The sequence below is a fragment of the Vigna unguiculata genome, chromosome 8 (genome assembly GCF_004118075.2).
Source record: "Vigna unguiculata cultivar IT97K-499-35 chromosome 8, ASM411807v1, whole genome shotgun sequence".
Taxonomy (NCBI): Eukaryota; Viridiplantae; Streptophyta; class Magnoliopsida; order Fabales; family Fabaceae; genus Vigna; species Vigna unguiculata.
This window is the reverse complement of record NC_040286.1, coordinates 1,255,489-1,375,941: the sequence shown is the minus strand read 5'-3', so window position 1 is coordinate 1,375,941 and position 120,453 is coordinate 1,255,489. Positions and strand designations below refer to the sequence as shown.

The 120,453-nt window shown below is 31.0% G+C and overlaps 15 protein-coding genes and 1 long non-coding RNA gene across 25 annotated transcripts; 9 read left to right on the top strand and 7 right to left on the bottom strand.

Annotated features, from left to right (window-relative positions):
- Positions 1–9,154: 9,154 nt before the first annotated feature.
- On the top strand, positions 9,155–14,831 carry LOC114194771. The gene is made up of 3 exons (XR_003606440.1): positions 9,155–11,090; positions 11,458–14,208; positions 14,471–14,831. It is a non-coding gene; the product is annotated as an uncharacterized LOC114194771 (long non-coding RNA).
- A 4,276-nt stretch (positions 14,832–19,107) lies between these two features.
- Positions 19,108–21,568, top strand: LOC114193890 (phosphatidylinositol transfer protein 3). 2 transcript variants are annotated; one of them, XM_028083865.1, is made up of 6 exons: positions 19,108–19,305; positions 19,463–19,587; positions 19,770–19,946; positions 20,280–20,378; positions 20,652–20,897; positions 20,994–21,568. In XM_028083865.1, exons 1-6 carry the CDS (start codon positions 19,296–19,298, stop codon positions 21,282–21,284), a joined length of 948 nt encoding a protein of 315 aa, XP_027939666.1. In that variant the 5' UTR covers positions 19,108–19,295; the 3' UTR covers positions 21,285–21,568. The 2 variants fall into 2 exon arrangements, with proteins under 2 accessions (XP_027939666.1, XP_027939667.1); XM_028083866.1 differs by lacking the exon at positions 20,280–20,378.
- A 30-nt stretch (positions 21,569–21,598) lies between these two features.
- Positions 21,599–24,638, bottom strand: LOC114193891 (uncharacterized protein At1g01500). Of its 5 annotated transcripts, none has more exons than XM_028083871.1 (3): positions 24,255–24,523; positions 23,270–24,062; positions 21,599–22,146 (listed from the first exon to the last, which is right to left on the bottom strand). In XM_028083871.1, exons 2-3 carry the CDS (start codon positions 23,969–23,971, stop codon positions 21,910–21,912), a joined length of 939 nt encoding a protein of 312 aa, XP_027939672.1. In that variant the 5' UTR covers positions 23,972–24,062; positions 24,255–24,523; the 3' UTR covers positions 21,599–21,909. The 5 variants fall into 5 exon arrangements, with proteins under 5 accessions (XP_027939672.1, XP_027939669.1, XP_027939668.1 ...); XM_028083868.1 differs by lacking the exon at positions 24,255–24,523 and adding an exon at positions 24,569–24,638 and having other exon boundaries at positions 21,822–22,146; XM_028083867.1 differs by lacking the exon at positions 24,255–24,523 and adding an exon at positions 24,569–24,632 and having other exon boundaries at positions 21,822–22,146; positions 23,270–24,085.
- An 11,068-nt stretch (positions 24,639–35,706) lies between these two features.
- On the top strand, positions 35,707–38,047 carry LOC114193426 (RNA polymerase II degradation factor 1-like). Of its 2 annotated transcripts, none has more exons than XM_028083219.1 (2): positions 35,707–37,225; positions 37,662–38,047. In XM_028083219.1, the coding sequence occupies exon 1, from the start codon at positions 36,597–36,599 to the stop codon at positions 36,993–36,995; it is 399 nt and encodes a 132-aa protein (XP_027939020.1). In that variant the 5' UTR covers positions 35,707–36,596; the 3' UTR covers positions 36,996–37,225; positions 37,662–38,047. The 2 variants fall into 2 exon arrangements, with proteins under 2 accessions (XP_027939020.1, XP_027939019.1); XM_028083218.1 differs by having other exon boundaries at positions 37,619–38,047.
- A 2,745-nt stretch (positions 38,048–40,792) lies between these two features.
- On the bottom strand, positions 40,793–45,722 carry LOC114194476 (S-adenosyl-L-methionine-dependent tRNA 4-demethylwyosine synthase). Its single transcript, XM_028084728.1, has 8 exons — positions 44,718–45,722; positions 44,449–44,564; positions 43,770–43,945; positions 42,916–43,106; positions 42,741–42,827; positions 41,794–41,951; positions 41,501–41,711; positions 40,793–41,422 (listed from the first exon to the last, which is right to left on the bottom strand). Exons 1-8 carry the CDS (start codon positions 45,555–45,557, stop codon positions 41,270–41,272), a joined length of 1,932 nt encoding a protein of 643 aa, XP_027940529.1. The 5' UTR covers positions 45,558–45,722; the 3' UTR covers positions 40,793–41,269.
- Positions 45,723–46,994: 1,272 nt separating this feature from the next.
- On the bottom strand, positions 46,995–52,960 carry LOC114194124 (probable methyltransferase PMT28). Its single transcript, XM_028084190.1, has 8 exons — positions 51,734–52,960; positions 51,270–51,419; positions 49,197–49,467; positions 49,003–49,095; positions 48,682–48,856; positions 48,085–48,327; positions 47,683–47,877; positions 46,995–47,328 (listed from the first exon to the last, which is right to left on the bottom strand). The coding sequence occupies exons 1-8, from the start codon at positions 52,562–52,564 to the stop codon at positions 47,130–47,132; spliced, it is 2,157 nt and encodes a 718-aa protein (XP_027939991.1). The 5' UTR covers positions 52,565–52,960; the 3' UTR covers positions 46,995–47,129.
- A 621-nt stretch (positions 52,961–53,581) lies between these two features.
- Positions 53,582–58,478, bottom strand: LOC114194123 (probable LRR receptor-like serine/threonine-protein kinase At2g16250). Of its 2 annotated transcripts, XM_028084188.1 has the most exons (5): positions 57,872–58,477; positions 55,726–57,786; positions 55,398–55,523; positions 54,915–54,937; positions 53,582–54,719 (listed from the first exon to the last, which is right to left on the bottom strand). In XM_028084188.1, exons 2-5 carry the CDS (start codon positions 57,555–57,557, stop codon positions 54,124–54,126), a joined length of 2,577 nt encoding a protein of 858 aa, XP_027939989.1. In that variant the 5' UTR covers positions 57,558–57,786; positions 57,872–58,477; the 3' UTR covers positions 53,582–54,123. The 2 variants fall into 2 exon arrangements, with proteins under 2 accessions (XP_027939989.1, XP_027939990.1); XM_028084189.1 differs by having other exon boundaries at positions 55,726–58,478.
- Positions 58,479–73,954: 15,476 nt separating this feature from the next.
- LOC114195485 (protein RADIALIS-like 3) lies at positions 73,955–75,025 on the top strand. The gene is made up of 2 exons (XM_028085973.1): positions 73,955–74,334; positions 74,762–75,025. Exons 1-2 carry the CDS (start codon positions 74,057–74,059, stop codon positions 74,784–74,786), a joined length of 303 nt encoding a protein of 100 aa, XP_027941774.1. The 5' UTR covers positions 73,955–74,056; the 3' UTR covers positions 74,787–75,025.
- A 4,213-nt stretch (positions 75,026–79,238) lies between these two features.
- Positions 79,239–83,893, top strand: LOC114193996 (maf-like protein DDB_G0281937). Of its 3 annotated transcripts, XM_028084014.1 has the most exons (10): positions 79,239–79,428; positions 79,542–79,613; positions 79,681–79,755; positions 80,537–80,620; positions 81,329–81,409; positions 81,877–81,946; positions 82,067–82,158; positions 82,571–82,612; positions 82,740–82,820; positions 83,514–83,893. In XM_028084014.1, the coding sequence occupies exons 1-10, from the start codon at positions 79,402–79,404 to the stop codon at positions 83,583–83,585; spliced, it is 696 nt and encodes a 231-aa protein (XP_027939815.1). In that variant the 5' UTR covers positions 79,239–79,401; the 3' UTR covers positions 83,586–83,893. The 3 variants fall into 3 exon arrangements, with proteins under 3 accessions (XP_027939815.1, XP_027939814.1, XP_027939813.1); XM_028084013.1 differs by lacking the exon at positions 80,537–80,620; XM_028084012.1 differs by lacking the exon at positions 81,329–81,409.
- A 2,318-nt stretch (positions 83,894–86,211) lies between these two features.
- On the top strand, positions 86,212–88,299 carry LOC114193995 (3-ketoacyl-CoA synthase 4). The gene has a single exon (XM_028084011.1). It carries the CDS (start codon positions 86,553–86,555, stop codon positions 88,098–88,100), a length of 1,548 nt encoding a protein of 515 aa, XP_027939812.1. The 5' UTR covers positions 86,212–86,552; the 3' UTR covers positions 88,101–88,299.
- A 1,757-nt stretch (positions 88,300–90,056) lies between these two features.
- LOC114195595 (sugar transporter ERD6-like 6) lies at positions 90,057–95,064 on the bottom strand. Its single transcript, XM_028086113.1, has 18 exons — positions 94,665–95,064; positions 94,519–94,581; positions 94,327–94,416; positions 94,181–94,240; positions 93,982–94,047; positions 93,829–93,894; positions 93,677–93,752; positions 92,884–92,948; positions 92,385–92,477; positions 92,191–92,271; positions 92,009–92,093; positions 91,632–91,678; positions 91,488–91,550; positions 91,336–91,395; positions 91,155–91,220; positions 91,005–91,064; positions 90,592–90,706; positions 90,057–90,510 (listed from the first exon to the last, which is right to left on the bottom strand). Exons 1-18 carry the CDS (start codon positions 94,854–94,856, stop codon positions 90,398–90,400), a joined length of 1,461 nt encoding a protein of 486 aa, XP_027941914.1. The 5' UTR covers positions 94,857–95,064; the 3' UTR covers positions 90,057–90,397.
- A 7,005-nt stretch (positions 95,065–102,069) lies between these two features.
- On the bottom strand, positions 102,070–103,456 carry LOC114195379. Its single transcript, XM_028085821.1, has 2 exons — positions 102,902–103,456; positions 102,070–102,697 (listed from the first exon to the last, which is right to left on the bottom strand). Exons 1-2 carry the CDS (start codon positions 103,138–103,140, stop codon positions 102,478–102,480), a joined length of 459 nt encoding a protein of 152 aa, XP_027941622.1. The 5' UTR covers positions 103,141–103,456; the 3' UTR covers positions 102,070–102,477.
- Positions 103,457–104,771: 1,315 nt separating this feature from the next.
- LOC114193597 (U-box domain-containing protein 6-like) lies at positions 104,772–107,068 on the top strand. Its single transcript, XM_028083468.1, has 5 exons — positions 104,772–105,025; positions 105,116–105,277; positions 105,714–105,899; positions 106,057–106,164; positions 106,365–107,068. Exons 2-5 carry the CDS (start codon positions 105,218–105,220, stop codon positions 106,782–106,784), a joined length of 774 nt encoding a protein of 257 aa, XP_027939269.1. The 5' UTR covers positions 104,772–105,025; positions 105,116–105,217; the 3' UTR covers positions 106,785–107,068.
- A 952-nt stretch (positions 107,069–108,020) lies between these two features.
- Positions 108,021–110,571, top strand: LOC114194520 (pentatricopeptide repeat-containing protein At2g32630). The gene is made up of 2 exons (XM_028084795.1): positions 108,021–109,147; positions 109,344–110,571. Exons 1-2 carry the CDS (start codon positions 108,137–108,139, stop codon positions 110,382–110,384), a joined length of 2,052 nt encoding a protein of 683 aa, XP_027940596.1. The 5' UTR covers positions 108,021–108,136; the 3' UTR covers positions 110,385–110,571.
- A 716-nt stretch (positions 110,572–111,287) lies between these two features.
- On the top strand, positions 111,288–113,303 carry LOC114194296 (serine/arginine repetitive matrix protein 1-like). Its single transcript, XM_028084424.1, has one exon. The coding sequence runs from the start codon at positions 111,475–111,477 to the stop codon at positions 113,149–113,151; it is 1,677 nt and encodes a 558-aa protein (XP_027940225.1). The 5' UTR covers positions 111,288–111,474; the 3' UTR covers positions 113,152–113,303.
- Positions 113,304–113,413: 110 nt separating this feature from the next.
- Positions 113,414–116,940, bottom strand: LOC114194298 (tubby-like F-box protein 5). The gene is made up of 5 exons (XM_028084426.1): positions 116,379–116,940; positions 115,652–116,060; positions 115,443–115,530; positions 114,390–114,522; positions 113,414–114,308 (listed from the first exon to the last, which is right to left on the bottom strand). The coding sequence occupies exons 2-5, from the start codon at positions 116,042–116,044 to the stop codon at positions 113,606–113,608; spliced, it is 1,317 nt and encodes a 438-aa protein (XP_027940227.1). The 5' UTR covers positions 116,045–116,060; positions 116,379–116,940; the 3' UTR covers positions 113,414–113,605.
- Positions 116,941–120,453: the final 3,513 nt, after the last annotated feature.

The window sequence follows — 120,453 nt, the reverse complement described above, 5'->3', positions numbered from 1 at the left end:
GATGAATTTTAATTTTACGTTCAAGTTTACATACTATTATATTTAATCAAATATTTATATATCAATGTAGTTTTTAAGTAATAGTTTTTAAGTTTAATCGAAAATTATAAAATTCACTTATAAGCTGGAGTTTACACTCATTTATATCATGTAAAATTGTCTAATGTTACATTGAGACATTTACATCACAGGTCTAAAATAAATATTTACAAATATTTCGATAGCAGCACGATAGAAATGACACATAAATCTAACAAATAACAAATCTCGTTAAAATATATTTTAGATAACTCTTAAATCATATTGACAAATGAACTTTAAATCTAATTTATCTGATTAAATTGAAGATAAGATGAATAATATTTTTCTCAATGAAGAAGTTAATGCTTTCGAGGGTCATTTTATATCAAACATGTCGAGTGCAACATTTAGGTCAAAATAGTGCTAAAAAGAAAAAAAAGTATTAAAGACGTGTTGAGTGGTTGTTTCCTCTTTAGGCTTGGCTCCACGTTAAAGTTAGCCACAAAATGAAATTAAAGGGCATTGGAGTTTTTCCCAAGGTGTTGATGAACTAAGAGATGGACCACCACCTCCACTTCCTCTTAATAATTGCCACTTTTCTACTACACTAACGACTCTCATTTCTTAATTCATAAGTTACCATTCAAACATAAACAAACAAAACATTTTTATAGGAAACATGTTCCTCATTTTTTCATCTACATCTTTAACTTTTCTATTTTACAGCTATTATAGTTAAATACTATTTAAGTTATTTAATTATGAATTTTTTTAGGTTGTAATGTTTTAGTATACGTAAAATTCACAATTCTTTTATTTTTATCAGTAAATAACACTACTAAAAAAACTCATATTTTCTGTTAATTTTATTTTAATTTTTTTGTAGAAAATATTTATAAATTTTGTTATAAAAAAATTGTAGAAAATTGCTGCACATTCTTTTCCAAAATATTTTGTATAAAACACTTTTGACAACAAATGTTGTAGGAAATACTTGCGAATTTTATAATTTTATAGAAAATAATTATCCACGAAGGAATTACCTGCCAATTAAAATTCTTAGAAAAAATAGTAGGAAAAAATATTTTCTTGCAAATTTTTTTAACAAATTTGTAAAAAAAAATTCATGTAATATGAGAATTTTTAGTGGTGTAACTATCAATCTCGAAAATAAATATTATTTATCTAATTGAAAATAATTTTATTAAAATTTTATTCATTCTATATAAATTAAAAGCAATACTTTAATTTTATATCGTTTAGATATAAAAAAAAATGAAATATCAAAATCAAAACATGTTGACTTTATACTAATTGATAGTATATTCAAAATTTTCACATGTAACCAACCACATGCATACCACTTGAGTTTTTATAAAATTACCTTTCATAACTCTTTTTTTAAGACTTTGCTTACAATTTCTATATTTGAAACTAAGAAAGCTCTTTCAAGAAGAAAAAAAAAACATTAATAAAATACACATGATTCATATATCTTTCAATTATTTTTCCGTGTTTGTACACGTTTTCTAAATAAGAACTCGAACACAATAATTCCAACAAATATTGATGCAATAGATATTGATATTATAATAGAGAATTAAGTGTAGATTTAATTAATTCTGCTTGTAGGGTAAGAATTGTCCTACGTGAGAGTAAAATTATACAATATCATTTGTCTTATTGGTGTAGTTTTTTTATTTTTATTTTTGAAGTTTCTTTAGTCAAATTTTTCTATGGCAAATTTTTTAAAATAAAAAATATATAAAAGACAGTTTTCTTGTATTAATGAAAAAGTAATATAATGAAATTTAGAGGATGTGAGTAAGATATTCATTTTAAAATAATAAGAACATAAAGGTTAATAGTTAATGTTAATCAATTTATGAAATAATTTTTGTGGTGGATGATTTTGTGAAGGAGATAAAGAGAGCACAGTGGTTTAATATAGGATTATAAATTCCATAATTAAAAAGTGTAAGGCACAATTGTTTATGTTCATCTTATTTTAAAGGTTGTCCAATCTTTTGGGCCTAAAGGGGTTGGTCCAATCCAATTTCTGACCTAAGGTACCTAAACCTTAACTTGTGCTCACTTTTCGTAAAAACAGATTCCTCACATCCCTTAGAGCAACTACCGTCATCCTCTGTTAGGGTTTGGAATCGTCAAAGCCTAGCAAGCTCAGTCTCATTCTTCCATTCCGCGTAAGTCTCTCCCTACTTAAGCTCTATGTTCATTTCGTCTCTTCCTTATATTCTCAGTTAAAGCTTTCTAATGAGCTCGTTTTGAACTTGTCCCACTATTTTTCAGTTCGCGAAGCTGTTTCTTAAGCTATTGTCCTTCACTGTTCGAGTATCAAAGCCTTAGCTAACGTTTTCTAGGTACGGGGAAGTTAGAACTTACTATTTTATTTCGTGTTCTTGTATGCTTTGTCTTGTTTCGTGAGTTGAATGTTGGGTTGCCATTATAAACTGTGTGGGAGCTGTTAATGATGAAGGATCGTCTCGGATTTGGGAAGGAATTCATCTAGAATAAAAACTCGCCCAGGCTGCTTGAGTGAATGGTCACCAAGGCGACGAGCGCCAATTTTGAGCGAGATGGTCTCGCCTAAGCGAGCGGGCACGACAGTGCCACTGTTCCTGACTCGAGCCCTCGCCTAAGCGGAGGGTGCTCGTCTGAGCGAGAGAGACCTCTCACCTGAGCGAGGCTCTTCTGCCTGAGTGAAGGGCTGAGCGAGGAGTATGCATGTTGATGGATTTCTTTGCTCTTAGATGTTGAATGCTTGTATGAATTGTTTATGCCTTTCCAAGTATGAATTGAGTGGCTTTGCATGAATAAGATGGATGATGAATTGTGATTCATGGCTTTTAACATGATATGAGTATGCTTTTGATATGGGATGATTTATGGAATTAAAATGATGTGTTGGTATGGACTTGGCATGAGACAAGAGTGAAGGTTGGTTAATGAATATGACATGGTGTCGGTATAAAACACACTCCTACTTTCATGGTTTGAGATTTGTGAAAGAAAGAGATTGACATGGGATACAACGGAGGATGGAATTGCCAAGGTTGGCATGGGATATTTACATATGTGTGTTGAATAATTACTTGTTTTGATGATGATATGGTCTATGGTCAGTGCGTAATTCCTTGGGATCCCTAGGTGGGGTTTTCAGGGTCGTGCTTCAGTGGTCGGGATGTAATTCCATGGCCCCTGTTAGTGGGTGTCTATGGTGGTGCCCCATCTGTATAACTTGGTAAGGATTTAAGGTAAGGTTGCATCCTGACACTCTAAGAAGTTAGTTAGTCTCATCTGGAGCAAACTGACTCATGTGGTGAGAGTAGCAGGAGGTCTGAAATTCATTAAGGGCTAACCTTGTGGTGAGGGAAATTGATTCATCGTAACACTTGTAACACATAGCTCGAGGGTGAGCAACTCGAGGGTGAGCAGAACCACAAGTGCGAGCATCCGCTGAATCCGACCAGGTTATACGTATTCGGATGAATCGAGTCGAGTCGTGTCGTAGTGTATTGTCTGAGAAGTCATAACATGCTTGGTTGATAGGTGTATATGAGATTGTGAAAATATATCTGATTGTATGGATGAAATCTTTTGTGCTCTAGCTTACCCTACTTTTATTGTTTTGTTATGTGTTATGCTGTGTGGTACTCTCTTTTGCGATGATCATCAACTGGTTGATGTGAGCAGATGCGAGGAACACCCGTGGGCAACAGGGAGGTGATGGTGCCGTTGCATACTCCTCATAGACTGGACTTTAATTTCTTAATGGGCTTTCTTTAGGGCTATGACTCATGTATTGCTTTATGCTTTATTATTTTACCTCCATGTGTTAGACTTTTCATCTGGTTTTCAGTTGGCATCGTGGTGTGCCTAGCTTTGTAGGGGTTGTGTTAAGGATCTCAGGACTGCACTGTTATACTACTTGTGTGTAGCGTTTCTTTTAATTACGCTTATTAATTAAATGGGACGTTAAAAAAGGACTTGTTATAAACTATAGTTTAAAAGACATTGAAATAGAAGTTATAAATGAGTGCTAGTTGCATGGTTTAATGGAAAATTATCAACTTAGTATAGGTATTAGGTTTATTAATGTGTTAGAAATAATAATTAATAATATATATATATATATATATATATATATATATGTATATGTATATATACAAAAGGGATTCTTGTACTCTTCTACGGGTGAAAAAAATATTAGACATAGTACAATCAATTTTGTATAACGTGAATTAGGATTACCAATAAAATATTTATAAGTTTATCTTTATTCACCAACTTCATTTTCAATGTATTTGATTGACTCTTTCTATGCTCTATTAAAAACAATTATTTTAGTTTGTTATGTATATTTTTTATACTTGAATTTTCGTTGTGATTTTGTTTAGTCTGACACCCAATTTTAAAAAAATCATTAATGTTTGCTGTGATTTTGTAAAAGTAACTATTAATTTTTAAAAATTTAATAAATAATTAAATTGTAAAGGGTAAAGTTGAAATTATGAGATGTTGACACAAAAAAGAGAACCCATTTTATATGTAGTTATAGATTTTTGAAAATTAATTTCAGCTGTGCTTATCTAAAAATCAAGTACTTATACAAGTAAATTGACATATGCACTGTTATAAAATAGAAAAAAGTGCAATTGATTAACTTTAAATGTTTAAAATTTTTTAGATATTGAGAAATGCTAGAATAATAATGTTAAATATAAAGAATAATAATTCAATGAGTGTTAATATAAGCACTCATTGTAATAATAATAATAATATAAATGTAAATATAAATATGTAAATGTAAATTGATAAGTGTTTATATTATTTTGACATATGAATTTGCTACTTAAAATGCATAAATTTTTTGTAGTTTTTAGTAAATCAAATGCTTTTAGTTTGTAAATACAAAAAAAATGGTAATTATAATTAATTATTTGTGAATTTATGGTAAAAAATAAGCACTTGTATATGAATATAAGAATTGATGAAATGGATTGTGAATATTTGAAATGCGATCACTAGAAGAGCCGTTAAACTTTAGAGAAAACTCTCAAGAGAGGGAAAACTTAATCAAACTAAATCTGAAAAACTAGAGTGTCAAGATGAGAAGTTTATTCACAAAAAAATAAAATAAAAAATAAGGAAGGAAACCTCAGAGTTGAGCACCCGAAACTAGTGCTAAGTGCTAACGTGTTTCTCTATATATATAAAGCTCGTGTCTAGGCTTAAGCATTGAGCGAATGAGCAGTTTTAGGAGAGAATATTGAGTATGGACATAGTATCGGAAATTTGTGAGGCTAAAGAGATGTTGTTCATATTGTAAACATTGTACAATTAGTTGTTGATGGATTTCATTGCAACATAACACTTATCATGAGTAGTTGAACTTCCCTCAGATTGATTTAATGAAACAATATATTTCACATTACTCTCTTTTCATTTGTGCAATCATATTTAGATGTTTCTGTTTTCCGTTAATTTAGGAATTCAACAGCTGAACTAACTGATTCAAAACAAATAGTGTAAGTTACTAGGCATAAAATTGCATGTTGGCCCCACAAATTTGACTCATAATGTAGGTATTGAGCATACCTTATGCCAAGAAATTAGGTAATTTATTTAAGACTTAGATACATACTATAAGAGAAATTCTTGATTCTTGACCTTCCTGAACAAGGAAAGTAATATCAATAATTAAATGACAAAAAGGTTGATTCATCCTAACTTAAGTTACAATATAATCTTACCACGAGGAATCTTTGTAAGGTTATTTGGAACTTTGTTTTAATCTATCCAACATATTTGAACAATAAATTATATGTTATTTTATAAACTAAAAATGTTTTGTATCTGAAATAGTTTCTAAAATAAATAAAAAAAAAACTAAAATAATCCTTACCACAAATAAAAAGTATAGAATTGAGTCTTTAATTTAAAAATTATTACATCAATTGCCTTACAAATATATAATGTTTCTTTTTTTATTTCTTCTTACTTTTCACTTTTTTTTTCATAGTAAATAATAAAGTTACGTATAAATCTGATCAATCTGGAAAATGAAATAAGAAAGAATCATATAAATAAATTCTAAATAAGTAATGGATCAAATATTTCACAATTTTTTTTTGTTAAATTAGTCTTTTGGTCCCTCTTTTTGTCATGAAATTTCACTTTGGTCCTCAAATTTTTCGCTGTCTCAATTTGGTCTTCATTTTCTTAAAAATGACTCAACTTGGTTTCATTGTTAACTTTGACCAAACGGTGTTAAAGTCAACGTCACGTGTCAATTTCTGGGTTTTTTTTTAATATTTTTTATTTTTGACACGTGTCACTTCACATTTGTGTCACGTGTCAAAGTGACTCAATTTGGTCCCTATATTTGTTTTTAGTTTCAATTTAGTTTCAATCTTTGTAAAAATGAAACAATATTGTTTTTCCTTAAATTGATACTAAATTTACTTTTTTATAAATTTTATAGTGATATTCTTACTAAAATTAATGTTTTTATTAAATATTTCTATAAATATTTTAAATTAACTTTAAATTCTACACAAAACATTAGACTTTGATTTTGTTTTGAACTTGAAATTTAGTTCTTAAATTTATGTGTGACAAGTTATTTGATTTTTAATTTTTACTAAGTTTCTATAATATGATGCACCTGATGCCTTTACATATGATGACAAAATTGTTAACTTTTGAAATTAAGTTTGGGGTTTAACTTTGTTTAATAATAAAACTAAAAAAAAACTTATTTAAAAATATTTCTACAAATATTTAATAAAAATGTCAATTTTATTAAGAATATTACCATAAATTGTATACAAAGATTAAATTGAGTCTTAATCTAAGGAGGGCAATATTGCTTCATTTTTACAAAAATTAAGACTAAATTGAAACTAAAAACAAATATAAGGACCAAATTGAGTCACTTTGACACATGACACAAATGTGAAGTGACACGTGTCAAAAAAATAAAAAAATAAAAAAATAAAATTTAAAAAAACCAAAAATTGACACGTGACGTTGAATTAACACCGTCTAGTCAAAGTTAACGGTAAAGACCAAATTGAGTCATTTTTAAGAAAATGCTGACCAAATTAAGACCAAAAGAGTAACCAAACTGAAATTTCATGACAAATAGAATGACCAAAAGAGTAATTTAACATTTTTTTAAATAGATATTACATCACTTGCATTGAAACTAAAACAAATAATAAAGATAAATATTTACTCGCCGAAGATGATGATATTTTGAAAATTTTCGTTACAATATGTTTGTCAATTATTAAGAAAATGTAAATGATAGATAACACGATAAATCAAACTTGTAACAGAAGTTAATAAAATTTTTAATCTCGTGTTAAAAAAAAAAACAGATTAACTTAAAGGATGTCTGACTTTAAAGTTAAAAGAAAATTATTTTAAAAAATATATAAAAAAGAATAAAGTAAGTAGACATCATATTGTACGAGGACTAATAATTAAATTTATCCAAGGAAATAAATTCGGGAATACAGTGTACTTAATAAAATTAAACAACTTAAGTGTAAATAGTTGCACCAAATTAAATTAAGAATCTATGAGATCTATATAATATATTAATTATTTTGAAAATAAGTGAAAACTAGTATTTACAAAAATATATGATATTTTATGATATATGATTATATTTACCTGGATCAATAGACAATGTTAAATAATGTGGTCCAATTAATTTTATCTTCAAAAAGATTATAAAATATTCTAACATATATGTATCGATATTCACATATGAATGATAATTATAACAAATTTTGATAGTTTGATTATTTCTTAATATTTTTTTATATCAAATATTTGGTATATAGAATAAAGTGTCACATTATTATTATTATTGTTATTATTTAATCAAGGTAAGTTGTTATTTTATTGATATTAGTTAATATTACATTACATGTCTTACCACATTTATCACATGGATCTAAGATTCAAAATGTCCTATAAATATATCTAGTATTTCCAAGGAATACTCATCCTCTTGTGCTCATTTTCTTTTATTCTAAAAGATTTAAATTCTCTTGTTGACCTGGGTGAGTGTAATATTTTGCAGGTGGATCTTTTCTATCTACTTAACGTCAAAGAGTCTTTTGCAAGTGGATATTTTCGATCTACGTCTACGCTAGATATTTATCTTGTCTATACAAAGATCTACATTATCAATTCCGGTAAGTACAATGATAACAACAAAGTTCATGGTTAATAGTTATATGTTAATGTATACATGATATCTTCGTATCTGAAAAAATTATAAATATGTTACATGAAAAATACAATAATCTCATAATTTTTTTATTGAGTTGGGAGTCTTTTGACACTTTTTAAAATTACATTTAATAGCATCAAAATTACACATTTCTAAAATTATATTGTTTAAAAAGGAATTTAAACATATTTATTATTATTTACTTAGAATATTATTCTATATGAAAGTAAAAAAAATGTTCTACAACCGATTTTGTAAAGACCCCGTCCAAGGCCCAACAAACAGAATCGGCCCATAAACAATGTATCCGCGACCCAATTACAAATATCCAAAACCGACATATAAAAAACGTGTCAAGAATATCTACGTCATCGAGAACCTTCTTTTCTTTGTGACCGCAAATACCTTACCCAACCGAACCAAGAACCCGCCGATTCGGCATTTCTTTTAACGCAACGAACTCATCTAATCTGCACCATTGGATTAATCAGTTTCAAATAAATCACAGCCGTTGATCTTCTTCAGATTCTTCTATATAAAACGATCCCAACGCTTCGTTATCCCATTCCACTGCCCACGTGAGTGCCCTCGGCTTCTTCTGCGTGACTCATCAAACCCTCGTTTTCATCGCCTAAAGTCAAATTCTTCGTTCTGGTATGGCCGATCAAACCTTGTTCTGCTTTTTAGGGTTCGTTAAGTGCAGGTTCTGTCGCTTCAATTTCGACGGAGGCGAAGGAGATTAGTTTTACACAGGCAAGTAATCGCTTAATTCGACCCTTAATTTAATTAGGTACGGTAGATTAGGAGTACTTGTGCGAATTTTATGTAATTTTTAATCGGTTATGGTTTTGTGTTGTTAGGTTTCGGAGATGCCGGTGTTGATCGTGGCTATTCTGTGGTGGATGTTGATGGTCACTTTTCAAAAGACTCAACTGACTAATTATCGCGAGATTCATCGTGCAACGTTGGTTGTGTGCCTTCCGGATAATCGACAATCAATCCGCTCCTCCTGAATCGGTATTATGTCGAATTCGTGGCTGGTCAGGTATCGTGCGCGGAACCAACCTACGAGATCTCGGGATTTTCCATCCGATTCGCGATTACATGGATCTTCTACAACCACTAAGAGGTATATCAATAAAGGATCGAGTGGATTCGGAGTTTGAGATTTTTTGTAAAAGAATTGATTGCTCTGGCTTAAGGTATTTTGATTGGGCTGATTCTTGATGGGACTAATACCGGAACAGGTTGTATTGGTAAGATCGTTTAGGTATTTCATGTGGTTTTCGGATCTGGTTGATATACTTGGAGGTATGTTTGCGAGGGGTGTGTGTAAGTCATTGTTCTGATGTTAGCTCTTGTTAATGGACCTTTGCCATGTCAGGTGCGCTTGTATGGCAGGTCCGAAAAGCTTTAATAAAATGGTTATAATTTTTTTGTCTGGGGAAGGGAAGGTATCGGGGGTTTTATTTTAGTTTTTTCCCCGATTCTTTTCCCTCTCCCCGTGGTGTCGTGTTTTCCCCTTTCCCTTTCTCCCTTAATCTCTCTTCTCCGCCCTCTGAATTTTTATATATTCTGGTTCGCTTACCGCGTAACGGCTCAACAAAACGACAAAACGATTGGCTACTCGGCAAAGGTACATAACACTTTAATTTAGTTTAATTTCGTTGTTTATGAATTTACCCTTCAATTTTACAATATCCAATTAATAGGGTTGTTTCATTTAATCGTAATTAAAATTTAAGGCATGGCTACAATTTATGCATATTTCAACTATTTCTTGACAGTATGTTCTACAATTTCGCAAATAAATTATTTGTTTAAACATATATACTCTGCCATATTGTGATTTGTAATTTACATCAATGGAATTGATTTGAAGGGGGTTTGTAATAAATTAATGACTAATAAGAAATTGCTAAACTTTATAGAAGGAGATTTGGACAATATAACTTGCACCTTTCAGTTCTGTGGTTTTATAAACGTTAACTTGATTTATTAAAGGTAATTTATTAAACTGAGGCATAGCATGATTTTTAATATTTGTTCCAAATTTATATATTATTCAACAATTGAATCAAGGTGGCTTTGGATTTACATTAAAATGATCTGCAAATGTTTCTATTATTCTTTGTTGAGCGCTCATGCATATCAACAACTAGTTCAGCAATTGAATCAAAGTGCCTTTGGATTTACGGTATAATAATTTGCGAATGTTTATATTTTTTGTTGAGTGCACATGCACATCAACTACTTCATTCATATCAGATGCGGTGCTTAATCAATTGTTTCATTGTTTTTAGCACACACACACACAAATTTTTTTAACTTATCTCTTTATAAATAACAGTCAATATAGTAGAATCCTGCATGTATTATGATAGTCTCTTTGGTTAGGGTGATGGCTTACTGCAATAGTATAATGGAGCTATTATTGATAAACATTTGTACTTAGTTCTTTAAAGGATCATTGGGATTTTGATGTACTTTTATGTGTCAAAAGTCTGCCATGGTACCCGAGGCAGTGATTACAGATTGCTGTAAATAGCTGTACCTAGTATAGCTTTAAGGTTCCTTATGTCTGCAGTATTCTGGTTTGGATCAGCATCGATATTGGCCATTGTCGAGGACTGTGCCACTGGCCTTACATGTTCCTTTGGAGTCTAGATAGTATTTGAAAAGAAGTTTGAGATCATGCGGAGGATGAAAGTACGTGCTAGTCTGTTTTTGCGAAGCGGAGAAGGACCTTCAGACATGGAAGAAATGTGTGTTGATCTCGGACCATTACATGTTATGGGTATGGATATAGTTTTGTCCTTCCTGAATTCTCTTGTTGGAATTTCGAAGTAACTTGCATGCATACTTACAATTTGGTTTTGTTTATTGGATTGCATTGTATAAATGGTTAGTTTTAGGTCATGTGTCGATTTTTGTTTGGAATTTTCTGTTCTTCCTTAGCACACAGTTGTTTAAATTAAACATCAAATTATGACATTCTCTTGCATATTTGTAATTTTCTTGGAACTTCAGGTAGAATTTGTTGGGCACAATTAAACAATTAAGTATTTGATTAGTATCTCCACATGGCTTATGATTAACAATTGATGCTCTTATTGGTGATTGAATTTGCATTTGTTCTAACATGATTTGTGCTCTATTTGCAGGTTAGATAATAATCCTCATTCAATTGAAAATTTCGATCCACGTCGAGGCTATTTTATCAAGAGATTTGACTTTGGTGCTTCATCAAATGATGCTGGATCAACAACAAGCCACAGTGCATTATAATCAAACGATTGTTTTATGTCCGGTCACGTAACGTCGACGTTATCGGTCACGTCTTTTATATTTGACGACATCTTAGGGGATCTGTATGTTGTTGACGAAATCTGAAGTTGGTGGTTGTTCTCAACTTCTCATAGCCTTGGTCATTGTTATTGAAAAATTCGTCGTTGTTCTGTAGTCTTGGGAAAAATATTTGTCTCTGGTTTGTTCTCTACTCCATTCTTTAAAACTATGAACATGCTAAAACAGTTTTTTCCAGCTATTTTTGTAGATGTTTTCATGCAGAGATATTTTGGTGCATTTTGGCCGTTGCAGGCTAATTAGTGATTTCATCTATCATTATCCCGCTACTTATTGTTATTAGTTTTGGTTTTTTACTACCCTTGTTTCACAACATATTGGTTATCAGAATTCGGTTTCGTCGTTATATTTTGGGAATCAAATTTTGTGGGAACCTGTCGAACAGGATCCCAGGTCTAACCTGTTCCGCAGCCCACCACACCAAAACATGATGGGTGAACGCGAACAAAGGCCAATAGCCATAATAGCCTAACGGTTGACCGGTCACAAAGGACACTTGAGACAGAGCCCTCTTAACGAAGGGTACCTCAAATACATTCGTCCCTAATGTTGTGATGGATTATCAGGATGATCATCCTGGTTTGTAAGTTATTGGATCGAATATAGTTTCGATAAATACTAATTAATACTCAGGGAGGACCATATGCACAATGTTGTTTGTATTTTCTATAATCTGAAATTGAATATTCTTATAGCATACTCTTTAATGTTTCGTAGTCTTCTATACATACATAATTGCTGCATTTTAAATACGGTATTTTAGTAATTTACTGTATTTTTAATTTTGAACAATATTGAAATTGTTCATAGGTGTGTTCATTGGTCCTCATAATTTGGGGTTTTAATGTTTGTGTGCTCGACAAGTGTATAATTACTTTTAGAACAACCGTTTTATGGAAGTAGTTTGTTACTTATTTTGAGTAGTTTAACTACTGATTTTAACTTCTCATCCTGCTCCTTAATTTCTCCTAATTGCTTGTTTTTATTCATTTCGAAAATCTTTTTTCTTTATTTGTCTTTTGACAACTAAATACTTAATTTCATGAAGTATTGTACAATTTTTTGGCTTATAAACTTGGTATGCAACCTTGTGAACGATACAATGGATCCACTAGCTCGAATTGGAACGAGCGCCCAATTGCTGTTGCATATGGGGGAGGTTGGTGGTTCGAATCCACCTGGATCCGCCAACACACGTGACATTAAAATTTACTCGCGTTATTTTAGAACAATATAAATAGAGAAAAGTAGCTTATGAGTTTAATACATTCAATTGGGTTTAAGTCTCCAAGAAAACTGATGAAATCCATTTAGTTATTCATATTGCATCAGTTGAAAATCTGACTGGATAAGATATTGAGATATTCATCTTGAGAAAAATTTTGTATGTTTTGATTTATAATTATTTGTTTGGTCTGTTCTGTTAAATATTATTTCTTTTTGTGACAGCTTTGCACATCTTATTTCCTTTGAATTTTGATGAAATCCAGAGACTACTTGGCTGATAGGATGTCAATTTTTAACAGTTGAAGGGTTTGGCGACTGATGCGTGTGTGGAGATACACTGGCTGGTCCTCTCTACCTTGGAAAGTAATCAGGTTTAGATTTTTGTGGAATTAGATTTCTGAGCAATTATACTTCTGGAGTTGGCATTGATAAATGTTAGGTTCACTCGCTTCTTTAGTAATGTATATCATCTCAGACTCATTAAAAATTATGAGATTTATGTAGATTTTACGTTCTTTTGATAAGTTTCTTTATGATTTTGAATATCTAAAAACACCTAATGTCTACCCCTTTCTAGAGAGTAGTGGGACTTGAATACCAAAACATGTTGTGGAGTTGGGGATATAAGTTTGCTCATGCAACCAGTTGACAGTGGCTTGCGACCCCATTTAAAACTTGCATTTTAGTCGACTTCTGGTATCAGTCACATTTCCATTAGTTTAATCAAGACATCGTTGAAGAGAGTCCTCACGGTACATAGTTCTTAGGACATTGAGACTAAAAAACTAAAATAATAGGGATTCTATATTTCATAATTTTTTTAGATTGGATATCTATTTTTCCAATTCAGATTTTGTACCAATCGAAACACTTCATTTTTCTTTTGATCCCGTTCTACATCTCTGTAGATTATTTTAGACTGAATCAAATCCCCTTAGCTCCGAGGCAACGATAGCACGACACTGAGCTTCCACGTTTTCTTGTTATCGTTGTAAGTTTTTTTTATAAACTCTGTTTCTGTTCGGATACATAAATCGTTGTAAGTTTTTTTTATAAACTCTGTTTCTGTTCGGATACATAAATCTTCGTTTCCCGTGAAAAACCTTGCATGTTTTTGCTCATCTCTTAATTTTCAAGACTCATTCTGGACAAGTGGAAATTGTGATGGGTTTTTAGTTTTCAAGACCTGGAAGGAACAAAAGAAATTTTCTTTTTCAGACAATTCACTGCGGAAATTTCAGTAGCAGATTATGCTACAACATGTGAGGCTTGCATCAGATGACACCTGCAAACAAGAAGTTTCCTATATTTTCATCAAAAGGGTATGATTATGATTGCATGGACCAAATTCGCGTTTCTCTGTTACAAATTTTAGTTTTTTCATTACGGTATTTGGCTGCTCAAGATAAATTTCAATTTTAATTTGTATTCTACCCTGCATACTTTTGTACGTTTGTAGGCTTAGAAAATTTTGATACTTTTTATCTTAATTTCTGATTAAGTTTTTGGTATTCTGAGCCTATATCAATATGAGGGTATAGACTTGTGTGTTGATTTTCGTTATTGGATTGCCATTTTTCATAGGTGCTATGGAGCTTTCAGTAAAGTATTCAATTTTTCTTTCAAGTGACGCCTGAAGGTTTGTGTCAATTTTTTCTGTTTACGGTTTAATTTTCTTAAGAGGTGGAGGAACTCTTTGAAATAGAAGAATACGAGGCTGAATAGTTGTTACTGGTTTGAAAGCTACAAGTTTGAGTTGAAAAGTTGAAACTGATGACAGTTCCAAATGATAAACTATTAGAACAGGCTCAAGATGAAAGAGATTCATTGCAAGTGTTGTGATATTCTCATTGCAAGTTGTAAATTATATATATTTGAACTTGAAAAGATTGCAAAGTAAAGCAACTTCATGAAAGAGGATGTCTTTAGGGTATAAAATACTGTCACACTCTAATTTAGTTTTTAATAAATTTGTAATTTTTAAAGATAAATTAGTTTTTTTTTTATATATATATTTGGTACGTACTTTTAGAACTGGACACAATTTTTGTTTCATCTTCTAAATTTGATTGCACGTTTATGAGTGGATAGATTGTATTTTTAAAAATCCAATTCAAAATTTCAACTCAAGCTAAATAAGTGGGTTAAAATTAAATTTAAATTCGTATTTTCTTCTTGTAAAAATATAATTTAAATTTTATAGATCGAAAATGTGGAAAATTGGATTACATCTTAAAACTAACTCTATACTTTTTAAAGCAAAATAGTTTGAATGTTTATAAATTGGTTTACCAACAATTTAAAAATTAGTTCTGAATTCAAAATAAATTAAAATTAATACATGTTTCCAAAAAATACTTTAGAATGAAATTTGTTGAAATATTTGATATTTTATAGAATATACTATTAATTGACAGTTTAAAAAGAAACTAGTTCATTTTTAAATTTAGTATATGTTTTGTATAGATTTAGGTACAATGTTTGGTACATGTATTGGATCTGAGTCACATAATTTCTAAAGCAAAGCAAACAGTGCATTACTCAAACGTTTAATGTTGAAATTTGAGAATTTAAGATATATCAATTGCTATATTTTAGTACAAAAATATAAATCAATGTAAACATTATATATATATATATATATATATATATATATATATATATATATATATATATATATATATATTGATATTTCCTAAACAAGATAATTCAGTTAGGTCTATTCAAAAACTTTTGAACAGGTTTTCGTTTTTAGCAAAGAAAATGTAGTAAGCTTTATTAAGAGTTGAAAAAACGAACAAATGAAAAAAAAAAAATTCATATTTCCACATTAAATAAAAAAATGCAACACATAATATTATGTGAAATAAAAATTACACTATTGATATACATGTATAATTTTTTTTATTTTCTTTTGTCATTGTATTACTAATAATTGTAAAATTGAATTAAGAGAAGTATGCATAAAAGACGCATTTTATAGAGATGTTTCAAGCTAAATATCATAATATTTTTGAAAAAAGTGATTATATCATATCACACATTATTAGGTTAAATAAAATTTGGTATCCGCTAATATTTGTTATCTTATATTAAGATATTTTAGCTTTCCAACTATTTTTTTAAAAGCGGTATTAAATCAACTTCCAAATATTCAAATTTAAATATGTAAATTTGTATCTCAATCCAATTATTTAAATTTCTTTTAATGTAAATTCAAACTTACTTTCAATCTACATATCATTTGGGTTTATATGATTGATTTAGTAATAGAAAAGAAAATTCAATTTTAAGAAAAAAATTTGTATTCCTACCTCAAACATTTTTAATGCATTCTTCTTTTTTTTTTTAAATATGTTTTTGTCTTTCAAGTTTAAGTGAATTTTGAAATTAATTCTTTTTTGAAATTTTATACCAATTTAGTCATTTATCTTTAAAAATGTGTAGATTTAGTTCTTCTTACCTAATTTTGTTAAGTTTATTTGACATTTTAAACACGTTTTATGATAATATTTGAGTTAACATTAAAGCGAAAATGTGTTAAAAGATGTAAACAATTCAAATACTATCATAAAAGGTACTTTAAATGTCATATAAATTTAACACAATTTGGTTAAAAGGATTAAATTTGACTAAATTTACATATTTTTAAAAATAAAAGACTATATTGATCAAAAATTTAAAAAAAAGACTAATTCTAAATTTATTTAAACGTAGGGACCAAAATATATTTAACTTTTTGTAAGAATGGTGAGGAGTGAAGTTGGTCATTGATATGATGGTGCAGTTGGAAGATGAACTTTCCATGCCATTGTGTGTGAAAAACACAAATGTAAAACAAAAAGCAGTTGGAAAAGTTGGCTAGAAAGTAAGAAAAAAACCAAAAACAAAAGGTGTAGCAGTTAAAAATATTGACCATTTTAAAAACAAGTTTAGATTTTTATAGAATAACATAATTAAAAGAACTTAGAAGTCAATAGTTTTCGTTTTTTTTTATCCAAAATATCAAAAAGTCAGTAGTTAATATATATATATATATATATATATATATATGGATAAATTAAACTCACAAACTCTCTCATCTTTATTTCTAAATTTATCAAATCAATTTTATATATTTTAAACATTAGTGCAGATTGAATTCACAGTCTCTTTACGATCTCTCTTTCAACTTTATCACAATAATTTTGAATGAAAAAAACAATAATATTTATATATTTTGAATTATTTATATAAAATCAATATTCTTAAATCACATCAAAGAATGACCCAATAATTCTTCCTAGAAATGATTAATTTTATTTTTTAATTAGAAAAATATTTCAAATTATGTTTAGATTATAGTGTTGAAAGATTTGTACACAGATATTTATATATAGTGGTTGGAATTTTATCATAGTTGCCCATGTTTTTCGAAAGTGGAAGTGTCGCTATATACATGCATTCAATTTAACCTAACTTTTATTATTGTCCTTTTAAGAAGTTGCCGACTACCAAGGACATGCAACCTATGATGCAACAACTCCTCAAACAAACTAACCACAAGTTTAATTAAATTTTAAGTATTTTATAATTTGTGGTACTTTTATTAAAAAAGAAAATTCTTTTATTGAGTTTCAAACATATTTTTTATTTTTATTTGAATATATAACCACTTTATTACGTGTAAACATGATATTTTTATTTTAAATATCTTTTTAATATATTTTAAAATATAAAATTAAGATATAGTATCTGAACGATAAAAAAAATCTAACTAAGAATCCAAATTTAAAGAAATATACAAAAAATTTAATAAAAAATTCAAATTAAAAAAAAAACACAAAAAAAATCTAACAAAAAATTCAAATTCAAAGAAAAATACCATAATTTGTTAAAGTAGACCTAAGATTTATTGTTTTAAATTTCTTCCATGTCATGGGTATTTGAAACGGTGTTTCTTCTAGCAACGTAAAATCTAAACCAAACAGCGTATAATGGACGTTGATTATTTTTCACGTCTAAAACTGGTCAAAAATTGTGATAAATAGGAGAATTTCTTACCCTTTTGCCAATTTTCTCAAAATTCACGAAATTCAAAACCTACCATTAAAAACATCTAGAATGTGAAGAATGGTTCAGCCAAGTAAAAGTCATTAATTGTCAAAACCAGTTATTATGTTATTAAATGCATTTTTCTTTTCATTTTTATCTTCTCAAATTTAATCCCACATTTCATTTACATAACTAATAATGAATATAAATATTTTCTCTTAGTGTTTATATGTCGTTAAAATTGTAAACTATTATGTTTATCTCACAATTAATTAAAATTTTATACTTTGAGAATATCTCGAGATTTTACCAGAAAGAATAAAAAGAAGTAATTAGGTAGTTTAAATAAACACACAATTCTATTTTACTTTTAGGGTTTGATCGTAAATAATTGGTTACCTTACAAATTATTCCTCATTTGTTCATTTTACTATTTAAAAGCATTAATTACTTTTAAAGATTTAGGACGTTTAATAGATTTATATACATATATGTTTAATATCTTCTTCGTGTAACCTTATTTATTACCTTTTCGTTTTATTGTTTGCTTAACAGAAAAAAATATTAAAGGCTCTTAAAATTTTTGAAGACTTTAATATTTAAATATTTCTTAGTTAATGCTTTTTAAGATCTTATATAATTACTCTTTTATTTCTGGTTACCAACTTAACAGATGGGTCTTGTAGATGTAATTTTTTTTTTCTACAATCAGTTGGTAAAAGAAAACAAAATCTTTTATGATAATTATTATTCAAGTAAACCCATAACTCGTAATTAAAGAAAAACGTAAAAGGTTAAATATTTAGATGGAAAACAATAATTACACCTATTTTATTTATATTAATCAATGTAAATTATATGAATCGCTTTAAAATTTCGTAAAATTATATCGTTATTTTATATTATCTTAACAGGTTTCAGTGGATGAATTTGACTACTTAGTAAAAGAGATTGTAATTTAGACTTTACAAAATAAAGTACAGAATCGAATATATTTAGCTAAATATAAAATAAAATGTAACTATAACAGTTGATTTTATATTATAATCAATGGTTACTAAAATAGTTTTTTATTGTCAGTCAAATCTTTTTGAAATAATTAAAAAAATATTATCGTTGAAATAAAGAATTAATACAAATTTGACGAAACTGCACACATAATATATAGTCAATTATTTATGCTTTGTTATTATTACAGTGTCCTTTGTTTTTGTTTTCTTTCATACACACACTTATCACACTTCTCTTCTCTCCTCACATTGCTCAGTGTTGTGAAGATCTTCTGGGTTCTTCTGAATTATTTTGTCTTCTTGTGAAGAACAAGTCCATGCTTACCTAATCAACGACAACCATAGAATGGATGAAAACATAGTTTATGTTTAAAGGTTGTGTTTCTGTTATTGTCACTGTGTTTGTGCTGTGTACTTATTATGTTCCATTGATGGATCTGTTGCCACGAGGAGAAAAAAATTGTTTGTAGGATTCATGTGTTTCTTATTAATTTATTCTTGTTGTGTGTTGTTTGGTATTTTTCATTCTTAGAGATAGGAATTGGCTGTGAAAAACAAGAATTTTTTTCCGAGGAATCTTCAGTTGCCATGTTTCATCGTTGGAGCAATTCTCCTCAGCAAGACCAAGAAAGCAGCGAGCTTCATGCTGAATCAAAGGTGTGTTGGTTTTTGTTTTGTGATGTTATGTTTTGTTTTGGAGAAGTTTAGGTTGGTTGATTCTCGTCTTCCAGAGGGTCATATATGAAAAGACTTTAGGGATCACAGAAACTGTGTTTCTGGTGTTTTGTTGAGTAAGAATCTTGGTGCTGATTATTCATGTTCAAAATTTCTGCAAGCAGATCAAGGAGCTGAAGGGTGAAATTGGACCCTTATCAGGTCACAGTTTGATATATTGCACTGATGCATGTTTGAAGAGATATTTGGAAGCTCGAAACTGGAATGTAGACAAGTCCAAGAAGATGTTGGGGGAGACTCTGAAGTGGAGATCAACATATAAACCAGAGGAAATTCGCTGGGTAAGTTCTGGCTTAGCTTCTAGTTTCCAAATTTGAGTTGAATCTAATTTTGGTTAGTGAATTAACAAAAAAAGTCATTCTGATTTTTCAAATTTGAAAAGAAAAAGAGCCCTTAGTTTAGTGCTTAGGATCTGAAAACTTCTTTGTCAAATTTAAGAGTCTGAAATATTCTGAAGAACTAAAAACATAATCAAGTGTTCTGGGATATTTTGGTATATATATATATAAATATATATATATATATATATATATATATATATATATATATATATATATATATATATATATATATATATGTGATCTAAAAGGCCTTATGGTAATGTTATTTGTCAGCAAGAGGTTGCAATGGAAGGGGAGACTGGGAAAATGTACAGAGCAAGTTTTCGTGATAGACAAGGAAGATCTGTTCTTATTCTGAGACCAGGAATGCAGGTATAATGGTTTGGATATGGAGATATTTAGTTAATCAGTTTCAGGTTAAGCTATTCACTTTGTTTCTATAATTATGGCATTTAAAGTTAATCCATATACTAGAAAACCACTAGCTTCAAAGACAACTACAAATTTGAGGGTGATAGAAAAACATATTCAGAGACTGTATGGTACTTACAGGAACCAATTGAATAGTTTTGACCTTGGTTAAGGTATTATTTCTCAGAGCTTGGTGGCTGTAGAATCTGAAACTTTTTTATGTGTTGCGTGTAGAACACTAATTCAATGGAGAATCAGATGCGGCATTTTGTGTATATGTTGGAAAACGCCTTGCTTGATCTTCCACCGGGTGAAGAACAAATGGCATGGTTGATAGACTTCACTGGCTGGTCAATAACCAACAATGTTCCCTTGAAATCAGCCAGAGAGACCATCAACATTTTGCAGAATCATTACCCTGAGAGACTTGCCATAGCATTTCTTTACAACCCCCCTAGAGTTTTTGAAGCCTTTTGGAAGGTTTGTGACTTTGTTCTTATTAGTCATGTCATTACCTTATTAGTAATAATTGGCAATAATATTGATTCCATTGATGTTATGCTTTTAATGATGCAGATAGTTAAGTACTTTTTGGATAGCAAGACATTTCAGAAGGTGAAGTTTGTGTACCCAAAGAACAAAGATAGTGTGGAGCTCATGAAGTCCTACTTTGATGAGGAAAACCTTCCCAAAGAACTTGGTGGAAAAAGCACAATGAGTTATAACCACGAGGAGTTCTCCAGATTAATGGTTCAGGATGATTTGAAATGTGCAGCATTTTGGGGATCTGATGAGAAACTCTCAAACCACGTTGCTAATGGGCATTCTGCAGCAGTTTTCAATGAAACTTCACCTGACAAATGTTAAGCTCTGTTTAGATTACCATCTGGGGTGGTGAATGTACGTTGGGAGAACCGTGCTCTTTGTTTAATTTTGGAAGGGTTGGTAGGGTAATCCAAACATACACTTAGTTTTAGTGCAGAAGATATGAATACTATTCATTATACAGTCATTAGTTAAAAAAAAAAATTAGGACTAAGTTGCATCCCCAGTTTAGTTAATTACTGATAAGAGGGATTTAGAGTATATCTAAAAGTTATTTACTGCACAACAGTTCTATATGATATGATAAACTTGTTCCTATTCTAGCAGATGTATACCTGACAATGAAAATGCTGTTCTTCAGAAGAACTAACTATTCAACTACACAAATTTCAAACATCATCCATTTACTGTAGCACAATTTTCTGACGATTTACATGAAAACGCTTGTGCCCCTTACAGCCTATATAAACCACCAAACAATCACACGATGGATGCCATTTCATGGTGGTGACAAAATTTGAGCATCTATGCCCTTCTTTGAAACAAGAACATTCTGTTTAAAGGCTTATGAAACGGGAATGAGTGTACAAAAAAGGGGGAAAAATATTACTGATAGTTTGTTGTTGCCTTTGACCTAAAGAGCATAGATGTTCAAACTCATTAGGGGTCATATGAACCTCCTTTTAAAATTACGAGTAGTTGTTTGGTATGAACGCACTAACAAGCTAACCCCTATTCCAACTCCTACACAGATGCCAAGTCCAATTCCAACACCAACACGTACCCCAGCATTGAACCATGATAGTTCACCATCTTCACCGTCTGCATATGCTGTTCTTTGCCAATACATGCTGCTGTAATCCTCTTCTTGTTCCGTTTTGAAGCTTCTTCTGTAGTCAACATGCTATAAAACAAAACATGGGGTGGTTATAGACAACACACATCATTAGTGCATGGAAATTTTCACCGTCATAATGTATTCTCACTATGGACCAAGTATAATGTTTTACGTGATCAAAAGATATGTTTTCAAATGGAATTCTCACAACATTCAAAGAAAATCAAGGCATGGATCAATGCTTGCGTACTTTAAAGTAAATGTTGCAGAGAAGATGAAACCATAATGAAAAGTCAAGCTCTTAATGTAGATGCTCAAAATTAATGTGGTTGTGTCATAAAAGAAAGGGAAGATTGAATGTTCCGGTGTAATTTGATAAGTCTTTTTGTCAATCCAATTTCGAAATTTACACCATGAGGATGTGTACTGCCTTTTGAGTTTAAGCAAGAAGATTGAATGTAAGCTAAAAAAGAAAAGTTATTATTAAAAAAAAATTATTATTTTGGTTAAAATAATGTTTTTGGTGTCTCGTCTTATTTCTATTTATTTAAGTGGTATTATGGTGTTTTACATCTGAGGGATTAAATTTGATGAAGTTTGGTACAAACAAAAAAGAGAACTAGAGACATCACATTTATGTTGAGAAGTGAATATATTTTACAGATACGATCACAGGTATAAATATGAATAAGAGAATAATTCTGTAGTGTACACTAGTATTGCCAAAAAAATCAGGGAAATAACTATTCCGATATGTTATAGCTAAAAACGGAACAAAAGACAATACAACGTATTCTAGTTATTAACTGCATAATTCAGATCACATTGATTCTTAATAGATTTCCAAGATCAAGTTCTTTGATCATGATTGCTTTCCTTAATTATGAAACCATAATTCTAGGTCAGAATCCAACAGATGGTCATTTAAAAATTAAACCTTTTGTCTCCTCGGAGTTTTGAAAATGAACTGTAAGTGTGTAACCATGCTGTCACATTTCATGAGTTATTTTTCCAAATGAACAGCATATTAGTTTAACAGAATCTTAATACAATACAGACTTTATTCATAGAACCTCATTTATGCCAAATTTTCTATATTATACAGAAACTGTGTCATTTATATGAAATCTTAATCCAAGAAAAACACAGAATTCAAAACATCATGCCAAAAAAGTTTCAGTTCTTTTACCTGCAAATCATGTCCATGATCAGATACATCTTTGTGACATTCAGTAGTTTCGTATTCTGGAATGGCATCCAAGGCACATTTCCTGTTATGCTTCTTTCGGCAATTGAGTTGCAGAGTCTTAGTTAAGATTATAGGTGTTCCCGAGAAGCTGCCAGTGACATAAACCTCAATTTCAGGGCAAGGAAATTCAGTTACACCAACATATTTCCCCTTGAAGAAGCCACAACCAGGTGCCATTTCTGTTTGGCAACTCATACTCCATCTCTTGACACTAGTTTTTGATTCCCCTACAAAACCATTGGTATTAGACATCTCCAGAACCCCAGAGAGAATGCAAAGCTCCTTGTCATAAACCTCAAACTTCATGCTCCCAGTGAAACGTATACTATCTGTATTAACAAAGGTAGCTTCCTCAGATTTCTTATCCACTCTATCCCTTCTCAGAACCGAAGACTCTGCATCACAGTAAATGCTGCTCCTAACACCATTCACCTCCAGAAGGGTATCATGACTGAGAGGAATATGGTGGAGAGAGAGAAACTCCGGGGTGGATTCATCAACCTGAATTCCACTCACTCTCACATAAAACACTCTTAGATCGAACCAAGGTGAGGGTATCATCATGGTGAAGGGTTTATAAGGAGAGTATTTAATGATCTGAAGGCTTCTGTTACCAGCTTCTCCATCATAAGATCCTTCCATATCCACTCACTTCAAAAACCCTCTTATGATTGAAAACATCCTTTGGAAATGGAAGAACCATCAAAGTCTACATCAGATTTCCAATTGAAACCTGCTTCACAATCAGCCGAATACCTGGAATCATCAGACAATTGAACCAACACATGGTGTACAAAATTTAACAAAAACCAAAACTGAAGCACACATATGGCAAAACATGGTATAAAGTTAAAATTTACAGAGACATCGCCTGAAAATAAATAAAACAGAAGAGAACAAGTGAAGATGTAAACTAAATCATTACTCTGAGTAGAAAAAAACAGCAACTGTTGAGTTACAACAAAAGATGAAGAAAGAGGGTGATGAAGTCTGAAATCAAAGAGTTTTATATCTTTCAACTATATCAAATAACACAAACACAGCATCTTCGTTACTAATAGCCAAATCTGTGTTAATGTCAGAAGGAGCATAACCACAAACAAATTCAAAATCCCTTTTTTATTCCATAATTAAACTCTAACCACGAAAAATATTACACATCCCAATCTGAAATCACGATCTAGCAGCATGCTAAGCCACTCATGTTTTAGATGCAATCAAATTCTAAAACTAAAGTACCTGTCAGATCGTTTTCCACCTTTTCGTACAAATCATCTGTGTTCTGCCCCGTGGTTTTTGCCACCTTTATTTGCATAATAATAATAATAATAATAATAATAATAAGGATAATAATAATCATAAGGATAATCATAATAATAATATCTACCTCGAGTTCCTTAGAAGCATATGCTGCAACAGTGTTAATATCTTAAGTTAATAAGAAATTATAAACTGTGACGTCGTTTTTGTATGCAGAAAACAAGGATATTAGATTATTTAAGATTATACTTTAATCCACATTTTTCTCGAGTTAATAAGAAATTATTGTTACAACACAAATGATTAGCATGCCATTTATGATAAAGTTTTGATTTCGAATACGGTGGAAAATAATATGATTGAAAGGCAAAAAAAAAACTGAGATTAAAATCTAAATATAGTACTTAAATATAATGCTAAGAGACTACAGTAAAACGATTAATGAGTAAAAATTGGATTAAATATATTTTTTATCTTTAATTTTCAGTGAATTTTGAAATTAATCCATTTTGAAATTTTAGATTAATTTAGTCCTCATTTTTTCGAAATACGTGAATTTAGTCATTTTAATCAAATTTTGTTAGGTTTATTTGATGTATTTAAGATTGTATTTGAGTTGTTTATACTACATTTTTGCTTTAATGTTAAGTCAAATACTATTATGAAACGCGCTTGAAATATCAAATAAACTTAATAAAATTTGATTAAAATGACTAAATTCACTTATTTCGAAAGATGAATGACTAAATTGGTCTAAAATTTTGAAATAAACTAATTCTAAAATTCATTAAAAAGTTAAAGGACAAAAACATATTTAATCCGTAAAAATTTAACTAAAAAGTATAACTTTTTAATATTTAATAAAAAAGTATTAATAATGACTCAATTAAAAATAACTGTATATTTTAAAATTTAATTCAATCATGTTATAATTATATATTTTATGAAGAAATTGAAAAGTATTTGCTACATAATTTTTGTTGAAAATATGAAGAAAGTGATAGAGAAATAGGGTTGTGACACCTGGTTCATCTTATCCGATAAAATCAGATAAATACGAAGAAACTGATTTACAAATAAAGATGTTGGTTGAAAGTGATGTGATGTGATTGTTATTAGGCCAAGTCTTTAGCCTTAGTTTAACCTAATTAAACTTAAACTTGGATCAATCTTATTAAACAATGGTTATGGTTGGATTATGAAATATTTAAATCGATAATATATTAGGTGACGTGCTTTCAAAATCATCGTGTTTTTGTTTAATTTTTGGGTTCACAATATAACTTTAAAAAATGTTATCACTTAAGATTTTTTTTTCTCTTACAGATAATAATATCTACAACAACGTTTATCTTCATTAAATGTTTGAAGTTTTCAATATAAGTGATTATTGTGGTTTTCAAAAATATTTTTGTGCGAAAAGTAAACAGGATTAGAAACACGCTCCTTTTTAAAAAAAGAAAAAGAAAAACATATTCGTTTTCCTTATAAAAGGACTAGTGATATTTTTCAATCAAAGCTCACACAATGCACGCAAGATATTCTTAAAAAGTTATTTTTTGAAAAACGAAATAGAAAAGATTTTGACAATTAGAGTAATTCTCTGTGTTTTTTCTTATTGTAAAAACGATATTACCTATATGTTTTTTCTCTTACTTTTTATTTACTGAAAATTTGGACTTATAAATCATGATTGCCGAAAAACTTTTGTTAGCTCCAGTTATTTCTAAGTGCACCTCTATAATTTTAAAATAACTATTTTATTTTTATAAAAGAGACTTCCGAATTATTTGTTCCGGAAAATTTTTTAGAGTAAGATTTTTCTAAATTTTCAAAACATGATTTTGGGGACACGACTTCTGAAACAGAATCTTTAGAACAAGATTTTTGGAACAAATTTTTCAAAATGAGTTTTCTAAAACGAGTTTTTTAGAACAAAATTTTCAAAATAAGCTTTCAACAACATATATAGTACCTTTCAAAATGAGCATTTCAGAATATATATATATATATATATATATATATATATATATATATATATTAATTTTCAGAGTAATTCTCTTCTTTTTCTTTCTCTTAAAGAGTACAGTGGAGGAAGGATATATTTTCTTTTTTTTCTAATAGTATAGGTGTAGTAGTAATATTGGGCATGCAATAAGAAAAAGCTTTATGATTTTTTGTGATCCATTTTTCTGAAGATTTTGAGGCTGAGATCATGTTGTTGGATTTTCACTTTGGGCCCATGGAAAGCCCAAAGGCCCACTAGTAACTGCATAACTAAATTGTAGCTTTCTCATAGATATTGTAAGCATAAGTGATTTTAAAATCTTAATAAAATACAAAAGTATATGATAATATTTTTTTGGGTAAAATGTTATAGATAAGTTATCAACCAATAAAAAATTGATTAGTCCTCTTTTAATGGTTTATTTTTCCAAACATGTTTTTATATTCATAAAGATAAAACTGAGACATTATTCAACAAAAATGACTCTAATCCAGCTTGAATCGACGAGATACTAATAAATATACGAGAAATTTTTTGAGATTTTTTAAACTTGTATTATTAACCGTAGTTAGTTTAGTGATTAAAGTAGAAAATATTAACCAGTATAATTAAGATAAGAGTAAATATTTTAAATTGAGAGAAAATATAATTGGACACATAATATAATATATTAAAGTATATTGTTTTAATACTAGTTAAACAATTTATATTACTATAAAACATGTCATAAAATTTATATAATAAAACCCTAAATTTAGTAGGGCTTAGATTAGAAGGTGTGTGTTGTGACGTATTACATTTATCTTTGAAAAACAATAAAATAAAACAAGAGAAAACAAATGTTTCAAATCAAGTTACTTTACTCAGATAGATCCACAATTATTTTAAATATTTAATTTAGAAAAATGTTCTATTAATCTCCATGTTTCAGTCCAATACCAATCACTTGTCATGATTCATAATGCCACAAAAAATCCATTTAAATATGAAATTAAGAACTAAGTTTAGATTACTCCTTCTTAAATATAGTTAAGATGATATTATTTGTTACATCAATCATAACCATTCTAATTACTAATATATTTTATTTCTTTCACCAAAATATAATTTATACAAAGAACCATGATTTCCTAAATATAATTATGAACTTTTATGATACATACTATCTCACTAATTGCTCGTTAAAATTAAATATTTTACGTCATTCCAAACACTAAAATACGTTATATAATTTTCAAACTTTGTATTTGTTTATTGATTCTTTTTTGCATCTATGAAATATTGGTAGTATTGAAAAAAACATGATGAATTTGATCACTTGTTATTTTTATATGTTTGATAAATGAGTATATTATAAAAAATATATATGAAAACATAAGAGTGACGTTATTACATGTATTGATCAAAGATAAAAAAAAAAAAAAAAACTTATTTCCATACATGTAAGAATATAAGGAGTAAGGCTTTGAATTTAATTAATTTTATTCAAGCCTCGGTTTTAATGTCAATCGTATCGTAAAGTGTGATTATTACTCTGAATTGGTTTTTTTTTTAATTTATATTAATTGTAGAAGAAAATATTGGATTAAATGCTCTACTAAATCACTACCTAAATATATAGCATTTTAATGTGTGGTTAGGTAAACTAATAAAACATCACCTTCAATATAAATATTGTAAGATAATCATTTTATTATAAGTTTATGTTTCTTATATAGTTATATATAACATTAAATTCTAATTCACATTTGACTCAACTACTATAAAAATTTATTGTTCAACCACACATTAATGGTTTCTTCCTCAGGTGCTAAACCTAACTCAAGAATAAATGGCTTCGTCACACTGTGAAACTTTCTCCACTCACTAAATGCCAACAAAATTGGTGAATGTTGAAAATTGTTAGTTAGGAATATTATTTCATTGGACTTAAGATTGTAAAAAATATACAGAATAAATTATCCTATCTTAGTTAAGAATTTAAATAAACTAGTTTAGATGTATCTACAATAATATATAAAAAGAAATTTTCTTCTTTCTTTTTGTCTATATTTCAAAATTTTAATTTTTTCTTTTAAAATATAATTATTTATTAAATTTTTAAAATTGACCATTATTTTTATAAAATCGTTTATCTCTATTTTTTCTCTTTCTTTTTATTTATCAGTTGTTATTCTCTCATCTTTTCTAATATATTTTACTTTATTTTTAATAAATATAATTTTATTTTATATATTAACTTAATAAAATTACAATATTATTTTTTACTAATATAATATCATACATATTTAAAAAAAATATAATATCATACATATTTAAAAAAAATATAAAGAGAGTGTATAATAGTTAATTAAAAAGAAAAGAAATATGTGTATGAATTATTGAGTGAGGTTATATAATTGGTGAAATAAGATAGAAGAAAATGATGGTAGATAGTTGCACCTCTTTTGCATAAAATCCAAATGCACATGGAAGGGGAAAGATTTTCTCTAGATTCGTATTTCAATGGTCATGATGAATCGGTCCCACCAAAACTTTTACTACAATCTATTATCGACAAAAATTAAATTAAATAAATCAATAGGAATAAAGCATAAAAATGGTTCATTTTTTAAAATAGAAATCGATAAAAAAAAGTTTCAAAGTGTGGAAGATAAAATTGATTAAACTAAAAGATTGATTAAGCTATGAGAAGCTATGAATAAGAAATATAGTAAATAAAGATTGTGAAGTTCTCTGACACCAACCACTACAACTAATGAAAAAACATGGTCTTTCCTTTATTTTTTATCTTTCATTTCATATAGTCCAATCCTTTAAACTTTTTCTATTTATTTTGCTTTGATTTTATGATATTTAGAGTTAGATTTAGATTTTTGATTGCGTACTCTTGAAATCACAATCATCTAATTTAACCTACCATCCCCACAAAATTATACACTAATATAAACACAACAAAGGATTAATATAAAATACACCCTCTTTCAAAATACAACCTAAACATATATATATATATATATATATATATATATATATATATATATATATATATATATATATATATATATATATATATATATATATATATATATATATATATATATATATATATAAAGAAAGTATTCAAATTAAAAAACCAAAAATAATTTAATTTCATCACAATATTAATATATAAAAATTAGGTTAAAATACCATTTTGGTCCCAATTTATGTCAAGTTTTGTCAAATAAGTCATAATTTTGGTTTTGTGTTCAAATATGTCTCAATTTTCATTAATTTTATTCAATTGAGTCCTTTTTTGCTAACACCGTTTAAATCATTAACGGTCATGAACAGTGATTATCATGTGTCACTTCGTGATTTTTTTGGATTTATTAATTTATTTTTTTAATTTTTTTTAATTTTTTAAATGTCCATGTTTATTCCAGTAACATGTCACATGTCAAAGTTAATGTTCTGTATTCAATTTGGTCCCTATATTTGTTATTTTTGTTCAATTTAGTCTCAATTTTGTTCCTATTGAAGATGTGACCAAATTTAATTTTTATATAAGTTATAATGATGTGAATTTTAATATATTATATAAAAATATTTAATAAAAACTGTGAATTTTAATATAAAAATTAAATTTGGTTTCAATTTGGAGAGAGACCAAATTGGTTCATGTTAACAAAAATTATGACTAAATTGAACAAAAACAACAAATATATAGACCAAATTAAATATAGAACATTGACTTTGACACGTGGCACGTTGCTGGGTTGACACGTGGACATTTAAAAAAAATTCAAAAAATTCAATAAAATTCAAAAAAGTGCACGAAGTGACACGTAAAAGTCACTGTCCATGACTGTTAGTGATTTAAATGATGTTAGCAAAAAAGAACCAAATTGAACAAAATTAACGAAAATTGGGACCTATTTGAACACAACCAAAGTTATGACTTATTTGACCAAACTTGACAAAAATTAGGACTAAAAAGATATTTTAACCTAAATATTATAAAAACCACACATAAATTTATACATCAAAGATATTTAACAAGTATAATATCAATTGACAACCTTCAAAAGACTTGTATTAGTATGTCTTTTTAGAGATTGACATTTAATACACAAGAATTTATATAATTATTATGAAATTTTATCAACCAAATATTTTCTTAATTAATTCATCTTCTTATTAATGTTCCTTAAGTATATAAGTATTTGATGTTGTCCAACTTTGAGTATACTATCGCTTGTAATAAAAAATAATAATACAAAGTAAGAGAAAATATTTTAAATTTGATGAGTTATGGAGTGTTGTTACTATTGAAATTATTGATAATATATTTTGAAGTGTTTGAATTTAATTAATTGTAATTGTGTTTTCAATGGTTTTAAACATATTTTAATTTATAAGAAAATAAGTTATTTTACTCTTTTTTATAAATATTTATTCAGAGCATAACTATTTATTTTTTATTTATAAATTTTTTTAGGTAAAACTTCACGTTCCTAGATAAAAAATGCTTATTATAGTTTTTCTCTGATAAGTCATTAACAACACTGAAAAAAAGCTATATACCAATAACATAGTGTAGAACAAGAAGTTGCAACACATTTATTTCGAACTTATCTTATCAAATTTTATCACATTCAAGTAAATTGGATAACTCGTCACATTTTTCGCAAATTTATTTTGTCTGTATATTTTAAAATATTGATTTTGTGTTTGTGATTTAATTTTTATGTTTTGGTCTTTCAACAAGAAATATTTTAACATTGTTGTTATAGTTTAACAATGATGACATAGAATTTCATATTAATATTTACCTATATTTTTTTTTATTAATTTCGTGTTTAATTTTTCTCATCGTAACAAAAAAAAAAACTTTCTAATGTATTATTATCGATCAATTTACATATTAATATACCAACATGTTGGTTAAGATTTGAAAGAGTTAGGAAAAAAATACGATTGATTAAGACCTTAAAAGAGAGATATTTGATTAAAATGTTTTCACAAAGATCCCATCTTGTATCTTTATCTATTTATATTATTCGTATTCAATATAGTTCTCTCGTACTAAAAAATTATTGATTAGAGAAAACACTTTATATTAAGAATGTAATTAATTTGTATTGTATACATAATAAACATTATTTTAATACCAACTAATCAGGCTTTATATTTAACTTTATTCTTGAAGTAGTTATTACAAAATAAAATATTATTTTACAATTATATGACAATTGATAATTAAAAGACGGTGTAAAAACTTTATATTACGTGGCTATTTCATTATTATTTATACATTAAGCACTATTTATTAATTTAGCACAACTATATTTATATTGTTGATGAAGTGTTTAGATTTTAGAACATTTTAAAAGATAAAAGTTTAATTGTAAGATTCAAAATATTTTAATAATAATTTTTTATTTGAATAAAAAATAAATTTTATAAATAGAAGTCAAACATTTTTCTTAAATCGTTATGTCTCTAATTTAAAATGAGAGGTTTGACAATTAAGTTGTTGTTACATTAAGATTTTAAGAAATTTGAAGGGTAGAAATTTCAATGAGACTAATTAAAAGCTAGTTATGATAAGTTTATTTAATTATGTAAGTAGTTTAGAAGTTTTTTATCTCTTCTTCATTTAGATCGTTGTTGAAAGTTTTTCATCGACTAAAAAAAATTAATTTTATAGTATATATTCTATTATTGTAAAATATATTAAATCGGTAAAATATATTTTCTATTTATACAAAGGTTATACAAAGTTTTAAAAAACTAGCAGGCAATAACTTTATCTACACTGTATAAAAGTCTGTAGACAAATAAGCTATATTTTCCAATTTATTTAACATAAAATGGATAAAAAATGTTTTTTTTAAAGAATAAAAACGGTTTAATTCAAGCAAGAAAAACTATCATTTAGTTGGTTGGATTCAATTTAATTTGTAACAAAAAATAGAACCATTTTTAGCAATACACTGAACAATAAAAGACATCTAAAAGTAATATTTGAAATCTTATATTTTTTTATGATATAAAACAAACAAGATAATAATTACATATTGTTTAACACAAAAAAAAGAATAAAAATCTAATTAAAAAATAAAATTTAAATATTCAATAATTAAAATAATAATAATATAGATTCAATTTAAAATATTCAAACTTATAAAAATCAATTAAGTAATATAAAAATTTTAAATATTCAATAATTAAATAAATTTAATTAATACTCAAACTTAAAGTAATTAAACTCAAATAAGTTTTGATAAATTTAGGATGATACAACATTTTTATTTCATAAAGAATTCTGCTACAAGTAGTTCGGGTATTACAATGTTTTAAAAGGTGTACCAATGAACACCTGAACAAGTCTGGTTTATTATTATTATTATTATTTTGTTGAAAACATATTAATGATTTTAAAAGTGTTAATTGTTTTACGTAACACTGTTTGCCAAGCATTATGTATTTGTATAATTTCATTTCGAAAATGCATGCTACATTTTTTTTCTTCTGAAATTGCTTATTTGTCTATCACCTACCAAAACAAACACAAAAGTTATCATAAAAAGTGTTTCTTCTAAACATGTAAAACTATTAATGATGTAATCAACATCAATGTTTTCATTGATTGTTCTTTTTAAAGGCTTTTTATTATAGCTTTCTAAACATTTCAATTTATATGTCTCTTCCGTGGAAAAAATTGTGGCTTTATGTCGGTGAAAATATGTTAGAAACTTTGAATTAGCATATATATATATATATATATATATATATATATAAGTAAATTAAATTGAGTTAATTTTATATATATATATATATATATATATATATATATATATAAGTAAATTAAATTGAGTTAATTTTAGTAGCAGAAAGTAGAAGATGAAGATTAGGTGTTAATATTAATGATAGAAAATATAAATAAAACCTGAAATGAAGTTTTAATCAATAATATAAAGAAAAAGAAATATAAAAATCAAAAAATCTAATTACTTATGGGTTCTGCAGAATCTCATCAGATCCCTGCCATTAATTACGATCAACATTTGTTTAAGTTTATACCCATCTAAATTTGTATTTGAAAAAGAAAAATTTTTGGATAAATAATTTTATGACTTATTTTTAAAAGAAAAAATTTTGTAAAAGTTATTTGACTTTATATTTTATTACATATATAAATAAAATAAAATAAGAAGTTTCTCTTGTAACATATCTCTTATATCTATCATATATTTTATATTTTTCATATTTTTACATTTTTTACAAATTTTCAACACTCATACTATTTTATAATGTAATTATATAACTTATAATAATTATAACATTTTATATTGTAACATGGCTATTAAAATTTTATAAGTTCGCATTCAAATTAAATCCGCATTAAACGTTTAAGATAAAAATACGAACTTAACCGAATGTTTATTATATAGTACCATGTATTACTTTTATTGAATTACAAATCTATTTTTTTTTTATAGATTATACCATAAAATATAAAATGGAAGCAAAATTAATTTCTAAAATTGCGAATTGAATATTGAGCAAAAGTTATCATAACTTTTTTACTATACTTTTAACACCATAACCTAAACATTGTTTTTTGACACATTTAAACAATTTTTATATTTTTAATCTAAACTGAACCATTCACACATATTTAGTCTGATACACTTAAAAAAAAAACTATATAAATAAATGAGTTAAGGGGATCCAAAAACAGTTCATATAAGATTCACCTTAAATTAAATTAGCTTGCTTTTCTATACCCGAAGTATATTAATTATACTTACAGTATATTAAAAAATAGTTTATCTATATGATGATCTCTATAATAATATAACTCAAAATAGACGCGCATTATAGTCAATTTTTCCTGTAATAATAAAAAATAATAAAATTGTTATTATTATGATTATAAAAATAAATATACATAATTTTTATAAATATTTTTAATAATTTTATTGTGAATATTTTTTTATTTATTTTATAAATTATTTTTTATTATAGATATTTATTTTGATTTAAAAAATAATCAAATTTGATTTTTTGTTGTTGCAATTATAGATCATCAGTGGCTTTAAAAGCCATTATTCAAAAAGTACCAAATCAGTGGTCCTCCCTTACACACTAGCTAGACTTTTGTTGAACACTATAAACTATATATATTATTTTCACACCACATATAAATAAAAAGTACTATATTAATTATTGACATGTACTTAATTAATTATTTATTAATATATTATTGACCGATACTTCTTATTACTTTTTTTTTCAAAAAAGTTGGTAATGAATATTGTATATATTATAACAAAATTAAAATGTGTACATGCAAATATTTATTATTTCATTGGTGAAAAAAAAGTGTTAAACAAGTATTAATAATATTATTAGTGAGTTAATGATAGATTAACAGTAACATCAGTGAAGCAAAGTTCCAGAAAGACTCTTTCTGAGTCATTTGGCAGAAGGTGATTAAATAAAAAAACAAAAGACGAAGCTTCGTTAGAAGAAGTTAATTACTGAAGGTGGTTCTCTCAGTTATATATATATATATATATATATATATATATATATATATATATATATATATATATATATATATATATATCTGATAACACTGTCAAAAGCCAAAACAGTGTCATACATCGCTAGTTTGGTCCCTCACACACTCGTGTGTTTTTTCTATCGTCCGTTTATCATTTGCCAGATTCAACTTCCCACAGAAAACATCTTTTTTTCTTACTCTCTTCTTATAATATTCAAATTATTATCACACATGGACCACAACCATTACATATGTATCTGGTTTTCTTTAATCTCTTCTGCATAATCATAATGCTGTGTTTATTAACTTTTATAATTAAAAGAGACTCGAATACGTCCAAGAATACTAATGTGTAAGCTCTGAATGATGACGTTGATCCACAGTTTTAACAAAAAACAAAAACCTGTCTTATGAGCTTGTCGAATAACAAGTTTCACTTAAATTAATAGTTCAGAAAGAAACAACGGTTGAATCCATTACAATGTTTGCACAAAAGGGTATCACATTATGAGTTCAAAATCCAATGAAATGGTAGAAAGAAACAGATTGTAATGAACTGCATTAAGGTGGTTTATAGAGACATGATGAGGGTATTAGAAGAAGTAGCATTTTTTAGAAAGATGATGGATGAATGATTGAAGATAGAGTTGAGAGTGAAAATGGTGCTGAAAAATAGTGAGACACAGAACATTTAAAGCTGCAGAAGAGTAAGGACGCGAAACCCGGGAAGCAACACAAGTGGTCAGACTGGAACACTGGGTGTGAGTAGTACAACACACACACCAAATCTGGCTACCTTACCCCTTCGTAAAAACCCCACATGCCCTTTTCCCATCACCTCTTTGGTCCACACCCTTAACCATGGTTAATCCTCTTATTACTTTTCTTCTCACATTTCACTCACCACACTTTCTTCTGGGTTAGTCAAGGACAAAGAAAAACCTTCTTCATTTCTCATCTCTGTTTACCCTTCTGCACACACTGTCTATTACTACTACTACTACTCTACTTTCTTCTAGTAGCATAAGCAATTAACATATCTACTTCCTTTTCTCTCTCTTTTTGCTACTTGTTTGTTTTTCTTTTTTTTCTGCTGTGTAGTGTAGATAAATTGGAATGACACTAGACGGAATGAATGGACAAAAAAGGAAAGTGAAAGATGATGCTATGAATGGTTTATTTAATTGCCACCCGAATGAAGACCTATAGTCCTTTGTTTTTTTATGCCACTATAGTTTACAAAGGCCTTGCCTTTATAGAGTTTCCAGAACCGGGATTCTGGTCAAAGATATTGGTCTTCTTGCTTTTAACATATTGCAAAATAGAGAGAGAGAAGGTATTTTGCATTACAAACAGAATCATCTTTTTTTCTTCCTATCATATCCACTTCAGTGATCTCTCTGAATTGAAAATTTGGAAATAAGAGATTGTGAGTATTGATGATGGGCAAGAAAAAGCCACAGAAAACTAAGGAACTTTCTGTGGCAATAGCTGAAGCATCATCAACCATAGATGATGAGAAAGAGCAACAAGAAGCAGAACCTCAACCTCAACCTCAACCTCAGGCTCCTAGAAAGAGAGGTAGACCTCGTAAGGCTATTGTAAAGATGGAAGAAAATGAAGAGGAGAAGGCACAAGTGATAGAGCAGAATAGAGGAGGTTCTTTGTCAGCACAAGGCACAGAGAGTTCAATGGAAAAAGTTACAACCAACGAGGAAGAGGGAACATCATCAGCAGCATGCATGAGGGTTGCAGAACAAGAAGAGATGCAACTCCCAAAAGTGGAGCCATCCAGAAGCAGAGCTAGGAGGAAAAGCAAACCCAGAAAGAGTAGCTAATATATATAATCATTGCTCTTTTTTCTCTTTCATAGTTTCTTTCTTTCACTCAACTTTTTCCATTAAGTGATTGATTCTTGGTTGGTTCCTTGGTCTTGCCATGTTTTTGTTATTTAGAGAATCGGTATCGAAACTGATATTGATGCTGCTGTTGTTGTTGGGGAACACAAGTGTCAATAGAAACACTTGAAGAGTTATTGGTTAACCTTCTGCTGCTTTTTCTCTTCGCTGTAAGTCGGTGGTTTTGATTTATCTTATCTTTGTTTGAAAGATATGTGCTGTACTATGGTTCCATGACTTCAGTTACTGGTTTCTTTGGTTCAACTTGAATATTACTATCCATTGCTTCACTCACGCAGAAAAGAAAGTTAAAATTATAAGATGTTCTTGTCTGAGTGTGTTGTTTATGTTGATTGCCTGCAACTATCAACCATAGTTGTGCTGAAAAAACATCCTTGTTGAGTGTTTTTTTTTATCTTCCAGAGGTCTCAGTTTAGCTTATAGTTGTACATAAACCATGGCTTTCTTTTACTGTGTTTTACCTCTTAATATGAAATATAACAACATGGTATTTGATGTTACTGCTTGATATTTGATGTTAGTTATTATGTGGTTTTATACAGTTTGATTGCTGTTATTGCTGTCTTATGATGATTCTGTCTGCAGCTGTAGAAATTGAAGGTACTGTTTTATTTATTGGAAAAGGGTGATTGAGTTGAGAAGAAAAAAGAGAGAGAAGCATAACATAGAATGTGAGTGTCACGTACCAATGAATAATGCAGTAGCCGCTTAAGCACACCAATGAATGATAAGGATGGTTGGAAGTTAACACCACTTTCGGCATTAACACAAACCAAACCAATCCTTTTTTATTCATACTTTTCTCAAACGTTTGAAAATCTATTTTGTTGGTTTTTGCTGTCATAGGAAATGTTTTGTGATCTTCCATGCATGTGGATGAATATAACAGAACAAGTTAAGTGATGTTTTCTGATAGTTTTTCTTAAAAATCTGTTGTTTAACCTTTGTCTATTAATTGTCCATTAAACTTTTGTCTGTTGAAGAATGATCGACATAGTTTATGTGATGTTTTGGACGATGATTATTATTACTAAGGTGGAATTTTGTGTTTGACAAGCTAGTTTTCACCTTTGTTGGTATTTGTGAAACCTATGGTTGGTCCAATGAACGAGAGAGATTCCATCATTGTCCTACAACTTGTTTTCATTACTTTCCATGCTAAACTTTTTAAGTGACGTGTGACGTTTTTCTCCTTTAATTTTACATGGCAAATGTGGAACAAATGGTGACTTAGTACAATGCTTTGACTGTGATAAAGAACAAGAAAATCTAACACATTTTGCATTTATTACCACTGAATGTGATGATTAAGTATACTTTGCGTTGCATTTAGCAATATTTAGTAATAAATAAAATAATTTAGCTGTCTAAACAGAGGTGTGGACCATGTTATGATAATTAGATTTTAGAAAACATTGTTCACAGCAAGGTCAACCATTCAGTGAGAATAGGAAAGGTAAGATAAGGTTATTGTAGTCTAATAATCTTTTTTTATTAATATTTATGTATATTAAAATTTATATTATGAACTTAGTGATATAAGAATAAATACTTGTCCAGAGCATACATAGATTAAAGTACTAGTTTTATTTTGTATATAGTTTTCAATAATAACTTTATTTTACTGTTTTCAACAATTTTGTTATTTTCCTCTAAAATAGTTCAGTCCAGTGTGTAAAGTTAGTACAAAAACCTATTATAAAGTTGTGGGACCGATTGGAAAAAATGGTTCTACGTGCAAGTAATGTTATCACGTGTTCCACTTGAATTGTTCTACAATCATGTATATTATTATACTATTAGAATTGCATTTGGAGTTGGGAGGACTTTGTAAAGTTTAGCTGAACAGAACAAAGTGCTAGATAAAAATATCATTTAATTAGGTTAAAATATTACTCCTTAATAGTTCCCATTATTTCAATAAAATTTCTGACACTTCCCTTTAATATACTTCTCCCTTTTATTGGTAAAATTTAGCATACTTTTTCTTTATTTAAGCTGCTACGCCCCGTTTATATATATATTTTTTCTAATAACTTACATGGAATTTCAATAAAAGAAAAATCAAAAAGTAACCAAAAGCTAAAGCTAAAGCTACATAAACAAATGATTAAAAATTTAAATAAAAATTATTATATATTTATTGAATAATTTATCAATTAATTTTTTAAAGAGTTAGACAAGTTAATTTAACATCTTCAACTTTCACCTAATTTTTAAAAAAAAAATAGAACCACTTTTCAACTTTCAATCAATTATTGAACTTTTAGCTAAGTGGCAGTTTCTTTTGTCAGAAAGGACTTTATTTGAGTCGTAGTATGTTTTTGTTCAGTGCTCTTAGTCATGTCTTCTAGTCAAATTCAGTGGTGATCCTTGCATGGTTAGTCAAGTTTGTTATTTACCCTATTTGTATTTAACTTTTGTCCCAATTGGAGAAGAGATAAAGATTTTAAAATGTGTTAATTAGAATGACCAATACAGTGCTGTGCAAGAGAAATTATTGGTTTAAATAACTTATTGGGGGACAAGAATATTGTACTACATGTCCATTTTTTCTTCATGGAAGTTTTGACATAGTCCACATGCATCGCATAGGCAATCCTATTCAAGCTGGACAGCTTCCACTACATAACTAAATTCTCCTACAAAATTTTACTTTTCATTCTATAAACTTATTTAAGAACAAACAATCACGCACCAATTTTGATAAAAACATTTCTTAACTTCTAGGATTTTTTTAAAACGTGTTTCCAAGCAAGATGAGAATTTTATTCTTATTCAGAGGTTTGCTCTGACATTTTATCGTTCTCGTGTTTGAGAGAGCATACAGATTTAAAGCGGAAATCCACACTATCATTTCTCAGCTTATTCGAGTGCACGATTAATATTGAAAACTAAAAACAAAAGCAACTTATATTGATGAGAATTAAGCTTTAAATCAGAAGATTCTGTAGTGGTCCAAAGTTGTCTTCAGCTGAAAGATTGATGCAAATGGATTATAATTGAAATGGACGGTAATGGAAAATTGACAGAACATAGTACTTGCAGTGTGAAAGCATGTTTTGGGAGAAAAGGGAAATCTGAATTGTAATACTAGCAAAAAAAAAAATGAAAAATAATGTTTCTTGAAAGATCTCAGGTGAAAACACATACTGAGTTAAAATATGAAAAAGATCTCAGAATGAGACCAACAAAAATCACGGATGGTAAAAAGTATTAAAATGCTATATTGGTACAATGAAGTGGGGGTAGCACTAATAGATATGACTGACTCGTCCAACAATCCCACAAATGCACTGCATATGAATGAAGGGAGTGACGCAGCATCCGGGAAACTGTTTAGGATTTGGATATTTTGACTTCAAAGTCATAAATTAAGAGTGAGAACAATGGCTTCAATTTAACACCATTCGGCATTTATTCCCCAATTGTCGTTCGCAGGAAGTTGACATAGCTTGAGCTTTTTTAATAATATCATTAATTTGAATTTCCATTCTCACTATTTATAGAGAAACATGATTAAGAGACAAATGATCAATAGAATCTTTCAAGGACCAAAGAAGTTCAATTTTTTATACAATAGTGAAATTGTGGGTATTTGGGTAGAAGATGACATTTTAGTCAATAACTAACATCGTTGGTTATTCGACAATATTTGAACTACATTAACAGTACAATAATAATTTAAAACTTAAACTACCAATCGAAGATCGAGATTTGCACTATCAACATGTTTGCATTGCATTATAATATTACTTCGAGATTTGCACAATCTACATGTTTGCATTGCATTATAATATTTCCACCTAATCTTCCTCTCCTGGAAGGCTATATAACTAAAAGAGTTCCAAAAATATTACAACAGAGCAACACTAAGCAATGCTTTGTACAGCATAAACTCAAACATATTCTACAGATCTCAATATCAAAAACAAGTTGCTTCTGCGACTACAACATTGACATCCAAAATTTGAGGTAATTACGGAAAATATAATATTCTTTTAACGTGCAATTGGGAAAACTTGGGGGCTTAAAGGCTTAAATACACTGAAATTGTACTAGCCTATGTATGAAGCCATGTATTACAAAACTATCCCATTGAAGTATGCTGTATAACCTAATGAGTTATACACTGAAGAAGAAAGATCAACAGGAAAATGAATGTCAGTGGCCAAAAGCTCTTTCTCACATGTCTAACCTGATTGATTGCGGCTCGACTTGTGATGTCTCTCTTTCCTATATCTCACTTGCCCCGGATCAAATCCACCTTCCTCCGATCCATAGACAGCCCAGGATGGCGTGGCAGTCATGTAATCTCTGCTGTCAAAAGTTTTTCCAGATGCCACCTGAAAACAAATTGAGGGTAAATTTCATAAACAAATAATCCAGATTTGTGACAAAGAAAGTGGGACTCGGATACTTACCAAATCATGAAATTTTTCATAGTCTATCCATGTATACCACTGCCCATCGATTTTGAACTTGTTAGTTTTTGCTAAGAGGACACAGCACGAGTGAGCATGCTCACATGCAACTTCATAGTCTCCTTGGCTTTTCAAAGCTAGGGCCTCTGAAAAAGCTTTCACATCAGTATGCCAAGGGACATTTTCCATAGTCAGTTTTGATGTAGTGGACCTGTGAAGAGTACGTTGTCATTTAAAAGAGGGTCTCAAACTAAACCAAGTTGGAGTATAGGGGAGAAAGTGCAGTGACTTACGAGCCACAGTACGTAACTCCCTTGATTTCAACAAAGTCAGGATCTCCTATACTAAAGAGCTTAGAATAAGCATCAACATCTTCAGTATTCCAACCTTTCACCAGGGTCAGGCGGTATACAGTTCGCTGATGTTTTTCCCTCAAAGCAGTCAAGGAATCCTGGCAGATAGTTATGAACATACATAGATAAACTGATCAAGCGGGTAAAGTATACACCACGTGGTAAGATTAAATCCAACAAAAAAAGAAAAAGAAACTCAATTAGTTGTATTTTTTCTGTAATTAAATAGTGTCTATTACAACTAGTATTTATAGTGAAAGTAGAGGGGTTCTGACAAAATAAATACTCCTCTAGTCCTTATAAGAAACAAATCAGCGGTGTACTTCTTGTTTCAATTATAAGAATCATAACAGACTCTTTTTCAGATGTATTAATAGCTAAATTCCTTTTATACACTTAATTTATTATGAAGTCTACTTCCAGACTCTCGTTCATTTTCCATCCACGTAGATACATTCATCAGGCTTTTGCCAGTATGGTGATTAACTTGTCTGTGATTATCTCCAAAAGAACCATATACTCCTTTTCAGATGTATTAATAGCTGAATTCCTTTTATATCCTTAATTTATTATGAAGTCTACTTCAAGAAACTCGTTCATTTTCCATACTAGTAGATACACTCATCAGACTATTGCCAGTATGATGATTAACTTGTCTAAATCTCCAAAAGAAAGATTCCGTATCCAATTTTGACAATATGATTAGCTACTCGCAGACTACTAACACAAACAGTTTTCTTTTTTGGGATCCATTACTATATCCATGCTTTAAAGTTGGTAATCATGGTGGGAACTAAGGATCCTATAAAAAATCTCTTGGACAACAAAAAAAGACATCTCTGTAATTCTCTGCACCTTATTAATACACCTGTACAGGGAATACTTACAATGAATCGCTCCCAGAAATCGCCAAATAGTGGTCTATCAATTGCCTTCAAAGAGTCCTTTGTTGCAGCATCCACACTGACATATAACTGCAAGGCGGAACAAGAATAATTTGGTTTGACTAGCATTAACAAAACCAGCACGAGCATAATTTAATATCTCTAAATGATGCAATACCTGGGTAATCGGTTTCAGTGATTTAATTTTATCGGGAAATTGTGCATTTGTAACTAGAAAAGTGGAAATCCTCCTTTTGTGCAGCTCATCCACAAGTGCATTTATCTCTGGATACATTATTGGTTCACCAACAAGAGATAATGCACAATGACGAGGTGAGAGACCTTCATTTAATCGCTCCAAGGTGACTCCTAGAAAAAGTTAAATGAGGCACTTGAGAAATTAATCAATGAACACAGTGATGTTCAGAACGGTGGAGTTGCTCTGAAGCTAATATCTACAACATCATTCAGAATGCACACATTGCAAGGTACTTGTACAAAGCATAAATATGGGAATTAATACATCAAAATGGGCTTTGTCACCATACAAATGCCCAGGCATTTCGAGATGCTATGCTACCTAGATTCAATAATGTTCATATAAGAATACAACCACTGAATAAATGATCAAAATTGGAAGTTTTTCTCAAAGACATCATAATTTAGGTTTTGATTGAGGGCAGGGCTTAAATGGAGGGACAGATAAATTTCCATTTTTGAATTACGAGAGTCTTACCAAGGGATTGAAAGGTTACATGATGATCTCTCATTTAAAAGAGGTTTTCAAACAAGACAATATTTACTTGAAATGAAACCTTTACCACTACCCCCTCTTTCCATCTAAACTTCTTCACTATAACATATCTTTAGTGTGCCCGACGCTTTCAATTAGAGCATATTGACTGATAGTACACAGGATATGATCAAGGGCTACTTTATCTGCTCATTACTGACCAATCCCCTATGTAGGTCCATTATATAACAAATATCATTATAATTCAAACCGATTGCAGCATAGGTACATAAGTTTACCAGGAACTCCTTTCATTTGTTTAACCATATTTTTATGGAGGTCTATTGCAGAATTTACAATCTCCATCGGATCATCCATCTGCCATTGCCAACTTTTCCCTACTGGATTTGTGTGATGCCTCCAGCAGAAAACACATTTATTTGCACATGCCAAGCTAGGTGTTGCCTCCATACATCTGTATCAACTCAAAAAAATTGAAATAGTGAATTAGGCAGCTAAAATATGCCCAGCAATATGTAAAACAAATGACTAATCCACTTTTTTGACAAGAACATGAAAACTCCACAACTAATTTCAGATGTATGGACAGGATAAAGCATTCCACTGTATGGCCAAATTCCAGATGATGTGGAACGGTAATTACAAGTCCACCCCACTTTTCAAAAGCCAAACTATTATATTACAGCCCAAAGTTATCTTCAAATCAAGGTACATCCTCTTTCTTTCCTCTTCCGTGTCCATTCATTACCTTTCTTGTGTGTGAAATTTAAATTAGAGCATCCAACGATGCAGAAAATCTCATACCAACATAAATAATGAACTCCATCTTTAAATTCAGCGGGAATGAATAAGATAAAGAAATCAATCACCTACAGTTCCAGCTAAAATATAATGTTATGACATGAAACATACCTAGACATATAGCATAAAATGAATAGCATGTAAACTTGCCATTACCTGTGACTCTCGATTCCATAAAACGAGTGCTTATAGCAACCACCTCGACCACGAAGCTGCGCCTTGGTCCATCTACAAATCTTGACGCCACTATGCGACCCAATGATTTTATACCCCTGCAAATCGGTAACCCTCGAATAAAGCCATTTCAAAAATAGAACTTAGGCCTACGTCTCATCTACCAAAGTTCAGACAGAAAACTAAGCCATCACTCACTAATCAACACACAACACGCAATGTGACATTATGACATTATTCAGACTGTATACCTGCTTCTCTAAATTTGCTCGAATCACCGGGGTCACCATTTCCTTTCTGCCACTCAATTTCCCATTACTCTCTTCCCCATTAGCCACTGCCTTCCGCCGTGAAGGAGCTTTACCAGCAATATCCTCAAGATCAACAATCTCACTCTCCACATCAGACTCCTCTTCAGAACTCGAATACACGCCATATTCCAGAGCACCACCACCAACATCATCATCGCATTCCGCAACACCACCTCCTTTCAAAACGGCCACCACCTTCTCACACCACCGATCGAAAACCTTGTCCAGGTCACCACCGTCAACATCCCCCTCGCAAAGCGGAACCACCTCCTTGGCGCCGAGCTCCCTCAGGTGCGTCGCGAGGCCCTTCGCGACCGCGTTGAAGGATTCGCCGTAGGCTCGGCTACCGACGCCAAAGACTGCTACACGGCAGTTCGAGAGGAGGAGGGAGCCGGCGCGAAAATCGGCGGCAGCTTCCGCGAGCCACGTGGCGAAGAAACGGGAGGCAGATGGCGGTGCGCCGTCCTGCCACGTGGAGGCAACGAGGAGGAGAAGCGTCTCCTTGGGCAGGTCCTCGGGTTCGTAATGCCGCGAATCGACGACGTCGAATGCGACGCCGCTAGAGGCGAGGAGACGGTGGAGGCGGAGAGCGAGGGTTTTGCTGGTTCCGGTTTCTGAGAGGAATATGATCTTAGGTTTAGGTTTAGGGTTAGGGTTTAAGGATAGTTTGAGGTATCTTAAACGACGAGATTTGTAGAGACAATAGAAGGTGGTGGCGGAGAAGAGGGCGAGGAGTGTGAGACGCGCGGGAACTGAGGATAATGAATTTGATATCGACATTGATGAAGTAGAAAATGAAGATTTGGGAGAGAAAATTTGTTATTGAAAAATGGAGCGAAATGAAGGGTCCTTGAACACGGTTTAATTCATCGATCTGTTTCGGAAGCTGTTTGCAGCGGCCAATACCATCGGAGGAACCAGCGACACCAAAAAGGTTTATGGGCCGGGGTTTAGAGTTGCAGGCCCGGTTCTTTTGTTATCATTGTAAATTAAAATTAAAATTATATTATGTAATTTTAGTATAAAACTCTTTATGTAATAAAAATATATATTTTAGTACATTTTTGCTTCACTCAATTCTTTTTCAATAAAACTTACTATTTATAACTACTTTAGGGTAATTTTTAATAATACCACAATATTTTAGCCTAATTTATAACCATTTTACATGTCTTGTAATAATGTATTAAACGTATCTATAATAATATATAAAGATGATTATCTCTTTTGTGTCCACATTTCTTAATACCAAATATACAACAATATTATTATTTATTCATTTTTTAAAATTAATAATTATTTTTATCTATTTTTTATAAAACTGTTTATCTTTTTTTTTATTCATCAACAATTATTCTCTCTATTTATTTCATTTTATTTTTAATAAATATACATTTATTTTATATATTAACTTAATAACATTATACTATTATCATCTACTAATATAATATAATTCATATTTAAAAAATACGTACACACAGACGCTATTTGCGTCTGTGTTTACACTAATATATATAATGTCATTGTTTTAAAAAAGTACAAAACATTTAATTATAATTAATTGCAAACTTAACTACACTGTTTAGTTTCACTACTATGATTCATGACCATTTCTTATCTTTCTATACTCTTTTACTTCAATTTGATATTTTTTTTTTAAGTTATTACAAACAAATTTTCGACAAATTTAAATTATATGAACAGTCTAAATTATCAATTCAAATTTTCCTTCTTTTTTTCAAATCCAAATCTCACTTCCTTCTTTGTTTCACCAAATTTCAAAAAATTGAACCATTCAAATAACTTATAAGAACTTAATTATAACAATGTTAAAAATGAATTAAATTTTTACAATGGAATGTTTGAAGCATTATATATATATATATATATATATATATATATATATATATATATAAATATATATATATATATAACTTGTGCCTTCTTATAAATTTGGTAAAACTAATCGAACCAAATTCCTTTAAATTAATTCTAATGAACTTTATAGTCAATTTTTTAAGATCTCAGAAGAACCTATTAAGTAAATACATTATTGATCAATAATGTATTCATGAGATGAATCAATATCAATTGACAGAAGTAGTAGTCTGGTTTAGTGATTTATGGTTTGAATCCTCCTCATACTACTTTGGTTATGGAATATATTCCCTTGAGTATGCTCAATGGTTCAAAAAAATGGATTTGTTACATGAAAGATGCCTGTAAAAACTCCTTCATTCATATGATTTCAGGTAGAAGGAAGATGATGGTAATAATACAACAAATGATATATCAGCACTTTTGGTTATGGTGGATGTGTTACAGAAGAAGAAAATTGCATATAACAGAGACTTAAGGCCTCCACAAAGTTTTCTGTGCACACAAGATACCCTCTTTATCCTGAGCAAAAGTCATCCTAATCTCCCACTGCATGCTTTTCAATATTTCTTCCAAAGGATTTAGAATTTCAACTTTGTCACGTATAATTGTCCAACCTCCTGGCCTTGTTATACGGTCCATCTCAACAACAATGGACACAGGCTGCTTGCACCTGCAAAACAATTGTTTCAAGAACATGGAACTGATCTTAAGCATGTAGTTTTACCACTAAAACTGTCATAAGTACTTCTAATTTCACTACAAACCGATGGAGATCACACATCGACTAGAGACAAGCTTATAATATATAAGTGGATTCAAACTTCATCTTACAAGTTGGTTTTGTGGGGTGAGTTAGGTTTAAAGTTCACTTTTTAAGATGGAATCAAAACCATTCAAAGTCTATTCTAAAGATAAGATGAGCTTACAAGCTGATTTTTAGGGTTGAGTTAGGTTTAAAGTTCACTCCTGAGTATCTAGAGAAAAAGCATGCATCGCAAAATGTCAAGACTTTGTCCAATAATACCTGTTTTTGAGCCGTGAGAACAAATGATCAGCATGCAGAAGGTCGTATGTTCTTGGATAAGTGCCAAATGACTCACACCAATCATGGTACATACCAATAAGCCCACGTTCAAAAATTATGGGAAGTGTATCAGGTGCATGAACAGGCACTACATTCATCACCCAGACCTTTTGTTGAGAGAGAGCTACAGCCAATCTGAATTTACAAGGGAGAATTGTGAATTCATTTTTGCCAGTGTTTCAAACATATGTAGGAAATCATGCAATGAACAAAAAATAGAAATGCATTAAGTATGTATCAGAGAATAATGCAGCTCAGTCATTGATGCAAGGAACTTATCCATGATATCTACAGGGACTTTTTCAAATTGAGTACAAAATTCAAACTGGTTTTCTGGCATACCCTCCATAGATGGATTTCATGTCCATTACATTCCGGATACTTGTCCAGTTAATGCCTAATCCACTGATATATGACTTATTAACAACAGCATTCCAGTGATTGGTGTCTGCAATCACTTTCTCTTTGTTGTTCACCCAATCAGGATAGGTTTCAAGCCTCTTGGGCCATTCCTCAGGCCACTCTGCCCCATGTTGTTCAATTCCAGATGGAATAGGGTGCAAACATGTCTTCATGGGAACATACCTATTCAAAGAATATTGAAAATTTACCAATTAATGAGTGAGATTAACCTGATTAGAAATAAGCCATACCATGTGATGAACTCAAGCAACGAAATGCAGTACACAGATTCACAAACACACAAATGATGAGTTTGGTTTTGGAAGTATCCCAAGCATGTAAAGTCTAAACATAATGTTCAATCATAATCTTCTTTTCCTAGCTTTGTTTGGAAGCTCAAATGATCAATTCTAAGTTTTAACCATAAATATAGTACATCACCAAACAAAAACAAATTGTAACTGGGAACATATTGTAGAAAGCAATGATATACTGCTGGAAGATCAATTTAGCAAAATAATATTTACAGTAGGATACCAAACTGCATCAGGATTTTCATTTTCTTTGCAAAGTGGTGGAATCTTCTTCCTCCTCAGATCGTATATGTCGTTTCCTTCAGGCTTCTGATATATTTTAACTCCAACTTCTCCAACATCATCACTTTTGTGAGCCAGAACATTCCAACAAATAGATGCAGTCAGTGTTGTCATGGCTGGAAGAGAAAAGATATGTAATTGTCACTTTTATGACATAATTTTTGTCATGTAAAAATACAGAGCAAGGTTAATATATACACAAAGCATTGCCAGATATACAAGCATTTATGAAGGCACTTATGAATCAAGCATGAGACCAAACCTTCTTCTTCTTCAATGCTGTCATGTTTGGTTGACATAATAAAGTATCCACCAGGTCTTAGAATCCTATTCATCTCCAATAGTAGTTTTCCACCTGAAAAAACAGTGGGAAATTTCAAGCTGCTCTTCTAACAAATAAATGTAATTTGGAGAAACTATTTCCAAAAACAAGAAACTGAAGACAGGAACACAAACCATTGGAATGCCAAGGTATGCTGCAACCTGCACAATGTATAGCATCAAAAACTTGACTTGGAAAAGGAAGTCTCCTTCTATTGAAAGGACTAATCACTGCCGGAAAACCCCGTTCAAGCGCCACCTGAGCCAAGTCCACTAGGTCATTCTTCAATCCTAGTGATAATGTTAAAACCTCCTTATCAAGGAGAGCAGCTGCAAAGCTTGAATCTGTACATCCAATGTCCAGGACAACACGAATGTTTTTACCCCATTCAATGTCTGGTACCATCTATAGAGTTCAGAATGAGTATCAAAATGTTGCCGAGATGACACAAATAAAGAGTAACAAAATCTTTTTTGTTTAGTTGAAACTTGTAAGCTGGTATAAACAAATATCAATATTACCATCACAATGCAATTATAGAATATACAAACAGATATATAGTTATGCAAATAAAACCAAGCGCTGAAAATTGACATGACAAAGAAAGCCCAAAAGTTATTCAATAACTTGTTGAACAAACTATAACAATACAATCCTAGAAATTTTAGTGTCATATACATTTTCATTTTATCATATCTATTGTTAGGATATATAGTTCAGCCTTCTTGCCAATTGGCATAATATAACTCTTTCATTCTGCAATCTCAATCTACGTAGTTTCCTTTTTTTATTAAAGGGTTTATTTGTAACAGGCTTAAAGCTAAGTAAGCTGTAGCATGAAGAAGAGTATTAAAACACATGGAATGTCACAAAAATATCTTATCAAATTCATAAAGAAGTGGAATTTATCTCTAACTCAACCTTACAAAATTGATTTGTAAGTGAGATTTACACTCACTTATATACTATAATTTGACCTTAACACACCCCTTCACGCCAAGAGTTGAACATCTCAAGTTTTTGGACTAGGGGAAACCTAATAGCGAGTAACACGATAGGCCTAACAAACTTTACTAGGATAGATTTTGAATGACTTTGATACCATTTTAAGACAGTGAAATTTATGTCTAAGGTGAGATTTGCTCTCACTTATATACAATATTTTGGCTTTATCTCTAGTTGATGTGGACTCTTCAACATAATTAAAATAAGTTTTGTTTCAGAAACAGAAATAATCCATCATTAACCAATGTTCTTGACATTGGCAATACATGAAAGTATTTTCTATATTGCCATGTTTTACATAAAAGAATTGCAAAGCACGAGATCATGACTCATGAGAGTTGGGTAAGGTTGTATAGTTACACACTTGTACAGAACACGAGCAGGATTGCACTTGAGAAGAGGTTTAAACCACATAGGAAGTAAAGCAATAATAATGAGACAATGGCAGCACAGGGTTGCCATAATAATTGACATATTTCTATGATGCAAAATTAAAATGCTGAATTTTTTATGTGCTAAAATAAAACACAATGATTTTTATGGAACCTGGATAAGAAACTAAGAAAAGATCAATTTTCCAGAAGAGAATGAACAATGTGTATTTCAAATATGAAAGGTATTACAGAAAAGAACAGCTCTGGTTCCCCAGTAATATATTTCCCACACCCCTCTTTCTCTCCCCATGTCTTTTTCAATACAAACCTCTTTTACTCTTAACTCTACTGACATGTTAACTAACTCTTAACTACTTCTAACTAACATCAAATAGCCTTATTCCCATTTCCCTTATTTCTTCTCTCATAAACCTTTGTAATAAGGGGTTGCCTCCATCAGATTTTCAAGGCATAACATTTGGAAAATAAGAGTCAAGCTTACTGAACTAGCCGGTATCTAGATCTCAAAATTATCTAACTACATGAAGTACACACCATATGAATTTGGTAGTGTTAAAAGGAGACACCTACCATAACTTGTAATTTCCCTCAATTCACTGTTCCCCCAAACAGAGAATCCCAGGTATAATGAAAAAATTTAAGCCACCAAATTACCAACAAGCTAATCTCTAATGTCACTAAGGTAGTTCTGAGTTTGTCATGTTTCACAAATTAAACTCCAGAAGTTCCTCTTCTTATAGTTTTCATCGATGTATCAATTCATGCTTAAGAGGTACCAAACATAGCACAACCTAGTAGAAAACTTACCTCTTCAATGGACTCAAGATAGTGATGAATCCCTCCTTTGAACTCAGATTGGTTTTGGGGAAAAGTAAGATACTCTTCAGACTCCATCAACCAACTATGCCTCTTTATGTAAGCAGCTAGTTTTGGGTGTGCAACATTCTTATACAATATCTGCACTGACACAAGATGTTACCATGAGAAACAAGAACATAAGACACCGATATTTAAGCTTATGTCCCAATTTGAATAAATTTCTAAAGAAACACAAACAAGACAACAACAACAAAAAATCAATCTTTTAGTACGAATCAAAAATCAACTTGTGACTTTTCATAAGCTACCCCATCTAATTTCTCCACAAACACCTATAAATATAAACTAATAACGGATATCTTGTATCCCAAAAACCAAATATTTATCTCGATTCAAATGCTCACAAAACCAATAAGTAATCCAAAATAGGATTTTATGCGTTTTTCATGTACCTTCAATTTGCTCTCAGGCCAAGGCAGTGGAGATCCATACCCTTCATGAGGAAGAGGAACAAGACACATAAGGGGTGTCCTAGGGCAACTCCTCTCTGTGTGCCGGTAGCTTGTTACTTTACCACCACCAACTTCAATGTCAATGCAGGGAATGTAATTATGCTTGCTTCTAGAACTACACAATTTCCAGCTATAGCTAGCATTTGGATCAAACAAGGGTCCCTTAATTTTTCCCTTGCTTTTTTTTCGAAACTCCTCCACATCTTCCACCACCTCGGAGGAATCATCCTTATCCACGAATTCAGCCAAATCACTGCCACCATCAGCATCCACATCAACATCACTCTCACGATCCACTTTCTCCTCTTCATCCTCCACCTCCTCTTTCACGTTCTCTTTCTCTTTCTCTTCTTGACCATGTTGGGGTTGAGGCTCCTCTGACCCTTGATGATTCCCTTTCTCCTTGTCCTCCTTATGTTGCACGTGTTTCTTCTCTTTCTTGCTGTCCTTTCCCTTGTGTTGTTCCGAGTGAGGACGCGTGGCAGAAGAGTGAGAAGACCCATTACCGTTACTCTTACTCTTTTTCTCACTCTCACCACCCTTTTTAGATTCATCTCTCAACTTTTGCGGCTTGTGAGAAGAAGAAGAAGAAGAAGACACGGGTTCCGCAATGTCCTCAAAACTCTCCCTTTGGGAAACGACAGAGGAAGAAGAAGAAGAAAACACTCCCCACACAAAGATGAAACAGAGACCCATTACAGTCACAGCTGCCATCTTCACCCACAATCCATGAGGGCGTTTTGCTTGCCGAACCAACCTAGCTATGGCCATACTTCAATCCAAAAAACGAAATTTTTGTAATCCAATGATCGATGCAAGCTCTTGAACTACCACCACCCTCCTGATCTAAGTCTATGGGTCCAACAAATGAAAATGTGAAGAGTGAAACAACGGAAATCGACAACACTTGCTCAAATCTGAGAACTGAAACGAACAGGTTTAGTTGGTGTGGCCTTGGTGGAAGAAATGATGTCTGTTTCAGAGTGACGAATGGGAAAGTTAAAAACTTTGACAAAGGGGAAGCGTGGGAATGGTTATTATGGAAAACGAGAAGTTAAAGACACAAAAGGGGTTCGAAGTTGCGTCAGGGGTTGAGGTATCATGGTTAGGCAGAGGACATGTTCCTCGGAGCTTCGATCCGTATGAGGTTTGATACAGAGACACAGAGTAGATTATACGTAGTCAGCGCTTAATCAACAACGGTAATAACCAATGTGCTTAAACATTATTATTACTGATAATTACAAATAATTACAAACAACTATAATTACTGTTATTATTGTTATTTCTCAAAACAAAACAAAAATGTTTTGTTCTTACTTGAATTTTATACCGAATCTTTGGTGAGCAAAATCTTTTGTCTCTTTAATAAATGTGAATTGTGTTGTAGAGATTAATTATGAATTATCATAATGAAAGATGAATTCAAGAAAGAGTGTAAAAATGTTAAATACAAGTGAACAGGAAAATGGTGAAAAATAAATAGATACAAGTATTTAAATTATATCTAACACACATTGGAAATAGATACAGGTCCTTCAAGTTAGCCATTTGAATGAAAAGTGATGGGAACAAATACACGATTATTTTGAATTGATATTTTTTTTTATGAAGACTAAAAAACTTTAAGTGATCTATAGTTGGATTTTTTTTGTGACATGATGCTTAAACTTTAAAACACGTGACTCCCTCTAAAAAACATTTTTGTTTTGTTGTTGATAAAATCTAGAAGGAGCTAATCAGTTGCTTGTTCAAACTTGTGAATCTCTCTGGCTTACCAACACACAGTTAAAAAACTGGTTTATGATTTGAATTACACTGCAGAGGTTTCTATAACTAAACCTCTAACCACATACGTAAAGAACAAAATTATCCACCAATCATGTCACACTTTGAACACTTCAAGATCAGGGATTATGCCACAGAACTCAATAAGATTTACAATGCTAAATACAAACTACCAATGAACTGCACGAGTAACACAACCTTTTTCCCACTTCCAATTCCTCGCAAGAATGAAAACCCTCTCATTATCTTACATTTTTGTCACACAATTCTTGGAGGGCTGTTTGAATGAGTAAAAAAAATCAGTTTTTTGAAGCTCTCATATAGCAGACATTTCACTGAAACCTCTTAATCTGAGTTTCAGAAAACAAAAGGCTATCACTGACACTGGCAGTACTAAGTTTAAGGTTTTCCATTGCTTCAAAATGGACCATAATGGATGCTGCCTAGGTACTGCGTTTCACCTGCTACTAAGAAGCAACTGCTATGGCACCACCAACCAAAGACCTCACAGACTAAACAAAAATCAAATCTTTCACAAGTTCTTACCCTGCTTCTCCAGCCTCCACATCTTGCACTTCCAATGGTTCAGGAAAAATTTCATTGGATGACCTTTTGTTGGAAGATGAGTGATCATTGCCACTACTTTGAGAACCTACTCTTGATTTTTTAGTGTCACTGGTACTCTCTTTGTTTGCATGTGTTGTGGCAACAACACTGTCTGATGAACTGTGTCTCCAGCTACCAAAAAACGCAGTGCTCCAAGATTTCCTAGAAGAGTTTGATCTCAACCTTGCTGAGCTGATGTTATCTTCTCTCACAATCTTCAATGGATTTTCCAATGCTTTCAGAACATGTCTCATTGGAGGACGTTTTGAAGGCTTTGGATTCAAGCATGCATGAGCCACAATTGCCATAGCCCACACCTCTTCCAATAGGTCCTCATCCACGATCAATTGTGGGTCAACAATCTTAGTCACACGTTCTTTATCGTACAGAGTGATGTACGGCAATGTTTGTTCTAACCACTCTTTTGTTGTTCCATCATCTGACTTGCTCACTTCAATGTTGCCAGTAATGAGTTCCAGCAAAATCTTCCCGAAACAGTACACGTCGTAGGTGCATGTCACTGATGATTTACCTGTTCATTTGCACACCATGAAAAAAAAGGTTTAGGATTTCTCTTGTTACAGTTTTAAACAACAAAAGAGCCATGAATCTTGAAGTCAATATGTTACTCTGCACCAATTTTCAGCATAAAGTTTCTGGCTTAATATGAATGGATCAACAATCTGATAAAAAACTAAATAGACATTGCTAAACCAATTTTACTCACCAGGATCGCCTTCACTAGTAGATCTGCAAAACACAAGAAAATAAACAGTTCGTTACAACCTTTTCTGGATACAAATATGAACAAGAGAATGAATTTCAATATCAACAAAATCAGCATGCAGTAATAACTCTGTAAGCTTGCTTGTGCTCTGTGCGCCTTGATTACAAGAAGCATCCTTAGCAACAGAATGCAATCTTTTTTACACATCAATTTTCAGTGACTTAAGAACACATGCAAATTTAAATTAAATAGGTCAAATGACCAAGACAAAGCAACAAAAATACTAATCATAGGTACTATCAAATCATTTGTCTGGCCATTATGTTGCAACCATTAAGCTTCAGTATGTTTAAAAATCATCACAGTATCTCTTTGAACACTTCTGCTCAACCATCTGAGTATACCCCTCTAATCTAACAATATCTCTTTGATTTTCATTCATTCATTATCAAACAGTTATGCTTTATTAATTCAAAAACTTACGGTGGCTTGCTGAAAACCCTTGAGATGACTCCTTGTTGAACATCTCCTTGAGCGGTAACCTGGCTCAAACTTCCAAGTCGCACTTCAAATTTATCATCAAGAAGTATGCTGCTAGCTTGGACATCCCTTCATAAATCAAGAGTGTAATTTTAGTAATTTGCAGAACTACAAAAGTTCTTTCACACTTCCTAACTTTACTCACTGTTAACAGTGACAATGATAACAATTTATAACCATATTTTGCAGACAAACTCAATTTTTGTGGCGTGATTCATATTTTTATAACCATAGTGAGAGAACTGTAACAATTTATAATGCATTTGGTTACCTGTGGACAAGGGGAGGGCTGCACTCATGCAAGTAAGCTAGGCCTTCAGCAGCTCCTATTGCAATTTTCAATCTCGTGATCCAATCCAAGGACTGTAATTTACCATCTGACTCATTAACTCTGTGCAAAGAAGTAGCCAAATCTCTGTTTGGCATGTATTTGTAAACTATGCATTTCTCATTCTCATTGTCCAAGCAGTGGCCAAGGATTGGGACCAATCTTGCATGTGAAACCTTACTTAATAGTCTCAATTCCACGACATATGATTCTCTCTTAAATAAATTCAAATCTATCCTTTTGACAACCACAGTTGCTCCACTCTCCAAGACTCCCAAGAAGAGGACCCCGGAATGGCCGTGCTTAATGATATTTGCATCAGCAAAATTGCCAGTTAAACGGATAATTTGCTCAGAACTAAATGCTTCTCCCACGCCAGTAACAAAATCAGCATCCTTAGGAGGTATAGGGTTTTCCCCTTCCTCAATAGGTCCCTCTTCTTTGGTCCCCCTTTGAACTTCTGAGCTTCTATGACTGTGACATTGTTTTAGAACCAACACAAGGACCAGTGTCAGCACCGCAATAAAGCCAAGCCCACCAAATATTCCTACCAGTATGAATACCACCCTTCTGCTGCTGGACTTGGATTCTGCAAATGCAAAGGTTAAATTTCTTGCAGCATAAAAATCTCTACACTCTTCCAAATTCCTCTGGTTTGGAGTCATTTGTAGGCAATTTCTATCTAGAGTAACATTACCACCACTTTGAACCTCACCTTCCAAATAATTACTTGACAAATCAACTTTTTTAAACTTGTACAGTAAAGTGTTCACAAGTCCATAGAACATGTTATTTGACAGATTGAACGCAACACCAGCAGAGTTATCATTCCAACTTGTGAAATTCTGCAGTGTCCCAGTGAAGTTGTTACTGGACACATCAAGAAAGCTCAACCTGGGAGTTGAGCTAAAATTATGAGGAAGAGCACCATCAAACGAATTCTCGCTGAGAATGAGAACCTCCAGGGCCGAGAGCCGAGAAAAGGACAAATTACCAAAAAATGAACCCGACAGAAAATTCTTGCTAAGATCAATCTCAACCAACTTAGAAAGGTTACCCAGTTGAGAGGGAACCGACCCAGTGAAAGAATTCCCAGAAAGGTTCAAGTTTTGAAGACTCGAAAGGGCACCCAGTTCAGCTGGAACAGTCCCAGAGAAGTAATTGTTAGAAAGATCGAGCCTTGTGAGATTCCCAAGTTGAGTCACAGAAGCAGGCACAATCCCTGAAAGAGTGTTATTAGAGAGATCAAGAACAGTGAGTCCTGTGAGGTTCCCAAGCGTTGAAGGCATTTTACCAGTGAGAACATTCCCTGAAAGCACCAAAACCTTCAACCTACTCAACTCCCCAATTGAATAAGGAATCAAACCCATTACAGAACAAAGCCTAAGGTCAAGTACATCCAACACCTTCATTCTCTCACCCAACCACTCAGGAATAGACCCATTAAGCATAAACCCAGAAGCATTAAACGATTCTAACAGTGTCAAATTCACAAGAGAATCCACTTCAAAACTTGGGTTAAGGCTACCCGACCGGGTTCTCCTCAAACCGGACACGTTTATACCCACAACTCGACCGTTCCGGCAATGAACTCCGGTCCAGTTCCCGCACGGTTCTGCTTTTATGGGCCAATACTTTGCCCTAATCCCCAACGACGATCGAAGCTCCCTTAACGCGTGCCATTCCGTTGTCGAACTCAAACGCATTCCCATTGTTAACCCAGCCATTAACAACAACATTGAAACCACACTCACTGCAATTTCCCCCATTCCCATGAATCCTAAAACTCACTCTCACAAACTCAACTCCACTTCTTTATTTCACAAATCTCCTCTGCAGTGAAAATTCTGCTCCACTCGAGTAGAAACTACTGTCACTGCAAAAGTTCTCCTTCTGGATTTTCAAGGCAAAACACAGTGGCAAACCAGAACTTGAATTCGAGACTCCTACTTAACCTGAACCAGTTGATCCATGCGCTGAGTGTTAAACTGAACTTGACTTCATCTGCATCATGCATGCACCAGTTTAGTTCAATTCAGCAAATTCTACACACAACCCAGAATTCTTTTTTTTTTTCACTTTTGTTTACCTGCACAAGATGTTGTTGTTCCGCTGTCTCTTCTGAACTCCGACACAACCCACGAAACGGATCCATCAATGTTTCAATCGGGAAAAATGTCTCTGTTTTTTTATTCCCTCCCACGAACGTGGATGAAACAAGGCTTTGGCATGTTTAAGGTTGTATGTTTGAGTAATGTTGCGGTGTGTTTTACATGACCAAAAGGGGTGATGGTTTCGAAACAAAGGTGAAGCTTTTGCAACTAAACATTAAATGAGTGCGAAGAAAATGGATAGTGCATTAATGGTTCCCCCAACGGCCACAAGTCTTAGTTTGTTTCTAACTCACCGAAGATATTAATGAAGGTTTGAGAGAGAGAGAGTGAAGAAGAGGGTGTCACTGTGTATTTTTTTTTCTGAAAAAAAAAGGTTGGAGTGCGTTAATGGTAGTTATGGTGTGTGTGGTTATGGAGGTTTGGTTTTATTGGATTGGAAATTTGGATAATACACTTCATTACAGTAACAAATCAAGGAATTGCAAAACAAAAAATGATTGTCAAATTTGATGTTAGAAGTTTCGTGGAATTGCATGGCCTTTTTTCTGAGTTGATTTTTCTTATCTGGTTTCTACTGTACACAAGAAAAACAGAGACCCCTGAATCGCCGTCCACTGATAAATGATGACATGGAAGACTTTTTTTTTTTCATATTCTACTATTTTACAAGTTTTTTTTTTCATATTTCATTATTTTCACTTAAAGATAATGCAAACACTTTAATTATGTAAAAGTACATTTGTAATTCAAGGTTGTGAATTCGGAATTTGCAAGAAAAGTTTTCCTGTATCAAAGTTGTGTTTTTTTTTTTAAGGGTTAAATAAAATTTGAGCATATATAGTCAACAAATTTGTTATGGTTTTATTATTAAGAATAATAAGAAGAAAAAATTGGTTGTAGAGAAGAGTAGCAACAAGTTGTAGTTGTTGTAATGTCTTGATACGAAGAATTTTCAAAATGAGAACAATAAACATCACATGAGAACAGAAAGATGGGTCCAAATTCCTTAGTTTTATGCAGAAAAAGTGTGAAATTGACGATAGGGGCATTTTGTTTATTGGATTCATAACAATTTTTCTTTGATTTAATTGTGTTCAATTCAAACTCACTCTTTCTTATATTCAACTTTATAACTCAGTTGACACATATCAATTTTCATTTTTTTTTTAATATTAACGTGACGTTGCTGATGAACAAGATTCCCTTTCTATTTCAACTATAATCGTATTATCTGTATCATGTGTGTATTTAGGGATGTTCAAGCAATCCGTACACGTGTATACCTAGATAAAACTCGTCACAACAGGTAAAAAGTGGATATTGTAAATTAATATTTATGGATAACATGTACGGATATTTTTAATACTTGATTTTGAATTAGTTATTTTTATAACAATTAGTTTTAAAAAAATTTCATATCTTTGTAATTTGTCATTCAACACTATTTAAATGGATTATTTAGATTTTGTTTTAAATTTATGAATGTTATGTATTATATTTTCTTTGAATTTACGATTAACATATGTTGTTAAATATTTATTTCTATTTTTTTGTAAATATTCGTAGGTACCATGAATATTCGTACATATTAAAAAATTATGCGGGTATCCGCATAACAGATACCCGACAGATATGGGTATGGATGGATATTTATCTAATAAATAAGGTACGGGAAGCTACTACATGTGTTATTTGACAACCTATATGTATTCTCTAATGTACAAAATATTTCCATAAATCGTATTTTTACTAATTTATTGATGTTTAATATTAAGATAATAAATAAATTTATATTTCTCGATGTTCGGTAAACTACAATAAAATGATTTAAAAAAATTAATTAGTAAATAGTAATTTAGTTTTTATATTTAGTCGTATAATTTATTTTGATTTTTATAACATTTTTATTGTGATATGTTTTAAATAGAGCTAATTTGAAAAATTTTACTCATTAAAATCTGAATTATCTTCCAACATAAAATCCATTTAGTTTAACATGTAATACTTAATAATTTGACATCCTTGCAGCTTTCAAATTTTGACGGTTGATATATTTTAAAAACCGATTTAATAGAAAAATCAAATTAATTATATTAGAATTGTTTAAACTCACCTGATTAAACAAATATTTATAAGAAGCAAAATGATCATAAAAAATGATTAATTAAACCTAAAAGGAAATAAATCAGGAAGATTCAATCATCGATAAAAAAAAGAAAAATTTGAAATCGAAACATTATCCTGAAAAAAAATGAGTTTAAATCGCTTTTTCTTTTTCTTTTGTGTTTTGGATTGAATGGCTTGCATATAAAATAGTATTCCAAAATTTATACCTGTTTTATAATTAAAGATAATTTAAAACGTTTGAAAACTGAATTAGATAGGGTTTGACCAAATCAAAGCAAAAATATTTGTTAATTCACACGAATAAGAAACTAACTTTAAAATAATTATTTAAATTAGTTAAAACAAAAACAAAAAAATTTGGTAGACATGCGTTACATGCTAGGAAAGAAAATTGGGCGGATTTAGACCATACGATTGTTCTTATCTTCTTTTAATTTAGTTTTTTATTTTGTTTTTAGTTTTAATTTATTTGTTGCCACCTAATTTTGTGACTGGGATTCACACAGGTTCAATTTTAACTATTTTATCATATGATTCAATTAAAAAACTTTTAGTTAAATTGAGTTGAGACTCTTTGTATTTTTTTTTTCTTTTGAAATATCAGTCTAATTCAAAATACTCTTAATCGAATTTAATTTACTGAACTACAAGTCTAAACAAATATTATTAAATTTTGTAATTTTCAAACTTTTTAATTTGTTGGAATAATCGTTTTAAAAATACACCCCAAGTAAAAGTTAGCAAAATATTATAACTACAAAAATGATTAAAACCAAAACATATTACTGTATTAATTAAAAGGTTAAATATGTTTTTGATTCTTAACTTTAAGTGAATTTTAGAATTAGTCTATTTCGAAACCTTAGACTAATTTAGTCATTCATCTATCGAAATATGTGAATTTAATCGTTTTAACCAAATTTTATTAAGTTTATTTGATATTTCAAGCACGTTTCATAATAGTATTTAACTTCATATTATAAAAAATGTGTTAAACATTTTAAACAACTCAAATATAATATTGAAATGCATACAAAACATCAAATAAAACTAACAAAATTTAATTAAAATGACTAAATCTACGTATTTTGAAAGATGAATAACTAAATTAATTCAAAATTTCGAAATTGACTAATTTTAAAATTCACTAAAAGTTAAGGGACAAAAATATATTTAACTCTTATATTAGATATAGATACAGATTAGATGTTTGGTTTGTATAGATTTTGTGGATGAATAAGTGGTATCTTTTATTTATCCTTTTTCATGTTTTTCGTTAACAACTATTGTACTGATAATTTAGTTGTTTTAACTTTTAATAGTAATATAAGTTGTTTGATATTTTGTTATCATGTATTTTTATATACTTTTTTACAATAGTTATAATTTGTCTTTGTTTTATAGTGTGATACACATGTTTTCCTGTATTTATTTATTTGTTTGTTTATTTATTTAGTTACGTTAATGATAGATAACTTTTTTTTTTATTGAATAAGTGTTGACTCTATACAACTTTATGAAGGTTGCCACTAAAAAAAAGTTGGTACCTTTTAAACTACTTTAGTGAAGTGTCTCTTATACCATCTATCAATAATTCAAATGTACTATTTATACATTATAAGTTAATACCTATAACTTATTAACTTTTTGTTTAGGGTGATTATGAAAATTTTAAATTTGGAATTAAAAATAAAACTTATTGCAAAAGGATTGAAATGTTTCTTTGAAGCATTTTAAACTAATGAAACTAGTTTTGGAAATGGAAAACAATAAAAAATATCATCGTTTTAATTTTAGTTTTTAGAAATTGACTCATTTCTTTCAATATTTTTCTTCAACATTTTTATTTTTTTTCTTTTAATTTTTCTTCAACTTTTTTTATGTATATTTTTCTTTTAATACTTATCTTCAATCTTTTTTTATATTTTTTCCTTTAATACTTTTCTTCGACCTTTTTTATATCTTTTTCTTATTTGTTTAAAGTGATTTAACAGATTAAACGAACTATACAGCTTCAAAGTAGTGATAATGATGAAGTAATACTTAAATCTATATTAAAATTTCATTATTTTTAAGACTTTATTAAATTTTAAAATTTTAATAGATTTGAATGGTTTGAATTTATTATTAATTAAAAGAAATATTAGTGTTTAAAATTTATTCTGTTTATTAGTAATTCACATATTAAATGATGAGTTATAGATAAAATAGATTAAAAAACAATTATTATTTAATTTGTTTGATGGAAAAGTCAATCTACTTAGATCTAAGTAAAAAAATATTTTAAAAGATATTTTGAACACTCATTATATTAAAAAAACTGACAAAAATCAATTAAATATGATTTGTTTTGTTTTTCCTTGAACCAACTCAATAAAATGCTGTGTTTTATGTTTTTAGTAGCACAAATTCTACCATTTATTTTAACTTTATTTAATCATAATTTAATATGGGTGTATACTGATAAAAATCCATACAAATTGGTTTCCGGTCTCATTTTAAAAGTTCAAAGTGAATTTTTGTGAGAATAAAAAGTGATTGTTTTTCATAAAATACTATAACTTTAATTGATGAAACATTTGTACAACATTTTAATTACTCTAAGCACACGCCCTAAATAACATTTCTAGTCGAATTAAATTAGTCTGAGGTCAAACTTTAAAACACTGATAAATTATATAAGATTTAAATAATAACTTAATCCCTATTTTATTGAATTTGTTCAATTTAGTTTTAATATTTTTTTATCAATTTTGTTAGATTTAATTTTTTTCTAACATCATTTAAATAGTTTACGATCAATAAACAATGCATGTGATGTGATAATTCATGATATATATATATATATATATATATATATATATATATATATATATATATATATATATATATATATATATATATATATATATTTTAAATATTTTTTTTAAAATATTTATCTGTCAAACTAGCATAGTGTTATGTGATAATAACACTATCACATGTCAGTATAATGCCATATGTTAATGACTTATATTTAAAAGACTTATATTTAATCTAATATTTATATTATTATTTCTGTTCAATTCAATCTCATTATTTTTAAATTGATCAATTTTATAAATTTTATAATGATAATTTTATTAAAATTCTCATTTTTATTAAATATTTTTTTTTAGTTTACACTTGTTTAAAATTATAACAAAAAAAAAATAAAAAATGAAGACTAATAACATTAATTCAAAAATTTTAAGAGGTTAAAAATAACAAAAAGTATTAAATAAAAATTTAAATTAAAAGTAGTCACACAAAATATTAAATAAAAATATCATATAACATTATATTAGTTGATTATAAAATAAAATTGTAAAATTTAAATATATATGTAAAAATAACTAATTTTAGATTTTATTTTTGTCTTTTATCACAATAATTATTACAATGATTTCTTTTAATATTGTAAAATATGTTTATGTTTGTTTTATTTTTATTTTTATTAATAAACCTCTTAAAGTCGTAAACCAACTGTGTTAGTCCTTATTTTTAAAAGTTTCATTATAATTTTAAATCAACTTTAACACTAAATTATAAATATTTCATAAAAATGCGAATTTTAATTAAAATATTATTATAATATTTATATAAAAATTAATTTTTTTTAATTTAAAAATAGACACAAAATTTTAATTTAAAAAAATGGGATTGAATTAAATAAAAATAATAAATATATGATTAAATTGAATATAAAATATTGAAATGTGACATTACAATAGAACATGACACTCTTACTATCCTTGTACCAAGTTAGCTTGACACATGATCACCTTTTTTAATTAATTTGAAAAAAATAAAGAATTGACACATAATATATATGTCCACTGTCTATTAATTATTTAAACGGTGATAATCAACAAAAATTACATCAAATTTTAAAAAATCAATATTAAAACTAAAATGTAAAAATCTAACAAAAACAAAGATCAAATTAAATTAATATTAAACCAATAGAAGGAAAACACACCATAAATTTAAAAATATCTCTAATGGATCCCAATGTGAGAACAATTATGGACATGATCCTAAATCGAAGGAACAAACTCTTTATTCTAAAACACACTTACTTGCTAAAATATTTTTAATTAAGCTAAGTTGTTTGACAGCACACAATAGTCTGTGTTAACTCTTAAATAAACATATATATTTTTTAATTACATAACTCACATTTTTATTATAACCGTTGAATATGTTTTTTTTTTCTCAATTTATTATATAAACTGTGTTTTATTTTTAAATTAAGTTATAAAATATACGATCTGTGTATTTTATAAAAGTTATGTTCATCAAACACATATGTGAACGTTTTGTTACAATCAACCGTAAACTATTGTTTATCACATGAAAAGTACGCAATGTATCATTTATTAGAAAAATTATTTTATATGATTGTCGTGATATACAAATACTAAATACTTTATAATTTAATTTAGAATCAAAATAATTTTTTTATTATAAAAATAAAAAACATATTTAATCATTATTGTAATATATTTCTGTCATTTTTCTTCGACCTTTTAACTTAATTTTTTTTTGTTTTTCAGAAAGTAATTATATAAATACATCGAAATAGAAAAATAAAGGGAAGTGCCCTATTTGGTGATGTTGTGGAGCACGTGGCCAAGTGGAAGACTAAAGTATAGTGACTGATAACAGTGTCAGCATCAATTAATTGTTCATTTTACAAGAAATTTAATTATTATCATTAAATTAATCAATGCCTTCGTCAACCCTTCCATTAATAATAATAATAATATAAAAGATTATTCATTAACATCACTAGTTAATACAAACCTACATTTCAATTAGATATTATTAAGGTATTGAAGTTTTATATGGTCCTACTTTTTGTAATAATTTTATTCATATAAGTTAAAAAAGTCAATTAATGAGGATTTCTAATTGCATATTTTCATTTTATTAAATATTTAGTTTATTTTAATTTTAATTTAAGTAGTCTATTGTTTAATTTTGTCATTATTAACAAGATAATAAGTTTTACATCTGAGTTATTTAATTTTGACGGTAGAATAAGTTTGAAACAAACTAAAGAGTTTAATGCGGGTGTTCGAGTTTAAACAAACTGAAATGTTAAACTCATGATAATACCTACCATGATTTTATTTAAAATTAAAGAGTTGAATAGTTATATTAATTTATCATTTAAAGAAAAGTTAGTTAAAAAAGAGATAAAAATTGACCCAAAACTAGAAAAAGAAAAAAACAGAAAGAAATAGAGACGGAAATTTCAACGGTGCAATTTTTTTAGCTTCGTGTGTTTCATGTGATTTTTTTCCTCGTAGTAAATTCAAATTTTCAATAGGACAATTGAAGAGCACAACAATAAAGTGTGCAGCACATGTGTTTTTTTTGTATTTAGAGGATAAAATAAGTAGATTTGGAGATAAATTTGGTGAAAGTCGATAAATAATTTGAATTATGTGATAAATTAACATAAATTTTTTAATAGATAGAATTTGAAGATTATTAAAATATCTTTGATGGTGAAAATATATGAAATGATTTTTTGATTAATTAAAAATATTATTTAATAAATTTTAATAAAAACATAAATTACATTAAAATATTATTATTATTTTTATAATAATTACTATTATTTGAAATATTATTAATAATTATTATACATATTACTTTTATGATTTATTGCTATATTTAATTACTATATATATTATTTATTATTATTTAATTATATATATATATATATATATAATTTAATATATTAATATTATATATATATATATATTAATTATTATACATATTTATATATTTTTATTATTATTATTATTATATGTATATATATAAATATATAAATAAATAGTATTACAAACACTACACAACATGCACACACAACATCAGTTAGTAATCGGTGTCACTCTCGACACTACACCAGCACCAGTTACATAATTGATACCACACACACATCACCGCACTTGTTATGTAACCGATGACAACCACTCACAAATCCACGATGTGCTCCCACCCACACACCACCCAATCTTTCCACACCACACCAGTTCACTCATACCAGTGCATGTTGCAGTTTCATGATCGGTTCACCTTAAAATAACACCACCACTCATCTTCGAACTTGAATGAGAGACAAACATGTTACAGGGTTAATTTGGTAAAATAAACGATAATACTCTCAAATTGTGACATATCAGCAAAGATGAAATATGGAACTCATTCTCTAAATCCATTTTTACAAATAAATGCACGATCCTTAAAAAAAACATTTGACGGTCTATAAATCCATTCGTGCAAATCAAGACAAGCAATAGATTCATGCATTAGAACACTGCGTAAGAAAAAGCTAAATTTATCGCTCAAGTTTAATTCACTTTATTATTGCATACTCACCTAATAGAAATGAGATAAAATAGAAAAAAATAAAAATAATAAAAAGATTACATTCATGTAAAAATTGTTTGAACGTTGATGCACTTATTTTTTGTTTTAAATAAATGAATGAAAATATTTTGTTTTGACATAAGAAGGGAAAAGGAGAAAAGATGGGTGAGAGAAAGACGTGTGGAATTTGGATTGCGTGGAAAGTTATGTCGGCTGCAACCTATGGTCGCAAGTGACAATTGGACATGAAAACGACTTCAAAACAATATGTCATTGACTCGTTCCTACTTTTCTTACAACAAAATCTTTATTGACTAAGTCTTTCCTCCATTATTCAAAATTAATTTGCTTTCATTTATAAAATCCTTTTTTTTTACACATAAATTCAATATTTAGGATCTACTTTAAAAATAGGTAGATTTTAATCATTAATTATAATTAAAATAGATTACGATTAATAGTGTAAATAGTTATAATATATAATCACGATTTCAATTTTTTATTTACTTAATAATAGAACAATCTAAACATGATGATTGAATTGAAACTTGATACATCTAATTTTTGTCATATGATACGTAGTGTGACTTGTAAGAATATATAAGTTTAATTAATCTTTTAATTTTTAATTGAGTCTTTATCAAATAATTTAGTTTATCAAGTGTTGTAATCTTTTATATGTTTTAATTGAGTTTTGTCATTTAATTTTTTCATTAATTTGGTAATGGTTGTTATTTTATTCACTATGTTCTTAATTTGTCTTTACATATTAAAAATTATAAGATAAATGTAAATGAGTGACTTTTGCTTTTATTGAAAATAAAAATGCTCCCCGATGATTTTCATATTATTACGTACAATGATTAATAAATTGTCTATATCACCACCATAAATGATACCATTCTTCTTGTTATGCAACAACATTTTGAATGAAAATAATAAAAATTCAAGGATAAGTATGTTTTTAGTTTTGATACCAAATTAAATTTCGTCTCAGTCCAAATTTTTGATATATATATATTTTGATCCTTAAATTTAAAAAATAAATTAATATAGTTTTTTTACCCCAATTACATTAAATATTTTTTGAGGTGTCTAACACATTTCTCAATCAATATTGAATCGAATATGTGTCAAACAGTATAAATAACTCAAATACTAATATGAAACACGTTTGACACATAAAAAAAAAGTTAACATAATTAAGTTAGAATGACTATATTTATTTATTTTTAAATTTAGAGACCAATATGTATCAAAAATTTTGGACGGGGACAAACTTCAATTTTTGGTCAAAATTCATAGACTACAAACATACTTAACCCAAAAATTTATACGATTTTATATTGACTATAAAAAATTATATTTTTTAATAAGTGAAAACAAATAAACAATATAACAAGATAATATAATAATCGCGCTATCAATTTAATGAAAAAAACTAAACCACACGAATCCAATTAAAAATAAAAAATTTGAGTGCACAATATATTAAAAAAATTTAATAAATACCTAACTGAAAATATCTAAATTTATATGAAATTTAAAACACAATTAAACCTAAAATTAATAAAAAAAGAAATTATATATTAAAAATAGGTATTAGAGCAAATGGGTAGTGACTAGTTGACACTGAATAAAAAAAGTAGGAATGATTGGTTATTTGATCATTGTCATCCTTCAATTATTTAGGTCTTGAAAGCCACTTTTGTGTCTTCCTTCATCACTGCTTTTGCAAAAATCTCATTCATTGCCTTGGCTTCACATACACGTGTGTTCTTCTTATCGATAATCTATGTGTAAATTATTTTCTTCCACTTTCACAATATTTTCTTCATCTTATTTAAATATTAATCAATCTTTTAATTGTTAATATCCCCTTCATGTGGCTTCCAATATTCTAACAACCCTTTGACAATTCACAAAGGGTGACATAGCAATAATTTTCAACTATAATAAACATCACACATATCCAAATTATGAACACAAATTAACAAGTTTTTGATATAGTTTGTGATTAGAATGAGTTCTATGGTGTATAAATTATGTAATTTTGAAATATAATTTCAATTTTTTATACTTAGTAAAATTGAAAATATATTACGAATCACATTTTTCATAATTTTATAATTTAAAAAATATATTTTGAATTATATAATCTATAATTTTTGGATTACATAATTGTATAATTTATAATATGTTTGAATTGTATTATGCATGATACATCTTTTGAATTTAGAAATATATTCTATAATATATTTTTAGATATGCAATATACCATACATTTTTTAGATTGAAATCGAGAATTCAAAATATCTTTTTGAATTATGCAATCTTTTTTTTTTCAACTTGTGAATAATTTGAATTTTCTTACACCTATGAAAGTGTAAGAAAAAGATATCGGGGTGGTAAAAGAAATATCTTGAGTGTAGCCCAACGAAGCCCAACGAAGCCCAACTAGATGTGAGTCTTAACATTTGGGTCCGCTTACTTATACCAGAGTAGAGTAGATTGAATTTTGTTAAGCTTAATCTTTTCATCTTAGTTTAATTTGATACTTTCAAATATTTGTTTTATGACCACACTTATCATTTTTAGGTATACATTTGATTATTTATAGTTTTTTAATATTTTATTTATTTATTATTATTTTTTCATTATAATATCTAAGTTTTTCCAATTTAAAAATGGTTAAATATGTTTTTGTTCCTTTAACTTTTAGTGAAAATTGGAATTAGTCTCTCTTGGAAACCTGGAATCAATTTAGTCCCTTATCTTACAAAATGTGTAGATTTAGTCCTTTAAACCAATTTTTTTTAAGTTTATTTGACATTTTAAATGTGTTTCTCAGCTAACATTGAAGCGAACATGTGTCAAACGGTGTAAACAAACTAAAATACTTTAATGAAATATATTTGAAACGTCAAATAAACTTAATAAAATTTGGTTAAAATGACTAAATCCTCGCATTTACTTAGTTGAGGACTAAATTAGTTCAGGATTTCTAAGAGAGATTAATTTCAATTTTAACTAAAAGTTGAAGGACCATAAACATATTTAATCAATTCAAAAATTGAATATGTTATTTTTACATTAAATACTTAATAATATCATATTTATCTTGTTGTGTTTTTCATTATTTAAAAAAAAATTCCAGCATGCTTTTCTTCTATTTATGGCTTACCTTTTATTGAGAATATATTGCAAAAATGACATCCAATAAGTACAACAAGGTGCCAGAATATATCTCATCATCTATCAAATTTAATTCAATCCTTTATATTCGAATCTAAAGTATGAAGTATCAAACTATCACTTCTTATCACAATATAAGATTCTACTCATCTATTACAACCTGGCAGAATATATATATTATATATATATCAAATTGAATTAAATCCTTTATATATTCTCACTCATTAATAAAAATAGATGTTTCACACTAATGTATGTTATGGTGATAAAAGAGAAACTGATATGAATTATGTGTCTAAAGTTGGACCAAGTAAAAAGAAATAAGTGAAAGAGTACGAAAATATTGTGAAGGAATGCGAATTAATTCGTTTATGACATAACGACACTGTCATGTTTTTCAGCAAAAACGAAAACAAAAATATTAAACTAATCTTCATTCCTTCTTGCTCCAGAAAATTTATACGAATTTCTGCATCAGAATTTTTTCTTTTGGGTACGTGACTTTATGTCTCTTCTTTGAAAAAAATTCAAATATTCTCCCAGAAAGTTATGATCTGCTAAAACTTGATATGTGTAAGAAAAAGTGTGAAGTGAAAATCTGAGTCTGAGATTCTCTACTGGTAGCAGTACTTTTTAAAAGGAAATTGAGATCTGAGTTCAATCACATAAGGAATTGATATCATTCTCAACCAAAAATCTTTTTATGAGTCTTCATCCTTATATGGTGCTTAATTATTGAATATGGAACTTAGACTAACACTTGGATTCCCAACATTTTGAGAACATAACAGATGAATAGTCCAAAAAAACCCAGCAGATAATCCAAATTCAAATACAGATGTTGAGATAACATTTTTGGAATAATTTTTGAGACGAATTCTCTTTGACTAGTGTGAGACAAAGCATCAAGAGTTTGGAATGAGAAGATGGATCTCCCAATCTATGGTTACAAATGAGTGGTGTGGTCCTAATTTCAAGTTGTATAAAGCTTGTGAAGTAGAAACTAGATACTCTTTTGGTTGGGATATACGTGGATGATAAGGATTCCAAATGTATCAGCATCTCATCACTTCCACCTTGATTTTTGTCTTCAGAAAATCAATTTGTTTTAGTCTCCAATGAACACTGTTGGTGCCTCCATGGTTTAAATTCACTCACCAATTGACAAGCCTGGTTAGATATTCCATGCATAATGTAGGCTTAGACAAAGTAGCACGAGTCTAAAGATATAAAGATTCTGTTCTTCCTCACATGTAACTTTCTTTTTGCTGTCACATTCATTCCATGTAATTCAATGAATGTCTGGTTAGTTTACAGTTTGCATACCAACTATGATTTAAAACACTGCAAACTAGATTTCAATTTAACCATACACACTTATCTTACATAAACTGTTGAGGAGTGGACTTTAAGTTTAACTCAATCTTGTAAAATCGATTTATAAGGTAAGATTTGCACTCACTTATGCAGTGTAAATGAGTTTTATCTCTGGTCGATATAAGACTTCCAACTTAAACTAAGTTTTGAAATTGAATTAAAATTGTATATTGTTTAGCTTACAACCATTTTGTCGACATGAAAGAATGTATTAAGTGTTTTACATTATGAGTAAATTAATATAAGTAAATAAAATTATCCCATGTTACATGAATTAATCTTTTTCGCATAACCCTTGTTCCATGAACTAGCTTTTGTTTGAAAATTGAAGTGTGAGTCTAAGTCTTACATTAAGTAAAGATGAAAAAGTTGAACATCTTATGAAAAAGAAGACTCATGAATTCATTATCTCTTTTGTCCTCTCCAATTCCTCCACCTTTATGAACCTAGTTAAATTCTGCCATTATTGGAAGAACCCGAGTACTCTCTTTCGGATGCAGGAAAAAACTCTTATGGATCCTTTTTTCCTTTTGGAAGATAATGGAACAATCAACCTATTGGTATTGGAAGATTCAAATTATTCTTCCAATGTATCATTTTTATATTGGAAGTGGCGGCAATCCCTTGTGTGAATTAAACTCATGCATCATTTGATGTTGTATCTTCCCGGTAAATCTCCATAAAAAAAATCCATCAGATAAGTAGTTTCAGAGTTAAAGGTTCGTCTTGGTGAGTTCAGTATGTGACTTTGTACAAGATACTCGTGGTTAGCTTAAGTTGATCAAATTATAAAAAAAAAATTCATAAACTCATTATCTTAATTCCTCGAAACACGCAATAACTTTCTCGACAAAATTGTGTCAAAGCTAAAATTTTGAAGAGAAAGGGACATCAGATAAGGTGCAAGCTTCAAGATAAAGTAAAGTAAAAAACAATGTTTCTCCATGAAAAATTTCCTTTATTTGCCAACCATAAATCAAACACACCTTACTTATGTAAATGTGAAACAGATGGAAAGTGCCTTAAGCTCAATCTTTGAGGTACACTTTGCAGCACATAGCTTTTATCTTTTTCGTAAGGTTAAGATTCAACTCGACAACAAGATAAATACAGCTAGCCATGTTTGTTTTTCATCTTCAGCATATCTCTGAACAAACTGCTGATATACATATATATATATATATATATATATATATATATATATATATATATAAAATTGTTTACAATGTCAAAAACCATGATGACTGGTGTGGACTAATAAACAATGCTAGACAGCTAAGAGAAAAAATGTTGAATTTGAATTCCCTGCTGAGTTTTGTTGTGCTATTCCTCTGCTGTACCTCCGTAATACACTGATTATCACTAATTTTGATGTTTTAAAATATATTAAAAAAATATATTTAAAATATTAACACAATGTATTTTTAATTTTCAGCGTAGGACATTACCCAAAAAAATTAGTAGAGAATCTGGATTAAAAAATGTTACTAGTACTTGACTATCACCAGATGTGTAATCTTGATTAATCTCTAAGTGACACGTTTTTAAGTTTCTAAATTTAAAATAAAGTAATTAATGATATTTAATTTCTCTGTCATGTAAAAATCGGTAGAACTACTCAGTGGTAGCTGAGAACCACCAAAAAATTTATTGAAGCAAGCCTGAGATTTTCATGGAAGATTGTTGGGTGAGTGAGGAGTTTTGTATGAATGGCAGGCACTTTTGTGGCAAAAACAGAAACACAGAAAGAGAAATTTGAAAACATCCAAATGTAAAAAAGGTGCTTTTGTGTTTTTGCTGTCTGATCCATACACAGAAGATCTTGGCATGAAATTTTCTACACTGCTGCATGATACCTGCGCCCGTGAACGTTTAATGGACCCTCTTGTCCTCTGTAACAGTACACCATGCTACCATCTCAATGCACCACAAGAGACAATAAAAATATCATGATAAAAACAGCTTAAGAAAACTGATTTTTTGATGTGAATTTACAATATATAAGTGATGCAAATTTCATCATAGATTTTAAAATTAAATATATTTCTGGTGTCGTAACTTTCGGTAAAAATTAAAGTTAGTCCCTTTTCAAAATTTTGGTCTAATTTAGTCCTCCAATTTTTGAAAATATATGAATGTAGTCCTTGTAACCACATTTTGTTAAGTTTATTTGACGTTTTAAATACTTTTTTCAGCTAATATTGAAGCGGGAAATGTGTCAAATGATGTAAATAACTTAAATGCTATCTGAAATGCGTTTGAAATGTTAAATAAACTTAACAAAAATTGGTTAAAAAAACTAAATCCAGATATTTTCTAAAATTGGAGGACTAAATTGGACCAAAGTTTCGAAAAGGTAGGGGTCAAAAACATATTTAACTCTAGATCTTATGAGGCTAAATTGGGTCTAAAGATCACTTCTTAAAATGGTATCAGGGATATAAATTAGAGTATATCTTAGCAAATTTTGTTGTCCTGATGTGAGGAGGAAGATGTGTTAGAAGTCTCATATGAAATAGAGAGAGATAAGGTCAATTTTTTCTTTCACTTAAGAATTTTCAAACCACGGTTCAGAGAGATTTACTAAGAAACAAGCCTTTTGACCGTCTGCACAAGTGATTTTTGAATGAAATTAGTGTTGGTAAAAAATGATTTTGCACAACTTGTCTTACCATTAAGCCAATAAATGAAAAGGTATTTATTTCTGGTTTCTGCAGAGACTACTTGAAGATTATTCCTTAAACAGACATAGAAATCACTAAAGTAAACACCTTTTTTTGCATTAAAGACTTTTTCATGCATATACACAAATGAAAGGAATTAACTGAGATTAGCATGGTCAAGTGAAAATTTTGAAAACACTAGTTGGTAGAAAGCAACAGCTAGCATAAAGTACAGAACCTACAACTCACACACACTTTCATCATCCACCAGTATATAAAGGGTATCACCAATGAGAGTTTCCTCATCCTCAAAGCTTTTGCCACAACAACATTGAACTTTCATTACCATTATTTGTCTTTTGATTGTTATCATTGCTATAACTTGTGACAACAATGGCCTCAAGCTCAGTTTGGACAACAAAGCAGAACAAGAAGTTTGAGAATGCTTTGGCCATCTACGACAAGGACACCCCAGATAGGTGGCAGAACTTGGCCAGAGCAGTGGGAGGAAAAACAGTGGAAGAAGTGAAAAGGCACTATGAGATGCTTGTTGATGATTTGAAGCAGATTGAGGAAGGTCGTGTACCCTTGCCCAATTACAGAAAAGTTGCTGCTGCTGCATCAGAAGCAGGCACCATCAGAGGTTACAGTTACATCAACGAAGAACAAAGGTTATAATCAAACCTCATTCAACAACCTCTTGCATATAAATTTTGTTTCACCATTGATGTTTGCTTTCCTTGTTTGTTTCACACCACTTAAAAGTCTTACATCTTTATATCAGTAGAAATTGGTGTCTGGTTTATTAATATCTTTACCTCTTAAGCAATCAAGACATTCTTTTACATGACTAACAGAAATGGTTTAAAAGTAAACGTTCTTAAAGTTTTTAAAGTTTTTAAGGTAAGATATGCACCTACTTATATTGTAAATTTGTCTTATTTTTTGATCGATGTAGTTCGTATACTACACTTATACTTGATTTTAAGTCATATGAGATGAGAATGACTTTTCTGCAGAACATTTTCCAATATAGAAAAATTTTCTTTGTTAACTAATGTGGGTTGAGTCTAATTCTGTGTTTTCATTCTCATTCAGGATGAAAGTCCTAAGCCTCAGGTGAAGGTGTAAGAAGGATATATATATATATTCTCATTACCAACCAATCAAGCTAAGTGAAGATTAAACTGCATGCAGTGATGAACCTACTTTGGTTCCATGATAACAAAATCAAGTGTAACTTTGTAGTTTTTTTTATTTTTTCTATGAATGTCATGTATCTGTGACTTTAAATGTAAAAGCAATCAAGTTAAGCTTTTGAAGGTAAAGCATGTATGTTCATGGACCTGTAGTTTGTGTGAAGTTCTTTTAGTAATTTCTCTTTTGGATGAAGATAATAATGATGGAAAGGACTTTCAAAACTGAAACGAAGTGAGAGATGAAAAAGTGCTTAAAGATGAGTTTAAGAAAGAAGAAAGTGCTTATTAAAAAATGGTGTTACATGCAAGTTTCTAACTCTATCCACCGACCATAACTTGGATTCATCATTAGTGTCAGGAAGGTTTGGAACCGCATGAAAAGGTTGTCTGAGTCAAAAAATACGCTACTTTCAAAATGCTGATGCAACAACAGTGCACCTTACATTCTGCAGTATGATTACTCTCACAACTTTAATCACTCATATTTTAGTGTAAAACATCTCAAATGGTAAAGGAAAATATTTTTTATTATTAAATTTTGACAATTTTTTCTTACAATTTTAGATGGTATTTCTTAAGTGGTTTTTTATTTTTCTATTTTTTCATTTTTAATATTATAAAAACACTTAAAAAATGACACATAATATTGTAAGAGAAAGTTGTCAAAATTTAGTCAAAATATTATTGTCCAATGATAAATCATATCAAGTAAGTGAAAAAAAAATATAAATGTTATAAGTATATATATATATATATATATATATATATATATATATATATATATATATATATATATATATAAAGATAAGAAAGAACTTGTAAAGGTTGATTAGGTTTTCAAAAGGTGATTCATGTATCACTTATGATGTATGTATAACTACATTTTGAACTGTACTATATGTCTCATCGGTCAATCGGCCAAATCTAATTTTTAGGCCCATCGGCCAAAGTTGAAAAACTAGTACATGAAAGGCTATTGGTCGAACGGTCGAACGACCTCACGAATAAATTGCAGGACCACCGGAGAATCGGCTCTGTCAACTAGCCACGTAGCATTGTTAAACTATAAGACCATCGGTCAAACGGTTAAAGAAATAAGTCACGAGCCAACCATGTTCAGGCCCACCGGTCCATCGGTAACACCTGGTCGAGCGACACGGACCCTCGATGGCACACCGGTCGATCGGACACGTACGTGCAGCACCTAACCATAACACGACAATCAATGAACCAACCCTCGGTTGATCAATCTCTACACTTGTGTAGCCCTTCGCATATGTCTGTCGGTCGGCCAGACGTACATGAATGGTTCACTTATTAAAAACAATATAACTAACCCAGCCAAGCGGCCATCGGTCACACGATCAGACGGTCAGTCAATCGAGTTAATTAACGTTAAACGAGTCAATAATCTTGATTAAAGGATCATTGGGCCGTGATTAAGGAACCCTAATCACAGGCCCACACAGAAAACTATAAATAGGGCCCAAAGGTATGTTGGTGAGGATCTTAATTTCACATTTATTACAGCAGATATATTGATACACCGATCGGTCCTTTACTGACTTAAGCATCGGAGTACTTTAGACAGGTACCCCGATCGTCATCCCAGCCGATCGAGCTAAGGAGTGGATTTCGCTGAAGTTAATGGTGTGGAGAAGGATAGCGCAAGTTGAAGAGGTTCTTTTAGTAGGCTCTTGGTCCCTACCCCGAAACATGAATTATCTAAATGCCCTGTTCATTTAAATTATTTGTTTTAAAATTCATATTTAGTTTTTTAATATATATCTATATAGTATAATAAAATATTAATTTAAATATTTAGTAGTGTATTAAAAGCAATTACATTCAAATAAAGAGAGTGATTAAATAGTTTTTACTAAGTATTAAGATTTTGAAAATATATAAATTTGATGTTTCATGAGATGAAGAAATATTTCTAGAAGCTCGTGAACACTCCTTTTAAAATAAATTCCATTTATATAGTGAAATATATATTACGTATTTTCCTATAATTTAATATACAAACTATTCAAAACTTTATTTATGGTAAAATTTTATCTTTCATGATTTCCATAGAATATATTGTTTTAACAAAAAAATTAAAATAAATTAATTTTGAAAGTTGCGGAGGTAAAATGCAACCATGTTGATTTTCCCTTTTAAGTATAAAAAATTGTGATTATCAATAATTTAGTTTTCATGTTGAAAGAAATATTTAGGCTTAATCAACATTTTAGTGTCCTAATATATGTGGAGTTAATTTAATGTTAGTCTTAAAAGAAATTCCTCAGGTTTTTTTTATTTTATTTAAAAGAGTTAAATATGTTTTGTATCTTTAACTTTTACTTAAAATTGAAATTAATCTCTTTTTCAAACTAATTTAGTTGTTTATATATAAAAATGCGTGAATTTAGTTTTTTAATCAAATTTTGTTAAATTTATTTAACATTTCAAACATGTTTTGTGATAGCATTTAAGTTATTTATATTGTTTGACATTTATTCGCTTTAATGTTACCACCAAACACGTTTAAAACGTCAAATAAAATTAACATAATTTGATTAAAATAACTAAATTCACGTATTTCTAAATCAAAACAAACTAAATTTAATCAAAATTTGAAAAATAGACTAATTTTAATTTTCACCGAAAGTTGATGGACAAAAAACATATTTAATCTTTTTTAAAATATTTACCATAGTGTCTTCCGTGACATTGAGATTAAAAAGTTTAAAAGATGATCATGTCACTTTATGTTTTTTTTTTTTGGACTTTTTGTTACTTTCTTCAACAATTGTTCCAACTTTCTTGTTGGAGACCTGAGGCTACAATCTCTCCCGCGCAAAGGGTGTCTAGACTCTTCCAAATGGAAATTGATCCCATTTTGGACTTTGTTGGTTGCTTCGTCTTCTATTTCCTAGATTTCACAAATTCCTCTTTAAAAGGGAGTAATGGATTAAACAAGTTGTGATATAAGTTCGAAGATTTTAGAGTTCGTTGTTAATTTAATATATGAAATATTATTAAGTTTTACTAACTAAAATATCTGGATAACAAATGAATCATAGATAAATTTAGACTTAGTTAATATTTTGATCTCAATATTTATAGGGTTAATTCAATGTTATTTATTGAATTATATTTGTCTTCAATTCAGTTTCCATTTTATTTAGAAAGGGTTTAATATATCCTATGTGTTAACACATTAAGGTGAGAGTGATAGTAACACGAGCTGAAACAGAAGATCGAAGGATTAGTACAGGAATGTATTAAAGAATTCGTTTAACTTTTTATTTTTTTATTTTTAATATTGTATTAAGTTTATATTTTATAATGTATTTTGAAAAACAATTTTATTAAGATTTAAGAAATGTGAGATGAATTAATTTATCTCCAATTATTATTATTATTATTATTATCATAAATACCTTATGATTTAAGAAATTTGGATTGTTACAATAGCTAAAAATTGTCAAATAAATCCCAAATTATCTTAATAATATAAATTTTATAAGAAGGTTGTTATATTTTTATTTACATATAAACATGTCATTATCTATTTGAAAATAACATCTTTTTGATTATATTTTTTATGAAACCAATTTAAGCAAGGCAAAATCAGCATAATAATATTTAGATTTTGATGACACATGTTTCCTTTGATAAAGGTAAAAGAAATTCTCACATTGTTATCTTACTTTTTCTGTGTGTGAACATTTAATGAAACATTGAATGAAAGTTAAAGGGAAATATCACAACATTGTGGTCCTAGATTGGCAAAAAAGACTTGTGCAGGGATTTTATTCACTGTAACACCAACATCAAATAATTAATTCATTTATTTCAATTTTTATCAACCAGAAAAAACAAAATAATTAAACATTCACGTTTCTATTCTAAAATGTCTATTACAAGCTCTTCAATTTAATCACAGGAAACAATGATGATCGATTCTAAAAATATAAATAGAAAGAGATTAATTAATCAAACTTAATTAAATTTGAAATCTCTCATAAATTCAATTCAAATATTAATTTTTTTTTCAAAGTGAATACTAAACATTTTTTTTTTACTTTTCAATTGACTGGATTAACATAACTATTATTCAACACATTTTAAACGAAAGTAAGTCATCATTCATATAAATATTAATATCATTAATCACATAATATCAAACTTATTAATACATGTAAACAAATAAATATAAGATGGAATATAATAATTCAATGACAAAAAAAAAGTCAATATTTAATTTAAAATATAAAAATATAAAGTAATCAATAAATTTTGTTTAGAAGTCAATTAAAAATGTTTAATTAATTAAAATAAAACTTAATCAAGCTTTATTATAAATTATCATAAAGAATAATACACTTACATACCGTAGAAAAAAGAAACGGGCACAGGAAAAAAGAAAGTTGTAATTTGCGTTTAGAAATCCCAAATAGAATTTGAATTTGGTTAGCGTGTTTGTGTAATTCGAATCCATTTTGCATAATTTCCCGCCATCCATTTGATTCCATCGGAGAGGTTGCGATGGAAGCTTCCACTTCTTCCTACAAGGTACTCTTTGCGTTCAACCTAGGGTTTCACTTCAATTTTTCTCCACTTACATTGTTTCTTCACTAATCACTCATTTTCCTTGTTAATTAACTCGCGCTAATGGTTAATTGCAGATTATATTGGGTTCATCTTCCGTCGCACGCCGCAAGATATTGTCCGAAATGGGATACCAATTCACACTAATGGTTCGTTCATGTTTGTTTCATCGTGCTTTCAGGTTTAGCTCTAATATTCGGTGTCTGTTTCGTGTAGACTGCGGATATTGATGAGAAGAGCATCCGAAAGGAAACTCCAGAAGAGTTGGTTATGGCTCTCGCTGAAGCCAAGGTTGGATTGTGCTTGTTTTGTATTTTCGGTTCATCTTATTCTAAATAAATAACTGCGTATTTTTATTATTATTTTTAAAAAAATATTCTAAATATGAGTAATGATTCTTTAAAATAACCGGAGTAGACCACCATTTTGGGCTTGGAGACAATAACAAAATCATATTAGTTCCTGGAACTACCAAATTTCTATAACTCCTTGGAGGTGCAATTTGTCAATTGTATTAGTTCATCTTTAAAAAAATATGACATATGTGAGAATATTAACTTAAATGATTTGAATTTTCTTCATTTTAAAGGTGTTTTCACTTTAATAACTTGTGTTTTCATTAATTTATACATAGTTTGGTAAATTTTTTAATTTGATCTTATTTAGTATTAATGTACTGTTACATTTTATTTTTTGACTTGCTATATTGCTTTCTTGTGATGTTGAAATGTTGAATTGTTGTTGTATTTGTTAAGCCTATATGTCATTAATAGGTTTTGTAATATTATTTTTTTGTCACACAAACTCTTAAGAGTTTACAAGTCAATTCCATGAGTCGACTGTACAGAATCTTCGTGAGTGTACGTAAACCTCCTCAAATATGACAACCTTGTTCTGGGACCGAGATGGTGGTTTACTCTTGAGCTCTAATTTTTCTTGAGAGTAGAGACACCTTAGAAAGATATCCTATAACTGCTTTCTGTAGTGAATTGTCTTGGTGCCTTTTCTTTGTGGAAGACTGTGTTTTAAGATCAATTGTTCTCTGATTATGAATGTGAATTATATGTATCAGGCCAATGCCATTATATCCAAACTGCAATCTACCAGTAATCAAGAGAGGGTTGTTGAACCAACTATTTTAATTGCAGCCGACACAGTATGTTGCGTTCCCCCTAGTTAAGTGTTGGTGGTTATTAGGTTCTATGTCACCTGGGCCATTTATTGAGGATATACAGTTTGTTAAGGATGAAGTGTACTCCAGTTTGTAGATTACAGATCCGGCTTCTTCGATCATTCTTAGGAAGAAATCACAAAATACAAAACTTGCCCATTTCCATAAGTACAGGCCGAATGCTGTCCTAGTGAAATTGCCATAGAAACTTCAGTTTTTATCTTCTTCCTTCTTGTTTTCAGTTCTTATCTGACTATTCGAGGGAACTACCAAACTCTTCATAGTATCATTGAGCAACTATCTTTCTAACACTATAACAAATATTGGAATGTTAAAATTGAATACAAAAGTGGAGGTTTTATGCTCTTTATCGTTAATATTTGGGTTCTGATTCCACGTGCTTCTATTTTTGTGGAAGATGTGTTTGTATTATTGATTACTCCTCTTCTTATAAATAAAGCATGAGCAATACCTAATAAGAGTAATTTGTTGGGTATCATGGTGCTCATAGTTTTGACAATAATGTCAGTCGTTCCTATTTTTTAAAAAAAGTGATATCATGGTTTCAGTTTGTCATCCTCTGTTTGAAGTTGTTACCTGGTTAGGTCATTTAATTATTAGTGCTACTGTTCTCTTATAGTTATGCAGCTGATACTCAGGCGCTTATATTAGTTGCTCTCATCTTTTCCTTAGGCAGAAGCCATCTTGCAAAGGCTCCCTGTTGATGACTACTTAAAGGATGCGGAGCCAACATTATTAATTACCTCCGACCAAGTATACATTATATTCTTCTTATTATTTCGTTTCTAGTTTACTATTGTAAATCTTCAAAATATCACCATGCATAAGAAACATGGTTGAGAAAAAAAAATGCGGGTGAATTTCATAAAAATTCAGTAATGCTATAACAGTGCTTCTTTCTAAACAATTTCCTCCTTCTCTCCCATGCTTCTTGTGGTTGTTAATAATAAAGTTTTTCTTTTTGGTTCATGGACTGTTCTAGTGTTTAATGTTTATTGATACTCTAAAATATGTCCAGTCCAAACAATTTGATTCCTTGTATTAAGAAAGCCTAAATGACTTCCACTCTCTAATGCTCAAATTGGCAAGTTTGTGCTTGTTACCTCAAATAAATGGCCTTACGGTGACTAGACTAGTTTGTAGCAGAAACTGTCAAGTTTCTTTTCTTCTGAGTCCAAGTTTGCTTTTATCTTACATTCATTGTCAAATGTGATTTGGAGGTGGTGGTGTACGAAGGTGTGATTAGGGAAAAGCCAACAAGCAAAGAAGAAGCTCGACAATTCTTGAAAGGTCTGCTTAATGTTATATAGTCCTACCTTATTTCAACTAATAAATAGTTTTCTCTCTTACCTCTCCTGTGATTATGAACTTCTAAACATATATATCTACTGGACTTTTGTACAATTTTAGATTATTCTGGAAGGCATGCTGCAACTGTGGGATCTGTACTAGTTACTAACCTCAAAACAGGATTTAGAAAAGGAGATTCAGATCGTGTGGAGGTATATTTCTTCCCTACCTTTGGTTTTCTTGATGATTATTATTTTAGTCGGTCTCCTGTTTTGTCTGACAAAAGTCCAAAATCGAATGTGATACCTATAAATGTCCAACAAACAATAAGGGAATTCTTACTCAATGATCTTTACTCTCATCTATGCTAATTATTAGGTAAAAAGTTTCCTCCATTCTCTGGTAAAACAGTGACATCAAAACTCAAAAGTGGTTCTAAACTTGTATTATTATTCTTGATTATTCTGACCTTTTATCAATACCAGTGAGGAACCTGTTTTTTTCAAACTTGGACCTGAACCTTCATTTTTTTTGTTTCTTGGCTTAGTGATGTTCATGGCTACATGAGTGTGCATTCTCTACTGTTTATTGTGTAAAATGATTTTGTCTTGTGATGTTTTACAGATATATTTCAATGAAATACCTGATGAAACCATTGAGAAGCTGGTATGTATTGTTTCTTGCAATTTGTTTCTTTTTGTGGATGTTTCTTATACGGACAGTGCTTCAGTGCGGAGCTATATTCTGTTGCTGAGTAGCTAATCTGCCTTTAATCCTTATTCTTCGTGTTTAGGTTGACGAGGGAATTACTCTCAATGTTGCTGGTGGGCTGATAATAGAGCATCCTTCAATATTGCCATTTGTCAAAGAAGTGGTTGGTTGACTCCTCTTTCATACTTAGGAATATCAATGCATCTTAATAATAGCTATAGATTGGTGGACATGCTGCGTTGATCTTGGGGGACAAGGACAAGGACAAGTCGGACTCATGTCCCTGTCTCACGCTAATAGTTTAGTTTATAGATAATGCCATCGTATATCTGGTCTGGTCTATTAGTTACGTTTAGCTGTTCTTCAGTATGAAGTGGCAGCATTCCATTATTCAATGTTCACCACTTAGAACTATTCATTCGTTGTCATGAAAAGAGAATCTGTAATTCACTTATGTTTCTGTGGTTAGAGATTTGTGTTTGGACTTGACCAAAAGCTAGAAAACCGATTTAGAAATCTGTAGACCATATCTAGTTTTGTTTAGGATTTCCTTACTTCTCAAACTAAAGCAAAACTAGGACAATGACAACAACCAATACTTTTCCCACTAGCTGGGATTGACTGCACGGATGAATTTGCATGCTGATTATCCTCAAATCTTGGTGAAAATTTCCACGTTTACCTAAATTAGCAGTTTAAGTTAATTGGTATATGTATACTACTGCTGATGGCACGGGGAAGTCTAATGCTGGCTGTTGATGTGGCTAGCTGATTTCCTGTTGGACACAATTGCTGGCATTTTACTTTCTAGTTCCTATCGGCTGTAAATGAATCCTAAATGATTGTATATTTGCAGGTGGGAACAACCGACAGTGTGATGGGACTCCCCAAAAGTCTGACCGAAAAACTGTTGAAGGAGGTTCTGTAGCTTACTTTTCAGGGGCTAAGTAATAGCTTAAACTGTGAATCTTAACCTTTGATCGGAACATTTTTTCTAAACTTATACATGTCTTTTCTGGTGTTGGTTATTTGTAAGCTGGGATGTACTGTGTGGCAGCTATGTCTGAACTTTTATTGGGTTCTGATCCAAGTTAATCGATTGGACCATCTTTTATCAGCAACATATGTCTGTATGATGACTATGCATTGTTTTCTTAGAATAATAATCGCATGCTGACATTGAATTTATTCAGATTCAATACATAGTGAAAGCATGGTGTCCCGGGTGGTTGAAAATTTCATTCTGAAATTAAGGGTGACGTATATGCTGTGATGTTTTTCTTCCTGGACACTTTTGGCTGCGAAGTCGTTAGTCCCTTATCTTTTGTCATTGACTGTGAAAATGCAAAGCATGATTTAATTATAGAAAATTCAAGAATAACTTGTATTTAAAGATCCACTGACGGCATGTAAATAACCCAAATCTTTGAGTTTGGGTTCTGTTTATTAATCACGGTCCCTTTTTAATCATTTTACATCGTTTTTTTATGCATTTGAATTATGAAGGTATTGCTAACATTGCCGCCAGTTGTTGGCTTTCCCCTGGACTGACTTGTAAAGCATGGCTTGTTCGTTGTCAGGAATCCAACGTAATTTAATGAGGTGACCTGTATTTCATTTCCTGCACTTGTAAAATATCCTTGCATTCTTACTTAGTCGGTCACATTTATTTTTAGTCCCTATCAAATTTAAAGCGTGATCAACGATAAGAATTTCGTTATTATTATTGTTTATCTGATGTGAAATTTAATATAGTATCAATTTTGCACATGTTTTATTTTTGTTATTCTGCTTCTATTGAATCCCGATTATATTTATGAAAGTCCTGATTAGATGTGATTCAATCAATATAAATAAGCACATGCAAAGTTGAGGAGGGTGTATTACAATAATTTAAAAATAGAAAAAAAAAGAGAGTAGAATATTAGAAATTGAAGGGACAAAACTTACAACTTAATTATTTTAATTAATTTTTCATAAATGTTTTGAGTAGTTCAGATAAATCTAGCCTCTGAGGGTTTTAATTTAAGAACCTAAACGAATGTGCAAATACCATTTTTCAGTAGAAAAATGACATCCCCAAAAAAAATGTGGTGGATGCATTGATTCGATAATACTTATTGAAAATGACATGAATGACGTAACGTTGATAACTTGTCATCCCATGGATTGAAAAAATCAATTTGTCAACTTTAATCAAAAGATTATTTTTTCTCGTGTGGCGTTTTGATTTGAATCAACCATTTCTGCTGGTCAGGGTTTAACGCCCTCCAATCATCCCATCCAATGCTTTCAATTTCAAAACTATGGATTTTGAAATGGTAGGAATCTTGTATTTTCTTTTTTATATTTTTCCGCTTGTTTAAGTTTACGTCTACGCTCCTCAATTTTCCTACACCATCTAATACTTAAATAAAAAAGTATTCTACTTTTATATTTGATTCATCTTCATCTATTTTATATGTTAAAACAAAAAATGTCATATCATTAATTTTTGTGAGTGTGTATTGGAAAATGAAGTGTTTATTTATCATCACCATTTTTTTTTTCAATAATAAAAATCAGGGTTGGCGCAGTGGAGTTCCTATGACATAATAATCAGGTTGTATTTGACTCGGTCATTAATTATCATGCACATTTTTTGACCACTGATTTAAATATATCAGGGTTGGCTCGGTTGAGTTCCTATGATATACTAATCAGTTTGTCTCTGTCTTGATCATTAATTAGTCTACATATTATTTGTGGTGAGAAATCGGAAAACGGAAAAGTAAAAAAAAAAGAAAAAAAAAATCTGTGAATGTTTAGTTAATTGGCATGGTTAAATTAGAAATAGAGTAAAAAAATGTTTTAGTAGTTATGCAACTTAATTTGATAAAATGTTAAGTATATAGACAAGTTGACTGTAGTATCCTTGTCTATGACATACAAAATTTGAAACTTGCTTTGTTTTAACCTATTAAATTGATTGTTTAATCTATTATTGATTATACAATTCTGGTAATGAACTAATTTAGAATAATGTTATTTTTGCATGTTAACTTTAACAGATGCTGATTGCACATGATTAATTAAATTTATAAAAATTAGGTCACAGGAAAACAACTTATTTGCTTACTCGATTCAAATAATTGATCAAAGTGAATTTCTTGAAGGGATAAAATGAGGAGTTTACTTTCTTAGCAAAAAGCCTGTCTATTCACATGTTAATGCCAGCTACCAACCAACCAGTCTCTAAGCCCAACATTTCTGCATTTTCTGGATTTATCATAAATCAATATTAATGAGTGTTAAAAATGTGTCTCTGACATTTTTTTGTTCTTTTTACACAAATAACATCCATCTTCCGTAGGAGAGAAATATTTTCAGAAGGGACCAATAATCATGGACCATAAAATTTTAACTCCAAATATAATATGAATTTGCCAAAATAACAATAAATTAAAAATAAAATTGAGGATTTTTTTTAAGGACTATCCTTAAAACCCTTATTTATGATTTGTCTAAATGGATGAACGTTATAATATGCAGATTGAAATATGAAAGAAAATAGACGGGACATAGAATAATAATGTATGAAAGTTTTGTCTTTTATTTAAAGAGGTGTGAGAAAGAAGAGAGATGATTTGCGTTGAGCAGCAGCAGAGGTGCACATTGGTTGCTCTCTCCTTGTGTTGAGTCCCAGTCCCAGGTGTTGGTGCTCAGTGTACGGAACACTGAAATAACCGTTTTCCCAACACTCCAAACTCCGAACCTTCCCAACGCATAACATTACAACGTAACCCTCTTTGGACTCTCACCACACTATCCATATATATAACAAACACAACAAACCAACGTTTCTTCATTCCTTCCTTCCTTCATTCACTCACGCCGCATCCACATTCACATTCCGATGACCACCGGAGGAGGAGGAGGAGGAGGAGGAGCCGTCGGCGGCTCCGCAGTGGGAGTTCAGATCCAGCAGCAGAGCCGAATGGCGCTCCCAGATTTCCTTCAGAGCGTGAATCTCAAGTACGTGAAATTAGGTTACCACTACTTGATCTCCAACCTCTTAACCCTATTTCTAGTTCCTTTGATCCTCGTCACGCTAATCCAGGTCTCCCAGACCACCGACCTCCACCACCTCTGGCTCCACCTCCAGTACAACCTCCTCACCATCCTCACCTGCTCCGGCGTCCTCGTCTTCGGCCTCACGCTTTACGCCGTCACGCGCCCACGCGCCGTCTATCTTCTAGACTCCGCCTGCTTCCGCCCCGCCGACCACCTCAAAGCCCCCTTCCGGAGTTTCATGGACCACTCCCGCCTCACGGGAGACTTCGAGGAGTCGTCCCTGGATTTCCAGCGCAAGATCCTCGAACGCTCTGGGCTCGGGGAGGAGACCTACGTCCCCGAGGCCATGCACTCTATTCCGCCGCAGCCGTCCATGGCTGCGGCCAGAGCGGAGGCGGAACAAGTCATGTTTGGTGCCTTGGATAATCTCTTCCAAAACACCAGCCTTAAGCCTAAGGATATTGGTATTCTTATTGTGAATTGTAGCTTGTTTAACCCTACGCCCTCGCTCTCCGCCATGATTGTTAACAAGTACAAATTGAGAGGGAACATTAGGAGCTTTAATTTGGGAGGGATGGGGTGCAGTGCTGGGGTTATTGCGGTTGATCTTGCAAAGGACCTTTTGCAGGTTCATAGGAACACTTATGCCGTGGTTGTTAGCACCGAGAACATTACTCAGAATTGGTACTTTGGGAACAAGAAGTCCATGCTCATCCCCAATTGCCTCTTCCGGGTCGGCTGCTCCGCCCTGCTGCTGTCGAACAAGCCGGCCGATCGGAGGCGGGCCAAGTACCGGCTTGTCCATGTTGTGAGGACTCATCGCGGTGCTGATGACAAGGCGTTCCGGTGCGTTTACCAGGAGCAGGATGATGCTGGCAAGACTGGAGTTTCTTTGTCAAAGGATTTGATGGCGATTGCTGGTGGAGCACTGAAAACCAACATCACCACACTTGGTCCTTTGGTGCTGCCAATCAGTGAGCAGCTTCTGTTTTTTGTGACTTTGCTGATGAAGAAGTTATTCAAAGCTGATGTGAAGCCTTACATACCGGATTTCAAGCTTGCTTTTGATCACTTTTGCATACATGCTGGAGGCAGGGCTGTGATTGATGAGCTGGAGAAGAACCTGCAGCTGCGTCCTGAGCATGTGGAGGCTTCTAGGATGACCCTGCACCGGTTTGGGAACACTTCCTCTAGCTCCATTTGGTATGAACTGTCTTACATTGAAGCCAAAGGGAGGGTGAAGAAGGGCAACAGGGTTTGGCAAATTGCATTTGGAAGTGGTTTCAAATGTAACAGTGCTGTTTGGCAGGCACTGAGAAATATTAAGCCTTCTCCTAATGGACCATGGGAAGATTGCATCGATAAGTATCCTGTGGAAATTCTCACATAGTTCAGTTACATACTCTGGTTGTTACAATTGAATTCAGGGTACCCTTCACTAGTTTCCAGATCCACTATCTATCTATGTTGTAGATTTCATAGTGTATTTCACTGCCTCTTTTGTGTTTGATGATTGTGGATTTCCATTTGGTCAAATTCATGTATCTGGAGTAATTATGATATGGGAATACCTGAATTTTTTTTATTCTTGTTGATGCTCTTTATATCTAGAGAAATACATATATATATATATATATATATATATATATATATATATATATATATATATATATTTTTTAAATTCCTAGCCTTTAAATGTCGTGCTTCTCGCTGGGTATAATCTGCAACTGCATTGTAATCTTCTAAAAAAGTCTCATACCTGGTTTCTTGAAGGGTTTTCCGATCCTAAAAATGTGCAGCAATGCTGGTAATATCTTTGCTTATTTCTTTAGAATTTTCTTTCCTTAGTTGTTAATATTGCACTTTCCTCTGCAATTTGCTGGAACAGTTTGGCCAAATCAGTTTATCTTTGCCACACCAAATATTCAAGTGCTTAAATCACAGTAGCAGTATAGTTATATGTTACACAAGCCTCCATTATATAAGAGTATTTTTTGTAAACTAAACAAAGTGCTTGATCATTGCTTTGATGAAGTACACAAAAAATTTCGTTGTTCTCTATCTACATAGTTTATTCAAACTTCGAAGTAATTTTTAGCACCCAAATGGGGCATGCACTGCCCCAAAAGCTATAGGAACTAGCATTTTGGCATACCAATGGAATATTGAGTGAAAAGAAGCATAGTCATTGGAAATGAGGATTTGATTTACGTTGTGAGAAGGACGTGGTGATCCTGGTTTGAGGGTACGTTGCTGAGACCTTAGTGCATGTCCTTTAAAAGTTGTTGCAACTCGCATTTCTAGTTCTCGTCTCTCTGATTACGCATTAAGCAACTGTGACGTACATTTCACGTGAACTCTGTAGCTGAAAGCAATGTAAACACACATCCCAATCACATTTAACCACTGTAACGTCTTCTTTCCTTTTCGATCCTGTTGATTCTTGAAACAATTGTATACCAAACCCATTCTCTAAGCCCACTTGTTTTATTTTTTTACTTGCGGCACCCATAAATGAAGGACATACACGTTCTGATTGTTCTTGCCACAATCATGAATAAAAAAATATACATCCAAACATTTCTTTTTTTAACATGTTTCATTGGAGATTTTTCTATTTTTTTAACAAGTTTTATTTATTTCTAATAAATTGTATCGATTACAAAAAGAATATTGGTTGCTTGATCAGTGGAGCATCAAAATTAGTATTGTATGTGCTAGAGTGTGAAGGCAACATGGAGCAATGAAAAAGAAAAGTGAGGTTCCAACGTAATAAAAACCACAACTTTTTGTTATTTATTTATCATGTATAGAACACACAAATTTATACATTCTTCCTATTTCTTTTCTATTCTTGCTGTCTCTGTTCTACCAAAGAGAGTGTACGTTTCTATTTTTCTCCCATTCTCTTCCTTTCTTGCTATCTCTATCTTACCAAATTGTACATGTAGAATTTCATTCTTTTCCTTTCTTGTATCTCCATCCTACCAAATTGTACTTGTGGAATACCATGGCTTGGATGGTCCATACAGCATTTTCCTTTTTCACTTGCCACAACCACCCAAAACTAGTTATGACACAAGAAAGTACTGAAAAGATTCCTTTTTTCATTTTATATATACATATATATATATATATATATATATATATATATATATATATATATATATGTATGTGTGTGTGTGTATGTATTGCATGAAAATCCATGTAAATACTACAATTAACAATTTCTCTGCTTATAATCTGTCAGGTTTTGAGTTTCACTAGAACTGTAGCTACACTAATGTCTGAAGCCCCATTTTTAAAAACAATAACCAATTCCTTTAGCAACACAATACCAAATAAATTGAACTGAAACTTCAAATAAGTTGACATTTATAATCAATAGCAACACAATTTGCAAAGGGGGCATAAATAGTAATACAAATTTGGCTTACATTTTCCACAAACCAAAATAAGATAATGAATTAATTAATAAGTAACAATTACGGGATGAACTAGTCTAAGTGAATGTCTAAGGAAGGAGCCAATCCACACAAAAACCTTCAAGAACTTGCCGGAGGATTCCCAATTTCAAGGGATGGAATCTAATGAATAATACATGAACCACATGATAATGTCAGATACCTTACAAACTCTGAAATCAACTTGTGTAGAAGTGGAAAGAAAACTGCTTGAGGAGAAACTTCATCTGAAAGACAATTGGATTTCTTCAATGGATCTTCCCTTGGTCTCAGGGACCCAAATGGTAACAAATCCTACAGTTAAGGCACATACTAATGCATATATGGTGAATGTACCTGTGAAGAACAAAGGTGGTTTCAGGTTAACAAATGACAAAAATGTTCAGAGGAAAATGTAGGCAATGTATACAAACAAACCTCCAGAACTCCAATCCAAGAGCATATTAGCTGTTAGTGTAACCAGCCAAGAAATTAACCAGTTGGCAAGTGTTGCAACACTCCCTGCTAAGCCTTTGATGTTTAATGGAAGAATCTGTGATATGATACATTGAACAAATTAACTTTGACAGTGACTTTAAATGCAATCAGTAATAAAGAACACTACTAATTTTATTTCAACAATTTGTGTTACAAGCAAATGCAATCGTGCAATTCTCCATTTCAGAAGTATAATGTTGATCACAAGAAGAAATTAAATAATCAAAACAGCTTTATCCATGCAATCCAAAAATGTTAGTTTACTGTTTTTTGGTACCAAAAGGGTGTATTGTTTTCAGGTTTTCAGATATTCTAACTTCATTATTCCTAATCATAAAACCACAGAAATGTACCTCAGACATTATAATCCATGGCATAGCTCCCATTCCCAGAGAGAATGCAATAACCATGGCCTGAAACAATTGGAAGTTTGAAACTCAATACTCAGATAACAAGCAGTCAAAAACATTATTTGAATAATGAGTTTACATGTTTCCACATACCATAACTCCAACCACTGACGTTGTGCTCAATATCCCATACAAGGAAGAAGTTTCTGATACAATAGCCTGGGAGAAAATATCAGAAAAAATATAAATAAGAGGTGGCAAATTTCAGACAAGTACATACGTTTAATAAAACAGTTCATGATATTTACCTAGCAACAAATAAAAATAGTATTACCTTTACATAGAATGAGATTGCAACAAGCAAGAGACTAAAAGTCATTCCAGATGCAGAGACCTGCAATGCAATGGAAAATTTGACCATTTTTATTCTAATCCTCCAAACAGATAGTCAGATTAACTAAACATGATAGAAAAGTTTAGACTCACAATAAGAAGAAGCCGGCGTCCAGATTTATCGGCCAACCACAAGGTTAAACTAGTGGCAAGAACCTGGGCAACATTTAAATATTTATCAAGCAATGAATTGAGAATACTGGATAAAGGATATTAAAAAGTTCATTTCAGCTGAACCTGAACTGCACCAACTCCAAGTGTTGCTGCATCGCTCGAACTAATTCCTGTTTAATGTGTGTTGAAATGATGAGAATAAAGGATAATTTTATATGTAATTGCATGAGAATATTGCAAGAAATAATCATGAGAAACAAGTTTTTGTCATGACCCCATCCCATAAAAGAAAGTTCTGATCATTAAGGTGATTATTCATTGTCATACCAATTGAACAATTGTAGGCTTCATTAAATACTTTTCAAACATTTGAATTCATCACTTCAATAATTTCAGTTCATGGTTTTGAACAGAAAAGGAGTGTTATTGAAAGTCACGGTTCCCTCATATTACTCCTGATACAGTACTTCTGACTAGTATAAGAAATCAGCATAGCATACCAGCACTTCGAAAGATGGTACTGGAATAAAAAAGAACACCATTAATTCCAGAAAGCTGTTGCAACATAAGTAGTCCAATGCCAATCTGCAAGATGAGTAAGTAAAAAATGGTTAGACTCTAATGGTCAATGCTAATTTGTTATGCAACTCAACTCCATAAGGAAGATGGATTTTTGAAATACCATTAAAGGAAGCCAATATCTTCTTTGTTTGAGATCTGCAAATCGAATTGTTGTTCTTCTGTTGCTTGAAGCAACAGCCCTCTGAATAACATGATTCCACATAAATTGTTAATTTTAGGATACATTAAATGGCAATAAAAATGTAAGAATCATGAGGGTTATACATTGGAATAAAACTGATGAATGCTTATTACCTTAATTTCATTCACTTCAGCAGAAATATCAGTATCAAAGCCTCGGAGTACTTGCAAGGAAGTTTCAAATTCTTCTGTCATTCCCATTTTTGCCTAAATTCAGTAAAGCAACCACACTTTGAGAAACTATCAACACAAATTTGATTACTATCAAGGCAAATTTAATGACTAGGGGAAAGACCAAATGCATGAATTAAACTAAATTATTATAAAACTAAACTAATTTTTAAAAGTGGTTAGAGAGAACTGAACTACGTTGTGTACTGGTTTAAATGAATTGAATTGAACTGTATTACAGTTTGAGTGAACTGGACAAAATTTAACTACTCTAAATTGTTTTTTTGCTAAGCTAATTTTTTATGACAATTCAATACAGTTTTTTTAAACAGTTCAGTTCTTTCATACAATTTGATTCAGTTCAGTGTTAATTTGGTTCAATTCAAATATTGTTCAACAGCCGTATCAACGACACTAATGAATACAGATTCGCAAAGCTTACCAGCCATCTAGGAGATTCAGGAATGAAAAATAGGCCAGGTATCAACAATGTACATGGTAAAATTCCTGCAAAAGTAAGAACATAGAGGAGCTTAGTTTGAGTTTCCTGCAGAACATACAAGTCAGTAGTGTGTTATTTATGCTTAAACAATGTCTTTCTTCAGTTGATCTGAAACAGTGAATGGGGTTTAAAAGTTCCCAACACTCCAAGCTTAGACTAAATATAAGGCATGTCCTGATTGTGATAAAATCAAACCTGAATTGAATGACCTTAGAATTTGGGTTTAAGATGTAATTCAACTTCACAAAACTTTCTTCTAAGATGAGAACTACTCAAACTTTATCACAAGGATTACATTGATCATATCTCTAGTCAATTTGGGAATCTCAAACATGAATTTAGATTTTAGATTTTTGGTGCTAGCTCTCTACTGTGCCTTCAAAATATACTAATTAACACTTATGTTGATGTTTGAAAATATATTGAAAAGAATTATAATATACCAGCATCGGTGTATTCTTAATGTTCAAGAGAGAATAACACTAAAAAACCCAGTAGAGAATCTGGACTCGATCTCCTCTAACACAACATGGGCAAATGCATTTGCCTAGTACCAAAATCCATTCAAGCCAAGTAATACACATCTAGAGCATAGAAATTATGTGTTGGCCCAATAATAATCATAGGATACAATCTGAATCCAACTTAAAATTTGAGTAGAGGATCTAATTCAACTTCACAAAATCTCCCAACTTAGTTTTATTTATGACATCTGATAACAAGAGGGTATTACCTAAAATTGCAAGGATTCTCCACTCAACAAAAATCCCCAGCAGATACGCCAGCATAATTCCAAGCGTGACAGATAGCTATGCAGAAAAGAAACAATAAGGATCACTAATCTAAGAAATGTTAACTATCTTTCATTATATCACATCAACCAACCTGATGAACTGAAACCAAACCACCCCTCAAGTTTGGAGGTGATATCTCAGCTATATACACCGGAACCTGTGAATTTGAAGTTTGAACACTCAATAATTTTTCCATATATAACTTAATCCCACATTAGCATAATGAAAAACATTTCACAATTACCGTGTAAGATATTATTCCTACTCCAAACCCTTCCAACAATCTTCCCATATAAAGAAAAGAAGAATCCTGAAAATGAAGAACATGTCAAGCTCAAGCTCAAGACCAATTTATTTCCTGAACAATTGCGTTTTTCGATTCACATCGAAATGCAACTAATGTGATTCTAGGTAAATAAAATATTACAACGATTCAAGCTTACATTTGCAAAAGAGATAGCGAGCCAACCAATAATATTCGGAATGGATGCAATCATCAAAGACTGCAATTTCAGACAAGAAACTGAAATTAAAGCAAAAGCTCACACTTTTACACAAGAAAAAAAGGAGAAACTAAATAAAAGGGTACCCCTTTTCGCCCTATATACTCCGCAATCTGACCACTAGCTATTGCTCCAACCATGGCACCGACATTGGACAAAGAACCAAACAAAGAAAACTGCCCAACAAACACATGAAGTTGTGAAAAACAAAAACAAGGAACCATAATCAAACAATTCAACACTTGATCAATTCTCAAGTTCTCATTGATGCATCATACCTCAGAAACAGAAAGGCCGAGATCAGTGATGATAGCAGCTTGGGTCGGCGAAGTGTAACCAGCCTGTGAGAAAACGATGAAGATCATGTTTTTGGAGTTACCCTTTTGCTTATGCCATTGATTTTGCAAGAAAAATAGATTCTTACAGTGAAACCAAACTGAAGAGGACCCAAAGCAACGATTAGAACACAAGCAATGACTGAGATGGAGGAATCACGAATTGCCTGTGTGGAACCAAACACACTGGATTGTCTCCCACTCATACGATACCAACTTCCTGTGTGAAGAAATGGCTTCTTGAGATCCCTTCCCTCTTCATTTTCCTCTCTCAAACTCATTTTTTCTTTCTCTGTTTTCTGCTGTTACTTCTTAATGTCAACACCTCTTTCTTCAATCCAACACACACCTGCATAAGAGGAAAATTAGATATGACATGACACCACGTGTTTTATAATCAAACACCCATTAAAGATCGACATAACAAGAAAGAAACAAAGACAATGTTTTCTCAACGTGCTGCTTCTGATTTTCATCTTTTGAATTTTCATCTTTTGCATATGATAAGTATTATTAAATATGTTTTTAATTTCTTGTTTTTCTTTCTATTTGATATTTTTCTATTTTAAATTATAAGAAATGTTTTTAGTTTCAAATTTATATCATTTGACTTTTATTTAACGTCATTACTTACTTAATGTTTATCCATTTTGTAGATTTTTGAAGACATTACATGGATACACGTCATGTTTATACATATCCTAAAAATAGTCAAAACTATGAAGAGATTATTATGCAATCCTTTTTGTTAATTAATGCTTTCTTTACAAAGATTTTTTCCTTAAGATAATTTGCATAAAATTTTAAGAACCCTAACTTCAAATTGACCGTTATAATAACATGTAATTTTATTTATTATTATTAGCATACACAACTGTATGCATTTTTAAAAATATATAAAATAAAACTATATTTATTAAAATAAAGTAAAATATATAAGAAAAGACGAGAAAAATAACCGTTGATAAATAGATATAAGAAAAAATAACGATCAATTTTCAAAAATTTAATAAATAATTATATTTTAAAAGATAAAATTGATATTTTAAAATGTAGACACAAAAAAAATTCTTTTCGTATATTGTTATAAATTATTATTACCGGTCAAAATACGTCCATTTGTATTTTTTTATAATAAAAAGTGATAGGATTATTATTATTATTATTATTATAAAAATAAATATAAATAATTTTATTGTAAATAATTTTATTTATTTTGTAGATAATTTTTTAATTAAAATTTAATCAAATTTAAAAAAATATCAAATAAAAAACAGTTAAATTTAAATAAACAATTGCTTAAAAAATAATATTTGATAAAATAATTATTTTAATTTAAAAAAGTATTTAAAAGATAAAATTATAAATGGATAAAAAGAAGGAATTATAGATTATACAATTTTTAATAGGGTTAAATATGTGTTTGGTCCCTCAAGTTTAAGTGAAATTTGGAATTAGTCCATCTTCGAAACTTTATACCAATTTCGTCATTCATCTTTAAAAATGCGTGAATTTAGTTCTTTTAACCAAATTTTGTTAAGTTTATATGACGTTTCAAGCGCATTTCATGATAATATTTGAATTGTTTATACCATTTGACACATTTTTCGCTTTAATGTTAACTCAAATATTATCATAAAATGCGTTTAAAATGTCAAATAAATTTAACAAAAATTGGTAAGAAGGACTAAATCCACGCATTTATAAAGATGAAGAACTAAATTGGTATAAAGTTTCGAAGAGGGACTAATTTCAAAATTTACTGAAACTTGAGGGACCAAAAACATATTTAACCCTTTTAAATATTATGTGTACTTCTTTTTACAAAGTTTACAACAAATCTCACCCTAAATAGGATAATTGGTTATTATACGTTTATTGAGGTTTGCGATATTAATTACATTTTTTAGAAAAAAATAAAGTTTTTAGTTCTTTTCATTCATTTTTTTAAAAACTTGATCTTTATCTCTATATTTTCAATTTGATAAGTTAGTTTCTAAATTTAAAAATATATTAACTGTCAGGTTTTACAGAGGGGTTTCACTGGGGAGATACAATACCAATGAGACCCGAGCCTAACCACATAAGACACTGACACTACTCTTAACCCAAAACCTTAAGACATTAGGTTGATGGGTCTTTATTTTTACATAGTGTTCTATTTTCTCATTTCTAATCAATATGAAACTTAGACTCACACTTGGATTCCTAACATTAACTATCTCTCTTCTAACTTTCAATATGAAAAATAACTTACTTAATTAATGCTGAATTTGGGTGTAAAAGGAAAGGAACAATTTAATATATTTTAAAAAAATTTAGAATTAATTCATGAATTGAAAAAGGGGACTAAAATCAAATTTAACAAAAATATTTATAAATATGAAAAACAACTTTTTCCCAAATTTAAGATAATTTCAATCCTTCACAAAATGTTAAAGAAGAGAAGACTAAATTAATTTTTTTATTTAAATTGTTCGGTTTAATCACTTAATGATTAAAAAAATAATTTTTAGCAATTAAAATCAAATAAATACTGTCCCTTCTCCTCTAATTAGAGGTAAAATGCTAAATTGACAATCTCCATGCATGAGAATTGTCTCAAACATCAATTGAAAAGCAAGAGAAAAATATGGATTCAGTATTGAAAATTAAAGAAAAAATTAATAAAAAAATGGATTCAAGTATAATTTTAACTAAATTAATTGCATTCAATATTTTAAGGATATTCAAATTTAATTAAAAATTGAGTTAAATATTTTTTTTGTCTTTTAACTTTAGGTGAATTTTAGAATTAGTCTATTTCAATATTTTGGACCAATTTAGTCATTCATATTTCGAAATACGTGAATTTAATTCTTTTAATAAAATTTTGTTAAATTTATTTAACATTTCAATCGTGTTTGATAATAGTATTTGACTTAACATTTAGGAAAAAATGTGTTAAATATTAAAAATAACTCAAATATAATCATGAAATGCATACAAAACATTAAATAAACCTAATAAAATTTGATTAAAATAATTAAATTCAGGTATTTCAATAGACGAAGGATTAAATTAGTCTAAAGTTAAATGAACTAATTTCAAAATTGACTAAAAGTTAAGAGAATAAAAACATATTTCACCCTTAAAAATTTAATTTGTCATTTATTTGATAAAACTTTTCGACTCAAAGACTCAATTATTTTGGCTGCTGTTCAATATCTTGTCCACCAAATCTTCTTTCTTCTTCTTAATTTTTCCATCTTTGGTGGGTTTGAGAAAGAGACAAAGTTAAACAAACAATTATGTTGTTATCGGTGAACACTATCGAAGAAAAACAGAGTTTATATAACTTTACGGAAAATAACATAAAAAATGCAATTTTATTTACTGCAAACGTTACTTAAAGACATTGAAAGAAAACCGTACCTTATAATAATTAATGCATACTTTGACCATTTTTTTTATTTTGCCACGGATATTCCGTGTTGAATAGATTACTATTTGTTGAATAAATTTTTGCACGTGTCATGTTATTTGTGGTAGGTATATCCAATTAAATTATCTTCATAAATAACTTCAACTACAATTTTTTTCTTTTATAAAGAGATATACGATAAAAGGAAAATAATTATTTAACTTTACAATTTTTTAAATAATTTTTTATTTTTTTATTTTCAATATTTTAAAACTAATTAAAAGATATCATATCATATTATAAGAAAAAATTGTAAATTTAATAGTTAAAATATTATTTTTCAACGATAAAATTTACTTTTTTCATCAATTAATTGCTTCTGATAAAATGTCTTCAGATACTTGAAAGCAGAAAAGTCAATAAGTTTCAATTGAGCTGACTTAGGTTAAAAAAGTTTAAACACTTCCCAGTTGAGTCAAGATAAACTCAATTCATTTAATTTGGTTAAATAAGTTCAAATTAAGTTTAGTGACACTTATTTTCTGTTTAAATTCTTCAATCTATTAGAATAATTTTGTTTATTTAAATTCAAATTAAAATTCAATACAACTTCAACATCTTTATAATGTTTTTTATTTGAAATGAAACTGAAAATTAACAACTAGTAGATGAAATAAAACAAGAAACAATATGCATAATTAATTGAGTCAATCTACATAGAGTTAGATTGAAAATTTTTAAATCGGGATAAAATCTCGTTCTATATTTTAACAACTTATATGAGTCAAATTTACTTATTTTTCATATCTATTTAAAAGATACATGTTCAATTTCATAATTAATTATTTCAATAACTTCTCAATACCACAAGTATTAATATAACTCACTATATATTACAATCTATGTTATATTGATTTTAAATATATATTCTTTCTGCAATTTTCATTAATTTAAACACTTTAAGTCAACTAATTACGTTTATATTTTGATATTTTCTTATAAATATATAAATAATATTTTGATATTTTCTTAGATAATTGAACATGTGATCTACACCCCTATATTTTTTAATCCCCTAAGTTTTCCCATTTATATCAAATCCATGTGTTTCTATTATTATATATTATCTGGATTTGTCACTTTTGAAGATTAGAATATGTTTATTGTTAAGTCACTGACAAAACCAATACCATTATCATTAATTAAGATTATCAACCATAAAAATAGTACATGTTATAAAAAAAATAGGGTATTTATTATTTAAAAATTGTGTTGTGTAAAAGAAGTTATAAGGGAAAGAGACACCATATTTCTCTATATCTTTTGAGATATAAAATTAATAGTAGTGGTTACATAAAAAATTGATGGTTTATATAGTATTAGGAAGACTAAACCGAGAAAGAAGAAAATTAGGAGAAAAAAAAATTCCACTAGTAGACAAATTGATTTGGCTATAAATGTTTTACATAATAAAATGAGACAAAAAGAGAATTGTTAGGTATGTACAACACCATACATCTAGGAAAATGAAACATACTAAGCTACAAATAAAAATATCTAAAATAAACTTAACAATTCTTTTAACAAATACATGAGCTTCCAACAATAAGTTCTATTTTTGTAGTCCACAAATTAATACTAAATGCTTATTTGAAAATCAACAAAATCAATATTGATATAACCAATAATTTGAAAATCTCCTCCCTCACAACAAAATCATGTGGTTTGAAGTGAGATAAGTAAAATTTGTCATATACTTATTAATAAGGTTCATGGGCTCAATTAACTATTAATAAACTGTTAAAATGGGTTAAAATATGTGAGACAACTTTGTCCATCACGTATTAAAGTTGGGTTGGATTAAAATAAATTTACAATTTTAGTATGATCAACAATGAATTTGGTTCACTAAAAATTTGACTTATCTGAGTTCAATCCGTGATGAGTCGGGTTAGTGAACCAACAAAGACATAAAAAATAAAATAAAAATTCACCTCATTCATAACTTAAGAGTCCAACCCAAAGTAGAAGCAAACTTGTTTTCAAAATTTTTTTGGATAAAGAGGTCCATGTCCATGACACTTCATTCGGTCTCTACATTTGTCTCTCGTCAGTCATTGTCTTTTTCCTAAGGTTGTAAGGTATAATAATTATATCATTTTCCATAGAATGATCATTTAGGTTTATAGAGTTTAAAACCTTCATAAAACATTATTTCGACATGAAATATATATTTGGGTAGAATGAAGTATTTTATTGACAAAGAAGTCACACAAAGGTCTAATGTTTTTTTATGCAAAATAAAGAGTCATATAGATATGGTATGAACAAGAAAAGTAATTTTATGAAAATTTCAAAACACAAAACTTGTAAATTATGAAAATGGATTCAAGGAGGAGTAGACTTACTTTAAAATGATTGTCTATGTCTCATGTGTTTACCTCCCAAGTTAATATAATAGTCCAAATAAGATCATATTAGACATCATTATGAACCGATAATTAAAACGGTTAAAATAGGTCACCCGACCCAGTCCATTAAGGGTTGGTCACTTAGTAACCCAATCTGACTTACTTATTAGTGAGCTCAAGAAATTTGAGTTTGAGTTGGGCCGACCCACCACTGGTTGGTGGGTTAAACGGATTGATTCACTTAATTAAAAAAATTACAATTTCTTTTTCTTCAATTTAACATTTTTTTTTAAATATGTAACCAAAATCTAAAAAGTTCAAACCTATTTTAAAAATTTGTTTTTTCTCATTTTAGACAAAAAATAAATCATTTATCCCAAAAACTAAATCATAATTCTAAAAAAAATCTAAATAATCTCACAAGTCAATCCAACATATTCATCTTAAAGTTAGAAAAGAAACTCAGAAACATTAGGTTACAAATCAACAATTAACATATAAAGTATGTTTATATTTACTCTTTGTCTATTTTAACACAGTTGTCTTCAAGGTGGAATTCAAGCTCAAATAAATTACTTGAAAAAAAATTAAAGGAAATAAAGATAAAATTAAACATGACTAATTCATGATGAAAAGATATGGGGCACATATATTGGATTTCTATATTTAGTAAGGCATAGCAAACAATTTCAACTCTTATCTTATGTTTGCATGAAAAATATTTAGAAGGTACGTAGATCATTCTTATAAGAATATAAAAAGTTTTATAACCAAATATGTTATTTCGATATAAATTTTTTAAAAATTGAGATTTTAGAAATTTATATAAGTATTTTAATTTCTTTACAATTATAAAATTTCAAAAAATTCATATAAAAAATAAGAATTTGAAATCTCCTTTCTCAAAGTTGTGCATCTTTTCTTTATTTATAAATAGGGTTAAATATTTTTTTGTCCTTTAACTTTTATTGAAGATTGAAATTAGTTTTTATTTGAAACTTTGGGCCAATTTAGTTTATAATATTTCGAAATGTATAGATTTAGTCATTTTAACCAAATTTTGTTAATATTATTTATTGTTTCAAACACATTTTTTAACTAATATCGAAATAAATATGTGTTAAATGGTATAAACAACTTAAATGTTATCATGAAATATGTTTTAAAACGTTAAATAAACTTAACCAAATTTGATGAGAAAAAAATTAAATTCATGTGTTTCTAAAACGAGGGACTAAATTAGATCAAAGTTTTAAAAGATGAATCAATTCCAATCTTCACCTAATTAAAAGACTATATATATATATATATATTAACAATTCTCAATTCTTTTTTTTTTTGTGTTTTTAATTGAACAAATAACATACTGAGCAGTTATTTTTCTACTAATTCACAAAGTAACAATGGGAATGAATGCGGGTATTCTACTATAAGACTTGTGCGTTGCAGGTCTTCAGCTTAAAAAAGAAAATTCTAAAATAAAAAGTGTGGTTTGAGGAAATTTATTGGGAGAGATATGATACCGACAGGACATTAGTCAAACTCAGAGATCATTGAAATCATTTGCAATTCAAAATTTCAGAACAATGAATTATATGATTTTTAACTTTATTCTGGGTCCTCAATGTTTAACTTAATCTCTATTCCTAACACATTCAGATACAAATTTTAGTAAATTTAAAACTATTTCATTTCATAAAACAATCAAACTTTATCTCTATGTACATCAGTGTACTGGTCAAAGAATAAAAAAATGATGGGTGTGCATCCTCATCACAAATCTTAAATACAATACTTTTTATGTTAACAGCACCAGAGTGTGATCTTTCTGTACATCTTATGCTAACATTTCTTTCCTCCCACACCTTGTCTTTGGGAATGATTCTGCTTCATTCATTCCTTGATGACAAAACTTGTGTAAATTAAGCCAATAATCAATTGACATATTACAATTAACTGGCATTATTTTGCAAACACCATAAAGCATGTTTCAAAAAGGTTGAAATAATTATACAATACAGAGTATTTACTTAAAACTAATATTGACTTAACCTACACAGTGTTTTACCAATTCTGTATCATATCTCATTATGCAGAGGGTGATTGTGCTTGGGGTGCCTCTGATGCTTCTTCCTCTCTTAGTTCCATTGTTAGTTCCTCTAATAATATTTGCTCTGATGGTGCCCATGCCGGTGCCTCTGATGGTCCCTCTGATGGTGATCTTCTTGGTGCAAATTCTAGTTCTCCTAAATTGTCTTCCTCTTCATCATCAAGAAGACTCTGTACTGCACCAGATGAACCCATAACACTGTTTTGTGATAACAGCAACAATCACAATCAATTTTTGAGTAGTTTTATATTTTAATCTTGTAAGAACACACCAACATCTAACTACTTTTGTTTCAGAAACATTTCAAATTACCTTTCAAGATCACAGTTTTATGATTACCACAAAAAGTTGATGGTGTGTGTAAAATGTAAAAGGAGATAAGAATGAGACACATGTTCTTACCGAGCTTCTTGAACCCAGTCATTTAGAGATCCTGAATTTAAGGCCTCCTCAGCAGCCCTTTTAGCAGAACCATCTGATACAGCTTTCTCAGCCCCAAATATTGTGTCCTCAGATAAACCTGCTTTGGCTGCTTCGCTTTTTGCTTGCTCAATCACACTCTGCCAAGGATTATCATCACACAAAACTGAATGCAATGTCACACTCAAAACCAATGCAAATACCAAACCTATATTTGCCATTTCCCTGTTTTGCTAATTCCTTAGAGACAATTCAACAAACACCTTCGGGACAGTATGGTAGCCTCAATGCAGCAACGATTAAGTGAAACTTTTATCTATCTGGCTAAAACTAGGTCCTTATATGATGCAAAATCATTGGATATAATTGACTTAATGAGGATCATGAAAGTGCTTTCTTGGGTTGAAATGGGGTTCACACAAGTGTAAACTTTTCGGCTCTCACATCCAAATTTGTTATAATTGGTTAATTTTATGTGTTCTATGTTTTCAACTATTCGGCATCAACCATCTTACAATGTTTCTTTTGCAAAACCTTCATTTGCGGCTTTACTAATTATACACTCTAATCTTTTCCTTAGTAGTTTCGTACAAGATTGTTACAATTTTTTAAAGGATTGAGGTTTAGTAAGAATATTAACAATTTTATCTTCTTTTGTTTGGTTATAAGGAAAACTGTAATTTTATTTAAATTAATTTACTCATTTGTATGAGTGATGGTTGTAGAAATTAATGATGTACTCAACCTTTTAAAAAACAAATTTATTTTTTGATTAAACAATAACTAATGACATTAGAAAAAAATAAAATTATGATAATATTCATAATTTTATGTGTATTGTTCCACACTTGTTTAGTTTTAATAAGTTGTCTCGGACATGAAAAAAGAATCAATTAATTTTTTAATCTTCATGGAAGTAAAATGGATTTCATATATTTTTGTTTTCTCAAATTTCAGTCAATTTTAGAATTAGTCTCTTTTCAAAATTTTATATCAATTTAATTATTCATTTTTATAAATACGTGAATTTACTTCTTCTTACCAAATTTTGTTAATTTTATTTGACATTTTAAACCCATTTTATAATAATATTTGAGTTAATATTAAAGCAAAAATGTGTCAAATAGTGTAAACAATTCAAATACTGTCATGAAATGTGCTTGAAACATCATATAAATCTAATAAAATTTGGTTAAAAGAATTAAATTCACGCATTTTTAAAGATGAAGTAGTAAATTAGTCAAAAATTTAAAAAAGAGACTAATTTTAAATTTTACTGAAATTTGAGGGACAAAAATAGATTTAACTGAAGTAATATTATTATAAGAATATTTTCAATATTTAAAATAATTATATATTTAACATTTAAATTGGATATCAGTAAGTAAACTAAAACGTAACTAAAATTCGCACCAGCAATAAACACGCAAGCAATTATTTTTTTTTCTTTTTATTTTTCATTTTCCCAACTCTGTTCGACCATGTCTAGGGAACACACGTTGACCTGTGGGACCCTCCACGTTCCTTTTTTTTCTTGTATTTTTCAGAGACTACATTTTTTCTTTTCTAGAAGCACTTTCATTTCTCATTCACATTCATGTTTCTGTGGACCCTCTTCCTTCTACTTATGATTATTACTCATGGTTTAATTCCACCAATCACATTGCTTAACAAATATAATAAAGTAAATGTTACCTAAACCAGATTTTAAAGTTAAGAAAAAAATATACAATGTAATCAATGATATTTAAAAAATTCAAGAATGTTATCTAAAAAAATATTAAAAAAATGATAATTTTTATACTTTCTTATGAACCTGGTTTAGATTTTTCTTATGGATCTTCCCCACACACCGAGATAAAAGTCAACAAACAAGAGCCAACCTGTGAGAAAACTTTTGAGCAAAAGGAAGAAAATTTCTAACCAAAACATACTTTTTTTCATGTGTAAGTTGGTGATGCTTAGTGGGTTACTGTAAAAATCTTAAATTTCTTCGTCAATATGATATGGTCAATGGTTGAATAATGCTTCAGAAACTACAGAACCTACCCTTCTTTACACGTCTTATCCAATGTGAATAAGGTCCAAGAGCAAAAGAATCAAAAGGTACCATTTTTTTTGTTTATGTGCTGCAAAATGACTCAATTATTGATTAAGATATGTAGCTGCTGCTATAAAATGTGTCTTTCTCTTTAGTGTGTGTGCCGGCTGCTCAAGATATCTGTTGGGTTCTGCAGCATATGATCACATTTCTTCTTCTCTTTGTTGCTCATTCCATGTTCTGTCTCTGACTTTATCATGTCAAGAAACTCTGCAACAGTTTTAGAGATTCCAATTGCAAGTAATTGTAAAGATAAGGTACCATCTTATCTCTGTGATGGTTATCACCAGCAAGTTTTTATTTTTAAGCAAAAGGGTGTGCCTCAGTTATCAGATTTTGTACCAACAGTCTTTGAATTCAGGAATTTAAAGATGGTTTTCAACAGTTCTGTGTTGGTGTTTTCAGTGTCATTCTTTAATCAGAAAGCTGTTTTAATCTATGTCAAGGAATTATCTTTGTGAAACTTTAATTCTGGTAAAAAAAGACACCAAGTTATGTCTTTGAATTTGAAGATTGAAGAAAAAAGTTCATCTGATTGTAGAAATAGCAGTGTTAGTAAGGTTCTCTCTCAAGATGCTGAATAAGTGCAGCTGAAATAGTTGATGAATCATTTTGTTTATTAAGTGCTAGAAGAGATGAAATTCTGTAAAACCTTGGTGTGATTACACTTCATTCATATTTTCATTTGTGCAGGTACACAATTCTTTGTGCTCAGAGCTTCATAGACTCATCGATAGAATTTCACTGGTAATTTTAGATATTGAATCTGCAAGACCAAATTGCAAGTTAGCGATAGAAGCATTGTGTTCATTACACCTCACTTTGGCAAAAGCCAAGTCAGTTATCAAAGATTGTTCAAAATGCAGTAAACTCTACCTGGTAGGTACCCTTTTTGAACTTCAAACCTTCACTCTGATGATGATGCTGATACATCAATTCCAAATTAGTTTGATACATAATCTTTGAACACTTCACACTGTTCATACTTTGAAATGTTTTGGTCTGAAATGACTAACCTGGATTACAAACTGGTTAGGCAATCACATCCCGAAGGATACTTTCAAGATGTCAAAAACTAAGAAACGCTTTTGAGTTGTATCTGACAGAGATTCAAGGTGCAGTTACAATACCATTGGCTGATAAGGTTGGTTATTCTGCATAACATGAATGTGTTTGAGTTTACTCCTTATGAAACACTAAAAACTATAGTTTTAGAAGAATTAATAAAGAAGACAAGCATGAGTTCTAGTTTTAATTCTTCATTTGTGTTTTGTTTGTACTAGTGTGACTTGTGATTTTTGAAACTTGGTAATATCTGAGACTGGGAATTGAATTGAAATACAGATATCTGCAATACTACATGACCTTAGGAGTGCAAAATTTTGCCTGGAATTTGCAGAAGAGGCTAGGAAGGTACTACTTTCACTGTTTGAGAAGAATTTCCCAGATGAAGATTCTATGGAAAAGGAAGAACTTGAAGCTATACAGATTGCAACTTCAAGATTGGAGATCAAATCTGCATTCTCTGTCTTAGTAGAGAAAGCAAGTATTAAGAATCAACTTGATGAAGTGAATGAAACAAACCCAAAGGAGAAGGAGCTTCTAGAATACCTGTTGTATCTCTTGATCAAATACAGGAAATCCATTTGTGAGTTTGAAGATGGAGATCACTCACCAAAACATGATTTTCATGATCAATCCTTTGAGGTTGTTGAAGAAGCATTATGTGAGAACCAAGTCAATGATGAAGTTGGAGATTTATGATCATTTGATTCTTCAGGTTGTGTTACTTGTGCTTGTTGTTAGTGTGTAGTGTTCATAGAAGGTGATTTTTGAATTCCAAACAAGCATTTGTGTTTTGTTTTGTTAGGATCCTAATTGATTGGATTTGTCCCAGAGTAGCAGAGTGGAATAAGTTTTAGGAATTCAGTTTTTGTTCTTATGTAATTATCTAATCTCAGAAACAATGACCCCTTCCAGAAATTAGGGTCAGAACATTTTGGAATTTGTGATCAGAACATTTAAAAGGACCAAGTAATCTTTGATAATCAGAAGGTCTAACAAATAAACAAATTGGAGTAAATATAAAAAAAAAAATCTTTGGTTCTTTAAAAAACTGTTATTTTTGAATTGATTTTTCATGTTTATTGGAGTTTAGGAATTTCACTATATTTAAATTTAAATAACTCAAACTGCAGTTTATTTCAGGTTGGACTATGGATCTCGTTGTTTTTTACAAAATAGTTGTCTTTTTCATGTATCTTGTTATTAAGTCTAAATTTTACAACACTATTGTTTTTTTTTTTTGTAAAGAGAAATAAATTCTGAAAAGAGTTGTAAAATTATTTACAATTAGGCAATTTTTTTCCGTCATCTCCATATTTTTCGTCCTTTACTTTAATAAATATAAAAGTTTTCTTTTGGTATTTTCAATTGGATAATTCAAAAGTTAAGAAATGACTCTTGAATAATATGAAGTTAAATATCAATCGTCAAAGTTAAAATAAACTTCAAAATTATACAAATCTAAAAATATTTTTTTTTTGAATCGTACAATTTAAAAGAAAAAAAGCGTCTAAATTATATAATTTAAAAGTAAAATGACTTTAGAAGTGTACAATCTAAAACTATTTTTTCATCTTAAAATATTTTTTATTTTTTTAAATTGTGCAATTTAAAAGTTTCTTTTAAGAAAAAAAATAACCTCTTTGAATTGTGTAATTCCAAAGGTAATTTTAACTTTCATGTAATCCAAAAGTTATTTTTATCTTCTAAATTTTGTCATCAAATAAATAAATAAATAAATTTATATATATATATATATATATATTTATTAAATGACTTTAGAACGAATTTTTATATTTATTAAGTTACAGGAAGAAGATTTAGAAGTGTAAGAAGAATTTGACTTACATTTAATTTTTGGTCACAATGTTGGGCTCAGTTCATTACAAAGAATTTGGGCCTATGTCTTAATTACACTCTCATTTCACTTTCTTCTTCACGTTGTTGTTGTTGTTGATGAGTAAGCACGTTACTGTTGCAGAGTGAAGCTCCATAAACCTAAAACCCTAACACAGTCCCATTAGGTTCTTAAAATTTCAATCTGAGACACCATGAGTTGGAGAACCATAGCTTCCACTTCAAGACACACCTTCAAGAGACTCAATGCCATCTTCCGATCCCATTCCGCCACCTTCCCTTCTCCGCACCACTCACGCGCCTCATTTCCCGCCTTCCTCCACGCGCCGTTCACCACCACCACCACCACCCCTCACTCCTCCCAACCCACCAACGCCCTCATCGACCCCAAACTCCATGCCACGCAAAACGACGCCGTCGTCGACGACGAAGATGCCACGAACGAGTTTCTATCGCGATTTGTGTGGATAATGCGGAAGAAGGTGAAGGAAGCGTACCCGGAATCCGACAAGGCCACCGTGGATGGCATGCTCGTGGCGATCGTGGAGAGGGTTACGGCGGAGATGGAAAAGGGCAGGGGAGTTGAAACGGCGTCGTTGGGTTCGGGGGATTTCAGCGAGGATTTGTGGGGAACGGTGTGGGAGGTGAGCAATATGGTGTTGGAGGACATGGACAAGGAGAGGAAGAAGGAGAAAATGAAGGGCTTCTTGCAGTGCGAAGAGGTTAAGGAAATGTGCAGATTCGCCGGTGAAGTTGGCATTCGCGGCGATTTGCTTAGGGAGCTTAGGTTCAAGTGGGCGCGTGAGAAGATGGAGGAGCATGAGTTCTACGAAGGTTTGGAGAAAATGAGGAAGGAAAGTGATGTTGGTGAGGAGGGGAAGAAGGAAAATGTTGCTGTTGGACTTCCCAAGAGGAAAGGGAAGATAAGGTACAAGATTTATGGGCTTGATCTCTCTGATCCCAAGTGGGCACAAGTGGCTGAAAGGATCCATGAGGCAGAACAGGTGTTTTGGCCGCAGGAGCCGAAGGCAATTACGGGGAAAGCTAAGGTTGTTAGGTCGAAGATTCTGTCGTCGAAGGAGGATGATGATGATGTTTTGCAAAGCCTGTTGAATGAGTTTGTGGAGCTTGTTGAACCTAGCAGGGTGGAATGGATAGATTTGCTTGACAACCTGAAAGAGCAGAATCGTAGTCTGTACTCGAAGGTATGTGTGTGCACGACAATGCTTATATGAGCTTCTTAATTTTGTCACATTTTTTTCACGTTATGTGGTTATATGAATTACCTATTTGAGAACATGGAATGATCCTAAGGATATGTTTCCGTATGCTGCTAGTGAAAATTGTAGGAACTTTCATGCAACACACGTTTTTTAAGTGAATTACTTTGATTCAACATAGGTGGCTGAAATGATATTGGCTGAAGATTCTTTCCAAACAAATGTCTCTGACTACTATAGGCTTATTGATACCTATGCTAAAGAGGACTGCTTTGATGATGTTGAGAGATTGTTGAAGAAGATGAGGGAAAATGGTATACAACTAGATGCTTCAACGGCCAGTGTGTTGGTCCACATGTACTGCAAGGGAGGCAATCATGACCGTGCAAATGAAGCATTTGAAACCTTGAAGGGACTGGGTTTCCAACCGGACTTCCAAGTCTTCAATTCAATGATCATGGCATATGTGAATAATGGCGAGCCTAGTTTGGGCGAGAAATTGATGAGGGAGATGGATTCAGGAAATATTAAACCAACGGAGGAAATATACATGGCATTGCTCCGATCTTTTTCTCAACAAGGTGATACTAAAGGAGCTGACCGAATTTCATTAGCTATGCAGTTTGCAGGGTTCCAGCAGAGTAAGGAGGCATGCACCCTACTTATTGAGGCAAATGCACACATTGGTGACCCTTATCAGGCAAAAAGCCATTTTGACTACATGATAAAACTTGGGTATAAGCCTGATGATCGCTGTGCTGCTGGCATGATTGCAGCTTATGAGAAGAAAAACTACTTGGACGATGCATTGGAGCTTCTTTTGCAGTTAGAGAACGATGGATTTGAGCCTGGGGTAGCCACTTATTCTGTTCTTGTGGACTGGTTGGGTAAGTTGCAGCTTGTTGATGAAGTTGAGCAGCTTTTAGGAAAAATAGCTTTGCTGGGTGAGGCTCCTCCTTTTAAGCTTCAAGTGAGTCTCTGTGATATGTATGCAAGGGTTGGAAATGAGAAGAAGGCCCTTCAAATTCTAGGCGTACTGGAATCTAGGAAAGATGAATTAGGAAAAGCTGATTTTGAGAGAATTATAAGTGGCCTTATTGATGGTGGGTTTCAGCAGGATGCACAACGAATATGTCGGATCATGGAGGCACAGGGTTTCGATGCATCAAAGGTTAAGATCAACCTTTTGAAGCCTGTCTCTAGAGCACCTCGTAAGAGATAGTTTAGTGGTCATGAATTGGGACATTTTGGTCTTTCTCTGCAAGTGAGTTACAAATGTATTGCCTTATATAGGAAGCAATGTCTGCATGATTTATCATACCATGTAACAAATAAGAATGAATTTGTTTATGGATTTTTTCCATTGCTCATATTCTGAGTTTACGTCTTAATTTTTTTTTTCTTTTGAACTTTAGTTCTTTGTATATACAAATATCTTCTGTGGCATGTTGGAATTTTCATTTCAAATTATACAATATTCTTATGCGAGAACAATAGAAGGCAGTGCAAGCTACAGTTTACAGTACGTCACACCATACTCTGGTCTTGTTTTAGTATTAAAATTTTGCTTGAAACAAAAAAAGAAGGAATATTTGAATTAAGAAACCATCTTTATTAACATGATATGTTAAATATTAAAATTAAAATCACAGTAGGATTCACAAAGATTGATATTAAATTATAGTTTATCTAAAGAAATCCCTACCACACACGGTTGGTTTCTCACATTGGCAGTGCCATGAAGATAAGAGAATAGCTTGCTATAACCGCTTACTTCGTGAAGTTGTGCTGTGATTATCTTGTCTCTGAATTATTTTCTTAAAGAAGATATGAAAAAAGGCACTTTTTGGTTGCTTTTACATGCAATCACTGAACCCTGAAATTAGTTCCTAAAAAGTGAATGAACGGATGACTAAAACAATAGCTCTATAACCCATATCAAGGGTAAAGTATATACCAGAATTTCTTCTGTGAGAGGTAAGAGAAATTTCTTTTCTCTGCTGTGACAATATTGGTTATTTGAAAGGGTGGCAAACGTTTGATTAGAACATTAATTAAGGCAAGAAACAAAGGAGAATTTCTCGAGGGGAATCAATGTGAAATGTTCTGTATGAAGCAATAAGAATTTGCTTGATCAAGTCTAACGAAAGTCCCATTGTACGTCCAAGGTATAAACATACACTTAAATTGTGTTTATATATATATATATAACAATCCTATGATTGTTGCAACATGCAGCATTGCATTAAGGTAGAACACCTCAAGAACATCACCCATTTTCCTTCTGTTGAATCAGATATTATCAACCATCCATGGCACAAAGGAGTAAATCATTTCGCTTTAGGATCCCATGGCTATCAGTACCTTCTGAATCATTCGCTCGTCGTGTGAGAGATACACCAAAATCTCCTCCTCACTCAGACACTAGTGTACCTATTCATAGACCATCTAAGCCTTCTTTGGTGCCACCTTCAGAACCATCTCCTCCTAGTCCTACAAAAACTGAAAAACCCTCAAGAGCTGAACCTCAAAATCTTTCACCACCTTCATCTCATGCAGATTCACCATCTAAGTCCCACATCGCTCCCTCATCCCCCAAAACTAGTTTGGCCTCAAATAATGGAGCCTTGAAAGTGCCAAAGCCTGTTGCTGAAGCATCATCCACTCCTCCCGCATCATCTTCCTCCGAAGAAGAAAAGAAAAAGATGATCTTTTCTGAACCAACACCACAAGAAGCTGAGCCGAAGGTAGAAGCACCATTGAGAACAATCTCCAAGTCACCAGAAACATCTTTTCAACCACAGAGGATCTCAACTCAGTCTGCAGACACCGAACAACAAGTTTCTTCTGTGCCCTATTCATCTCCTTTGGCCTCAAAGGACGTGAAAACTGAAGAAACCACTCCTCAAGAAGAAAAGGAGAAGATGGAAGAGCCAGTTCCAGAACAAGAAAAACCAAAGATAAAGTCACCTTTGAAAACCATCACCAAGTCATTGGAGACCTCTTCTCAACCAGAGAATCTCTCCACACAGCTTCCAGCAATTGAGCAAAGATCAACAACATCAAATAGCAAGTCCCTTAAACCTGAAGAAAAGGAAAAAGTGGTGCCAGAAACCTCTAAGGCACGAGGAAAAGGCAAAGATACAACAGCAACTACAACAACAACAGCAAAAGCTAAAGATTCATTTGGCAAGACGTTTCGTGGAGATAAGAAGCATCATGGAGTACGAGAAACTGTGGAGAGAAAACTGATGTTTGCCACAACCAACCCCATCGAGAAAGACACAAGAGTTGTGAATTCAACAGATGAAGGAACAAGGAACGTTTCAAGCTCAAGCATATTTTCTGAAAAAACTGTCTCATCCAGTGCTGAAAAGGCTCCTCCACTGCAAAAGGGCATCAAAGATGATATCACAAAGTTTGTACACAAACTAACAGCCACTGTGCACCCTTCACAACACACGGATGACAAACAGTTTAGTGTCATAACCTTGGTTGGTGACAATAGAGGAGCCACAATGCACTTAGGTTCTGAGACAGCTAAGAAAGAGGATTCAATCCACATACACCGAGCCTACAAGAGTGATCCTGAAGAGACCAACGAGGTGACCACTGATGGAGAAGAAAACACCAATGAAGATGAAGAAGAAGAAGAAGAAGAAGAGCTGGGGATGGCATATGTCAACAGCAACATACAAAGCATCAATAACTCACTCATGTTTCATGGTTCAATCTCTGAAAGAGACCCTGGTGTTCAAATTGCTCTTCCACAAAAGCCCTCCGAGCCCATCAGGCCCCATGATAAGCCTAAGCCGGGCTTGGAAACTCAGAGGACTCAGTTCAACATCAACCGGGCCGAGAAGTCCACGTACCAGCCCACGGTTGGAAGAAGCATCAGAGGGCCTTCCCTCGAATCACATGATAAACGTCGCCGTCAAAGTTGCAAGTTCAGTTGTGACAAGGATATTGAAGACATTGAGATAATGTGAAGAAGAAACAAGCACATGTATCCCTTCAAAAATCCAAAATAGACTGTGTAGTGGAATTACAAACACTCTTAGTAACAACAATAAGTGTTAACAACATCCACATTATGTAATTTATCATATATCATGTCATTTTTATGTTATGCTCTGTGATATTTTTATTGAGTTGTTCATTATAAGAAAATTACGAAGATGGTTATGTTCTTTTATGTGGGTGATGCTTGAGGAAATTACGCTAACAAACTTGTTTACAGTAGAGTTGCCATTAAACATGAATCCTAAAAGATAGCATTACACAGATTAAACTTGTGCATGCAGAATTAAAGTACTCATTAGAACGAGAGCTGTTTGTTTGATCCAGCTTCTTCTCTCCTTCCTTACGAAAATATGTACATTTTATATCAAGGAAGAGTGACACAATCGACAACAATGGTGTAGGCACCAGTCGTGATATCAATCATTCACAAGCTGGTTTTGTGTCAAAGCTGCTCAAACATATTGCAAAGGCTTGAAAAGCTGAGAGGGGGTATCGGTAATCCATGGTGAATATGTCCTTCCCGATTTTTCCAAATTGTAGAATCACTTTTTCATGTTCAGCAGCTGAAACATTTTGGCATGGTTCAGCAGCTGCCACGAGCTGGAAGTTCTTCACAGAGGCCACTGTAACCCTTCCCTTGAAATTCAAGCACCAGCATTGCAGTTGTTCATGCCATCTCGGGGCCTTGTTTTTCAAAACCAATGGTTCCCTTGCCCTCTGGCTTGATTCTTGAGTACTTTCAGTCTCATTTGTGTCAAACTCAACAACTTCTGACTTACTTCCTTTTGAGTCTGAGGTGGTGGTGGTGGTGGGGGTGGTGACAGATACATGCTCATTAAGATAATTTGTAAACTTCAAAGGAGTTGGAGCACTTCCTCCTTCTTGGATTGCAGATATGGGAATCAAGTGCATCGTACACCGCATTCGCCTTGGTCCTCTTGTTCGGAGGACATTGAGTTCATAAGATACTGTGGCCACTTTGTAGTTAGCAGCAGCAGCAGCAACCTTGGGAAGTACCTGCTTCAGATGGACTCTTTGCTGCAACTTGCAGTTCAATGGAAGTGAAGAATCATGTGGGGACTCGCCATCCAGGATCATGAACTTGGTGCCAAGAAAATTAGACCTGTTCATTGCTTACAGATCAAGTCAACAAAAGAAAGTAGAATAGTATATCAGAAGATGAGAGCAGAGATGTGAGACTAACCTCAACTTTCCAATGTAAGTGTTGCTTGTTCGAGAGAAATCATCTGCAACCAATGATATTAAAAATTCTGTACATGTTGCCCTTCGAATCTTCTTTGCTGCCAGTAGCAGTTTGCTCATATCACCAGAAAGGGCTGCAAATACAATATTACAATTCTCAAACAAAGTGCAACGAAAGAGTAGAAATTGAAAAGGAAAACAGATTCCAGTCAAACGTATATCAGCAGAAGCATACTGTGATTCACTTCCAATAAGGTGATTTGATGAGCATATGAAACAAAAGGTAACTAGAACATAAAAGAAGTCTCGAAATCAAAAATATATTTTCATACTAGGTAACAAAAAAAGGACAGAACTTAGATGCAATTTCTCAGGTGCTTTTGCTAGTGTTCTTCCATCAAGATTAAAGTTTGGATAATCCATGAAATAGAAAAGTTGTATTAAAGGTGTATATAAGTTTGTGAGGTGAAACTTCAAGTTTGATTAGAGAATAGGACTAAAAGTACCAAAAAAAACTACATCTAAGTTTTGTCCATATAAAAATCTATGCCATCCACTGGTGCAGTACATTTCCAAGTTATAACAAATAGATTCGAAGAGGAATCACGTATGTTTTCTGAATCTCTAACAAAACTATATGCAAATCAAGAATAAATTTTGTGAACACAAAGATCATATAATATTTCATCACCGTCGCTACAGTTACATTTATAGCAAATATCCTTGAATCTTCATTTGTCAGTACAAGCTATATACAGCAAGATAAAACAAGGTTTTTTGTATTCTCACGAATTTATCCTGCCAAAGCAATGATCCAACCTATTATCGTCACAACAAAGTTTCATGAATAAAAACTAAGACACGCTTCACCAGAAACATAGCATGATGATCAAAGATCTCTAACGAAGAAACTACCAAAAGAAAAGATCCTCAGAGGGTGATTTATTCAAGATCCGAAATCTGACCTTAGTTTCCCAAAAATCTCAACATTTTACTGAAATTCTTACAGAACTATTTGCAAGTGGAGAATGGATAATGTGAATACAGAAATTACCAGGGCTCAGGCCGAGATATAAACAATATGTTGAAGACACTCTTTCTCTCCTAATAAAACACTGGATTGGTGAGTCTCTTGGACCAGGCTGATAAACGAAAGGGATCAACACAAGTAAAAGAAAAACAAAAGAAATCAGATATTAGTATCATTTACTACCAACCCTGAAGTAAATAAAGTATAAATTATCTAGAGAGTTTTAAAATTACCTGCTTCAGTGATATAGGAAAAGTGAGCAAACCACACTGTTCTGGTGTCTTCACCACATCCTTTGTTATCTCTCTCCACAGCCTACAAACTGAGGAACATGCCACAAGTGCTCTACGTGCAGGCCATGATGTTTCACTGGCTTCCAACCTTTGAATTATGTCTAAAAGCAACTCTGGTGGTAAGTTAGCCCAACGACTCTGTGATGAAGAAGAGGAAGAGGAAGAAGAAGATGAGGAGGAGGAGGAAGAGGAGGATGGTGGTAGAGAACATTCTGGTGCAATGTGAGATTTTCCATGGCGATGCACATGTTTTCCCTCTCCCCCTCTTCTATACATGTTGCTGATACCCTCTCCAATCTCCTTGAGCTCACGCAGTATGCTTCTGAATGGCATTATGATAAGTGCAGAACTATCACAGCCATTGTGTTGTTTGAAAGCAAAAATCAGACATCAAGTACAATAATTGCGAAAGTATAACAACACTTTGCATGAGTTGAGTGGATTTATTGATGAGAAAAGCGGTGAACGTGAAGCAATACTAATTACAAACAATGATGGAGTGAGACACATATATGTTGCTGCAGTGATGGGAGGTTTAACTTGAAAGACAAGTTGTGTTTCAAGAATCAAAGGCTTGATCCAAAACACGGATTCCCATGTTGAGATTTGGAAGAAACAAAAAAGAAATGAATGAAAAGCTCAAAGATTTAGAGGCAGATGCGTGTACCGTGAGACAAGGGCCTAGAAAGCGAGGAAATGTTGCAGAGAAGTTGGAGGACACAAAGGGTGGTGAGGAATGTGGTGAATCCTTCCAAGACTGTACCTCGGACTCCAAAGCCAATGTCTTGGACAAAGAAAACAAAAGAAAAAAGAGTAAGAGATGAGAGGGGTGGTGGAGGTTGAGGTTGTGTGGGTTTATAGGTTACAAAGTTATTACAAGTCACAAAACAAAAGCTTGTGGATAAAAACTAAAACTAGAAAAATGAGCATCACATCCTCATGCCTTTTGGTTTTGTTTTTCCAAGCATCAAGCAAAGCATCACTTCCTCACAGCCACACAGACAAAAGTTTTGATCTTTGCAGTGCCACACCTCAAAGCAAATGTAAATGCTACCAAGCCTACAACTTCCATTAAATGGAAACCACTTTTCATCTTCATCACTCACTGCTTCTTGCAGTTGCACCATACAAATTCCTTCTTTCAGTTACCATTAAATGAGTAGGATTTCACTATGCTACTTTTTCTAGAAAATTTCTTTGGCAGACTAATATTTCCTTTTATTTTATTCTCTTGCTTTAACCATGCCCAAGATCACACCTAACAAGTTCTGGCACAAAAATAGTTAAGCCAAGAGGGCCCCACCTGGATATTTAATTTTTCCATAATTGCCATCATGAACTCTCTGAGTCAATCAAAGACCAATCCAACGGTCATAGGCTCATAGCCAAACGTGCACCGAATATCTCAGTTCTATGGTTTGGTCACAGTGTAAACTGTGAACAGCTGTTTCTGTCTTCTTTTTTCTAGTTTTCATTTTTCCCACAAATATCTACAATAACTCACACCCTCCTTACCTGAATCACACTCACTGATAAGCCATGAATGTCAGGATCCAAGCTCAAAATCTTAGATTTATTAACATGTAACATAGTTTGTTATATTATATATATATCATTCACGCATCAGATGATATTAAAGTTTAGTTTATATCAGTTTATTATAGTATATATTCAAATTCAAAGAATAATATTAGATGGGGTGAGCTTTGGCACATTAAAAGTTTGCAGCAGATTTGGATTCACCATAATGTGGCAGCAGGGATGGAAGTACGTAAAAGAAAGTTGTGCAGCAATGTGTTTGATCAAATAGACCAAGTGTCAAAATCAAGCAACTACTGCTACCACTACACTATACCAATTCCATGTTACGTAGTTTTATTAGACAAAACCACCAGTGTATGTAGAAGTCCTTGGTCTTTAATGTTACACAGTTTTATTTATCTCCTTTATTTATGGTCAAAAAGTAGAGACTGACCCTTAAGATGTTTGCATGCGAAAAAGTTGATGAGTGTGGAAAAAGATGGAAGCATATATGGACGATGATTGATGTCCCTTTCTTCTCTAACCTCTTCACTGATTCATTCTCAAAATTTCTTCTTCCTCCTGGATTTAGGTGTTGTTGGTAGATGGATCCTATGGCCACATATTCACATTGCTATCTTGAAGAGACACATTATCTACGCGTCCTTAACTCAAGAGACTTTCTCTACAAATGACTTGTAGTTGATGATAGCTGTGTCACTGTCACCACTCCTAAAAATGTTTCTCACACACGTGCCCTCCCGATACCCCACTTCATTAGTCTCACAAAATTTTCACAAACACTTTTACTCACCCCAATGCTTTCTCTGCAACAAAACTCAAATTCTTCTCTTCTGATTTCATGATTCAAAGAAAAGATATGTATGCAAATTACTCATTGAGATCATTCACTAGTAAAACTAACAGATACTTTACTGATAAATATAATGCAAAGAAGGTTTTCTGAGATTCTTCTGTCATGGACTAAACTTACATAGAATTTCTTAAGAACCATTGCTGATTTTTAAACAAAAATGGATTTTAATTTGCTTGCAAATCTGTTAAAATTACATATTTCTGAGGATAAAGTATCTCGTATCATAGTTGAAAGTCATGAGACTAAAATCTCTCAGTATGCAAAAGTGAATTTTGTTTCTTTTAACAAAGTCTTTTTCATTCACGAAGTGAAATAATCTATTCTTTTAACATGTTTTAGGAATTCAACTATCTATAACCTATCTTGTGAGAACTCTCACTTTTTATTTAACAACCCAGTTATAAAAAAATGAACTTCTAGGGATGGTAGCAGAAAAAAAAAAAGATCATAAGTTCTAATTCTGGTGTCTGTTACTGTGAAAATGTATTAAAAATGAAGAAGTGCATTATAACATTTTTGTGCAATGGGAATGAGTATCTTTATCGAAAAGTTTGGAAAGGTAGCTGACAGATAGATGAGTTAGCGTAATTGTACAGCATGGTCCACTCACCAACTTGCTCTCTGCAATAATACAACTCAAATTCATTGATGGTGAGTACTTGTTCTAATCACCATGTCCCCACAAAAACCTCTTATTCACTCTCCCTCCTCATTCTTTTGCCACATCCACTTTCTATTCTATGCATCTATTCTTAAACTCTAGCATCATGGAATCAATTATTGCTTTCTAGTTTCATCCCATTTTCCATTTCTTCTTTCTCATTTTTCTCAAAACCATATGTTTATCTACCTAGCTGTGGCTTAATAGGCTTTTTACAGTTCACCAAATGGATGTCACAAACTAAAATACAGACATTACAGTCCACCAACCAACTGGATCATGTGTGTCAGCTCTGCATGGAATGAATCCTAATATAGATCCATCAATCATATATGTGGCAAAAACATTATCCACTTTTGGTATGTCATTTTCATTCTCCCCAAACCCTTCCCTTGTTTTTTGGGTTAACCTCCGTTCAGGTAACGAAAATAATAGAATGAATGATAGTAAATATATAATGAACACTAAGTTTATGATTTCAAACGTCCCAAGTGAAAGACATTTTAACTTGTATTTGACTTTTTTTATACTTTTGTGACGTTTGGGTTAAATTTTTGTTTTGAAGACTGTGTTTAGTTGAAGTTAAAGAAAATAGAAGAGTTGTCTATATTACAAATTTTCACATAGTGTTAGTATCATGTTTACGAAATAAACACTTATTTAATGGTGGTGAATGAATATGACATTCAACTTCAATAGGTTAATTAATCTGATGCCTACCTTGTTGTAGGATAGAATCTAACAAAACTAAAACATGGTCCTGGCAATGATCATTCGACGGGTTGGTTTAGGTAAATTCTGAGGACAATTACAGCAGTAACAACACAGAAAAACACAGCAAAAGTCCTATTTCGTTAGAGTGGCAACATATATGAGTAAATCCTAGTTTTTCTCTGAATTTTTTGGAGTGTTTGATCGTTCGTGTCAATCAAAATAAAATAGTAAGATAATAAGACAAGGTGTTTGTGTGTTAGTTCACTCACTCCTTCGTCACCTTCTTGTAGTCTTTTTGTAAACTACTATGCAAATTGTGGCTGACAATAAGTTAAATAATTGATTAAGATTAGTTGGTGATGATAAATGTGGCTCAGAGGTTAATTTTACTGCGATGCTAGTTGATTGCTACAATTTGTTTTGTTAGTCCACCAGTTAAATAGGATATATAATCAAATCTGAGCTATATATGTATATTCTTATTTGTTTCTTTTCTCCTATTTTAAGTTCTTTAAATAAAAACATATTACATACAAATCTAAATTTATTTAACACTTTCGTGAGTAAAAAAATATGAGCATAAACGGTTATAAATTTATGTATGAATTTGAGTCCTAAAATAAGTAAGAATAAATAAACATATAAGGAAGACGTTTTGTAAACACGTTATCTTTGAAGTTTATGGTTAAAGCTAATGTCATACTTGGTTCATAACTCATGATTAAATTTCTTCGTTAAACCCTAATTAACCTTATAATATTGTTGACAACCGGTCTTTATTGAATACTCTCTAATATTATGACTTATTGAGTAAAACTTTGAGTAATACATGCATTATATTACGTCCTTAGTTTTAATCCTTTAACCACGTGAAATAAATGCAACTATTACCAAAATACAATTAATACACGTATACCAAAATACTATTAATAAACTTTTAGTCTTAAATTTAACTACGACCAAAAGACA

Coding starts and splice junctions, on each gene's coding strand:
- LOC114194520 (XM_028084795.1), top strand. CDS start 108,137: ATGAGTTGGAGAACCATAGCTTCCACTTCAAGACACACCTTCAAGAGA. Junction 109,148..109,343: donor ATCGTAGTCTGTACTCGAAG/GTATGTGTGTGC, acceptor GATTCAACATAG/GTGGCTGAAATGATATTGGC.
- LOC114195595 (XM_028086113.1), bottom strand. CDS start 94,856: ATGAGTTTGAGAGAGGAAAATGAAGAGGGAAGGGATCTCAAGAAGCCA. Junction 91,679..92,008: donor TACCATCTTTCGAAGTGCTG/GTATGCTATGCT, acceptor CACATTAAACAG/GAATTAGTTCGAGCGATGCA. Junction 91,221..91,335: donor CAATCTCATTCTATGTAAAG/GTAATACTATTT, acceptor ATTTTCTCCCAG/GCTATTGTATCAGAAACTTC.
- LOC114194296 (XM_028084424.1), top strand. CDS start 111,475: ATGGCACAAAGGAGTAAATCATTTCGCTTTAGGATCCCATGGCTATCA.
- LOC114195485 (XM_028085973.1), top strand. CDS start 74,057: ATGGCCTCAAGCTCAGTTTGGACAACAAAGCAGAACAAGAAGTTTGAG. Junction 74,335..74,761: donor TACATCAACGAAGAACAAAG/GTTATAATCAAA, acceptor ATTCTCATTCAG/GATGAAAGTCCTAAGCCTCA.
- LOC114193890 (XM_028083865.1), top strand. Junction 19,588..19,769: donor AGCTTCATGCTGAATCAAAG/GTGTGTTGGTTT, acceptor TTCTGCAAGCAG/ATCAAGGAGCTGAAGGGTGA. Junction 19,947..20,279: donor AACCAGAGGAAATTCGCTGG/GTAAGTTCTGGC, acceptor GTTATTTGTCAG/CAAGAGGTTGCAATGGAAGG.
- LOC114193891 (XM_028083868.1), bottom strand. CDS start 23,971: ATGGAAGGATCTTATGATGGAGAAGCTGGTAACAGAAGCCTTCAGATC. Junction 22,147..23,269: donor ATCATGGACATGATTTGCAG/GTAAAAGAACTG, acceptor TTTGTTTTATAG/CATGTTGACTACAGAAGAAG.
- LOC114193426 (XM_028083219.1), top strand. CDS start 36,597: ATGATGGGCAAGAAAAAGCCACAGAAAACTAAGGAACTTTCTGTGGCA.
- LOC114193996 (XM_028084014.1), top strand. CDS start 79,402: ATGGAAGCTTCCACTTCTTCCTACAAG. Junction 79,756..80,536: donor TGGCTCTCGCTGAAGCCAAG/GTTGGATTGTGC, acceptor TATATGTATCAG/GCCAATGCCATTATATCCAA. Junction 81,947..82,066: donor AGCTCGACAATTCTTGAAAG/GTCTGCTTAATG, acceptor GTACAATTTTAG/ATTATTCTGGAAGGCATGCT.
- LOC114194124 (XM_028084190.1), bottom strand. CDS start 52,564: ATGGCCATAGCTAGGTTGGTTCGGCAAGCAAAACGCCCTCATGGATTG. Junction 49,096..49,196: donor CATACCTTGGCATTCCAATG/GTTTGTGTTCCT, acceptor CTGTTTTTTCAG/GTGGAAAACTACTATTGGAG. Junction 47,878..48,084: donor ATGAAATCCATCTATGGAGG/GTATGCCAGAAA, acceptor TTGTAAATTCAG/ATTGGCTGTAGCTCTCTCTC.
- LOC114194123 (XM_028084189.1), bottom strand. CDS start 57,557: ATGGGAATGGGGGAAATTGCAGTGAGTGTGGTTTCAATGTTGTTGTTA. Junction 55,524..55,725: donor AGCCCTCCCCTTGTCCACAG/GTAACCAAATGC, acceptor TGATTTATGAAG/GGATGTCCAAGCTAGCAGCA. Junction 54,720..54,914: donor TACTAGTGAAGGCGATCCTG/GTGAGTAAAATT, acceptor GCAAATGAACAG/GTAAATCATCAGTGACATGC.
- LOC114193995 (XM_028084011.1), top strand. CDS start 86,553: ATGACCACCGGAGGAGGAGGAGGAGGAGGAGGAGCCGTCGGCGGCTCC.
- LOC114194298 (XM_028084426.1), bottom strand. CDS start 116,044: ATGCCATTCAGAAGCATACTGCGTGAGCTCAAGGAGATTGGAGAGGGT. Junction 114,523..115,442: donor ATATCTCGGCCTGAGCCCTG/GTAATTTCTGTA, acceptor TTGTATTTGCAG/CCCTTTCTGGTGATATGAGC. Junction 114,309..114,389: donor ACTTACATTGGAAAGTTGAG/GTTAGTCTCACA, acceptor AGCAATGAACAG/GTCTAATTTTCTTGGCACCA.
- LOC114194476 (XM_028084728.1), bottom strand. CDS start 45,557: ATGTCGATATCAAATTCATTATCCTCAGTTCCCGCGCGTCTCACACTC. Junction 44,565..44,717: donor GAGCAAATTTAGAGAAGCAG/GTATACAGTCTG, acceptor ACCGATTTGCAG/GGGTATAAAATCATTGGGTC. Junction 41,712..41,793: donor GGAGTTACGTACTGTGGCTC/GTAAGTCACTGC, acceptor TACTCTTCACAG/GTCCACTACATCAAAACTGA.
- LOC114195379 (XM_028085821.1), bottom strand. CDS start 103,140: ATGGCAAATATAGGTTTGGTATTTGCATTGGTTTTGAGTGTGACATTG. Junction 102,698..102,901: donor GACTGGGTTCAAGAAGCTCG/GTAAGAACATGT, acceptor ATCACAAAACAG/TGTTATGGGTTCATCTGGTG.
- LOC114193597 (XM_028083468.1), top strand. CDS start 105,218: ATGTCAAGAAACTCTGCAACAGTTTTAGAGATTCCAATTGCAAGTAAT. Junction 105,278..105,713: donor CAAGTAATTGTAAAGATAAG/GTACCATCTTAT, acceptor TCATTTGTGCAG/GTACACAATTCTTTGTGCTC. Junction 105,900..106,056: donor AATGCAGTAAACTCTACCTG/GTAGGTACCCTT, acceptor CAAACTGGTTAG/GCAATCACATCCCGAAGGAT.